We start from the raw sequence: 120,418 nt of genomic DNA, 5'->3' as shown, positions 1-120,418 counted from the left end.
TTCTGTTAATATGAATGAATGAATGAATGAATGAATGAATGAATGAATGAATGAATGAATGAATGAATGAAAAACACATTTTTTAGCAGAGGGAAATTGCACGACCTTCACTATACCACTGTATAATTATACAGTCTCTCCTTTAATTCAGATCTAATTGTGTGGTGTCCATTATTTGTAAACCTAACTGGTATAGGCCTACTGTATTTCTTTAACAAACAAATAATAAACCTGTTCATATATTGTTTTATTGGTTTACTTTTAAGTAAAGCAGGTGTTGTCTATACCTGGAAAGGGCTAAAATTTTCTTTAATCAGTTATCATCAAACACCAAATCAATCCTTAGGGGTGTTGAAGTTCACCTAAATGAAATCATATGAGTCTATATCAGGTGAGCACGTATGAAGAAGATTATTTGCTCTGTGCAGTTTCCTCAGCTTAATGTTATTCTTTCTTGACTACAGTTTGCAGATAGACCACTTTTTTTCTTTATAATTCACAGCTGAATTATTCTATTTCTTCATCAGTTCTGTAATGTCACTATACTTTAACTAAAGTCTTGAATATAAAAAATTAGAGAATGTACTGGATTTCTCTCAATAAAGTATTTAGCAATTCTTCCCAAATTAAAAAAAATGAAGAACTTACAGATTTATTATAAAGGGTAAAATAATCAGGAATAGGGTTGAATTATTCTTAAACCTCCATGTGGTTCTTACCATTTTATTCCTTTTCTCTTTTGTAGTAAAAAAATCAAAACATTTGATTAAGAATTAGAAAAGTAAAGCTTTGTGTTCCAGTTATCTTAAACATTTGAAAGAGAAGAATTAGAGCACAAAAATAATGTTACCTTAAAACTGTGGAATTATTTGTATGTTCTGTGGGAGTGTGATCCAGCCTACAGATTCAATACATGAGAAGATATTTTGATATATCTTGCAGCCTCCATAGATGTTCTTCAGTCTGAATGTCTTTCATGCTTGCTTTTCACCATAGTGGGAGGATGAGGATGTCACTGTGAATGGGGGATGAAGAGAAATCCACACCTGGGCCTCTTTGAAGCAGGTGGAAACATTCTGTGTGTCCAGAGATGCGCATATGGGTGTGACTGACACCTTCCCAAGAGGATAGAGAGCTGTGGAGGAAACTGACGCCTTGTAAGAAAGAGACGATCACAAACTACAGCGAGACAACGGGGAGCATGTTTGTGGTTACGAGACAGTTTGATTAATTTAACCCTTTTAGTCTTTTATTTCCACTTAAAACAATATTAAGTTGTGTACATTGCGTTTACACAAAGACATGAGGATCGAAAATTAGACAGGTTTTATTGTAGCGTTTTCCATGTTGGATCTCTGTTGTTCAAGTTATTTACCGAGACGAAAAACACAAAAATTAACCATGATTTTTTTGTATTTATTTATTTTTCATTTAAAGACAATTAATCAGTTAGTCCGGTTTGATTATTTGGTAAATTAAAAGAGCATTAAAAAAAAAGTCAAATTTGACAGAGCTGAGATGTTCAATTGATAAACACCACGATTATTATTATTATTTATTTATTTATTTATTTATTACAGTTAAAGATAAAGTTTGTATCTTTAATCAGTAAAAGATCATTTGAATAAATGCATTTATTTAAATAAAGATAGGTGAACTTTATTTAACGTACTGACATTATATAGGGCTACTGAAGTGGAGCGCTTTAAACATAATAATAATCATAATCCTAATATGCCCAGACTGAACTAGACTGGCAACCTAAAGCCCATTTCTGAAAGATAAATCTCACTATATGAAGGTATTTTTTTTATTCATAGGAGGTTGATAAAGGTTTTTCACTTGAGGCCTACAGAAGTTTTGCCATCTAAAAAAAAGGGGGGGGGGGGTGTTGACAACACAACTAAACTCACATAATTTTTATTAAACAAGTTCAGTTTAAGATCCTGATCAGACATGAAGTTCTCTCTCTCTCTCTCTCTCTCTCTCTCTCTCTCTCTCTCTCTCTCTCTCTCTCTCTCTCTCTTCCTTTCTTTTCTTTCTTCTGTGTGTGTGACACCTAGTTCTGCCATGTTCTTGTGAACGTCAGGTTTAATATTCAGCGAATGATACAAGTTGTGCTAATCCCAATGAAACCAATGAAAAATTAAATTTAAACATTAACGACATGTCACTTGAATATTTTCTCCGTGGAACCATTTAGCTCGTGTTGTGACTTTAAACAAGACATTTTTTATATCGAATTTACTTTATGTGAATTAATTTTTTAAGAGCACTATGAGCAACAAGACCTGTCCAAAAGCAACGGATATTCATATATCGTCATATTAAGCAGCACATTTAAACAAAAAAATTTCCACAACGATGAGATCCTCATAAAGTTGGTTTAGTTGGTGAATTCCAGACTGTGTAACCCGTTCGTCAAATTATTTATAAGTAAATTCTATGTCTTTAATTTCACAATTTCTTCCTATAAGTTAAAATAACTATAGCCCAGCAGCCGTTATGAAATGTAGTTTACGAGACATAATTTTACCAAGATAATACTAAATACTATCTAACACTAAAGACACTAGCGTCTTGTTTGAGTTTTGGTTTGGAAATTGGACTTTTTCCAGCACAATACAAAACCATTAATAAATATAGGCTTTAAATGTATTAAAATACATTTAAAATGGATGCGTAATGCGCGTATATCTGTACCTGCGGACACGATACACATATTGTCTCCCTTACGCTGCATTTCATTTGTGAAGCAACAGTTAAGATCCTTGACATACAAAATCTATACGAACGACGCCTTAACTCAATAAAGAAATTATGGGGAGACAGGAACAGGGTTGATGCACTCCGATGGGGGTGTTTACAGATCAAGTGGTTGAAAGGAATAGCAATCACGATACGTTCCTCAACATCAGATATCTCCACATGCAGGTATGAAAGGAAGCTATGTTGGGACGGTCCATTCCTCACTATCCCTCTGTCTTCAGGATCCAGAGCAGCCAATGAGGAGCATCACTGCCTCTGATGCTGGCCTCTGGCGCGTATACCTGCATGTAGTAGATCAGATTTTAGGACACATGGGCGCATTTTATAAGTAAGAAGACCTGTTTTAAAATAAAGGGTTAAAAACAACACTGATCCCCAAGTAAAATTCTACAAAGAACCCTGTTCTTGCGTAAAAACGCACTGATATTGACCCATGTAGTCCCCTCATAAATACAAACGTTGCCAACAGCTGCCACATTCGGGATTCGAGCATTTTTCTGCCAGCATAAATTCAAAGTGGCATCTGTGTTGCAGCAAGATGCAGTTATGTTTTCGAGATTTAGCCAACCTAAGCCGTATCATGCACAGGAATGTCTGCAGGAGATGCAAGCATTTTACAAAGCGGGAGATGGATGGCTGGTGTGCTGTAGCTCCCTGCTGACCCCGACTTAACATTCAGGCTCTAACTGGATACAGAACAACTCCTTTAATATTTCAACTGTAATTTAAAGGCCTTAAATAAAAAAAAGAAAGAAGCTTTAAGTTGCTTCTATTTGCGATGAAAAATCATTTAAGTGCAAAACTCAGTGCAAAAAAGGGAGAATTCCTTTTTCTTCCTTCATAAATTCCTTCTTAAATTTAGGTGGAGTGACATGGGCCTCCTTAACCCTAGAATACTCCACTCCTTGTGTTGACATACAGCCCTAAAGGTAGCTGTCAGTTTGCCCTGTCCGGGAATCACAGAGCGATTCATCACTGCTTGACAGGTGTGTTTGGGAAAGAAGCCATAGCGGCCCAGGTGACATCTACATGGTCTCACTGAGGCACCGACACCGTGATGAAGAGAAGGGAAGAAAAGTTTCACAAAACAAAGAGAATAAGTTCATTCAGTTATTTTAAAAAATGTTGCTCCAATCATGTTTAGTTTGCGGTACGAAAATCCAGAAAAATGTTTAAATGTAGAAGCAAAGAAAAGGTAAGCGACGCGTTTAAACTACGCCCATTTAATCTATTAATTCATTCAATTATTTATGAGTTTGCATTTGTTAGAATCTAAAAGAACCAAGATTATCCAGCCATCTATACTCCATAACTACTTTATCTTGTAATAATATTAGAGCCCACAATCCAAAGAAAGTTGTTACAATTAATCTTGTGTTTTAGTACTACAAAAAAATAATAATAAAATAGAAAAAAATAGTTTAAGTTTTAAATATTGTAAAAAAAATGTTGTATTTCTATCGTTTCTGTGTTCCAACCATGAGGCTTATATAAAACACAAAGCAAAAAAAATGCATCCAAATGCAAATAATGCCTGATATTTTTTAATGTTTTTCGATCTAAACAACCATTTAACATAAAATAAATCATGTACATTTGAAGCCGGAGTTGGTCTGTTCCAGCCTGCTTCCTGCCACAGATCAGGCCAACAAACCGCCTCCTCTCAATCTACCACCAAACATGTCCACATTGCATGCGTCTTACATGGAAATAATGGAACATATATGCTCAAAAGTGCCAAAATATCTTACCTTTATAAACACAGCCAGAACAAAACGCACAACCTGTAACAGAGACAGTCTTTTTCTGAGAAGGCAACGGAATATAGGTCATTTCCAATCAATGCAGAGGTAGGAAGGCGCACGAAAAATTAAAAGAAAAAAAAAACATAACGTGACAACAAGGCCACCGGTTCCCACTTTATGGTCCGGGGGTCTTCAGAGGTCCTTGAAAGGGGTCCCGGCAAACAGAGAAATACTTTTTTGTTACTACTGTGTCACTTCACACACTGATATTTAATACAGAGGTCCTGTCTCTCCGGCCACCATGCAGTTCAAGACATTTCTGGTTTTAGAGCTTAAATCATGAGAAAAAACATTTTTAATGGGGTCCTTCGAAACAGACTCTTGCTAAAAGTACAAAGATGTCGTTTCAAAGGAAGTGAGCGCTTAGGGAGCTAGAGAAAAGGTTTTGGAACCCCTGGTGTTGTTTGGACCACCAGATGAGACGCTGAGCTGATTAACAGTCACCTCAGGTCTCCTCTTCTTGTCATAAAAAGTAATGTTTCTTTGGTTCCCCGGAGAAGAAGTCATAAAATGAATAAATACAGTCAATTTTCACTGATTTCCCGCACACGCAGACAAGGTCCATGCAGGTAGGCAGTAAGCATAGGGGTAATAGTAGGACGGCTGCAGGGAGAGAAGGGGGGGCCGCAGGATCTCTCCCGGGCTGTACTGTCTCTGGTCGTCCCGCACCAAAACTTTCACCGCCACCTTCTTGGCCGCTGGGGTCGACGCCATCAGGTCGGCGGCCATCTGCCGGCGTTTTGTCTTGTAACGACGGTTCTGGAACCAGATCTTGACCTGAGTCTCTGTGAGTTTCAGGGAGGCCGCTAGGTCCGCCCGTTCCGGCCCGGAAAGGTATCGCTGGTGGTTGAAGCGGCGCTCGAGCTCGAAGACCTGCGCGTGAGAGAAAGCGGCCCTGGAACGCTTTTTCCGCTGCTTGGGCTGGTCCAGGCTCTTCTCGTCCAGGTTGCTGGAGTCTAATAGAATAGGGAACATACAAACAGACAACGCACGTGATTTCACATATGTCGCTTAAGACACAGAAATAATGGATTGATTTGAGATGCAAAGCAAAGAAGAGAGGTTTTATTTTTGTTTCAGCTAACAAGCTGTACCGAATTTCAGTTAAATTCACTGGCAAATCATTTCTACAGGAATTAGCAAAAGACTGTAAGATCATAATCTGTACAGATGTTTTGTAATTGTTTTATAAAGCTATCTTCGACCCACCGATAATCGTGCGTAAACATGGTAATTCGTGCGTAAAAGTGAGCAGAATGTGGTTTTTCAAAGAGGCCTGATCTCATAATACAATGACAGGACTCGTTATCACTCTCCGCTGAAACAGCAAGTTTCAACGTCTGTCATCAACAGCGACTTGGAGTTATTACTGATTGTTAAAGCCATAAGTTTAATTCTGATCAAACACAGATCACAGAGCCACGCATTGCTTTATAAGTTGGCATATAGCACGGATCAGTCTGGCCTACTTACCCGTTGCAGTATTGGGCTCGCTGTCACTCTTCACGTTCTCCGCAGCTGCTGACTCGTGGTCCGTTTCGTCCTGCAGACTCTCCTCCGGTACATCCGACGCTGGGTCTAAGTCCTTCTCCGACTTACAGGCGGCTGGAGTCTTTCTGTCGTTGTCGTCGCTGAGTCCAGAATCCGAGTCGTAGCTCTTCTGGTCGGTTGGCTCACACGGCTCCCCATCGTTTCTACCAGACTTAGCGTTCATTTCCCCAAATATTTTCCAGCACGCCGTCTTGGAAAAGCACATGTCCAAATCCGGTAAATGTCTGCAGTCGTCTTTTTTGTTTAGGATAGCTTGGATTGAGAAAGGCATGAGCGAGTTACCACGAACGGCCATTTTTCAAAGACGCGATGTCTGATCGGTCTTTTTAGTTGAGTAATCAGTCTAGAAAGAAAATGTCAGTTCGTCCACATTTTAGGTCACTCCTTTTGATGATCACTGCTCTGGCTTAACTTTTCCCCTCCAGAGTTCTTTCCCCGTCGTATCCCCGCGGGAGAAGCCGTGAAAAGTTATTGCTACATCCGCAGACACGATGCTGCTCCGCCGTACAGCTCTGCCATCAGCTCCGGCTCTCTCCAGGCTCTGGCCCTTTTCACCCAACTTTTTTTTTTTTTTTTTTTTTTTTTTTAACTATACACCCTCACCTGTGAGTGACAAGCACTCAGAGTCGACCCCTATTGGCCCAGAGCGGAGGAAAGCAATTTTACGATTGGCCACTGTAAACGACGTCACGCTGCTTTCAGCTGGGTGGGAAAAAGTTGACAAAGGTTTCGTGGAAGGTTTTCGCTGGAGCCTTAACTGGCATGCAGGTTGCAAACCCTCAGCTATAGGTCTACTTTAGATTAAACTTCAGACAAACAGGTTGATAAAATTAATATTTTCATGCCCAGGGACAAAGGAGCTTATTGATTACACTGAAATTATATGAAAATTAATTTAACCAGAGTTTGAAATTCACTTGTTAATGAAGAGAACTGCAGTGAAACGCATGAATGTGCAGTGAACGTCTGAGGTGCCAAGCAAACAGTCGGTCTCAGTCAGAAAAGACGTTTCCTCCATTTCCCCTGCATCCCTTAAATGCAAAATGATGTAAATTCATTTTAACTGAGATCTTAATTTTATCTTTAAGATCTTACAACGTAGCTTTATTGTTCATCAGGCAGATTAGTTGGGAGTCCAGTGTGTATTATGCGGGAATTTTATCTGGTGTTGGTACAGCAGGTACTTATAGATTCACCCTTTTTCTCTTTCTCTCTTTTCTTTTTCTTGTTAAAACCCGTAAGGTCATCGAAGTGCTCTCTCGTCTCCTCCACAGAAGAATTGTACGAGACGAGCAGGTAGGCCTGAGCTCAGCATGTGCTCAGAGTTTTGAATTTTCTGTGCATTTAAAAGCAAGTAATTGGGCTGAGCAGCTAATACTTTACAAGCTGCTTATATGTTAGTTTTAATACCGGCTAATATTTCCATAAACTGACGTATATTGCAGACAAATAGAAAACAGAATTGGTCTCATTTTAAGAGATTTTTCAGTTATTGTTTCTGCAAATTGATTCTCTAACTAATATTGTTGTTGGTGGTTTGTGTCCTCTGTGGTATCGATCGCCTGTTTATCTCTAAACATTATCATATTAAACATGACGGGAATCTCAGAGGTGAAGTGGACAAACATCTGTGATGCATCTTCATGCCGACTGTCTGCTGACCTGATCTCACGTCATGTAACATAAAGCTACACATTTAACAGCCCATTACCGTCTAAATGCACACGATATAAAGATTAATAAATAATTAAATATGAAATAAATAATAAATATATTTTTATCATTCAGAAGCGTGCAGGACGAAGGCGGGTAATATATTCAGGTTATGATGCGAATCCGTTTAGTTTATACAGGGTCCAAATATTGATGGGGGTCAATACGCTTTACATTTCTATTTAACCTGCATCGTTATATCTGTTTTTTAGTTTCTTCTTCTTCTTGTTTTGTTTTTTGTTGTTGTTGTTTTTTCAGCCTGTGAACTTGCCACTTGCTGATTAGAGAAGAAATTAGTTAAAAATAAACCACATTAATTAAGACAGAAATGAGACCGTATCTTATAACCTAAGTGTAATATTTGCTTATTACAACGAGGAGCTAAATTATTATTATTATTATTATTATTATTATTATTATTATTATTATTATTATTATTTCAAAACGAAATAATTTTAAGGAATTGTTGAAGAAGATGATTGTGACAGTGTCAGCAAAAGTAAATGATTTCCTTTTTTAATTAAAGTTTTCTGTTTTCGTATTTTTTCACACTAATGTTATAAATAATTAAAAGTTGCCTTTCGTCAAATTCCTAAAACAGGGGGATATCTTTTGTGAATGTTAAAAATGATCTTAAATTAAATATAGACTAACTAATTCTCCATATACAGACGTGCTGAGTGAATCACGCACATTTCTGCTGCGTGAAACCAACATTACGTGGGTAGAACTGACAAACAATATATAACGTTGAAAACAAGTTGTGTAACTATATTAACTCACTTAGAGACAAAAATATTAATAGTCGGACATCTCGTGCACATCTGTTGCGTGCATGTACCATCTAGTGGTCACAGAAAATACCTATTTAACTTGACTTGCAGTTTTAAGTTTTACTCTAATGGAGTCTCTGCTGTCAGTTGCGGACTTTCCTATAAATGTATTAAAATTAGGACGTAGGTTTATGAGAAATAATTCCCCTCCAGACCCGATCAAGGCAGCGCAATTTCTTCTAACTACAAAAATAAATAATTAAAATAATAATAATTAAAATAATAATAATAAATACTACGTCAAGTGAAAATGCGTCAAATGACTTAAATAATGACGTATCGTTTCAGGTTTGGATAAAAATGGTGTCCCCGCAAGCAATGAAAAAATAACTGGAAAAGGGAAAAAACACAAACCACCGACACATCTGGATGTCTTCACCCACCCTGCGCTTATTCTTTTAGAAGCTGCTTATTCCACCCAAGGCCAACACACAAGTGGTACATCACACACTTTTTATTCCCCTGTATTGGAGATTTTGTTTTAACATCCTTTGTGTCTTTCCTGCATTTTTTTTTTATCCCACATTGTTGGTGTTTCATCCCAAAAACCACCCTCAATTACCCCTGCGCAGGGCTTTCTTCTGGAAAGGAATGAATAAAAGTCTGCCAGCCCTTCAACAAAGAGAGTCAATGTGAGCCCATCACGGTGATGTCCAGCACAGCTCTGTGGGTTGGTCTGTGTTTCTCTAACCACACTGAGAGGAAGGGCATCAGCAAGAAGTAGCTGGAAGTGGCAGAAAATGTAAACACCAACTTGGTTTTCATTCAGATAAAGATGGTCACATGAGGGAGTTAAATATTTATTAAGCATTCAAAATAAAACAGCTGGGAAAAGAAGATGAGCCTGTAGAAAATCACATGTAAAAGCAGCAGCCAGAATATATTTAGTTTCCTATTTGCTCAAATTTTAGCACCAAACCAGATTAAGTCATCATAACAGACAGCTCTACATCAGAACAGCACACGTTTTATATGAAAAATATTACTTACTTCATGTACTGTTAAGTAATATTATTTGTTAAAGGTCACCATGTTTTTGTTTATTATAACTAAATACTGATTAGCAAAGAATGAAAATAGTTGGCACATATAGAAAAGTCCAAATCACTTAAAACATTCTGATCAAACCAAGTATTGCACAATAACGGCTGTAACTTTTTTCTAACTGTCACTTACTATTATGAAAATATTAGTCTATAAAAAATATATCTTTAGCAACATGAAACTTAATTTGGCTGCAAATAGAACTCATAGTGGTGAACAACACATAGAAGACACTTTATCAATAACAAAGATTAAGCTTTTGGATTGTGAGACTGCTGTCTGTAATTTATAATTTTGTGTAAATTATAATTTATTTGTCTGTAATTTAAGTATTGTACAAACGAATGAATACTGGTAAGAATAACTGCAACAAGTAAAACCTCTTGCAATGTCCTGGTGTCAAATTTCCCACTAATTCTAGTGAGAAGTGTCTATTATTATAGCCAAAGATAACAAAAAGACAGTTCTTTAATTTGGTGGGGTGGGGGGGTGTTACTGGATAAATAAGTAGATAGTTACTTATTGTGTTAAATAAGGAGAAGTCTTCCGATGCAGACTGGCTCCCTCTGCTGGGGAGGTCTGAGAAGCCTCTGCTAGAGAAAAAGTGGAAACATGAGATGTTCATTTTATAATAGCCATGCCGGGAAGATGTATATTCTGTCCACTTTTTCTATCCATAATGGCATGATTCCTTAAAATAGCCGGATATATTCTTTGTCTGCTCAGCACAAGCGCAACATTGAGGTGAGATTTCCACCACATTTCCAGTAAAGAATTCAACTTTAACTGGCATATTAAGCTACTTGCCTCCACCCTCCTGCCTCTTCCTTTAACTTTAATCTCCTGTTTTAAACAGCAATCTTGCCCGATGCAGCAACATGTCAGTTGCTATGGTGACATGCCTGTTTCCCTTCTTGAGCAGGGTGTTTATGACAGATCTTTTCTCTCTTTTGTGTGTGTGTGTGTGTGTGTGTGTTGGTATGAAGAAGGAGGCACCCACCCCTTCTTCTTATTGCTGCCAAATTGTGTTCAGATGGAGCAGTACATAAGAGGGCACTGCCAAGAGTCATTTGCAGTAAATGCTCCCAAACGCCCTTTAGATTTCTCATCAAATATCAGATCCACCATGATAGCACCTTTAATCAACCTCAACATTGGAAAGTGGAAGAAGAAGGAAGAAACGGAACAGGGAGGGGAGGGGGTTACTGCCAGCTTTAAGTATGCTTTTAGTCACTGATGTTACAATTGAACCCTCTTTCCCAAAGAAAAACTATCCTTGCATGCAATGGGGCACAAAATGGAAAAGCCCTTGGGACAGAACACTTAATGCAGCAAATGGAACCAAGACTCAAGCAGAGCGAGGTTCCTCTGTCTGCTGGAAGCTATTCAAAACATCTCAGCAATGGCTGTATAACTGCACACACAGGAGCAGAAGTGGGGGGGTAGCCTGCTGTTACAGTCCAATTAATGTGTGGAGATAGCACAGATGTGATTTATAGTTTATTTTCAGCTCTGCCGTGCTGACAAACGAGCATCCATCCACCTCTGGCATGCAACAGATAATGCATGCAGCTCAAGCACATCATGAAAGGCTTCTCAGGTCTGAAGGGCCTTTTGCTGCCTATACTCAGAGCTCTGTGACCAACTCTTTTCTCCTCAGCTCACGCCTAAATAAAGACGTCCTTCAAAGCAGCAGACTCTTTCAGTGGTTTCGTGTCACATGCAAAATACTACTTTTGAGCAAACAAGTGGATGTAGTTTTGAAAACTTCAAGGACCATTTAGAAATTCTTGAGATATTATGGGCCTTTTCTTTTTCAGATGGTGAAGTGGACGTCTCAGATTGCAGCTGCAGCTTGTGGTTCATGATTGCAAGCTTTGCATTTATCTCTCTTAGAGGTGTTCAGATTATAGAGGTGTGCTGTCTGCTAATGCATTCACTGCATTTTTGGGTGAACTGATTAATCATCTTTTTTATGACACAGCGGGGAAATGTCTTGTTTTGTCCAACAGTGCACAGCAGAAACACAATCACTTCTGATGATAAATAAAACACAGGAGAAAAGAGTTTTCACTTTTACTGAGAACCAAAAAGTTTTTTTTTTAAATTAACTGAGTTACTCATCTGTTGGCTGGGGTGTCAGTTTTAAGTGATTTTATTGTCAAGAAATCACAGACAGAAAGGAAAGTTAAAGGTTGATTTTAAGCTAACCCTGAACACTGCTAGTTTTTATCCTACTGGCTGGTTTAAATATGACTACTGAGCGATAACCAGGAGCCACGGTTATTGTGCGACTGCCATAACTGACTCAACTACAGCTCATGTTTAAGGTATTTTTAAACACCATTATCACTGACTCACTGGGCAACTAAGGAGTGAAATTTACAAAGCTTTAGAGATATAGATGATAGTGATTAATGGGATCAGGTTTTTATTTACATAGAATATCAGCAAGCTATGTGTTTTAACCCCCTCCAAACTGATTCTGTCAAAGGCCATCTTAGAATCAGAAATCCTGTGCATGTGGACTGAAACCGATTTAGTCGGATATACAGACAGGTGACAAATAAATACTGTAAATGTTCATGTCATTTCTTATTGGTATGTATTGTACTATTTTTACATCCTTTTTGCACAACACTCTGTATTTGACATTCATTAGTAATTTCACAGGTTTTACTGTTGTACAACTTACACCCATGTCTTACACAGATGTGAGTTTGAACATCTAATTAATTTTTCTACTCTTTATTTATTCCTTCTTGGGATCATTAAAGTTATTTTATGTGACAATCTGAACCCTGGATTCAACCATTTAGAGGATCAGATGGTTCTGTTTAGAGGGGATACATCTTTACTGTAATGAGTGTAAAAATAACATGACACATGTTTTGAACACCATAACCCAATCCAGCTGAATACCTGTTACATATACTGGACTTATTGAGGCAGGGCTCTCCACCATCATCATTTTCAAAAGATATTATTATTTTGTTACTCACCTTTATTGTTCCAACAGGAGTTGAGTAACATCTTAATAAAACTCTAGTTTTGACAATCAGCCTTGAGTAAAAAGCACATACACAATTATAGACACAAATAATGATGATCTATATAATAAATTCATCTGCAGTAACTCTTTTGCTAATAGTTACATTTTCCAACATATATCATTTTGTGTTAACAGCCATGGTGATGAAGAAATCCAGTTTACTGTTATTTATGACCTTTGAAAACTTAAAATCATTAGGAAAAAAAACTAATACCCAATTATGGGAACAGCTTTTATTAATCTGTTGATTAATCAACAAAAACTACTGCAAACTAAACTAAACAAGGTGACATGAAATTAATTGTTGAATTTTAAGAACTCTTCAAAAGTTTTTGTAGTTACCCTTTTCTTAATGGAGCCTATTGTTTTTGTCTCCTGTCTGAAATGACATACCCAAAATAAATTAAGCATATCTTCATAACTACAATGTGTCCAAATCAAGATATGTGCTACTGTGTCAGAGTGAATTCACCTGGAGCACCCTAGTAAATCTGAATGTTATCTCCTTTTAAAAGAAGAAAACGAGAGGATAGCAGCCCAGTTTATCTAAGAATTAGTAATGTCTGATGAGTAGCCGTGCAAAGGTAGAAACTAAAAAAGTAAATCTGAGCAGTTTTAATAGAGGTGTTACACAGGTAAACATCTCAGGAAGCTATTAGTCAGTGTTGATGATCGACGCCTCTAGGGTCAGAGTCAGGAGAATCATGGGATAGCCCTAAAATTGAAGAAGAGTCTCTGCTTTCACATGACACCTTGTTTGTGTGGTTTGCTTGAAGTGGAGAAATAAGCAGAAGCTCTAAAGTGGACAATGATGTTCTCATGTTTTCATTACATACCCAAACAATTGCTTGGGGTTTGAACTGTGTTTAGTTTGGATGGCAGTGCTTGATAGAGTCTCTTAGCTGAGTTTCTCTCTGTGATTTTGGTATGCTACATGTTAGGATTGGTGCTTCTCAGTGTGTGCAAAGATCTTCTGTACTGCATGTATCTCATGACTCTGTACACTGGGCTGTCATGAAGAAGAGGTTAAGTTAAATATGTGATGTAGAAACATTTCACATGTTTAAATAATTCCCTTTGAAGTTGGTACATATAAACCGAAAAGCTGTTCATAACCATCACAGCATCAGTTAAAAAAAGGCCTTTATGTGATCTGCTTTGCTTGTGAAAGCTGAGAAGCCAAGTGCAAGGTTGTTTTCTAAAAATAAGTACAAATATACGGCGTTTTCATGACTTCACACACTGCTGACATACTGCAAACGGTCCATCTGACCCTACAGCGTTGGTGAGTAAAGAAACATTTTTCTCCACTCTGGTGTGTGTTTGCTGCTGCCTCGGCTGCCAGAAGTCAGTCCACATCTCAACTCAACTGCAGAGCTGTTTCAATAGTGCAAAAGCATGAAAAAGGAGCTATAAGACTAAGTCGCTGCCCCTCCCTGCTGCCTGTCGCTCGTTATTTGTATGACTCTTGCATGAAACACTTCTGACGTTAAACACCTGTTAACTTTTATGTCTTGTGAGAGGAGTGGCTGAATGGCAGAGCATTATATTCAGTGCCAGCAAGCCCAGCCAAATCCCTAGTAAAAGAAAGACCACTCCCAGAGCACAGAGGCAGCAGCAGGAATGAGCCCCGCTATCCCTGCAGCAGCCCGCAAGGATCCCCTCCACTCAGAAGCAAAAGTCTCCTCAATTCCACTTGACAGCTGTGTGAAACCGCCATCTTTCCACAGCTCTGCTGCATAAACTGCACCACCTGTAGACCTGCTGAAGAGAGACAGGAGGGAAATGTGAGGCAGATTATGTAGATATCCTTTATCAGGTTTTCCTGTGCAGACTACTTATGTTTGGATGCCCTCATGTTTGAACCCTCCAGAGTCCAGAAAACCTGCACCACCTAGTACGAAGAGTCCCAGTTTTTCAGAATTTTTATTTTTCCCTCTTTCAGGGTGGCATCAGAAGTAGTTTTATTTACTTTATGCACAGTCAATCTCAGAGACAAATATGGCACTTTGTAGTAACTTTAAACCATTAAAACTATAAATCCTGGATTATTTTCTGCACTTTCACTATTTTCAGAAAATGTTAGTTAACATTTCATATTTTCAGTAAATTCTTCCAGGCTGTACTTGCAGCCTTTTTTTAATAATGTAAAATATCTGAGTCCTTCCTAGTCCTTGAATCTGACAAAAGTAATAATAAATAAAAATTCTACGAAATTTAACCAATGAAAATCAGACATTACTTTTCAACCATGCTTTAACAGAATTATTTAAAAAATTAAACTCACACAAACTTCAAAGGCTTTGATTTGTCTATGCAGTTAGCCCTTCAATACCCAAAGACTAACACAAATCTATCCTGTGCAGTAAAAGAAAAGATCAAATTACTTCTTCCTTAGTAAAATTAATCTAATTATCTATTTTAGGGGTATCTATTAACTTGACCATTTAACTGAGTTTATATTTTTTATGTATTTAAACTATTTTAAAAAGGCATTGGTCCTTTTTTTGGCTTAATAAGTGACACATTTCAGTGAATAGTGAATATAGAAATTGTACATTTGTACAATCGGTAAGGCCTACCCTTTTTTTTCTTTTTTTTTATGATCAAGGGTAGCCATCATTACCACTTGACAATGAAACATAACTCAAACACATACACAGGATTTTCTAAGGGCTATATGGACAATGATGTTTGCAGATGACATTGTGATCTGTAGTGAGAATGGGGAGCAGGTGGAGGAAGATCTAGCAAAGTGAAGGAGCTGCAGCAATCAACTGATGAAATTCTCCAAAATCAAGATAATCAGTAAATAACACACAAAATCCCAAAGGAGTTGGAGAGGAAGTGAAGAGGATGCAGGGCAGGAGCGAGGCAGAGAAAAAATAGTGGAGATTCAAACCATTTATTCCAACGTAAGATCGCTAGCTAAAAAAATAGATGAGCTCGAGGTGCTAACAAGGCCTCAAAAAGATAAAGGGAATGCAGTATTATGCGCCTCACTGAAACATGGCTGCACGAACACATTCTGTACTCTAATCTGTCTGTGCTTACAGTGGAAGAAAATAAGTGGAAAGCTAAGGGGAGGTGGAATTTCAGTGCTTTTTAGCCACCGTTGGTGTCATCTTGGACATGTCACTGTAAAGGAGAAGATCTGTACAAGGTCACCTCCACCTACAAGCCCATCATTCAGCATCAACCAGTCATCTGAGAGACTAATAACCCTGGTCTAATGAAGATGAAGATGCTCTGAGAGGATGCTTTGAGGCCATAGACAGGAATGTCCTCTATGAACCACATCACTGAGTGACAGATTACATCAACTTCTGTGTTGATGGCATCTCACAAGAATAGTGAGGCCCTTTCCCACCTGCAGCTCAGTCATGGACCTTAACAAAGTCTCATCTCCCTCCACACCTACCGAGACCTTCTCTGCCTCCAGCTCTGTCTCCTGCAGTCCAGTGAAGAAACAACTGAACCAGAACAAGACCCCAGGTCCAGTTGGCGTCAGCTCCAGGGCTCTGAAAACCTGCTTAGAACAGTTATGCTGGATTTTTTGGCACCTTTTCAACACCAGTCTGAGTCAGAATTCCTGTGCTGTGGAAAACATCCTGCCTTGTTCCACTACCTAGAAAATCCCAACCATCTGAACCAAAAGACACCCTAACATCTCACACCATGAAAGTCATTGAGAGACTGTTATTGGCTCACCTCAATAAGCAAGTGAACACCTTTCGGGATGAATTACACTTTGCATTTTGTAATGGGCTTGGGGTTAAAGACGCCATCATCTACCTATCTTCTATTTCAGAGAGCCTACTTTCATCTGGACCAATCAGGCAGCACTTTAAGGATCATGTTCTTTGATTTCTCAAGTGATTTAATACAATTCAGCCTGCTGTTATGTGAGGAGCTCCACAAATTCCAGGTGGATACCTTCACCACCACCTGGATTTATGATTTTAATGTCTGAACTAAGATGTTGCAGATCTTCAATAAGTCTGTTGTGGAAAGTGCAATCAGGTTTGCAGTAGCATTAGAACCAAAGACTTATAAAGACTGAACAAACTGATTAAAAAGTCTGGCTGGGAATAACTCAGGAGCTGCTGGAGCTGATTGTCCAGAAAATAACACTCCATAAGATGCTGAAAATAGTGGAAGATTCCTCACAAAATTTACTCACAAAAAGCAGCAGCCCATAAATCTGTCTGATGTGTAAGTGATATTCAAGAGCACAAAACCTGCTCTGCAAATTCAAATATCATTTTGGACTACAATGAAGTGACTATAAAAGAAATGACGTCTGAAGTCTCTCTTCTGGCATCAGTGAGTGAAAGGCGAGCTGTTTGTCTGCCAGACCTGGTGGCTGAGTAAGAGCTGATCCAAACCTTTTAATGGGAGTTGTTGGACTAATACATTAAGGCCTGGATTGCAGCACCAGGAAATACCTGAGAGGAACACCTTTAAGGAATAAAAACTTAGCAGCCCGCAGGAATGGTTGGAAAACTCCAACCAAAGAACTCCAGTTTTCTGTGACCTCCCTTCTTGATCCTGAAAGGTTCAGGTGCAGCGATTAAAGCCTTCAAACATGCTAATGATGGTGGAATATTTCACTCTGAGTTTGTCAGTTTTATCCCCCATTAACAGGCAGGAATGTCCTCTCCTCTTCTACACTTTAAGGTGATTGGTTAATATCTTTGGATGTTTATACATTATAGGCAGCACATCCATTTAAGAACAAAAGGAAATAAAGTTTGAGACATAATAAGGGTAAATTAAAATGAATGTAAATATTTTGATGTGTGTGATGTTTTCATAGATCATACAATTGAAAAGGGTAAGAATTTGAAATAAACAAAATAACAAGGTGTGTTTGTGTGTCTGTAAATCTGCAAATCTCAAATTAATGATAAAATAACACTCTGGAAAGCTTCTAAAACTGTAGAAAAAGTTCTTGTCAATAAAGAGATGCACAAAAAGGTCCCTTAGGGTATTTTGTATTAAAACAACAAATAAAACAGTTTCTTTAAAATCATAAGTTGAATGCAAACAGAATCATTACAACTAAGAACCTAAGATGAAGCATTAGTCAGTATTTTTTACATTAATGAAACAAATGTTTTTATACTGACAACTTTATAACACTAAAGTTAGTGTTAGGGTCTGTTTAAGTAAAAAAAACTACACTCTGTTTGCAGTAGCTGGTGTTTCAGAGTGATGCTGACTTTACTGAGTTTATTTAATACTGCTGTTATTTCAGTGGAAATATACAAAAAGAAACCCTTTTTGCATTAAGTGTAAAAGCAAATAACATGACAGAAAAAAATGTCCCCTTTCATTCACAGAATGAATAAATGCACAATGAAGATTAGATGATTCTTAAAATTGTGTGAATGAGGAACAGAGGAGTCTGAGACACACTCTGGCCTCTGATGACTGACGGCCAATTTCAATTTATCCTCTTTATCTCCAAGTGCGGCTCTGCTGCACATTAGGCTTGTGATTGGCCTGAAATGGTCTGATTCACAGGGCATTACTGAATAAAGCAGCAAATGATGGAGTCTGATCCAAACCATATGGACGCAGAGCAGCAGAAGGTACTTTGGGGGATTCTAACACAGATCCTCAGGTTTACACACAACCATCAGAAAGTGTATAATATTACCCAGAGCTTTTCAGTATCAACAGTCAATGAAGCACAAACCACTTTACATGCAAACTGACTGCAGAGGTCTTTGAACATGAAGTGTAAAAACAACACTGCGGGGGAAGACTGTTCCACTGCTATCAAAGGTCTTAGCGTTTGGCTCTCTTTGAAGGGGGCTCCTCTGATTTCTGTCCTCCCCGCGTTCGCACAGCAGGAGGGCTGGCCTCCCGTTTACGGCCCCCCTTGGACGGAGCCTGGCCCCTCGTCCCCCTGCAGGAGGGAAACAAAGAGCAAGTGTCAAACCATTTGTTAATTCTAGGGTTGTTTGTAAAAAGTAGTGCAATAACTAATACAAGCACACAGATTGGCGCTTGTACACTTAACATTTAGACTAGAGGGAGGAAAGAAGAAGAGAAGCTCTGTCAAATATGGATTTTAAGAACAGACGTTTTAGATTTCAGGACTTCCTTAATGTTATTAGAAAAAAAAAAAAAAAAAAGTAAAGAAAAATGTCTAACAAAAGCTGCTCTTATACAAAAAAAAATCTATCAAGACTGACATTTAAAATATATTTTTCCAGAGATTAGAAACAATGATAAAAAGAGTGGTAGTTATATGTTAGTCAGTAAGAAAGTCATCTTTTAGCATCTTTTTAAAAATGTTTTTATATTGAGCATTAAAAGCGTAAAATTATCCATATTTTCTGGAAAAACTTACAAAAACAGAATGGAGGAAACTAATTTACATGTGTAATTTCTTATCAGTTTTAAATTCAGTTTAATGACAACACCATTTCATGACAAGTCATCCCAAGCTACTTTAGAGAAACAGTCAGTTCCAGCCAATCATTATGAACCAGTTAAATCCACTTTAGTAGATTATATTTCTAATCAAATTGCTCACAATTACTTTGCAATTATGTGTTGTTTTAATAAGATTATTAAATATTAAGGTTTTGATATGAGCATCTGTGATTTCTGATTAAAGAAGTCAAATTCAACTTCAGAACCACTGTTGTTGCTGCTCAAAGCAAAAACTGACAAAAACCTAAAAGTTCTGTTACCTGAAAATACACGGAAATATGAGGCAGACAGCGTCACTCTGATAGGAAACTAAATACACCACTACACCTTCACATACAGCAGCATGAACACACTGTATTCACAATGCTGCATACAGGAACTTAAAAGCTTACATAATCTTTTACTCTACAAAAAAAAAGTGTGTTTTGATCAGACATGTCTAACAGAATTATTATAACTTATTTTTACATCTTATTTTTAAACCTGGTCAGACCTTGCAAAAGATTTATTCTTTTTATTTTGGGAGCTAATTTAAAATTCCAGGAACACTTCGGGTAAAAGGCTCTCTTTCACGGTCCTACAGTTGCAGTCAGGTTTGGTCAGATTCTCCGCTAAACTCTTTCATGCTGTTGAAGCTCAATGAGACAAACTCACCGTGTGCCAGCTGTGGTCTCCTCTTTACCGTTCTGTCGACTCGCCCGGGTGGATGGTTTGCTTGGCTTGTTTCTGAAAAGCAGTAAAAAAAAAAAAAAGCTGCTTTGGTACTAATTCTTCCTCCCTTACATATTTAGTGACATTGTGCTTTCCAGAGTACAGACATTCAGCCAGCTGTTCATTTATCACCACTTAATAAAGTGCTAGAGAAGCACAAACCAGTTAAACGTTTTTCCAACCTGTCTAGTTTTCATCGTGTTTTGGTGTTACTGTAACTCTTATTATTGATCAAGTTTCAGTAAAGTCTACGTTGTGGGTCCATGACAGTGGGAATCTCATTGACCTTAAACCACCAAATAAAAACTGAAATTACTTTTCAGCCTCCAGGCGAGATGCCGACCGGGTCGTAGCTCTGGTTGCAGACTCTTTGTCGTCCCCTTCTTTCTCGCCTTCCTCTTCGTCCTCCTCATAATTTTGCTCGCTGTCCTTCTCATCAGCTTTCTTGTCCTTTTTACCTGTAGAAAAGATGATAAAAGTTACAGGTAGCATAACTTTACCATTCTGTATTTTCTTTAATGTGCACACCTGAAGCTAAATAATCCTTTAGTATGAGAGGAAATTTTAGGAGTAATTTAGAATCTTAAAATATATTAGCTGATTCATATAAACCCACCGATGGGAAATAAGCTTCACACTTACCAATCATCAATAAAAATGTCTGTGCCCAGATTTATTAGTGCATTCTCGTTTTGTGTGCCCTCGTATGATACTTCTGTATGATTCTCATCTATTTCTAAATATCTGAATGTGTGCTTGGGTTATAACTATGCAGCCATTTTGGCCAGGATGCTCTTGAAGAGGTCTTTGATGCAGTGAGACAGCTTTCCTGGTCTAATAAATAAATTAGATAAATAAAATAAATAAAGTAAAATAAATACATACACATACATACATAATTAATTCATATATTGGTAATAAAAACAAATCATCTAATTTAAAGATAGCCATTTTTTTACCTGAATCCTCCATAGCTGCAGCCTTTGGGGGCCGTCCCCTCCGAGCAGGCTTCTTCAAAGTGGCCTCCTGGTCCTCTTGTTGCTCTTCTTGTTTCTCCTCCTCAGCCTGGAAACAGAAGAAGAACTCAGTCTGAAACAAATTAAATAGGTCAAGTACATAAGATATTAGCATACAGCAATAAAGTTGTAAAACAAGATTCCTACAAAGTTAATAATGACAGCCAAAGTGATGGATGTACATATTTACAGATGCAAATAACAGTTATTCCTCAATTTCATATGAAACATACATCATCTGGCTTGTTCTCACTGCAGATTTCCTCTTTAACATCCTCTGACTGGCTTGCAGAAGGAGAACAGACTGAAAAATACATGCACAATACAGAGACGGTAATTATTGTTGTTTAAATGTTGTGTTGAGATGTTTTTCTCTGTAAATATACGTGAAGTCCTCCAGCAGGATATTTCTTCCTCACCACTGTCTTTTTCATATTGTTCTGTGCTTTGTTCTTGTCCTCTGTTGTCCTTCATCTCCTCTTGAGCCTGGGTTTCCTCCTGGATTATGCAGATTAGGAAACACAAACAATAATATGGATAAATATGGCTAAAGCAAAGAGACTAATACTGTAATACTGTGATCCACAAAGATAACACCTCTCACCTCGCTGGATTCCTCCATTTCTTCTGATCTGTTTCTCTTCATTGCTGGTTTACCTATAATTTCAATGTTTCATCAAAATGCATCCTATAACCTGTTTCCTTTTCACAGCTCAGATTAAGTCAAAGCTCCCAGAATTCCTTAAGACCAACTATCACTGTAAAATGTCATTTCAGAAGGCTGTTAATGGGAGTGGCATTTTGGCAATGTGCTGCTCTGATTGGTCAACTTCGTGTTTTGAGCTCCGAGATATTATTTGTTTACATTTGAGTGTGACTAATTTCTTCAGGTTTCCCTCTTTGCCTGTGTGTGATGCTGTTTTTCTCATGAAGTTGTGTTGCAGGGGTCTTCCATCAGACTTAAAACTGATTGCAAATACTTTGAGTTGGCTCCATCCTATATGAGCTCCGCTGGAACTGTTTCCCAACCAGATCGTGGTAAACACGCTACGTTCAGTGGTTGCGGTTTTAGAGTTTTCAGTTTTATCTATTGTACACAATTTAAATGAAGAGAAGTCTCGGAATCTGAGGATGAAATTATTGCTGATATTATTTCTTGTTAATGTTAATCAGGTAGGTAAGATGCCAGCATTTCTTTTACAATATAAAGGTTTGTAATAAGTTAATTCTTTGAGATGCAAGTTGAGACATTGGGAGCTGGAAGTAAATCAGGTTCTCACCACTATTTGTTCCTTGTACTGTGCTTCTAAATAAATCAAATTAAACTGGGAGACTTACTCTATGGACCTTCTATTACAGTAAGGAACCAAAAACAAATAATAAAAGAGCAAAAACTCACATGTGTCTGTCATGTCTTGGAAGTCTGAGCTTACTGCACCTTCATTGTCCTCTGGAGCAGAAGATGGCAGATTGTCCTCAACTCCACTTTGGACAATTTGTTCTGGTTTACTTTCATTCTCACCTTTCTACAAGAACAAAAGACAATATTTGGTGGAAACAAATATAAACTACGGTTGTTATCGTTTTTAATGCTTTATAATCATTATGAAGTAAAAAAAAAAAAAAAACAAGCAATATTGCATGACCAGAAAATGTGTTTTAGTCATTACAAAAGCTTTCGCCGTCAGCATTCAGCAAATGACGTTTTTAACATACTTCCTCTTTCTCTGCTGCTTTCAGTGATGAGGTTTCATCAGCAATGTCCTCAGCTCTGTTCTCGTCTTCCTTCTGATTATCTGTCATTAAAAGCAAAGCAACAGCAACATCAGAGAAACTCATAACCAAATAATCTGAGCTAATGTAGGCAGTCATTAAAGCGGCCAACTTGCCAGCTGCTGTTTCTTTAGCTGCGGCTCCTGAACGTCTTCCCCTGCGACTCGGAGGTTCTTCTGACTTCTCTGCTTCTTTTGGTTGGTCTTTCTCTGCTTCTTCTGTGGTTCTGGGTGGTCTTCCCCTGCGAGTTGTTTTTACTTCTAAAACCTGTTCCTTCTCAATGTCCTGACAATTAAAAAGGAAAAACGACTTTGCGCTGTATCTACATATTTTTTGTATGCGAAAAAAAAAAAAAAAATCACACAGATATCATGTGATAAATGTCATATTTACCTCAGCTGATAGCTGCTCTTTACCTTCCATTTCATCCTTTTTATCACCTGATGTGTTGAAAATGATAAAGTTGCTTCAATTAATCCATTAAATGTATTTTATTATCTAATTTCTGACACCTTTGGCTATGAATCTGCTTCTCTGGATCTTGACATTTGAGGGAATGTAACACCTCATCATTTCACAGATTACCTTTTTGGCAAGACAGTTTTCGTTTGCGTCTTCCCCTTCCATCGTTTTTCACCTCCTACCAAAGTATTAACACAGAAGATGCTGCATTAACACATGAAATTGTTTGCATATTTAAAAGCTGACTTTCAAACAGGGTACCTTTGCTGACAGGTCTGAGCTTTTTTCATCGTCCTGGCTGTCTGTGCTGGAGATGTTACCTGAGACATTTAAACAGAAAATAATGACTCAGAATGATCCAAAGAGAAAGAAAAGAAAATGGTGTAAATCAGTATTTAGGTCTGGTTTCAGCCTAGTTAAGGTGCACAAAGCTTTTTTGGGCTGCAAGACTCTACATTATATATAAAAAAATCCTGTCTTTTCATCCATCATTTTACAAACTACAAAGCAGGAAGTCAAATTACTAATGAAACCACGCACCCAACAGCATTCGAATAACTGCAAAATCAGTGAATGAATGATTGAATGACTCACTGATTTGTTTGACTAGCTTGCGCGTAGATTCAGCTTCACCTTCTTCACTGATATTAGGAATGTTGGTTTCCATCTAAACCAGGTCAGCAAAGGGACACAAACAGTTTGCTTGAACCGGATCATCTATTAACAGTTAGTGTTAACTTCAAACTGAATATATTTAGAAGCTGAACACTTACTGTCTGCAGATCACCTTTCTCTGCTGGAACATTTTCTCCTTCATTTTTATTCTCAGCTTCACCTAATTGTGAGAAAAAAAAGCTTTTAACATGTTTTTAACCAATTACCTTTAAATATGTATCATGTCTGATGTGACTGCATGCATATGCAAAGAAAACGGTCGTACCCTTATCAACAACCATCTTTATCTGGTTCTCGTCGTCTTCTGCTTCCAGTGCCTGTTTTTTTTTATGAGATTAGTTTTATTGTTATTTCCCTAAAAAGCACTAAAAATGAAGACAGTAACAAATCTGTATCAGTGCAACATAAATCATTACTCACCCCGAGGTTTCTAACTTCAAAATCTGGCTCCGTTTGCTCTGTATGACAAGAATTTGGGTTAAAAATCTGTCAAACAAAGCAGCAATATTTATGTTTTCCTGAGTGTTGCATTGATCTGGCTTACTGGGGATTTCTGAAACTTGTTCAATGGTGTCAGAAAAACTTGCTGTGTTCACTTCTGTGCCTTCTCTGGCCTCTTCCAGATCTGACTTAACAGCACCAGCCACTGAATGAAAACAAAAAAACAGGTAAAGTTAATACACAGATAAAATATTATAGTATTTCCATGCAGTATGTTACAAAACATGAGGAGTAGAAGGGAAGTAAGAAAGACATTAAAAAAAAACCTTGGTCTACTGGTGCTGCCATTTTTTCACGTAATAGTGTCTCAGGAGGAGTTTCAACACTCTTGGTTTCTTCCTCTTTTGGAGAAATCTGACAGGTATTTAATGCCGCATCATCCTCCTGTTTAGAGAGAAAACAGTACACCATAGAAAATTCCACTCAAGAAACTCCAGAAATGGTACCATTTCCTTTAACTTGACAAAGACATTTTAATTTTACAAATGTCACAAACCTTTATCAGTGGAGCAGCCATCTCTGTCATTTCAGTCTCAGCTGTGTCCATTTTTCTCCCCGACTCATCTGAAAAGAGATGCATGTTCAGCTTGCATCAGCTCCGAGAAGCTTAGAGAGCCAATGTTAAATTTAGTTAGTTCCCCCTTACCTGCAGTGTCTGGTTTTACATCAATAAGCTCAACAGTTTGCTGACATGTCTCGGAGGCTGAAAGCTCACTTTCATGAGTCGGCTGCACCTGCAGAGGAAGGAGCACAACCTCTTCAGCTGTACTAGCTTCCACCTGTTTTGTGTCAGGAGGATACAGCGGTGCTTCATCCCTCGTGTCTTGACAGATTAAGCTGGAGGACATGGTGCTGTCAGGATCCATGGACAGCAGTGTCAGAGCTGCCTCTTTCATCTTCATATCAGCATCCTGAAGCTCGGTCTTGGGTGTTGCTTCCTCTCTAAGGCACTCTGGCGGAAGTCTGGCCTCTGCTGAAGTACACACATCCATAAGTGTCAGCAGGGCGTCGTTCTCAGCCGGTACAGCTGGGATCTCGCTGAGCCGCGACTCTGTCTCACATTCAGGTGGCTCAGGGGTGATGTCACTTAAAGCGTCGCATGTGTCGTCTGAGAACGAAGTGGTGACTGTGGTGGTGACCGGGTCAGAGTCTGTGCTTGTTTCTTGGAGAAGTGGTTGTTTCTTTAGCGACTCGTCTGTCTCAAGACTCAAAGAAACAGATGAAGCCTTTGAGAATTTATCGGGCTTTTCCAGTTTTTCTTCTTTTATTGTCTTCTCTTCTTGACTATCATCCTTCTTTTCTGGAACTTTATCTTTCTTCTCCAGTTTCTTCTTTGAACTTTTCAGATCAGATTTTTCATGTGGAGGTTCTCCAGTTACTCTCCGCTGCTCTTTTGCATTTCCATCTTTTTTCTTCTCCTTTGTCGCTTCAGGTTTGATGATACCTGTACCTCCAGCACTTTTGACATCCAAACTTTGAACTTTCTTAACAGTCTTTAATGACAATGGAACCTTTGCTTCCTCTTTGGATTTTACTTTTGGTTTTTCTGTGATTTTTCCTTTTTCTGTGGTCTTAACCCTTTTTGGGTCTTTGTCCGTTTCAGAACTTGACTTTTGTAACTTCTGGCTGTCTTGATCTGCTTTAGTCTTGTCCTTCTCACTGTCTATTTTTGATCTGGGTTTGTCTCCAGACCTGTCCTCAGTGTGACTCTTTGACCTTTTCAACACTTCCTTGGAGTGTTTCTCTCTCTTTTTGGAGCTATCTGAGCCAGGCTCCATGTCTGAGCGATCCTCAGAGGAGCCGGCTGAATCTGGACGAAGAATCTGCTTGAAATCGCTTTTGAATGAAGATTTCTCTGCTTTGGCCTTTTCCTTTTCTTTGATCTTATCTTTTTCCCTAATTTTGTCCTTTTCCTTCTCTGCTTTGACAGTTTCTCCAGACACCCCCTTCGTCTTCTTGGAATCTTTAAAGCCTCCCTCATCAAGAACTCCTTCAGCCATCTTTCCCTCTCTTGTACTTGCAGCCATTTTCTTCTCACTTTTAATCTTGGGCTTCTTCTCGCCTTTCTCCTCAGAAGATACTTTAACAGCAGTTCCTTCCTTCATCTGTGATTCATCTAACTGATGTTCAGATTTTTTCTCCTGCTTCTGTTTGAGCTTGCTGCGTTCATCAGAAAGGCTGCGTTCCTTGTCTTTGCGTTCTTTAGAATGAAGTTCTTTGCGGGAAAGACGGTCAAATTTCCCAAAAGAACGTTGTTTAAGAGCCTCTTGGGAGCCTTGTTCCAGATCCAAGATGAAGGAGTGTGTCCTGCTTTTGTCCGACAGCTTTTTGGTGTCACTGGAATCTTCTGAGATGCTGCCACTCATCCTTCTGTGCTTTTCATCAGAAGATGCTGATTCTGAAAGATTTCTCATCAGTTTAGGTTGTGGAGTCTTTGAGCTGGAAGATTTCACTTCCTAGTTTGACAAAAAAAAAAGAAAAGTAAATACGCTTCTACAGAACGATAAACCTGTTACCTTAAATCCATTTTATTCTCAGTTGCATTCACATACTGCTTTCTTGGTTATGTCTCCTGTATTTCCTTTCTTCTTACTTGAAACTTCTCCCCCTTTCCTGTAAGGCGATAATCACACATGCATGAACACAGTACACATTACAAAAATATCTGAAGATCTGGCTGTCATCTGAAGCTGCTGCATGAATTTGTGAATTAAATTGGATTGCACACCTTGAATCTAGTTTTCTCTTCCTGTTGAGAGCCATTTTTTTCTCCAAAACTTTCCTTTCCTTGCGGGCTTCTTTGGCTTTGGGGCACTCCAGCGAGGCAGAGTCTGTAATCTTTTGTTGTTGATGATCTGTGGGAGACATTAAGCACAGTAAGTGACACAGTCAATTCCCAATGAAGAGTACATATTGTTGTTTTGAGGAGAAAATGGAACAATGAGAACTATGGTTGTCATTGTCTTGTTTTTATATGATTATGTATAAATCATATGCATGTTTTGTCTGTAGCTTTGTATTCTTTTGTGTTTTACGTGGGTTAACTTAAAAATTGTGAACTCTTAAGCTAAAAAGTGAGCAGGATTGATATAATTGTGATGGTCCCATACAGACTCTTTAATTACATGAAAACATACATAAGACTAATCAGCTTTGGTTTCCATACTCAGACAAATTGTCATGTAGCATGTACACTATTACGTAGCATTTAGTAGAGGACACAAGATGAGGACACATATAAGTAATACTCCTTCCACCTTTAACCAAAGTTAAAGCACATGACAGTAGACACACAACAGAAAGGAAAAACCTTGTTCTTCAGTCTGAGCTGCTTTCTGTTTACGCTTCTCTTCCATTCGCTCTCGATTCTGCTGTCTCTTCAACAGTCTTTCCTCTTTTTCTTTTGCCTATGAGAACAGTTCATTCATTCAGGATTCAGGAAACATTCACGATTTATTATATTGCTTTAAAGCTTATAATCAACTCATCTATCAGGTACACTGAAGAAGCACACTAAATGTTTATACATAAAGAACCTCACAGCAGATCTGCGACGCTCCTCCACAGTGATCTCATCATCTGAATCACTGTAGTAACGGGAGTACAGGAAGGGTTTGTGAACATAAGCCTTGCGGCGAGGTTTGGACTCTTTGTCTTCATCTCCTGTGTCTCCACTGGTGGGTTTCTTCTCTGCGTTTTCAGCTTGATCTGGTGGTGTACACAGAGAGGAAAACATTCAGCTCCTTCAGCATTTTTGAAAACCTGAAAATTCTGTGGTTAAACTGTGAAAAGAATTTAAGCAGGAACAGAAAATCACTGCAGTCAGAGACCATCTGGTGGAAGCTCCCCCTCTTCAGAAGAATCAGACGGCTGCTCTTCCTCGTCACTTTCCTCCTCAAAAGAAGACAGGTCGCTGGTGTGGACAGAGCTCACCGTGATGTCGCTCAGGCCTTCCAGGTCCGAGTCCTCCAAAGAATATTCTGCATGGCAAAGACGCAACTGGTTTTAGATTTTTTTTATTTATCCAGTTTTACTTAAAACTACAATAACAAAAATAAGTAAATGGAAATACATAACTTACAAGGTAGTTTTTGAATATTTTTGTGAATAATTCTTGCTTTCTGTTTCTGATATTGAAATAACCTAAATTATTTGTCATTCAGCAAAATAACTAACCCTTCAAAAATGACCATATACACTTAATATTGGTGTCTAATATTAGAACACATTTATAATTGGTAAAATAGCTAAAATAAATTAATAAAAACAACAAGCTGTTAATTCTCATAAAAAACAAAAATGTGATGTAAATAACGTAAACCCTGGATATGCATATAGTAGCTGGAAAAAATCCTTAAATGTATTTTACAGCCAAATAACCTGCTAATAAATGCTCAGTTACAAATAACTGCATTTTAATCTTTTATCAATTAAAAACCGAGTTAGAAAACATTGAGAAAATACTCAAACAGATTTCACTGTGTTCACCACCATGTAGATTAAATCATTTAATTATTTTACCAGTTTATTTGCAATTGACATCTCATCTAAGCATATCAGTGTTTTCTTCATAAGCCCATCAGCTACATGGAAATACGTGAAAATGCTAAACTACCAAAAGTGGCTTTAACAAGAATATAAAGACAGTAACACTAAACACAGGACGCAGCAGCTTACCCTCTTTTATCCTCTCTCTTGCCTTCTGCTTGGCCTGGCTTGTAGATTTCAGTGCATCATCATCATCCTGTTTCTCCTCTGAGGGTTTTCCACTTATTTTACTTGTGCGTCTGTCTTTCTCCTCCTCTGTCTGCTCCTGAGCACCTGATTCCTCCTCTTCCATTTTAATTTCCTCCATTGACCCCTCTTTGTCCAGTTCTATCTGTTCCTGTGTGTGTTCTGTCTTTACTTCTGATGCTTGGACCTCGACTGTCCCTTTTGCCTCCTCTGTCTCTTCCAGTGGTTTCCCCTCTTGGCTACCGTCACCTTCATCAACAATATTCATATCCTGCACATTCTCTTCCACTAGCTGCACGAGGTCATCTGTAGCTTGGCCTTTAGGACCTTTTTCAGTTGCTGAGCTGGCCCTGACACTCGCCTCCTGGTTGAGAGAGGTTATGGTGTCAAGGATGGACATGGCATCGCTGGCAGCTGTTGTAGTTGGCGTTGACAATGAGGCTATAAACATATGGACATGTGTTAAAAAAAAAGATTTGTTCACACTAAAAGAGAAGATTCTTTTTTCTTTTGAGCAGAGCAGATAAAAAGTATGAAGTGTTGTGTACCTTGCTCAGGGATGCTTTCTGATTTTATCTCTGCTGGAGGCAGAGGGGTTGGCATCTCCTGTGAGCAGCTGCCCGGTGATAGAAATTCACGAACTACCCTCTCCACTTGCGGCCTGAAGATATGGTTGATTTTGGGATCCACCACCTGGGTCACAATCCTGTCCACTCCCTGCTCCAGCATACCAGATCTAAGAGATGCAGTTTGTTGTTAGTATAAACCAGGGATGTCCCGCTCCAGTTCTCAAGGGCCACAGTCCTGCAGGTTTTAGATGTCTTCCTGCTACAACAGACCAGATTTAAATTAAATGGCTCTCCTCCACTGCTTCTTGTCAAGTTCTACCCAAGCATGTTGATCCAGTAATCTTATTCTGGTGTCCTGCGGCAGGAAACATCCAAAACCTGTAGGATTGTGGCCCTCAAGGACCGACTTTGGACACCCCTGGTGTAAACGTGCATTTGATGAGATAGATAGATAGATAGATAGATAGATAGATAGATAGATAGATAGATAGATAGATAGATAGATAGATAGATACGAGTAGAAGTTACTGTTTCTTGGCTTACTGTAAGACAAGCTGTCTGATGTTGTTTCTGAGCTGGTTTTTGTTCAAATGAGGACTCCATGTGTGGTTAGAGAGGTGATTAGAGACAAAATTGTCAACTCTCTGCTTCAGGTTCAGGTAAGCTGGCTGCAAAAGATTTTTAATGTTTCCTTTACAAAGATAAACACACAAAAGCAATGCTTTTTTTTCCTCATTTATATATTGTTTGTGCTCTCAACGATTATTAATTTCATGAAATTCTGCCCAACATACAAATACACATAAATAAATAAATAAAATATAGAAATACAAAGGTGTAAGAAACATTAATAGCTGAAAGTAGTTTTAATAATCAAGATTAAGTCCGCTGTCAAAGACGGTCCAACAGGTAGCGCTTTAAGCTAAACTTTTCATAAGAACGTTACTGAATTATCTACTCTGCAGACTAAAACAGCACTGTACTTGTAAATAATTTTAATACGTCCTGGGGCTGATTTTTTTACGTTACCTTTGTATCAACGTCTGCCAAGCAGTCCCTCCTGAACTGGTCGAAGAGACCCTGGGTTTTTAAATGATTGACGATCATTGAGACCAGCTGCGGATCTCCCGGTGGCAAACCAGCCATGTTTTAGTGTAGTTTTGAATGGTTAAAAGGGAAAATACTAATAATACATCAGGAAATATCTATCTTTAACGGACCAGCTCTCTGTTATGAGTTGTGACGTTCGAAGCTGGTTTGACCCGGAAGTCTACATCGACCTATCATAAGCAAAGCACCTCAAAATGAACCGGACGTTTTAAATGCAGGCGTTTTCCTTAACAAAATAAAAGCTTAAAAATACAAAACATTAACAGTGAGTGGGGTACTTAAATGTTGGATAAAACCTGCCATCATACAAGTTTAGTACATGATAGGCATGTTAGGTGCAGCTGTTTTTCTTTCACGAACTATAAATTGATCATCCCGTCGCCCACCCACGTCAATCTACTGTTACTGTTTGTTCAAGTGGCGTCATCAAGCGTTTACAGAAAATTACAACCACCAACATTCACAATTTTTTAAGTCAAAGATTCACTTTGTCAGTGTCAACGACTGCGGTCAAACCAGCCGCCTCTCACGTATCCATGGTCAAGCCAGCCGCCACTGTATTTCAAGTGCGCATTTACACTCAACTTTGTGGTAAAGCAACAACTATCTATCGATACTTCCGGATTTCAAAATAAAGCATCTCTCTTTCTCTGTTTTGTCTTGCAGTCCCTTTCAGATAGCAATAACACGCAACTTCTCTAAGTGTCATTAATATAAATAAATAAATGCACTAAGTCAAAGTGTCTTATAAATAGCAAAAAGAACCATTATTGTCTAAGTCTGAAGTCAAATAAAATCACTTTCTTCCATAAGTAGTTCACAAAACCTGCACTTTTGTGCTAAGTACTTCCTATACTACTTACACAAATAATAGGAAATAGTTTTACTTTGTACTTTTCTAATAATTCACTGTCAAAGTGTCTTATGGACAGCAAAAAGAAGCATTATCGTCTAACTTTGAAGTAAATAAAATCACTTTCTTACATAAGTAGTTCATGAAATCTGTATTGTTGCACTAAGTACTTCCTATACTACTTACACAAATAATATGAAACACTTTTACTGTGTACTTTTCCAGTAATATAATGCCACAGTCCTTTACAGACAGCTAAAACAAGCATTGTAGTCTAAATTTGAAGTGAAATAAAATTAATTTCTTCCAGTCTTCTTTAGTCCACAACTGTATACTATTGTGCTAAATACATCATCAAGTACTGACAAAACTACTATGAAGATATTTTGACTGTGTAGTTTTACAGAAACTCATTGTCAAGGTCTTTAAGCTAAAAGATGCATCATCGTCTAAATTTAAAGTGAAATAACATTATCCATCCATCCATTTTCTTTCTCATATCCAAGGTCACGTCTTAGGGGCAGCTGCCTCAGCAGGGAATCCCAGACTTCCCTCCCCCCAGCCACATTCACCAGCTTGTCCTACTCCAGGGGATTCCAAGGTGTTCCCAGGCCAGCTGAGAGATGTAGTCTGTCCAGCATGTCCTGGGTCTTCCCTGGGGCCTCCTGCTAGTGGGACATGACCGTAACACCTCACCAGGGAGGCATCCATGAGGCATCTTGACCAGATGCCCGAGCCACCTCATCTGGCTCCTCTTGATGCGAAAGAGCAGTGACTCGACTCTGAGCCCTCCAGGATCACTGAGCTTTTCACCCAATCTCTTGCTCTGGCTGAGGACCATAGTCTCTGATTTGGAGGTGCTGATCCTCATCCCAGCTGCTTCACACTCAGATGCGAATTCGCTCCTGTGAAAGCTCAAGATCAAGGCCTGATGAAGCCAACTTAACTGCATCCTCCTTAAAGAGCAGAGACTCAATCCTGAGGCTATCAAATTGGATCCCTTCAACACCACAGCTGCGCATAGAAATTCTGTCCATAAAAGTTGTGAACAGAATCAGTGACAAAGGGCAGCCTTGACGGACTCCAACTCTCACTGGAAACAAATCTGATTTACTGACCGCAATACGGACCAAGCTCTGGCACCGGTCGTATCGGAAACCGGACCGGAGACAGTGTTCAACTGTGTCCGGGAGACACAGTTAAACACCTTCTCCAAGTTCACAAAACACATGGTTGAGCAAACTCCCATGCCCCCTACAAGACCCTGAAGACGGTATAGAGCTGGTCCACTGTTCCATGACCGGGACGAAAATCCACACTCCTCCTCAATCTGAGGTTCCGCTATCTGACAGACCCTCCTCTCCAGGACCCCTGAATAGACCTTACCAGGGAGGCTGAGGAGTGTGATCCCCCTGTAGTTGGAGCACACCCACCGGTCCCCATTTTGAAGAGGGGGACCACCACCCCAGTCTGCCAGTCCAGGGGAACTGTCCCCAATGTCCACGTGATGCTGCAGAGGTGTGTCAACCAAGACAGCTACAGCATCCAGAGCCTTAAGGAAATCCGAGCAGACCTCATCCACACCTGGGGCCCTGCCATGCATCCAGGTGAGTTTAACTATATCTAGCCGGAACCGTTCAACCTCATGCACCAGCTCAGACTCCTCCCCAGCCAGGTTGGTGACGTTCTACGTCCCTAGAGCTAGCTTCTGCAGCCAAGGATCAGAATGCCAGGGTCCCCACCTTTGGCCACCGCTCAGCTCACACTGCACCCAACCCCTATGGTGCACTCACAGACAGAGATCATTTTCAGACTTACCCCGCCACCATCAGCCACCTCAGGATCCAAGTAAGCTGCTGATTCTGTCTGCAATATCAAGAGTTTTCATAAGGCTTTCGTTAATCCTCTGTCCTCTCTCAGGAGGAGTAATCTGCACCTAGACCAAGCCTCCCACAGATCTCAAGTATTAATAAAGATTTTTCATTCTCACTTTATTTCCCTCTGTGTCTTTGCATTTGGGTCCACCTCCTAGCTACGGTCTCTGACCGTGACACTAGAAGAGTCACAATGCTCAAACTCCTGCACCGTGGTAAGGTGGCTGCTCAGGGAGGAAGAAAATGAATTTCTTCTATAAGTAGTTCACAAAACCTATACTGTTGCATTAAGGACATCATCAACTACTTGCAAAAATACTGTATAGTGCTTTTACTGTGTACTTTTGGAGTAATTCATTGTCAAAATTCCTTAGGGATGGATTTATTACTGTCCATAAGATAATTTGACAATGAATTACTCCAAAAGAATAAAGTAAAAGCACTTCATAGTATTTTTGTAAGTAGTTGTCTATGTACGTAGTACAACAGTATAGGTATTGTGGAATGATTATGGAAGAAATTAATATTATTGCACTTCAAATTTATATGACAATTAATTCCTCCAAAAATACAGAGAAGTACTTCATAGTATTTTTGTAATAAAGTGGTAATGTATGTAATACAAAATTATAGTTTTAGGGGACTGCTCATGGAAGAGAGTCATTTTATTTGACCTCAAATTTAGACAATAATGCTTGTTTTAGCTGTCTATGAAAGACTTTGGCATTATATTACTGGAAAAGTACACAGTAAAAGTGTTTCAGATTGTTTAAGTAGTATAGAAAGTATGTAGTTGAATAGTACAGGTTTTGTTGACTACTTATGTAAGAAAGTGATTTTACTCCACTCAAAGTTAGACAATAATGCTTCTTTTAGCTGTCCATAAGGCAGTTTGACATTATATTACTAGAAAAGTACACAGTAAAAATGTTTCATATTATTTGTGTAAGTAGTATAGGAAGTACTTAGGGCAACAGTACAGGTTTCATGAACTGCTTATGGCAGAAAGTATTTATTTTACCTCAAAGTTAGACGATAATGCTCCTTTTTTGCCATCTATAAGGTACCTTGACATTGAATAACTGGAAAAGTACACAGTTAAAGTATTTCTTATTATTTGTGTAAGTAGTATAGGAAGTACTTAGAGCAAAAGTGCAGGTTTTGTGAACTACTTATGGAAGAAAGTGATTTTATTTGACTACAAAGTTAGACAATAATGCTTCTTTTTGCTGTTTATAAGACACTTTGACTTAGTGCATTTATTTATTTATATTAATGTCACTTAGAGAATTTGCGTGTTATTGCTATAAGGGACTGCAAGACAAAACAGAGAAAGAGAGATGCTTTATTTTGAAATCCGGAAGTATCGATAGATAGTTGTTGCTTTACCACAAAGTTGAGTGTAAATGCGCACTTGAAATATAGTGGCTGCTGGCTTGACCACGGATATGCAAGAGGCGGCTGGCTTGACTGCAGTGTCAACTGATGGTATTAAAATGAATGAGCTTGATAATTATATCCATGTATGTTAAACCTTTTCTTTGACTAACGTTCCAAAGTCAGAAGTGCTTTTCATTTTAAAGTGGGAGAAAAACAGCTGACAGAAAAGAAAAGAAAGACGTTTTGACGTAAAAGAAGTATTAGTAACATTGAACAAAGCAAGACTAAAGGAAAAGTTTGGCAGCGGTGGGATTCGAACCCACGCCCCCGAAGAGACTGGAGCCTTAATCCAGCGCCTTAGACCGCTCGGCCACGCTACCGGTGAATGCGGGTTCTGGCAGGGAGTTGTTACATCTCTGCAATGAGTTCTAGATTTAAATTTTATCAGTAATCATTGCCAGGGTCACAATCAGGATCAAAATACATTATTAATCCCTGAGGAAATTGTGTGCACACAGTATATACTTTATATATACATACACATACATATATACATATGTATATACATACACATACATATATACATGTGTGTATATATATATACACACACACAGAGTTATGGCTCTCCAACATATACATCTATCTGCATTTTTTCTTCTAAATATGTGGTAAGCACTCATCCAGACATGGTAATAGATATTAGGATTTTTTTTTTTTAAGGATTTACCATGACTTTAGTATATCCTATCATTTTAAAAGTACAACCCTTAATCTTTAATATAACCCACATGCTTCACCATCTTTATCGTCCAAATTGAAAGCTGAACCAATTTAGTAGTTCATACCAAAATCTGAACAATCTAGTATTTACACAACCTCTACAGACAACAAAAAAAGATTTATTTTTTCTTTTTTCATTTTTATTACATATTTAACGTATAGCTGGAGAGATCCCGAAAATTATTTCCAACCCAAGCAGCAAGCACATCATCTTTAACAACTGCAGAATATACTTATTGTAGGCAGTCTAACAGCAGGGCTTTGGTGTGTACACCATTGCAAACAGAAACATCTTATAAAGTTTAATTAAAGAAATAAAAACAAAAATATCTCTAGAGAAATATATATGAAGACATCATACTGTACAAAGAAAAATAAACATGCATAAAAGAACTGGACCAATTCATCTAATGAGAAAAATAATCAGAATTTTTGGATAGTCACTGTGCTCAAGCCAAAGTGACCTTTAATGTGAAGAATATGAGGAAATCCTCACATTTCATTTCCTGCTTATCTGTATCTTAATATATACGCGTCCAAAAAAAACTGACACTATCTAATGTATACGATCATATAATGTGACAGAATAATGGCAGTTTGAAGCTATAACCTGTGATATTAAATCATGCTGGTCCAGTTTTATGTGGAGGACAGATTAAAACACCTCCCAGAGTCTGACAAGAAAGCTTGCCAGGTGGGCTCAGGATTTCTGTGTAGGGCAGGTAGGAGGAAGGAGTCTGTGGGAATTGGTGCGCACCCACGGGTGGTCAATAACTTTCTGAAGAGAGAGACGATCGTTGGGGTTGTGGTGAAGCAGCTTGGAGATCAGGTCTTGTGCACCTTCAGATACCACTTTGGGGAATTTTAAATCCACCTGTGAATGGGAGTAAGTCAGTTTTTTATCAGCACAGCGACAACAGTAAAACCTCACAAAGAATTTAACAAACTCCATCAAAATGGGGTATGAGGCACAATGAAAGCATTTCTTATTTTCATCAGAAATGAACTGCTATGAAATTCTATATTGGACTTTTCGTCCTAAAAAAAGTATGTGAAAACTTTAGCTGGATTTATAATTGCGTGGCATCTGCACAAGGTCAGTTTTGGGATCACCACTGTAGGCTCCACGTAGACCCGAGGAGGCGTGACAAGCACCTCTTCCAGATCTGAAGTGCACCCCTATTGTAGAGCGGTTATGCAGAAGTACTCCCTTGTGATTCGCCGGTTTGTGATTACGTGTTTCTGGACTTCTGGAACTTCTTGCTGAATTTTTGTGATAACCACAGAAGAGAAACTGCAGCATGATGCCATCACTACACTTCAGTCGGCAGCACATTGCACCACCATCAGCTACACCGGCCCTACAATACGCAGATACAGCACGAGCATAAATCCAGCTTTGTGTCTTCTAGTGATGCATGAAACACCTCGCTTTTAGTGACATACAGAGCAGCTAATCTCTCACGTTTCATGATTATTAGTTGGGCTTCAGTTTATTTACTCTTTATGGTTATTCTGTTGTGAAAAGTGTTGATTGTTTTAGAGAAATTAAGAGAACAAATGAGGAGTGTGTGACATATTAATCGTTTGATTTGGATCATCGCTGACAATTTCTTTTTCATGCAATCATGCAACATTTTTAATCAGCTAAAAAAAACATATGGTAAAGTAGTCAAACTGTGTTACACAGGACACCTGAAGATGAACTAAGAGGACAACTGAAAATCTGAATGTTTTTCTTTTTCCTGTCTCTTCTATTTGATACAAGAATATAGTCAAATAATTGCCAAGAATCGGAAACGTACAGCAGCCAGCTCAAAGTCTTTGTTTTTTTTGGAAGGCAATGGTCAATTTTAGAAGCTTGAAGTATTTGCTCTACGAATAGTGCCTGTATAAAAACTTTGTTTTTCTACACCAGTTGAGTTCAGCTGAAAAACCAGTGCCATATTCTGGTTCATTCTATCATTTGTTAAACTGAACTGTACTTTTTCCAACTTCTCACCAATTATTTTCAGTTCTGTGCCATTACAAAAATTACTGGAACGTCCTTTAATGCTAAGACCTAAAACAGCAAATATATAACAAATATATTTTAGGATATATATAAGATGACACCAGAGCATTAAAAAAGTACAGACTGGTGCCAGAAGTTCAAGATTCCTGTAGGGTTTTTCTCCAATAAAGGGTGACTTCTGGAAATCATTCTTCTTGGACTTTATGTCGCATAAACTATTACATTTAACGGCCTGAGCACATAAAACACGCACAGACAGACACAAATACCAACCTTCATAATCCTTTTGTATGTTTCCGTGTGACTGGCTGTTTCAAAAGGAGGGTTGCCTACAAGGCATTCATAGCACAGGACTCCAATACACCATAAGTCCACCTTCTCACTGTGGGTGTGCCCCTCGATCATCTCTGGGGGAAGGTAGTCCAGCGTTCCACACATCGTACGACGTCTAGAAAGGAATATGAAGTGAGCAAAAAAGGAAGAGGCAGCACTGACCACCTTCCTATGACAGTGCACAACAGGAAACAGATGTCTGTAAACAGCACAATGGTGCTTTGTTACTCACCTTAGAGAGGGAGCGTGGACAGACCATCCAAAATCAGCAATTTTCAGCTCTCCACGGTAGCCAAGAAGTAGATTTTCAGGTTTGATGTCACGATGAATCACTTTCTTCTCATGGCAATACATTAGAGCATCAGATATCTCTTCCATGTACTGAAAATTGAAATAGGCTTGCATTAGATTACTACTACACTCAATATGAAGAAATTTGATCCAATGTACACACTGGTGAGAACCTACCAAGCATTTACTATTCACTTTACAATATTTAACACATTTGGTTCAGCACCTACCGTTGCAGTGCGCTGATCATCAAATTGTCCATATTTCTGTAGTTCTTTGTACATCTCACCGCGGGGGGCATACTCCAGCACTAAGAACACCCTCTTGCGGTCGTGGAAATAATTGTAGAAGCGCAGAATGTTGGGGTGCCTTTAAGGGGGGGAAAAAAAAAAAAAAAAAAAAAAAAAAAAAAAAAAAAAAAAAAAAAAAAGATTATTCTGAGGAGACTTGCTGGCAATACACCAAAAACAACCAAAATAAAACTGTTCAAAGCAAAAGATCAAAATCACAAATAAAAAAAATTAAATGCAATGTTGTCACATCCACTTTATACAAATAACTTAAAAAAAAAAAAATTTGATTTTACGTTTCTGATAGTAACCTAACAATTTTATTACAGTCACTATGTCCATGTACAAAACATACCAGATGGATGTTATTTCTGAATCATTAGTTATTTACTATCTGATCACTTGAAATAAACGAAGAGTAAATTTATTATCTTTCCTCTTGCATACAAAAAAAAAAAGTTTAATACCAAGCATTGTCAAATTATGTGAAAATTGGTCTAAGTTGTATGAAGTGTGATTGTACATAACTACAAACTCCATATTCAGGACGTTTAAGCACAAATTATACTTCAATACTGTGGCAATTACAGGCCAATATAACGACACAGGAGATGACAAAAATACAAGCAACTAACTTGAGATGGGCTTGAATCTCAATCTCCCTCCTGAGTTGATGCTCCACCCCCTCCTTCTCCATTTGAGACTTGAATAGCACCTTCAGTGCCACAATGGCCTGGAGCTTCTTCACCCGTGCAAGGTACACATTGCCAAACTTGCCCTTTCCAAGGGGTCGACCAATGTCAAAGTCATCAATAGAAATTTTCCTTGTGAAAAGTACAAATAATGTTTTCATTACTTAAACTAATTAAATGAAAAATAACATCTGGAAAGGTAGTACTCAGAAATACTTACTTAGGTGGAGAACTGGAGGATGAGCCAACACATTCTCTTCCAGGACCTGAACATGAACATCATAGAATATATGAACAATGGTTCATGTTTTTGGCCATAGCCAGTAGTTAAGCTATCATATAACTTTTTTATACATAGTGACAAACCTTTTCTCTTTCATCTGCTTTTCATACTTACTGTTTACCTGCAACCAAAACTAACTCATTTGTGACTGTTCAATGCTATTCAGACTGCATAAGTAAACTAAAAGTCACACATGTCCCAGTCTTACCCCTTATCTACAAATTCTGAAATGTATATGTAGATATCTATTTATAAAGATTACAGATGTATTTGAGGAAGAAGAAATTACCTGTGACTGCATTTTTTATTGTTTCTACCCGTGGCTTCACCAGAACGCGCTGTGGTCCTGCCATCGTACTCGGGGTTGCAAACTGATCAAACAGACATCAAACAGATGTTTTACAATGACAAAGAAAACTTTGCTGCAAAATAACGAATGCATCATTGTATTTTATTTGTCTTATTGTTTCTCCAAGTACTTTAACACAACTTCAGCCCAAACTGTATCTCATGTACTATCAACGTCTATGTACACCCTTGTGATCACTTAAGAGTAAATTTGGTGGTTCTGCACAAAAGGGCCAATATTCTCTCATTTCTTACAACCATTACTACTTACCTGTTTTCGGAGACTACTGGGCTCGTAATTTTCCTTATTCTGCAAAAAAATTAAAACAGTTCAGATGAGTTCAGATTTGTGGAGTTACACCTACAAAAATGTGGTGGGCTAAATAACCAACATTAATGAGCAGAACCAAACAAGAGATTTGAGTTTTAGTGTCAGTGTTGTAGTCTATTTGTTCTATCACATGGTCCGTTGCTTTGACAGTCTAATAATCTAAGAAAACCTGATATGAGAAGGGAATTAAATTTCCACTATCACCATATAATTGTATAATTTACCACAGTATTTGTAGCCCAAATACTTGCTGTAGAGCAAATTAGGTTTAATTGAAAACGTTACGTCACGCAGTTGCTAAAATGGAAATGTTGACTGAACAAGTCAACATTAAACCAATTGCTTCGTACCTTAAGCTTAACTTTATGATATATTTTAAATAACAACTGCTCATATAGCTTTGTTTTGTCATGAACATACAGTAGCTCATAGCGAATCTTCTTCTTTTTCTTTTTTTTCTACGTTGATAGCAAAAAGGGAGCTAGTCATGGCGAGGTAACCTAACGTTAGCTAAAGTCTACATAAACGTAAGCAACACAGGATTCCCTGACAGAATAATAGTATACAGATAGAAGTTGTTCTGCGTTTATAACTGTCTAGTTACTCACTGTCAAAAATATACATAGATATATATTTCTTACCTGCATTATAGCGAAGAAACTTGGTATATATTGCACAGCGTGGAAAAAAACAATACTATTCTTCCGAACTATAATGGCCGCCAACGTTTTTGAAATGAAGTAATGTGATGTGATTGGTCGGTCGGTCGGTCTGCAACACTTGACGTTTCCATTGGTTAGATTTACAGAAAGAGGAAGAGTGTGATTGGTGAAGATTGGTAGTTGACCCGCCTTCTTTCTTTTCCAGTGGGTTCGCACCATTTAACGCCAGGGTAACCGAGCAGTTATCCGGGTGGGCGGAGTTTTCACTCCATTTAAACGGAGCGATCAGATGGGACATGACGACCCGCTAAGATCCGATCTGTTGCAATTTGCAGACAACTGACTGGAACAAATGCGTGCAAAATGATCATTTTACTATTAACTTTTTACTATTTTTATTATCAACTTCGCCCCAAAATACCAGTGCCTTTGTTGTCCACTATTTTAAGCCACAAACTCTTCCCCCGCTTTTCGTGATCTGGTCATCGCCACGCTGAGGAAAACGAGCAAACCCACCCAGAGGGTCCGTTATATGCAAGACCAGAACGGGCGAAAAATAAATAAATAAATAAAATAAAAATAAAAAGATTATGTATATAATTATTTGAAAATATTATATAATTAATATTATTATATAATTCTTTGAATATATATATATATATATACATATATATGTGTGTGTGTGTAAAGATATTTTATGACTATGTTTTACAAACGTGAAGCTTGTTGTGCCTATGGTCATAGTGAGATGAAACTTATAGTTTTGGAATCTCTGAGATGTGTGCTTTCAGTAGAGCTGTCATTTGTCTGTGTTCATGCCATCGGGTGGACACGGGAGGCATAATTTGTTTTTACATATTTTTTCTGACTTTGTGTACTTTGTCTTTTAATTTTTAGTTGTCTGTGTTTGGTGATCAAAGACATGGTTTTACTGAGCTGTTAGCTGAGATTCTAGACTTTCTGTGGATGCCACACATTTATATTTACATTTAAAGACCTGACAATACATACGTAAAACCAGATGTTAATGTCTTTACTCCAGGTAGTGGAGGGTGCAGGCGCAAGAGGCTAAGCTAAACAGTCAAGCTAAGAATGCAAAGTTGGAGCATTTATTTGCAAGAAATCTACATAATGAACCACTAAAGGTGAACAGATGGAAGTTATTGTGCATATTGTGAATATTTCTCTCTGTTCACCGTCTAGAAACTGTAAGATTCTAATCCTTTCTGTGTGTTCACCTGATGGTTGATATTCATCACATATTGTTTCTTCTGTGTTTAGAAGGAAGGAAGCAGCGTCACAGCTTTTAACATTTTTAGTCATGCAATTAAGAGCCATTGTGGAAGGTCCAGAAAGCCATTTGTAGCTCCAGAGCTGCAGGTTGAAGACCCCTGATTTAGTGTTTGTAAAACAACATTTACTGCATTTTCTTCAGGCCATATATATATATATATATATATATATATATATATTGTTTATCTAAACTGGAGGGAAAAATGCAAGGGTTTATTGCTATAGGTATATGTAGTAGTAGGAATGACAACAGACTGAGCTTGAGGTGCTTTTTAATTATTTTTAGAATTTCCTAATTCCATCATAAATGACAGGGTTGTACTTTAAATATGCTGTGTTGACTGGTATGGGTAATAAAATGACTGCTCTCATAGAGTAAGGTAGACGTTCCTCACGTTCCATTTCCACTTTATTGTGGGTGATTGAGTGTCATCAAACCAGTATATATTGGATTGAAATCCAGTAGCCTTTTAATGTTAAATACCTTAAAATATGTGTTTTTTTCAAAGATAGGGGGAAATTCGCGATTCAGTTCTTGAAAATAGGTTTATTCAAAACTATTTCTTTTTTACAATATAATGATTCAAATTAAACACATATCAGAATAAAGACACAGATGTTCCAAAGTTTTTTTGTCAATACAGTAAATACATTTTCCATTTCTTATTTTACAACTTCAATCACATCAGCAAAGATTGAGCAAATATAGGCAACTGGGACTTGAGAAGGATTTATTTCACTAAGTTATGCTGTAAGTTTACTTTGCCACAACTCAGCACCTGCAGGTTCTGAAAGTAAACAATGTTAAAAAAAAAATCAGTTAAGCAGGAAACAGGTGGGTTGTAAATTTTCTTCAGTTCTGACATTTTAGTCAACACCTGCATAACTTGTAGTTTTATATAGTGACTGAGTTTAAAGGAACCTACTGCAAAAAGATGTTTCTCTTTTGTAATGTATTTTTTTAATCACATGTACATTAGCATGCTCGTTGATTGCCCTTGAAAATACTGAGGTAAACTGAGCGGTTGGAGGACATTATACATTCTGAGACAATTTCATCAATCTTAAATATAAAAAATTAATTCCAGAGCAAACATGATGTGGTAGCTATCTAAACGTTAGTGAAATGGTAAATGGACTGCAATTATATAGTACTTTTATGGTCATGTTGACCACTAAAGCACTTTACAGCACAAGTCACGTTCACCCATTCAAAGTTAAACATTCATATAGCATTGTCTTCTTCTTCTTCTTATGCATTTAGTTAATACACTGACTTGTCTCTACTGTACATACAACTACTAACACACTGGAGAATGTATCAGAGGCAATGGGGCTTTAGTATCTTGCACAAGGACACTTCAACATGTGGAGTTGGGAAGCTGGGGTTCAAACCAGTATGTTTCCATTTAAACCACTCCCACTCCTGTGTCACAGCTGCCTCACACAAGAAATGTATGCATACTGTTTACTTGCACAAAATAGCAGCAGGGACCTCAGTCAGTCTGTATTCATTTGAACAGAACAGTTGGTGAAAGCCAGCGTGCAGGACGGTAGCAGGACGGCCAGTGAGCGACGCAGACTGGGAAAAGGATCATCCAGTGTCCTATTCTCCTCATAACTATCTGGACCTGCACCTGCACCCTCCACTCCATCCTGCTCTTCTCCACCACCTCCCTCCTCATCGTCAACTGGTGGACTCTGCCGGGGCTGGAAGATAACATCAAGAAACTCCAGCTGGCGGAGTCCGCGAAGCATCCTGCAGCTCCGCACTATCTGCAGCTCACTGAGTGTGCAGGTCCACAGGCATAGACGTTTAAGGTCCTTCAGACGGCTGGCACAGAGCAAGCCTGGCCCCACCTCCTTACCACCAAGGCTCAGCTCCTCTAGGCCAAGCCATCCTGCACCCAGCCCAAGCGAGGCCATCTGTAACTGGTAGCCTTGTCGTCCCGTAATGCCTATTTCCAGAAACTTGAGTCTGGAAAGCCCTTCCACACCAGAGACACCATCTTTAGCTGCACAGCTTCTAAGCCCATTTGCTGTTACACGGAAAGTGTCACGTAGCTCTAGGTGACTGAGCTTCTCCCATGATGTCAGACTCTGCAGGTGCTGATCTCTGAAAGAGGGCACATTGTTGAGGACTAACCTCTCAATACAAATCCCCAAAGGAGAGACAGACCCCTTTCCTTTCTGGCCCCTTCCTTGCTGTGGAGCACCCACACTGGATGTGGCTTCTGCTCTATCGTGGGGATGAGCAGGTGAATTAGGCAGGCTTTGGCTGAAAAACCCACAAGGCAGCTCACAACCACGCAGCTCCAACACTCGCAGAGAGAGAGGCAGGATCTGGCAGTTTGGGAGGCCTCTTAGGTCAGCATGCAGAAGATAGAGCTTACTCAGGCGTGGACATTTTGTGGACAGAGCCCTTAGCCAAGACTCAGAGAGAAAGGTGCCACCTCTGGCAGAGAGCAGCAAACCACGCAAGCGAAGGCACCGTAGTCCACAACCCAGGTACTGACGCAGCAGGACCCAGAGGATACGAGATGTCACCTAACACATAGTGCATGCATGTGTGGTCAGTGTGAGACATGGGAGGCAAGAGAGAAACAGTTTCTGTCAATAACTGCTTAGATGCTGATAAAATATGTGCTCAAAGGAGGTTTATAGTTTATCTCAAGAGTACATTTCATATGCAACAGCATTTCAAAGTGTTTTACACAATGTAATAGAAACAAATACAGTAAGAAATATAAAAAAATCTACTCAATATTTTAAAAATGTAAAGATGTGCTGGCCCGGATCACTAGTGTTCTGAATTGTCAGTGGAAAATAAAGGATATTATCACATATAACTACAAATGAACAATTTAGTATTAACTTTTTTTTTAATCCAAATTCTTGAACAACGCAAAAAGGCTCCATATAGCGAAATAAAAAACATAGGCAAGAAGTACACAGACAAAATTATTTAGCACTATATTTGTTTGCAGACCTTCTGGCAACATTCACAGCTTTTTAGTATTTCTTATGGGAATTAATAAGCTTCCTAAGACCCATCTGTTGGTATTTTATGACACTTTTGCTGTGTGTTAATTTTCTTTTACGTTTGCAAGAATCTTTTTTAGTAATAACAAAGTGCATCTTTCTTGTAAGGTTATCCAGTCTAAGGAATTTAGGACTAGGTCCAGTTTTAAATTTCCATGATTACTTTCTGCTGTTGGGTGAGTACTTTGGACTGTCCTGCTGAAAAAATTCAAGTATAAAATTCTTTTATAACACAGGGTTACAAACTGTCCTGAAAAACTATTTGATGATCTTTTGATTGCATTGTTACTTGCATACACTCGATGTCTCCAACATCAGAGGCAAGACAGCACCCCATAGCATGACAGAGTTTCAACCATATTTCACTAAGGTAGTTGGTTCTTTTCTGTGTTGATATAATTTCAATATTTCTCCTGACAAAATGATGCTGCATTCTTAGACAGCTATTCTCTGGCATTATCTTTCCATATGTTGCCCTGCACACAAGATTCTTGCAAGAACAATGTTTTTTGTTGTTTTGGTTTTTTTCCTTCCAGTTTGCACCAGCCATCACAGACTCTTCGTGCTAGTTACTGATTCATTATGGTGACGATTGTAGATAATAATACAAATGACTAAAAGATGTATTTTGAGATTTTAAATTCAAATATATCTTAATTAATTAACTGTAACACTTCTCAGGCTTACGACAGCTCTGTTGTCTTATAACTTTTTGTGAGACTGTTCTTCAATAACTTGGATAATCTTCTGATTATACAGAATTTGTGTGTTTGTATTTATTTCTGAAAATATTCTAAATTTGGTGCTGATGCTTGAGGGATGTCAATCATTTTAACCACCACAACTATCAACAAAGAAGTTATTGCTATTAACATAATAACATTCATAACATACGGTTCTATGTATAAACAGTTGTATTGCTGTTCTATAAATTGCATGGGTTCTTTTATTCTATACGTATCCATGAAAATAAAAATCAAGACTGCTCTGAATGATAAGAAAACTCGTAAGAGCATTGTCAATAATCTTACCCCTTTCCATGCGGTCAGATCGACAGTTCTCCACAATCTTTGGTCTTTGACAAGCCGTTTCCATTTCTTACACACTCTAGAAACACCGTAAAAAACAACAACAGATACTCACTCCTGTGACAGGAATCACAACAAAGAAAAATCTGACACTACCTTTTCTTTTACACATAAAAGAACTGGTAAAACACTAAGAGTAAATTTACATTTTCTTACCTCCCAGCTCTGACAAGCTCCCTTACGCTCAAATATGACAACACATCTATTAAAATGTTTTCGGGAAAGTAGTCCAAATTACAGGATTTAAATTCATCCATTTTGTAAACAAAACTCTGAAACCTTTCACACGGACTAATATCCCGACGCACCCGGGTTGCGCACAAATCAGCAATCCCCAGGAAACAGTTGCCTGTTGACCGCGGGACTTACCGGCGGTATGCTTGTATATTCAAAAATGCGTCTTTTGTTAAACATAGCTAAATATAGTATTTTTTTCGGTCGATTTATTGTTGCTTTCGGCTTGCTAATTTGTGAAACCAGGAGTGCAGTACAGCTTATTTTACAACATCCTGAAAAGCGACATTGTCATCTAGCGTCTGTCAAGTGAACAGTCCACTGCGCCTGCGCGGTTAACCGGACAAGATGGCGACCAGCAATGGTGGAGGAATGGAAGTGGATGGGGCAGGCGAGTATTTACCACTTATCTCATCCTCTGTGTCTCATGCCAACATTGATATGTATACAAATTGTAACATTCGTAGTATAACTGCATTATTAGTTGCTGCAAGTGAAGACTTTGTGCTGTTAAAGACTGTAAGTTTCGGGCTGGATGACATAAGCGGGTTAACGTTCATAGCCCTGCTGTGAAGCTGACAGTAATTCATCACCTTAGTCTCTTCACTCCTCTGCTCTCTTACTGGAGTTTGATTCAGTTACTTAAACGTAAATCTGTTGACACAGACAGGTCTGTAGGAATCACCCTTTTATCTCGCTGTGTAAACAACCAAATGCCAAACTACCAAGGCGCACAACTAGCGCAGGTTTCAGCTAATACCAATATCCTATCTCAGAATCTTGAGAAAACAACCCGTCCCCTACCAAAATTGCGTAAGTTCTGCTATTTTCAACACCCTGCCTATTTTCAAAGTTTAATAAAATTCGGCTGTTAAGTTTTCTAAAAAAAACAAACCCCCAAAAAACAATAAACTGTAAAGAAAGAAAGAAGCTTTCAGTGGAAGGGGAAAATCTAGTCATCTGTAAACCAACATTAGGATTTTATAAGGCAAATTTTATATCCAGTTATGTTGGTATTTTAAACAGTGTGGTTTTGAGTAATTATCAAATATGTGACATGGAATTCATTGTGGTGCATTTTAGTTGCTGCTGTGTTTTAAACGCCCATCTTGGTTTTGTCTCTGTGTCTGTAGCCAGCCCCAGTGTCATGGCCTCCGGGGTCACTGGGAGCGTGTCTGTGGCCTTACACCCTCTGGTTATCCTTAACATATCTGACCACTGGATACGCATCCGTTCACAGGAGGGGCGACCAATGCAGGGTTTGTCTGACAATACATTAAGTATACAACAGGATTTGCTCAGCTATTCTCCATTTAAAGAAAAATTGCTGCTTTCAGTGGCCACTGGTAATTTAGAATTTAAAATCTTCAACTCAGAACCTTTTTTTCTCAAACCAATAAAAGCTCAAACAATTTATTATTTCTGCCATGTGTAGCATCTATTAATAGAAAAATAAAACAAGGCACATTGAAAGCAGCATAACTTTAGACAGAAAGATTTTGTTAATCATGTCTTCTCTCTGCTTAGTGATTGGAGCTCTGATTGGGAAACAAGAAGGTAGAAACATTGAAGTTATGAACTCCTTCGAACTGATGTCTCACACCATAGACGACAAAGTGCACATTGATAAGGAGTACTACTATACCAAGGAGGAACAGTGTAAGCAGTGTTTGTACAAGTATTCCTATCCTTGATAATCAGTTTCTTTAATGAAGTTTTCAGCTTGCAGTCTGACAGTCATGACCTGCTACATTTTAAGCTGTTTTAAGAATGAAGTTTTAGATTAAGATGCCATCAGGGACACCATTGCTTAATCTTGATTTGCTTTATTATTTGTGAACATTTCTCATTTAATTGAGCTCTTTATTATATTAAGAACAAAGTTCAAAGTAATGTGAATAAATAAGTTTCAGTGGTCACTCACTGCAGTGGTCTTCATTAGTTACCAAGAAGTACAGATGTAAGATTAATCCATCTGGTTGTGTGTTGTCTAATTCCTAACCAAAAGACAACAACAGTAAATCAAGGTATTAATAATTAAAGTTAGTTTAATTTTGATTAATATTTTGTAGTTTTTCTGTTAAACTTTGTTGTATTTTAGTTAAACAGGTTTTCAAAGATATGGAGTTCTTGGGTTGGTACACCACAGGCGGTCCCCCTGACCAGTCAGACATCCATATCCACAAACAGGTGTGTAAACTCTCATCCAGTGTATATCTGCTGAGCTCATATCAGCTAATACCAGTATTCTCAACTTGTTGGAGATGCACAAACTCCAACCAGCTTTAAGTAATCCAAATATTTATTTAAAATGTTTTGAATAATGGCTATTATTATATTGCAGGGGAATAACTGGAGAATTTAATTGTTTATATTTCAGATTTACATTAGTTATTTTTCTCTTCCTTTTCAGGTGTGTGAGATCATTGAGAGCCCTCTCTTCCTCAAACTCAACCCAATGACCAAACACACTGATGTGAGTTTATTAGCATTTATATATTAATAATGAAGCAGTAGCATGGTTACATACTTGATACTTACAGCTGCCATAATCAGTGTCCTTCTCTCCCGCAGCTTCCTGTTAGCGTTTATGAATCTGTGATTGACATCATCAGTGGCGAGGTAATATTTAAATAAGATTTTACCCAAATTTTCCATACTTCTGTAGTAACCTAGTTTCCAATCTTTCATAGTTAAGTTTTATTTATTTTTTTTTCCTTTGTTGTCTTAATTCAGGCTACCATGTTGTTTGCTGAGCTGACATACACATTGGCCACAGAGGAAGCAGAAAGAATTGGCGTTGACCACGTTGCTCGAATGACAGCCACTGGCACTGGAGAAAACTCAACTGGTAAGAGGGACATTCATTTATGTTCTGAGCTTTGAAGAACAAGACTCAGTGTGTTCACATGTGTGCTGATGTTCTGGTAGCTGTGAATCAACATGGCACTCCAGCACTTGTTTCCAGCTCACGATAAATCTACTAAAAACAGCAATTCTAGCTCTAGATATTTAAGATTATGAAGTATCTTTCAGTTAGAATAAGAGAAAGAAAGAGAGAGAGAGACTGCGATCTAGTTTTCTGGGTTTTACGCTGTTATAAAAGTAGAATCCTGTTAACAGCTTGTTGCTGCAGGCTATTTACGATACATTTTAAGTTTTAACTTCTTTTTTTTTTATTTATTTACTTTTTTGTGGAAGGGAAATAAGGGAAATGCCAGATCTTACTTTTGTTTATTTTGGGTCTGATTCTTCAGCTCTTAGTTTTTATAGCTGGGTCAATGTACAAAAATAATCCTAACCTAACTTTAATGAAATAAAGAAATATCCCAATATCATTACTTACCAAGTGGTAACTTACGTGTTTTGTAGAGCAGCATCACAGAATAATTTCACACAATGAATATACACTGTTTACAAAAAGACAGAGCCACGAGATTTTAATCCAGAATGTGTTTTGACGTTTTGCTAAAATAAGCAAATTGATTTTTTTTCCCCCTAAACAAGTCATCTAAATAGCAGCTTATGGTTTTCCAAAATCTGTAAGCATGTGGTTTGGAGAAGCTGATCCTCTGATTGGTGGTAAACCGCTCTAACCCCTGAGCTACAGCTGGATTCCAGCTTTATTTACAGTTATCGCAGCATCCATAATTTTATTTTGGAGATGAGGTTGCACTTACAAAAATAATACATTTACTCACTCATAAAAAAAATAGAAAAAACTGAAATGCTTAACAAAAACGTATCTTGTATTACAGGAAGTTGATTAAGTTGCTAACACCCAATAAGAAAGCATGTTGAATGTGAAGTCATCAGCACAGTCAGCACTTTTTACATTACCTGCTATTCAAAGTATATCACATATTTACTGGGTATAACACTGATATCTTATTTCTCTTTCTTTCTCGTTAGTGGCAGAACACCTTATAGCTCAGCATAGTGCGATAAAGATGCTCCACAGCCGAGTGAAGATCATTCTAGAGTACGTCAAAGCCGTGGAAGCAGGTGAGAGAACTCATTTATGAGGCACCGAAGGCGAAGAATGTGAAAATAAATCAGGAAAACAGCTGTGCTTAAATGTTTCCTCTCCTCCTTTGCTTTTACACGCTCATACAAGCCTCTGTAATTACAAGTGTCTGTGTGATAGTTTGTGATAGTCTATTTTTCTGCATTATATATTTTTTTTTCTCTTCTGTGTTTATGCAACAGGAGAGGTGCCATTTAACCATGAGATCCTTCGAGAAGCAAACGCCCTGTGCCACAGACTGCCAGTCCTCAGCACCATGAAATTCAAGACAGACTTCTATGATGTGAGTAAACTTTGCTGTAAACTTCACATGTTTACATGGAAATGTCAGTGGAGCATTTATGTTTTGTTTACTGCTATTCCCCCTGAAAAGAATGAAGGCAGTAACCATTTAACTTTTTCCATGAAGCACTAAGCCTGTACTTTATGGCTATAAACAAGTAAGGAGCACAATTATAACCTTACATATATACTTATTATATATTACTTATATAACCATAATATGTGTTTGGTCATCATACATGGAGGCGTTTCAAGAGACAGAATTTAAAAATGTGATACGTGGATACTTCAGCACATATGTGAGCTTCTATTTCAATGATACAGAACATTTTATGTTGTTTAGATCTTTTTTTTTTCCTTTTTTTGTTAGCTGTGCAGCTTTTATGTGGGTGTAAAAGGACTTCTTGTTTGCCAGTTTGGCACATTTTAGACAAAATTATTATCTGCTCACACTGCAGTTTTTGACAAATGAGCAAATTGACTGAGACACAAGAGAAAGGAAACTTTGTAAAGACTTTTTTTCAGACAGATGGTGTCAAAAGCAGAGCAGCAGTCTACAGTAATTGTTTTGAACAATTTGGGGTATTGATGTCCGCCTGTCGACATCTAAAATAAAAATTGTAAGCCTGTAAGTGTAGCTAATCTAAATCTAAAACAGACAAATGTTACTCAAACACAAGTATTTGTTATAAACAAGTTTCTGCTGTAGACTGATGCAGGTTGAGAATTAACAGCAGCAGGGCAGTGTACGAGACAAACTCACTGACAACATGGTGCATGCTCTTTGCTTGTAATAAAGAAAACTGTTCGAGTGCAGCACTGAAGCCCTTTTTACTCATAAGCAGTAGAGATGTTCAGGAGAAAGTGCGGACAGTTTGGTCTTTTTCTGCTGTTCACACGAGCATTTCACAGCAGGAGGCTTTCTGCAGGAGAAGCTGTCACAGCTGGAAATGTGAAGGAGGAGCACAGAGGAGGCAAAACAGGATGCAGAAAGTACACTGTGGAAATGTCTTTTTTGTTTGTTTGTTTGTTTACAGCACATCAAAAATAGCAGGTTAGGCTCCTTGATGACTGACATTGTGTTGATATCTCCACCACATATAACTACTGTACTGAAATTAAAATAAAACAGTGACTCTTACCAGCACATACACTCTCTTAGCTTCCTCATTAGTGATAAAACAGCATGTTTACAGATGAAATAAGTTTTCTTTACACCAGTCATCTGGTATCTTAAGTTGTTTATAAACATTCCTTTAACATCTTTTGGGCACAACGGCCTTAGGCTATAATTTGGCATGTTTACATTCATATCTCATGATATGTTTATTATATTAGATTGGATACTTTATTGCTGCGATGATGTGACTGTTTCCAGTGATTCTGTGTCCAGGCTCACTGCAGCTATGCCTTTGTTTTCCTGCAGCAATGTAATGACGTCGGCCTCATGGCCTACTTAGGCACCATCACCAAGACCTGCAACAGTATGAACCAGTTCATCAACAAGTTCAACGTCCTGTATGACAGACAGGGGATCGGCCGGAGGATGAGAGGACTCTTCTTTTGAGCTGCCAGAAAGTCAACACACTGCAGTTTTTTTTCTTTTTTTTCCCCCTGTTTATTTTTTGGGGTTTGTTTATATTTTGATCCGCAAAAATAATAAAAAAAAAAAAAAACTAAATAAAAAAACAAAAACTCTTAAGGCAACCGCTTTCAAACCAGTTTACCATTTTCAACCATAGAAAGAGCACTTACTGACACAAATCAGCAAGAGATGCATACAAAACCTCTCCACTCTCTTAGTATGCAGTGAATCCACTGTTATCTTCTTTTACCCACTTTGTTTTATTGTTTCATGTTTCTGTATGTAATAAATGATCTGCTGTTTTTCAATGCGACTTTAAGTCTTTTTTGCCATGCTGATGACGATGCACACATGATAGTAATTACACAAAGCAGAGAGCGATGTCAACCCTGCACTTTTTAAATAAGCTCATGAAAGTTTGCTGCGTGGAGCTGCAGGTTTATTGTCAGGAGCTGAGAGTGTTTGCAGTTAACTTGTCTTTTGAAGTCATGTTCCTGCTGTTTGATGGCTTTTTGGACAGATGGGCACATGTTGCAGGAAAAAAAGGGGGGGTGGTAGAGAACTAAAGAGTCTGAAGTGTATAACAGAAGTCAGCATTTATTGTGATATTAAATACACAGCAGAGCCAGACATAATGATCCCCCACCTGTGGGCCAGTACTTTACAGGTCTGTTTTTACCTTCCATATGGCACATGGAGGAAATACTTTTTTATATATCTCTTGGACCTTTTCATAAAACATAAATGCAGAGTTCAAACCCATTAACTGAAGAAAAACATATTTTTTTTTATTTATTTTTGTTTTATCATTTAAAATTTGTTTGCAATAAATGGTTGTGTTTACTGAAAGATAATTTTTTATTTACTGACAGTGGTAAAAACAGAATAATGTCAGATTAAACACGACTTGTCAATGCTCTTCTACACATTGTTTTCAATTGTAGTGACCTTTTGCAGCCTGGATGGTTGTTTTGAGTCAAAGTCTGACACCTTTAACGCCTCCTGGGTGTTTCACTGGCTCTCCTCTGCGGGCTCGTCGGCAGGGTCAGCAGAGTCAGCCGGATGTGGGTACTGGAAGCGAGCCGGGTCATACAACTCATCTCTGGGGTCATAAGGGTAAGGGTAGTAGTAAGGGTGAGGATAGACAGTTAGTTTCTTCTCTTTGGGAGCAGGGGGTGCTGGCTCCTCTACAGGTTCTGCTTCCTCTTCCTCAGTGGGAGGAGGTGGAGGTGGAGGACCCACAATCTTTCCCTTCACAGGTCTGGGTGGGTGGTCGATCAGGCAGTCTGGGTCCCAGTAGGGGTCACAGTCGTACTCCATGCCCTTGAAGATGCGGATGGGGGCCGGGGGAGACTTCTTGACAAGGACTGGAGGAGGTGGGGGGGACTTCTTTGGCGGAGGAGGAGGAGAATGCTTAACTACAACTGCAGGTGGAGGGGCCTTCTGGGGTGTGCAGTGAGGGTGGTAACGAGGGTCGCAGAGCACAGGGACAGAGCCAGTGGGAAGGTAGACAATGTGAGGCTTGCAGAGGGGGTCCTTGTTGTTGCACAGAAACAGCACATCAGCCTGGGAAATGGCAGGGGCAGGAGGAGGAGCAGGAGGAGGGGTTGCTGGGAGATCTGTAGCTTTTGGGACCCCTTTCATTGGAGGTGGAGGAGCATGTTTGCACCGCTTGTCTGTAGCCGGGTCGCACATGATCATCGGCACTCCCAATTTATTCTGGAAATATGAGGCATTTGGGCCATAGGTGTGCTCAAGGTACCTCATCTGCTGGTAGAGCATCCTCAGCTTGTCGATCTCGTAGAGCTGAGAGGTGTAAAATAACAGCTTGAGACATTTAAATCAAAGGGCAACATTTTCAGATTACAAAATCCCCCTCAATTAGAAAAGAGACCTTTAAACACTAACTTTTAAATATATTTATTCTTTCAGGACTGTGCATGTTGCAGCGCAGTCTGCACTGAAAGGTCAAACTTTCATGTAATCTGGACCCTGTAATCAACCAAACTAATCTCAGTGAAGCTCAAACCTCCTTGAAGCAGCTTAGCTTTTGAATTCCGCTTCCATGTGAGCACTTACTCAGAGAAGACACCATGAGATCAGTCATGATTTCTAATAGCTGCTAATTAATTTAAAAAATTAAAATTGGTCTTCTAAAATCTAAATGCACCTCTGTTCCTGCCTCAATTTTGTACTATAGACAAAAACTCTGCATTTAAAGTCTGTGTGCTTCTTACCCCTTCAGTGTGCCCGATGCTGCTGTAGTATCTGTAGTAAGCCTGGAAGTCGGGGTTTCCTCTGTACCACCTGGGGTCCACATTTCGTTTTGGTCTGGAGTGAGTCAGAAAGTCATTTGCTGTTTCTGAGTCGATACTAACGCCACTCACAGGGACCATCTCTGTTGGAAAAGAAGAAGCTCTGCCCCTTAAAAAGTGTCCAAAGTACAGCAGAGTAAGACATTTAGTACAGAAATTAGACTGAAGATGTGCACTTACCTTCCTGCTTGATAGCATTCAACAAGGATTTGGCCTCCAAGAGGCCTGGAGGAGAAAATAATACATTTAGTAAATACTGGTTTTTTACATTCACTTTACATTTGTAAAGTTAAAGAATGAGAACTAACCTGGGAGAAACATGAGACAGCAAAGTGGCCCCAGCAGGCATAATGAAGAAATCATCTTATTCTCCTGCAAGGCAGAAAAAATTCACTAATAAATAAATAAAAGTTTCATAACACACAGCTTAGTGTCAAATGGAGGAAATGTGATCTTTGAGTCTTTGTGGATAAAAATGGAAAAATAAAAACTATAAATTCTTTGTTGATTGTACAATGTATATTTACAAAAAAGGAAAAGTGTGTGGACAAAAAGCACATGGTTATCTTGTTCGTCCATCTACATGAGATTTCTTTGTGAAAGTAGAAGCTGTTTCCAAAAACTACTCACAGATCTGCAAACATAAGACCTATAATCCAAAATGTGGATTTAAGTCCTCAGTTCTAATTGAAAAAAAAAAATCACTGTATTAACAATATTATAGCATCATTTCTGGTTGCATAATGCAATATAGTGAACAAGAGGCAACCTAACGTGAACCTACCTTTCTCATGAGGCTGTCTTCTCTGGACTAACAGGGCTGAGTGGGCTAAATACAAATCCCTGTGTCAACCGCTCTGTAGTCACCTCCTGTCCAATAGGATTTTGACACTAAATGCTTGTCTCCACCTCCCTTTTAATATTGCTTTAAGTAGGGCCTTTGGCACCAATTAAGAATAAAAAGACCCCCAGACCAAAGCCGTAAAGAGAAAAGACTTCAAATGGAAACTCCCCATTAAGTCTGGAAGGAAAGCATCACCTGCTGGGACAAATGCTGCCTACTAACACCATAATCCTGCCAAGAAAGCAGTTTTAGGAAAAAAAAGAAGAAAGAAAATCGCAGATGACAACCTTCATGACCTTAAACACACGTTTATAAAGATTTTTAAAGCATGTCCACGTCTTAAGAGTGGTTATTTTTGTTCTGACAACACCTGCTTTTCTACCATCTTTGTGACAGAGAAGATAACTTATCAAGAGTTGCCTTTTTTACTATTAAATCTGACATGCGTAAAACTAGACCGCATTCCTTCAGGAGGCTTTCATGTTTAATGTACATGTCATTTACTTCCTGAGTGTTTGCCAGCTGAATACAGTCATCCCAGCACAAGCAGAGTAAATCATTCTCTCACTCAGGTCGGGTTAAAATGTGGTAATAAATTATCCTTCAGCATGTTTGTCATAGAGCAAAATGACTGAAAATACAATTAAACACTTTGTGATCATTGTTACCAGCAGTATTCTGGCAACTTCCGCTGGACCATCATCTTATATTTGTACGTGATGGAAGTGAATTCAGCTGATGGATTGAGGCCATTTTGATTTGTTGTACACAACTACTGGTTTAATCTTAGTTCATTCAGTCATCAAACACAATACAATCAATATAATTGGGTTTGAACATATAAAAAATGTATTCGTTTATAGCAGGGGTGCCCAAGTTCAGTCCTCGAGATCTACCATCCCACAACTTTTAGATGCAACCCTTTTCTAACACACCTGAATCAAATGACTGGCTCGTTACCAGGCCTCTGCAGAGCTGAATAACATGCAGATGACATCTGATTCAAGCGTGTTGGAGAAGGGTTGCATCTGAAAGTTGCAGGGGGACTTGGGCACCCCTGGTTTATAGGGATTAAACAGGCCCATAATTTAAGTGAATAGCCATTTTTAATTAAATAAAATGTTACAAACATGATTGTGAAGAAATAGCTTTAACTGATCCCTGTGCTCTGCCTCAGGCTGCTTTTCTAATTCAGTCATTTTCAGATTGTCTCTCATTTTTTAACTTTTTTAACCAGGACAAGTTTCACACTACTCTGAACAGATATTTAGCATCATATATATATATATATATATATATAATTTCCTGCCTACAGCCATCTAGGCTTGCTTTGGTCTCGTTCAGCTTTATAGACATTTCTGTTTCTTGAACTCTTGTTGAACTAAAATGTGACCCTTCCTGAATTGTTCGTTTAATGCTCATTAATATCCATCCATGCCCATGCAGAATCCAGTACTTTTTTGTTTTATCTTTACATGGAAGGGTGTGGCAAGTTAGAAGTAGCAGTTTTAAGGTAAATGCTCTTTCTGCTGTTTGCAGCGCACCTCTATAAAACACAGGAACATGTTTCTGCTCCACGTCCACCTTCATGCCAGAATTATGTTACAAACTGCCAATTTCTGGGTTTGGGCAGTCACACAAACAGAAGTTATGATTAGCATTTTTACCCATTTTTATAGACCAAACTGTGACAATAATTGCAAGTTTCAAGTCCGTGTGTCAGTGCTGTGAACAGGCATTAACTGAACACAGCAACAAAGCTGCTTCATATACCAGGTGTTGAGACATGATTGTAGCACTTCGTCCTTTCATGTGAACACAGGAATCAAAATGAACATCGGATGGCATAGCACTGAACCTTTTATTATAACTCTGTAATACAAAGCCCAACATTAACGTCTCTTGCATGATATGCACTACAAAATATAAAATATACAGAAATATTCAATGTTAAGTGGATGCTTTCAGCACTAAACTGAAGATACTTCACTTTACCATCTTCTGACATACATATTTACATACAAATGAACGGTTCACAGAGATCTCAAGACACAAAAAAGCTTTAGATCTCCAACAGCGTGAATTCTTGCACAATAGTAACGCTTAAAAGGAAGCTGAGTTCTGCCTGACTTGTGTTACAAGATGCTGGATGAAGAAACATAAAGAACCCTAACATGAGTCTGTAGAAAGCCCACAGCCGGCTGAAAGGGAGAGCCTAAAAACGTGTCCTGGATCGCTCAGACAAAGGTAATGCGGCTGCGGGCCTGGTTGACCTGCCACACGTTCAGTTCCTCATACTCCTCCAGAGCCTCCTGGAACTGGGCAGGGGTGAAGCCACGAGAGACGCAACGCTGCTCTGCTTCAGCCATGCGCACCACCCCCCCAGCTCCGCCACGACCTGCCGCGCTCTCTGTGGCGAGCTCACGGACCAGAGAGAAGATGACATCGGCTGGACGTTGGGTCCTGCAAAGAAGGATGTTGAATTTAGACGAGCAATTTGATGACTTTCAAATGGAAAAATGGAGTGCAAGTTAAAGAATGTGCAATTTGTAAAACTTATAAAAATCTATAAAAATACATTAGTGACATCACAATATAGAGCCCCCATTTGCTACATTTGAAAGCAGAAATATTTACTTTGTCTAGTCTAAGTGTAAATAATAATCCCAGAAAGTTTAAGCAATGAGTACAGAACATGGCAACACGGAGAGAAAAAAAAGAAAGAAAGTGTAAACACGTCACTGGTCTTATTGCCCGTTTCAGTGAACATGAGGCCGTGTGAACAGAGCTCCATAAAAACCCAGAGAGGTTTTACAGCTTCCTTCACGACAAGCAGCTACTATAACTGAAATACAAGCAACTCATAAAGGGCAATATGGGTTGCATGACATCCGGTCTCTTCAGTTCTACAAAGTATAAGCTGACTGAATGCATTCATCAAGTTTTAAACACCAACCTTGCAGTGCTTGACTTGTCTGCTTGTAACGAATCCTTTGACATCTCCATCAGTCTCATGGCCTCGTTTACGTCCTCTTTCTCTACGGTGTCCATCATCCGAAGCCGAGCCTGAAGAAAGGCAAAGAAATTATGGTGATTAGCTCAAGTTCATATTAATCTCCTTCTGGATCCATCTTGATATAGGTTGCGCTGTGCCGGCACTGTCAGACCGAGACAAGTGCAATGCCCTCTGGGATAGTCGGCAATTGCCCAAGTCTCCGCCTCTCAACACCAGCTAGTCTTTCCACACGCCATAGCCTCAGTGGTCTGGGAGATACTGATGATGGTACTGGCCATGGTCAGTTTTGCATGGGTTTGCACAGCTGCTCCTAACGCGCACAGGCTGACTGCCCACCCTGCAAAGCTGGCCAGGATCAGAAAGCCAAGCAGCTCCCTGCTGCTTATGATGACATAATGCATCAAATTGACAAACTAAAAACAGAAATAGGCCATGGTGCACTTATGGTGGCACTTCAAACAAGTTTGCTCACAGGTATGCTTGTTTTGCCCCCTTGTGGACATCTGTGTGCAGTACATTGCCTACCTGTTTACCTGAAGTGCTGGTTTTGCAGTAGGTGGATGAGTGCTACCTGCACAAACAGCACTTTTGACAACCAGAGGCAGAGACAATGCAAGACCATTAAGGTTAACCAAGTTACACCCAATAATTTATAGAAGGTGTGTGTAAACACTGCAGCTACTCCTAAATGACTGGGACTATTCAATGTTACATTATGGTAATCTGAAGACTTTGTCCAGTGTGGGAAAGAAGTGCTCACACTGCAGTAGGCCAGCTTATCATTGCTACCTGCACTGTAAGCACTTTATCACACAATGGGCTGTTGGGGAAAAAACAAAAACAAAAACTTTCAAAGTTCTCATAAAGCGCAATAAAGCTTCATTTAATTTTCTAGACTTGGAATGAGCAAAGCTGAACAAATATGTCTAGCAGCAGGGTGTTAATTGCAGTGTCGCTCTCACCAGGGCAGTGGAAAGACGGAGTATGGAGAGGAGGGTACGGGCCGAGGTAAAGGTAGTGTCTTTGCTGACTCGAGCCTCTTTTCTCATTTCCACATAAGCAGCAGTGATGTAATCTGCCAGCGTCTCGGGCACAACAGGCTGGTGCTTCTTACACAGAGCTATGTAACGCCTGGAAGGAATTTATATTTGTGTTAAAAGGGCAATATCATCTTTACCATGAAAAACAACATTCCTTTTCTTAGCATTTTAAAATGTAAAAAATAATAAATAAATAAATAAAATAACCTCATCAGTTTCATGTCAATGGGTGTGAAGTGAGTGGGTGGCTGGCGGGAGTGCTGGTGGACGTAGGTGATGTGCTGTGCGAGACGCAGGTCAGCATCAGCATCCGGCTTGTCCTGGATGAGCCAGAGCAGGTCAAAGCGAGAGAGCAGAGCAGCTGGCAGCTGAATGTTCTGCTCGATGCTTTTCCGGGGATTGTAGCGCCCGTAAGCAGGGTTGGCTGCGGCTAAAATAGAACAGCGGGCGTTGAGGGAGGTCATGATGCCAGCCTGGAGGAGAGAGGCCAAAATGCCTTAGCCGAGGGGTGATCACACAGGCTTGTTTCATTTTGTTATCTTGATCAGGGCTCTGGTCGTTCAACCATACCTTGGCGATGGAGATGGTCTGCTGCTCCATCACTTCATGGATGGCTGTTCTGTCACCATCGGCCATCTTATCAAACTCATCGATGCAGCAGACGCCCAGGTCAGCCAGGACCAAGGCTCCTCCTTCCAAAGTCATTTCACCAGTCAGAGGGTCACGCATCACAGCTGCAGTCAGACCAACACCAGACGACCCCCGACCTGTTGTGTACTGGCCTGAAGACCAAAGAGGGGAAAATTTTTTTTATTTTTCATTTCAAGATATGAACCGCTTCTTATTTCAAATTAGGTACATTTATCAAAGCAATGGGTTCTATTTAAATTCTGACCACTTTAAGAAAATCTTATCAGTTTCTTCTAAATTAGTGGTTAAACGCTGACATATAAAAGCATATCCAAAGTTAATATTTTACCTGTTAAGCCCTAATGGAAAGAAGATGCCTTACCAGATAAAATATTAAACTAGATACAAACTCACTTCGGGGAGCCAGACGGTCAATATAGGAGAGCAGCTGGGACTTGGCGACTCCTGGGTCTCCCATCAGGCAGATATTAATGTTGCCTTTAAGGAGAAGAGTTAAAGCTGTAGTTATGACAACCCTCTGAGGGATTTTGAGGGGAAAAAAAAAAAATCACAGCAAACAAATTCTAACCAGAACTTTGAGTTTAGTGTGGCATGACGTCTTGCTCACCTCTGATTTTCATGCCTTTGGGAGCTTGTTCCACTCCTCCAACCAGCAACAGGAGCAGAGCTTTCTTGACATCTTCATGTCCATAAATCTCTGGTGCTATGGAGCCAGCTAGTTTCTCATAAAATCCTTCCTCTGTAACAGAACACAGCTAATTTAGTTGCCGGATGATGTACACGAATTGGTAAACACAATTAGTTCAAATATTTCCATTTAAATGAAATTCTCTACAGATGCCAACCTGTGATGCTGCGGAGCTCCTCATCTGTCAGCTCTTCGGTACCAAGCTCATCATCTTCTGTCTTGTTCATGAGTGTGATGGAGTGAGCCTCCAAATAGGTTTCTGACAGAAGTCCCTGAGAAAACAAAAAAAAGATTTTTAACACAAATTTCTTTAGAAAAAATTTTTTTACATATTAATGGCCAAAACTAAGAACGTACCTGAACAGTCTGGCTGTAGCCTGTACGCAGCAGAGGGAGGAAGGTTCCTGTGATGGCAACATGGTCTCCTGGCTGGGCAAGACGTGTGTTTTCACCACGCGCATACACAGTCATACTCCTTGGAATATTGCCAACAGGGACTTGGTCGCTCTGCAGAATACCAGGCAAAACTCATGAGCAAATCCAAAACCCTTAAATTACTTGACACATTGTGAAAAGTACAAGAGAAAGCAGTTTCTCACATGTTCCTGAATACGCAGCTCTTGGAACTTGACAAATTTGGAACCTCTGGTCTGCAGGTAGAGTCGACCTCCAGATTTGTTGGTGACACACTCTTGGCTGGGACACATGATGAGCGGCATGAAAGTAGGAGACTGGATCTGAGGGATACAGAAGACACGAAAACAATAAGTAAAATGACCTCACCGCAGGCATAAACGTTCGAATGATTAAAACTTACTGGCTGGTAGGTTTCAGCACCACACTGGTCGCAGGTATAGGTAGCCACAGCCATCATTGGTTTAACCTCAGTTGCACGGGTCACTATGCCCCGAACTGCGACCAAATGACCGATGCTGTCAGCCCGAATGTCACGCACCACTTTGGGCTTGGAGGTGCTGGGAGTTTTAAAGTAGAGCTCACTGTGGATACAAGACAAAATTCATGAGAAGTATTCAAAACATAATAAAACCATTAAGTAATCGCCATCCGGTTCTACTTACAATCTTCGCATGAGCTCAGGAGGGTACTGGTTACGGGGGTCTCTGGTATCTGCAGGGTCACGACCCCTTTGCTCCATCATCAGCCTGTGCTCAATGTACACATCCAGAGAATCTTTGGCCACAACCTAAATACAAAAACACTGCATCAACTGATACGAAATGGAGACATTTAAACTGCAACACCTTTAGATAACCTGCAGAATAATAATAATAATAAAAAGTACACATACATCTCTTTCTTTGTACTCTGGCAGCAGTTCATGGACAGCATCTGCAAACAGGCCCGTGTAGCGTTTGGCATTTTCACAGATGCTCTCAACCAGCTCAGGATCTTCTTCAGCCACATCATCCAGCTCAACAAACAGGGACACCTGCTCCCTGTGGGCCAATGCCACCTGCAGGTGCAGACAAACACCCCAGCCCCGAAAACTTTTATACACTTCCCCGTCTGAGTAGTTATCACACATCTTAATATTTAGCTTTCATTTGCAAAACAAAAATCTATAAGAGTGAGATCTCAAAATGAACAGAAAGGACAAAACAATCTAAGAATTAACTACTCACTCAAATAAAAGATAACATATGAAACTGCTTAAGCTTCAAATACTTGCCGTTAAATCTTAACTTAAAAAAAATAAAATAATAAAAAAAAAGTTGTTCATCACAGAACTGAATAAAAAAAGTCAGCTCACTTTCACTGACCAAACTGGAGTCAGTTCCTTTTCAGTTTAGCTTGATGATGTCAAAACATTTTAGTGACCAAACCAGTTTCCAAAGAAAGAAATTTTTTTTAATGCATTTACTATACTTACAAGTTGTGCTCCATACTTGAACACCTTCTTCCCATTGTCATCCTCTGTGTAAAACTCCTGCAGGAACCTTTTGCACTTTTCTACAAAACACACAAAAACACCCTTAGCATTTATTTTCAAAACAGAAACTGGCAGATCCTACAGCTACAAGGTGTAGATTGTTAGCTATTCACAAAGAAATTGTTGTTAGGTTATTTTGCAGTACATGTCGAAAAAAATTGTTAATTTTTCTTTAGTTGTTGATTACCACCAGCTGTAGTGGGCCTAAATACTGGGAGCTAATTTGTTGTCCTGCGACGACCCCCTTTGTTGAGTAACATGGCATCCTGTAATCTCGATGAGTCACTATTGCCTACAGTAAAGCGTAAACTGCCACTGCTGCACTACATGAAGCAAAATTCGCTGAACTAAACCCCCTGATCACAGTTTTAAAATAAAATAATTGGCATTCCGCGTCAAATACCTTTAGGGTGACAATGTAAATACAACAACAGGCGTGCTCAGTTCGGTGTTCCCGTTTTTTTTTTTTTTTTTGTAAAATATACCCCCACTTCTCGAAAGAGTCTACAGTCAAAATTCAATTCTGCGTTACGAGGAAGGAAACTGCTATTGATATAATAATTAAAATAACAGACTTACTTTTACGTTGTAACGAAAAATCCGAACCTCTGGTTTTTTTATTTGTCTGTTCGATGATGTTATTGTAAACAAAGCAGCACATGGCTTTTGTGCCCCGTCACTCATATCCCTCCGCGATTCCTCCGCTCTTAAAACCAGTCCCGGCTGTTTTCATACCATGGCCAGCCATCTTCTAACATTAGCTTAGGTTAGCAGAGTTTTGTTCGTCACACACAGCGGTGCCAATACTAGCAACTGTTGTGAATATAATTACTAAGCAGCAATGCGAAGCTAACTTAATGTTTAACGAGGAGGTCTCTAAGGGATAGTACGCTGAGAGGAAAACTTCTAACGTTAACACTTAAACGCGGTACTGAATTCTAACATTTATACGTATAAATTAAACTAAGACAAAATTACCACATAGACAACATAGATGAGTATGAACAGATAGATAATGTCTAACCCTTTGAAATATTGTGAAGGGCTGAACAAGAGTCGCCGAGATGCCTAATGGCTGTTATTTTTCTAAAAAAAAAAAAAAAAAAAGCTTTATTGAAGCGGTCTGTTGAGACAGTTTCACACAAAGTTTATATCCAAAATATAATAAACCAAAAATTCAAAATAAATGGAACGGTGCAATGGCTTGAAAAAACAAAAAAAAAAAAAAAACAGGATACAGTACCAAACATACTGTTTGGTACAGAAATTGTTTAAAATGAAACCGTCAATACGTTTAGCGCTAAATACAAAATGGCATGCTATAACTGAGTACAAGAGCTAGCTTGCCAGCTAGCGTGCTAACAGAGGTAGTGAGAGGAAGTCAACAGTAGTTCGCGTATTTAATAAAATATGTTTGTGGATACGGGAAGCTCGAAATGCCCGAAACATACAATCCGCGTTATTTAAAAATAACATACAACACGGACACATTTAATTTTCCTATTTATCTATTATTATAATAAGCAGTCTCGCATAAGTCTGAAATGCTCTCAGAACGCACGCCAATTTAATATCTGAGTAGCCACTACAAAATCTAGATCTAGATAAAGGCTAACTGCCAAAAAAACAACGAACTTTACCGGTACTACTTTACAAATGGTTTATCATCAAGTAAATCTTTGCTTGATATACTAAACACATTAAGGATGAAAATTAACATTGAACGGCAAACTTTCCCCCCACGAATAACAGTATATGACTAAATTACGTTTAACTGTCGTATTAAAGTAGTTAATGCTAAACATGTGCTTACACAGTGGCGCTTGCTCCTTTGTTTAAGGATCCATCCGGGTCACCGTGTAGTCACAAGCTCAGACAATACTGAAGTCCTTACCTAAGAGTAACTACGCTTAGGATTTTATGCAACTTCACGATGAACACCAGTCCCTCATGCCTTTGTTTGTTTAACCATATTAATGCTCGCATGCATTAGTTAGAAGATTACGGTCTCATTCAAAAGCTTAAAAGTAAAAGTACTTTCATATATCAATGTTATAAGTAACGGGCTTAGGAAACAAAAGTTATTTTATTTGACTTTCTACTTTTGTAACCATCGGATGCTAGCTGCTGTGATAACTAGCGTTTCCACATACTACTTTAGTTTACACGTCTATCAAGAAGTTTAGACATTTTGGGCAACCTGTTGCTACCACGCTGATTTTCTGATAGATAACTCTTTACCTTTCTCTGCCGCATAATCCTTACGAGCCATGGCTGTAGACGTTGACTTTTATGTGATATAACTTGATTCCAAACGCGAATGATACCGACGACAAACAAAGTAGTCGTAATATTGTAATTTTCTAACAAAGACCAGAATTCATTCACATACAGCTTGCACTTCTCCCGGTCGTGGAGCAAGAAGAGGCGCGAGTGTGACGTCCCCAACAGCCAATCACCGCGCGTCTTTCAGCAGAGATAGGCGGTATGTCGTTGTGGCGCGAAAGTTGCGGGAGATTGTGTCACATGACAAAGCAAACTTCCACCTGGTTTGTCAGGAATGGCGCGAAATGTCATGATAGGATTTTATGTATATCTGAATGTCAGGAAGATGAATATGATAGAAATAAACAATGTATTAAAACTGTATTTGCATGTTTCGTAATAGAGATAACACACACAAGATGATAATGCCTGCTTTAAAATACTATAGTATGTTCCTGCAGGTGCTCTGTAACCACATAAAAGTATTGTTAATAAAAACCTTAACAATGATAAAACGAGCAGAATGTAAATAAATAAATAACTGGAGCAAAACTAATTTCACCTCAGTGTGTTTGCATATATTATAGTTAGAGTGCTTGTCACTGGTCATGCTGACTGCAGTTTATTAAAGAGACTTTCAGCATTCCTTTGCCAAATTAAGCATCTTTTATTTAACAAGTGTTTTAACACAAACTGGCACCAAGAACAGTACAAGATTTTTTTTTAGCTTACATTCAACTGCTGGTAATCTCACTTAATACATAACTTTTACAAGAATTTCAAAAGATAAACATACTTAATATTTAATCAGAACAGATTTTGTTACAAAACTTCAGCATTGCGCTGCAACAGACCTGACAAGTGACCCTAACGGGATCATTCAGAAGAACAATTGTCTGGAATATTTATTTCACTCCATTACAGAATATAACCCCACTCCAAAAAACAAACAAAAAATAAATAAATAAAATAAAAAATGCGGAAAAGTTGTGGTGATAATCCAGACAGGCCTCAGTCGAAGAGCTCATCAAGGATGCTGGCTGAGGTAACAAGTGTGGAAGGCTGCAGACCAAGTAAAAGGCAAAGACAGTTTGAGGAACGCAGTTCTTAACCTTGGTTTATCTTTTTTGTAAAACTCACCAAACAAATAAATAAATAAACTGCATTTACACGCAACAAGGCGCAGTGTAAACGCTTTGTAAAATGGTGACTGAAAGCAGGATGTAAATCTGTTTCTAATTTGTTCTAAAACGGTGAACATGTAATAATTTTTACCAGTGTGTACGCAGATTCAGAGCCACTTTCATAATCTTCAATCTCAGGCTCCTCTTTCCCCGAACTGTTTTCCTCTCTTTCTGAAATGTTGTCCTCAATCAGAGAAAGCCTGAGCAGGAAAAAGATAAAATAATTCATTTTATGTGCTTATTCTAGACTGAAAAAGCTTTTACAATAGATCTTTAAAATAGATGGTCACATTTTGTAAACCCTAAAAATATTATGTGAAAAAGTTAAGTCTTTTATTATAAGATGATGAGCCATTTAAATTACAAGGTGAGGTGGGACTCCAGGTCTTTTTTCTTCAACGGAGGTTCAGTCTGGATGGAGGAATGCTGGCCTCGTTTGGTGGGTTTCACTTTTCGCATCTGAGGCCTACAGAGATGATCTCAAGTTTACATTTTTCTTGTGTTTACATATGACAGCTACATCTACAAATATAACGATGAAAATGGACACTTTGCAGCTTCATTTCAACAAAAACTCAGTGTCTCGGCATAAAGCTGGTTTTCCTTTTGCCTGTTAACATATACACAAGTTTAGAAAAGAACACAGATTGACCTTCTGAGAGCAAAATGCAGGTTTTGAGCTAGAAGTACATAAACTGCGAATGTGTTGCTAAAATCCAACTTACCCCGAGGAGAACTCATCCTCAGATTGCAGCTCAGTTAAACCATCACCAATACCAGATTCTACAGCTCCAGTTTTCTTGGAGGCCGGCTGTTTCTGGACAGTGGAGGTGAAGGCTGGAGTGTCCAAGTGGCTGTGGATACTGCTGCTCTCCAACCAGGACACTTTGGTGGTGCTGGATGCTGACCCTGGAGACAGAAAATACAGAAAGTTATTAGTTGTAATACTTTGTGGCTATACCTTTTAGATCTTTAAAATTAAAATAAGACACTTTCAATATTTAGTTAACAAAAAATGTTTAAGTTTCATAAATGTATTTCAGGTTTAGTTAATTTGAGTCTTTGGCTAGTCATTGTCAGCCATTTTGTTTTTCTCCTGTGTGTGTTATTCCGTTTGGGCTAACTACTACAAGTTACTCTCATGTGTCATGGTGTTGGTTTTCATAACAATGTTTTCCTCACTTGAGTTTGAGTTGTTTGTTGGGTTACAATTTTGAGTATTGTTATATTTAACTGACCTCTATTACAGGCTGGGAGGCTTAATCCTTTTTTTGGATTTATTTTGGAATTTTTGGGTCAATAAAAACCAAGTTACTTTGTGTGCTTGTTGCTTTGCTACTTGGTCCCTGACAGTGTAAATTAAAAGTTGATTGAGAAATGAAGGGCATAACCTATAAGTGTATAATATGATATGGGCATTTTTTGTCATGATTAATTGAGAACAAATAAGAAACAAAATTATTCAGACCTTTTTCCACCAAAGCACTTCCATTATCTAAATACTACTGTTATTTCAAGTTATGTCTTTCGAGTATTTTATGCAGTAGGTGTGTCACCCTGGACAGTCGTCCTCTTGCGTTTGGCTACTGGAGTGTCATGTGAGGAGATGGCATCGCCTTTCCCTTCCTGCTCTCTGGCCTTCGATGAGGAGCCAGATTCCAAAGAATGCTGATACAGTCTAACGGATGGCCAGGAGAGGGCATCACTGGGACACTCAGATTTCACAAATGCAGCTCTGGGAGGGGATGGAAGAGTAACGGACGATGAGGACAAAAGACAGGGGAAATCTTTTGTTACAGTTTCATTTTCAGCTCTTTTGGAGTTTTTTTTTATTAATTTTTTAAAAAAATTTCAAGTGAATCAAATTAAAACAAATACCATGATCATCAATAAATTTTGTGACTAGATTGAGGCCATAAAACACACGTCTTTTCTTTTATCCTCCAAATTTAAAAGTTCTTTGTTTTGGCAGGTTGACAGACAGAGAACAGGAATTCCATTATAATATAGAACTTGGAATATGCTGTTCAGTATCTCCTGGGAACACTGGTAATACATTCAGACAAACTGCAAACAGATTCAACAAATGAGCGACAAAAAGCATACAATGAAAAAAGCAGAAACGCTACGTCGGCTGTGAGAGAAACACATTTGTGTGGATGTAGGTGAGTTTGTGTGTCCTTGCATCTCACAGTTGGGCGCGGTTCTGCTGAAGCAACTTGAAGCTGAACTCGCTGAGGATTTCCAAGAAGGCCACATTTGGATGCTGCTCCTCTCCCTCTTGTGGGGCCCGAAATGCAAACCGTATACCGTCCCTAATGGCAGACATAATACAAGCAAACACATAAAAAACTCTAGCATTGACCAATTTCTCAGATCCATTATTTTCTTAAAAAAAAAAAAAAAAAAGTCAGCACAGATGTAAGAGAGTTATAAAATTAAAATCAGAACTAAGTTATGAAGGTCATAGCAGGTCTGGTCTGTATATGTAAGAGAAACATGTGATACTAACATGTGCAGGGCCACAAGCGGTTTGGAGACACGATGGAGATCAATGCCAAAGCTCATGGCAAGCCTCTTGGCCAAGTCTCTCATCTCAGTGAGATCATGCTGGCTGGGGTCCTCTGTAAGCATCTCTGAGTACAGCTGAACACACACAGACATGACTTTACATATACATGCTGTGTGAACCGCATGATAAAATGAGCATTTCCATAGACGAGGACATACAAGTTCCACTGGGTTTTAGGACCGTTGTGTTGCTACTTCTGAGCACTGGTTGTAATTAGCTAGCAAAAGATGTCCTCTAATAAAAAACAAAAACAATTTGTTAGCATGTCAAGCTCAAATAAATGGCTGCAAACATCTGGAGCTAATAGCGGGATCTCAAAATTATGACAAGTTATGTGGCCATTCAAGCATGATGTTTTAGAGCATCTTTATAAAACTAAAAAAATGATATAATGCAACTAATGACTATTCTGACGGTTGATTAGTCACTGACTATTAAAACGACTAGTTGACCAATCGGATTATGTATCTCATAATTATTAAATGGATCTTATTTCACTTTCAGGTTTGAAATCTTGCATGAGGTTATGTAAGTCCAATGTGCCTCCTCTTTAAATGTTTGAGATTTGCAGACGTACTTCCGTGGTATGCAAGGTCCGCTTTACAAATCTCACATATATTTATTTTTTAGTTTAACGTGAAGTTATTTCAGACTTTTGACGTCCTCTGCAGCCGTTTTATTCCCTGGTCGGCCGCCATATTTTTCCCCTGGCGGACTTTATTGCCCATGTGCAGCTCTCAGCAGAGATACGAAAAGAAGATGATGTCTCACTCTGTAGTTTGCCGACAATAGTTGACGGGTAAATTCGTTGTCGACCATTTTTATTGTCGACTATTGTTGACAACGTTGACTAATCATTGCAGCCCTACTGGTGAACATGTACCAAGTTTGGGCTGCTGATTTAGCTTTTGTCTTCTCTCTACACGATTTTAACCCCACTGAGAAAATGATCCTCAAAGCAAGAGTCTTTGCGTGCAACATACCTGTTGATGTACAATATGACTTACAGTGAAGTTTAAAACATGATAATCTTCATTTTTAGTTTGTCGCATGCTGTACTGTCTGTGTGGGTTTATGCACATTTAATGATGATGAACATCAGCAGTAATGGATTTCTGTGTCTGTGTCTTACATCTTAGCTTTTTATTTTTCTAAATCTTATTTTCTTGCATTTTCTTTCATACTATGACCAAGAACTGTAGCTAATCTCCTAAAGGCATCTGGAGGAGACAGGATACTAATTCCAGGTAGAGGTTACATGGCTTATAAAGTTATACAACATAAGAGGTACGCAGTTGTGTAAAAACTGAGTACAGCTGCAACTTCTGACACACATGCCAAACTTTCTGTTGTTTTCAGAACATCAGAGTGCATCTTTTGCCTCACACAGCATCTTTGACTTCCTTCTGTCTGTACCCCTGCTGCAGCCCTCCCACACTATGTCACAATACAGAGTTTGAGATGCACACTTTCTCTGCACTAAGCAATACAAGCTCTCAGAAAGAAACAATCATTGTGAAATGTTAAGTGCACACCTGCTGCAGGCTCAGGCACACAGTCTTGGCGCTCTGTATGGGGTTAATGAGCTTCGTCTTGCTCAAAGTCTCTTTGATGATGTCCCCAAAGTCTTTAAAGTGCTGAAGAACCAAAAAAGAAAAAAAAAATCAATCTGTTCAATTAATGGCGCAAGCTAAACGTCTGAAATGTAAAATAAGTCTCTCCATCCTCATCATCTGTATTTCTTTTAGCTACTGTTCTCTGACTCATTCTCAGCACCTCGCTGGTTCTAAAAGAGGTTTTATCACCCTCCTCCACTCTTAACACATCCTGTCCATGTTTTAATCCTTTTTAAAATAAACCCTTTTCCTGTATTCCCAACACATTTTCCTACTCCAAAGAATAAATATTAAACATATTAAACATATTACATTTTCTCTACTGATACAAGATTATATTGTGCTGGACAAATGAAACCAAACAAACTCTCCACCTTGCTGTAGTGCTTGAACACATTAGTGGCAGCTGTGAGGTCCAGCACCCCATAGATGATGAGCTTACAGTAGCCTGCCAACTCGTTGCGCCTCTTCTGAAGAAGAATCATTTTTGTCTCCTCGTTCTCATCTAAAAAGAAAAAAAAGTGGTCCATGACCGAGGAGAGGAGAAAATAAATTGGACGAATAACAGCCCTTTATCCAATTAGTTATGTTTAGAAACGCAGGAGCAGAGAGGAGGTATTCATGTATTTATAAAGGCACAAGCAGACAGAGCATGCGAGCAAAGACTTACTCGTCTCAGTCAGCGGATATATTTTTTGGTGGAGGTGAGAGAACATCATGAAACATAGATAAAAACTACAGAAGATGACTCGAACAAGACTTAAAAACTGGGTGTGATGCCAAAGTTGAGGGTAAAGTCCTCTGGGAGATCACTAGCAGAGGAACTTGAGTTTTTTTTTAAACATTACACATAAAACTTACAAAGCAAAGAATCATCATCATTTAAATAAAAATAAATTACTTTTGTTTACAATATTGTCACTTTGTCAACACTGACTATAACTGCTTCAGGCAAAAGTGCTGTAAATTACCACTGAGCTCGTCATCTTCATCTTCGCTGAATACGTAGTCCAGAAGGAAAGCAGCCAACTCAGAGCGCAGACAATCAGATGGCAGGTGAACCAGTGCTTGGAGGTCCGGTTCAGCACGGACTGAACTCGCACTGTACAACAGCAGGAGGTCACACAGCAGCACAAATGCCTGTGCCAAGGACAAAAACCATTTTTCCTCCATCCTTCCATCACATTTTTCTGTGTAAATTATGACTGTAGGCACTCCTCTTAAAAAAAAAAAAAACATTTATCACCCCAAACGTTTCAGATCTGTTAACTCGGCCAGCATGGCCACTTCATTAATGAAGAACTTATCACAACAACTGTCTGAGAACAGAATCCCATTTCCCAGGAGGAGCACAAAATGCTTAAATTTTACAAAGTAAAAGTAAAATACAAAGTAAATGGGTATGTGCCCCAAACAAAACTGCTGGAGATAAAAGCTTCTTTAGTTATAGATTTAATAAAAATAATACATTTTAGCACCAGAGAGCTTCTTCTATTATTAGTTTTGAAACAAAGAGATGATGATCATAAACTGCTGTGCACCCCTTTGCCCTAGATCCTGACTCATCCTGGGCCTGGAGAGCAGACGTGCTATCCACCACTAACAGAATTTAAGTTCTTGTTTTTAATAATGAGCTTTACATTTATTGGCTCTTATGACAGGTGATCTTCAGTGTGACTAGTAGGTTTACAGACAAACTGTCTTCACTGCTTCAGAAAAATAAAAATGTTATTTAGAGGACTGACAGCAGACTACTATCAAAATTGTCAACTTTTAAAAAGATGATATGGACACTGTGTTGGTTGGTTTTAGGACACTTACCTGGTCTCTGATCTCAGCCTTTTCCAGAGATAAACACATCTGGCAGACTCTACAGAATGAGTGCACCTCCTTTTTCAGACGCTTCAGTTCCGCCTGGCAGAAAATGAAAGAGGCAGAGAGTTCATTACAAAACCATTTTACTATAAATGTGAATTAGGCACAACTTAAGCACAGCATTCTTGATGTTGCCTGGGATTCTTAAACCATATGAGATACATCTGTCATCGATGCCCTTGAACGTGAGTGCCAGGCGTTAACTAAACCATCCTGTTGTCAATGCAGTTCAAACAGAGTTTCAGACTGAAGACGTGTCAGACAGGCTGGTCTGAGTATTTCAGAAACTGCTGATCAGCTGGGATTTTCACACAACCATCGCTAGGGTTTACAGAGAAAAATATAAAATTTCCAGTGAGCAGCAGGTGTCTGGATGAAAACATCTTGTTGATGTCAGAGAATGGGCCGACTAGTTCGAGATGACAGAAGTAACTGAAATAACTGCTGGTTCCAGCCACAGTATTATGAATACTATATCTGAATGGACAACGCCTACAACCTTGAAGCAGATGGGTTTCAGCAGCAGAAGATCACACTGGACGCCACTCCTGTCAGCTATGAACAAGGAATCAAGTCTACAATTCACACAGGCACACAGAAATGGTACGGCTAAATATTAGAAAAATGTTGCATAGTCTGATGAGTCTCAACTTCAGCTGCAACATTCGGACAGTAGGGTCAGAATTTGGCATAAACAACATGAAAGCATGGTTTAGTCATACTTAGTATCAGTGGTTCAAGCTGGCGCCTGGCGGTGGTGTAATTGTGTTGAGGATATTTTCTTGGCACACTTTGGGCCCTTTAGTACCAACTGGGCATCATTTGAATCAGTGTTTCTCAATCCAGGTCCTCAGGACCCACTGCCCTGCAGTCCTGAGGACCTGGATTGAGAAACACTGATTTAAACAACAGCCTACCTGAATATTGTTGCTGACCACGTTCATCCCTTTATGACTACAGTGTAATATCTTCTGATGTATGGGGGTATTTCCTTATCTTTAATCAAGAGAGCAAGTGTTTGATTTGAGGTCAAGATTTCTTGTTTTCACGCTCAATTATCATACTGCTCTCTCAAAACTCTGCTCTCACACTCGGAAAGCCTTGCTCTTACACATATTGTTCTTCCTTTTAAAACTCTTCTCCTCTTCTCAAGTTTAGTGTTGCAGGTTCAAATCTCCTGCGCTCAAGCTTGGCCTCTTTCCCCTCACACTCACGACGCATACTCTGCGCTTTCAAAACTGGTGCGCTTGGATATTTTTTCCCTCTCTCTTGGGTTTTATATATATTGTGCCAAAAAGAATTAAGGCAGCTCTGAAAGCAAAAGGGGTCCAACCTGGTTCTAGCAAGGTGCCAGTAAGTGTCCAATGGTCAGAAAACTCAACTGCGTCTATCTTCAGTTAATGTCATTAATTCACTAAGGATGTGTCCTTTAAGTGTGTATTTCACAGAATGAGACTTTTCAAGTGATGCATGAAAATAAACTAGAGCTGTCAAATGATTAAAATTTAATCAGATTTATTACAGCTTGCAAACTGATTAATCATAATCAATCATAATTTGCGACTATGCTTGAAATCTGCCCGTTTTCACTGTATCGCATCAACAGAAACAGCCAAGGCTACTTTGGGTTTTTCTTTGCATTTTCACATTAGGTGATCACTTTAGTTGTAAAAATCTGTTCAAAATTACATAAAATCAAGACTTAAAAAATAAATCTAATTTTTGCCTCCCCTTTTCCTGGCCAGTGGCACTGCCTGGCCCCCCATCAAAACTTTTCTAGACCCACCCCTTAATATCTGAAGTATAAATCATTCCTACCACCTGTCAGCTACTTTGTTAGTGAAGGTCCTGCTCTGATTTATATCTCAGAACCTGTTTATAATTTCTCTCACCACATTTATGGCCTACAAATGATCAGACCTGTGTCTCCAACATCTGCACAGCACCAATTATTTAGTAAAGACATCCCCTTGCTTCCTTTTACTGTTTCACTATTACTAGATTTCTAACCCTGATTTATATTCTTAGATGTGTGAATGGCTGATTACTAGTAGATTTTACAGCTACATTTCACTAGCAAACTTCCTTCATAATGAAAAGTTATATGAAATAAAGTCAAACAATATCCAACTAAAATATGCTGTTTTCAACATTTTTATTTCCTCACGTGATAGTGATCTGATTGACATGAGACTCATAAATGTTGCCTACTTTTGTTAGCACGTCCATTAACAATACTTTTGGGTAAATCTATGTCAGTGTTTTTTTTTAATGCGAGAGAAGTGCAGGTGTTGAACCCTCTCACCAGGAAAAGTGTGTGTGTGTATGTGTGTGAGAGGGAAAACATCCATCGTGCATTTAGACACCTCTGTGTCTTGCTGTCATAATTACAGATGCTGTGCATACATTAATAAATTTAATGCAAGTCATTACAAAGGTAAGTTACCGCCATTACCGCGTTATTTTTGACAGCCTTAAAATAAACATAATACATACAAAATGCTTTGCTGTGGGGGAACGCAGAAGATGTTGCATCAGTAAATTCAGTATGAAAGTGAAAATGAGCTTAAAAAGATGAAAACTTGAAACATGATGAAATGAGACACTGATGAATAAAGACAAATGGTAAGAAAAAGCATGAAGCAGTGAACCGAATATCTGTGCATCGCCGTGTGCTCAGATGCACTCTAACAGACTGCTGCTTTATTTGCCTGCTGGTGATGCAGCTGGCAAATTGTTGGACAACAAAGAAGAGATGGACTGCGAAAACACAGAGGAAGGCCGCTAACACAGACGAGATGGCCTAGATGTGATTTGATAACCATCGTGAAAGGACTAATTATCGGTACTTGGTTGATCTAAAACTGACAACACCTGGATCTTAGATCACCATCTCAGATCAAACTATTTCAAAACTTTAATAACAAATGACTAAGATGCATAAGAGGTTTTGTAAAGTGGAAAGAGCACCTCAGCTGGTTTGGAATTGACCACATTCACTTTGGCCCACATCAGGTGAAAAGCTGCACATTTCAGGGCCGACACCATGAGCTGAAATTACACAGAGACAAGTTCAAATGAGCAAAACACTTCTTCCTTCAAACAGCTCTTTATCTACAATTAAAACTAAACAAAATGTGGCATGAATTAGAATTCAAAGGGGAATTTAATGCAAAGGCAAGCTGGAGCTTTTGTTGTTAACATGAAAACTAAAATCTCTTTCAATCTTTATTATATCTGCATGGCTCCCCCCCCCCCCTTTCTTTACACAAAATATGATAATCAATATTCCCAAACCTCTGTGTCAAGCTCCATAGATTCCATCCTGCTCTTCAGCAACTTTAGACAGGAGTCCAACAGCTTCCAGCCAGTCGGGTCCTTAGCACTGGAAACATATACTCACCACAGTCACACACTTCAATGTAACATGAAATCAGCACAACAGCAACGTGTATTAGAACCTACCTGCTCAAGGCAGCGATTTTTTTCAAGGCTGTGGCTGCGTTGTATACGTCATCATCATCTGCAGTACCCTACGTATGCAAACACACACAAAGAAGAAACGCTACCTAATGTAGAGTTTTACAAAAATTCTGTTGTTCCATTATATAAAAAATTCTTTGTAACAACTAACAAACAGCACAGAAATGCAACACTTACCAACATAAAAAAAACATAAATTGTTAAATTGCACTGTTGCAAAATAACAGGTTGAGTTTTTTTTTTTTTTAATCACTGCCTTTCCGTCCTTAATGGAAAATTGCATGATGAAGTTTGGAAATGCGATGGGACATGATGTTTAAATAAGGCTGTTATTGTCACGTGTCATACTCCTACTGTAATGCTGTAATGGGTAGGGCTGTGAACCTGGGGGCAACACTGAGGTTCTTCAGTCAGTATAATAAACAGAATCTGTGCAGCAGCTGCTTTGTTGCAGAACTTTCTCCATTAGGTTTAGCTTGGTGTTACTGACACGCTCTCCTACCTGCAACAGGTCACTTGAGTAGGTGCTGAAACATTCAGTCAGTTCATCCAGCAGCTGGCTGAATACTAGATGTGCGCGGGTGGAGAAGGTGTAGCACTCTGAGCAGAGTGTGCTGACCAACTGGGCACAAGCCTGAAGCACAGAGATCTCTGTGTGTTTTTCCACAATGACACATATCTGGGACAGCAGCAGGTCCAGATGCTGACAGAAAAAAAGGGGGAAATGAAGAACAGGCAAAAAGTGGCGCTTATTTAGAAGCAAATGGTCTGTCCACTTATTCAAGAACATTAAACTGAACTAGAACTCCAGCTTATGTTGACTGAAGCTCCATGCTCAGGTTATTTTTATGTCTCTCACAATTTAAGATACTAAAATAACTACAATAAAGCTTGAAAATGGCAGATATGAAAATATATAAAATCATCTATTACTTAGGGTGTGTTCAATTCTCTGTTCACATTCAGATAAAAACTAATAAATCAAACTAACACACGCCTAATTAGGAAAAAGGGGAAAAAAATTCAAGTTGGCTACGTATTGTACTGCTTTCCCCCAACGATAAGTAACATTATACAAATTTTTAAAGGCATAAAATCTTATATTTTTATTATGGTGTTTCAATACATATTCTGTAATTATTACATGGCTCATTTGTTTAAAAGAAGAATGCAGACTTAAAACAAGAAAAACTACAAGCACTCAGAGAGCGCAGACTTCTGCCAAGCCATATGGTCACTCGTCTGAGAAAAACGCCAAAGCCCCAACAGCCCACCCAGTTTCTAATCTTCTGGATAAACACAACCAGAATATCAACATCATCTGGGTCAAACAATGTCAGATTATAACATTTACCATGATTACATCTTGTAATTTTGCAAATGATTCTGGACATTATCCGATGAATTAGAAGCTGTAATGGCAAAATGATCCCTATGTCCAGAAAGTAAAGTATTCTTAAAAAATTCCTGGATCCAGACGGTGATCCGTAACCCCCCCAAAAAATGTAATCACTTGTTCGTTTATTCCATTTCTGACATTTCTTAAAAAAATGATCAAAATCCATCCATAACTTGAGTTATGTTGCTAACAGACAGACAAACTAACACCACCAAAAACAATAAAAAAAAAACTGAACAGAAGCAGAAGAATGAATGCAGAAAACTTTTTGGCTCTGCTCCAACAAATGAATGAGAAAGACTCAGTTGGGGGAGAAATGAGCAGCTCCTCTTACTACAGTAGAACCAAGTTAGGAGTAAACATACGTGACAAGATGCCAAGCCAGTATTCATACTGAGCTTCAACTAGAAGATGGCCTGTTGCGGTGTTTCTATAACGTTGTAGACGTCGTTGCTAACAGACGGATACTGCCAAAAAAATTAGCTCCGCTTTGGTGGTGGTAATAAATACCTTTTCTGGATGCCTTCATAATTTTTTAATGATTCACATGCACAGTAACTGCAGCAGTTTAAATTGAACTAAACCTTAAAGTGTGAACACACCCATAAACAGTCATATGTTTCTTATGTGCTATGAACGGGCTTATAATTTCATAATGTGTATACTTTAACATGGATACAAGGGAAAATAGCAAGCTATGAATACTTGGCCTTCTTTATGGCATCATCTGTGAACAGATGGTATTATTAGCTGATCTCCAGATCTCTGGCTCTCCTACCTTTTCTAGCCACTGAGTACTGCTGTACATCTCCAGATTAAAGTAAAGGGGAGCTTTGAGAAGAAGACTCATCTTTTCTGCATCTGCTGAGTACTGTAATTCAGTAAAAACACAAACTGTATTAAAGTTAATGTAATGTGGCAAAAAAAAAATAAATAAATAAAGATGCTATAAATGAAAACAAAACTTGGCTTTGAACCTTTGAAAGGAGCTCTGGTAGTACAGGGATGAAATGTGAGGTGATGCGATTCTTGTCTTGTTCCTGGATCCTCTTATCCTTCATACTCAAGATCTAATCGCAAGTGAAAATCCAATGAATAACAATTTTCATTCATTCATTTATTTTTTCGAACAAAGTTATAAAAAAAGATTCTCTTCTAAAAGATAAAATAAAATACATGACAAATCAAGAAGAACAAGAAAACAAGCAAGCAAAATCTTCCAGTCCCCTTCTTTGTCCCTTTTCCCCTCTTTCTACAATTTGAATTGCTTGCCTGATTACCTTTGTGGTCCGAAAAAAAAGGAGCAGGCAGAAGTAAAAAAAAACTTTTCAGGGCCTGCTCCCAAAAACAAAAATAAACATAATAATAATAAAACAAATATACTATCGGCTGTCAATTTATAACAAGCACAGCATTTTCCACAGAAACAAGGTAGTAACAAAGATACAATTAAATCATTATATTTCCGTCCTATATATACAAATAAAGAGGACAATAGAATTAAGACATGATCAGAAAGTGATGAAAGAAAATGATCTAGAAAACATATGTACTCTCCCAAACCGCATTACAGAACTTCAATACTAAATTTTAAAATAAAAAAATAATCTTTACCCACAGTTCCTCTGTTCCATTAAGCATAAATCACATGACTGTATGTGTCAAAAAACCTTTTTGCTGTGACTTCTCCCAACAGGTGGGGTTGTCTCTGCTGCCTGTCTGATGGCACACATCATAAGCTCTAGGAGCGCCCCCTCTTCCTCATACATCAAACCTGACAAGACAAAGGCAGAAACAGCAGCAGATAGCAGGAACAAAAAGAAGAGGGTGATGAGCTAAAATAGAAGCAGACATCACTGACTGGATATCTTTACTGGAACTATAAAAAAGCTGAATATGATTTATAATGGAGTATTGTTGTTGAGCAAAACAATCTGCACTGAACTTGCGTGACAGTGAGAACAGCTAGCACTGTTTACCCCATCATAACCTGATGATTTGCATTCTGTTACCTTTCAAGCCCGAGGCAATGTTTGCTTTACAACATTTTTCATTTACATAGACCATTTTATCCTTTTTTTTTTTTAGAAATGAAGACAACATAAATAGTTTACAAAGGAAGATAAAAGCTTAAAAGGAATCTCAACTATTAGCACTTGTTGGCCTAATCGTATAGTTGTTGCCCTGTTCTACTAAAATTCATTGTTACTGAAATATGAAAATTCCTAATAACTTAAAAAATGTTATGTATTTATTACGTTTGTAACCTACGGAGGTCGCCATTGTCTTACTGGAAATGCATTCTGGGAAATGATGAATCAGGGTTGCTCTCAAGACCAGAACACCAGGAGGCAAATGTGACTTGTTTATGACAAGTTTTCTTTCCTAAACTGTGGATCCACAGAAAAGATTGTTTATTTTCTAGTTAAAAGGAAACAAAATACAGCAACGTCAGTCTCCGTTTTCTGAGTGATAAGAAAAGAGCTGAATGGTATAAAACCTGTGGACGGACATAACTTCCTAAAGGCTCACACTTATCTCTTTCCACACTTCTCTCCTCCTTTGAGTCATTTTATTGACCACGGCTGCTAAAGATGCTAACGGGGCTGGCGGTTAAAACAAAGGCTGAAACCAACAACACAACAGCAATAAAATGCTGGACCGCAGTTCAGGCGAAAAACATGAAAAGAAATGTTGGATATCCTGCTGGAATGTTAACGAGCAACTCTCCATCACAGCCTCTGAAGCATCAGACCGACCCTGGACACGGAGTAACCCGACAACCACTGCTTTCTTTAGTCCTGCAATCTGGAAGTTTCCACTTTTCTTCAACTATGATGATGCAGCAACTCTGGTGACAGCACATCGGATGCAGCTGTACAGCGGCCTACGGATCATATTTATAACTATGGGTCATATTTATAACTACAGATCATATTTATGCAGATCAAATAAGAGGAAGACTGTCAGTCCGAAGCAAACTGCCTCGAAGTTTCCAGGTGCATAAGGGCACACAAAACTTTGACATATGTGTTAACACAATTAAATGTAATCAACTTGTGTTAGTCATCATGCTCATTTTAAATTATCTAATGGGTAGGGCACTAGTCTAATCTGTATTAGAAAACATCTGATCCTAAAGCTTGCCATGAACAGCCGCTGACAGAAAGCGGAGATCTTTAGATATTTCACTTGATTCTGTCATCTTCATGCATCTGATTGTCCTCATTTTTAAATGTGTTTTCAGTGAAGTTTTCATCATTTTCTCTGTTAGTGTCCCCAGTTTCATATTGAAAAGACCGAACAGAAAACACGAAACCAATATACTGCTAAAATACTGGAAGTCTTGCTTCTCACCAGCATCCTGTAGCAGTAAAGCGGTCATCGTCTCCCAGTCTCTCAGCTCAGATCCTGCCACAGCCCACAGACTATCCACCAGGTATGCCCCATGCTCATGAAACTGCAGAGAGGGTATTTGTAAGGTTTTAAACACACTAATCATGAAAACATAATGGGAAATTTACTCTTGAACATAAAATTTTATATTATTCGAAATTCATACAGAAGGGCTAAAATGACCTGAAATACAGAGCTAGAAAGGTAAGAAAATACTACCTCACTCTGGATGTAGAAGGAGACGAGGATTTGAAAAAAGGCTGCATTGTTGTTTTTATTCTCCTCATCGCTGGCAATTACCCTCTTCAGCCTGACGGATATACATACAAGATTATCACAATATCTGATCAAAGATACAGAAGTTAGTTATAAAAGTAGATTCTATACTATATAAGTTCTTAATGTGCAATCAGTTTCCACGCTGTAGAAGTGAAAGATATTTTTTCCTTTTCATTTTTTTTACAGTCAGTAACCACAATAATTATATACAGTTATAGTGACTAAAACATATTGGTGATATTGATCTTAAAATCACAACGGTTTTAATATCTCACTTTTGTTGGAGTCTCAGAGCTTAAATCATTATAGAACAAATTAGGCAGGGTCTTTCAGAGTTTTGAAAATTCATAGGCCACTCTTACCTATCAATCATACAAGCAATAAAGATAACTTAGCAAATAACTACGGGTGTAAATTACGTTTGTTTACGGCATGATATTATATTGAGTTAATAATGATTCAATATTTGCTGATATATAAAATTCTCCCACAATATGATTATTTGATTCGATTTAGGAGCCAAGAACTAATGAGACAATGTCCCAAACTGATTCAGCAAGTACTTCAATCAATTTGGTGGTTAGAAAAAAGCAAATGCAAACAATGCCACGTTCTACTTTAATGATTACAGTATCCATGTTTGATTCATATTTTGAATTTGGACTGATGCTACTGGGTTATTGATCACTGAATCGATGTAAATTGAAGCATTTTTACACCAATACAAATAGTCACATTTTCCTGGTAATGTTTAAAAAAATAAGGGTGGCTCAAGACCTTTGCAAAGTACTGTATACAAAGCAGCATCTGAAAAATGGGAGACACATCACATCTGTACATCTGCAGGATGAAAGCGTACTTGTTGCACAGAAAGCCACCAGCTGCAGACGCCAGGCCTCGGTGTGAAGCGTAAACCAGGGGATAGATGTGGCCACACTCCTCTTCCATCAGGCCATCCTCCGTCCTCCTGCCATCGTGTGCACACATACTGCTCAGTTTAGTGCACATTAAAAAAACATGGAAAGCATCAACAAGGACATCTTCAGCCATCAAACGCTGTATTTAGTACAATGATTTATTTAGTTATTTGGCCAACTTCCCCCCTCTTTCCCCTGCAGATTTTAAACCCTTTTAAAAATTTCTCAGTATTTTTAAGATATGATTGGAGAACTTTAACAGTTGAAATTTCATTATCACATGGTGATTCTTTCACATTGATTTTACTTGCAACCTTCCACCTAACCAACCATCAGCAGTGTGAGATTTTATTAAATATGAGATCGCAATTCCTTCAGAGGATGTTTATTGGTTTGGTGACCATCACTTTTTCAAACTAGTGCATTACACTGGGGTTTTGAAGATTATGCAAGTATCTGACCAACAGTGCCCACATGAAGTTTTACAAAAATAACACAACTAAAAGCATCTGAGAGCAGTTTTACTAGAGTTCGTAAGTGTAACTATTAAAATCTGTTCAGAATTTCAGTAAATAGTGCTTAAAATGACATGTTTAAAAATACGAGTCCACCATATTTGGATATGTAGCGATCGCCTAGAAGAACATTCTTGCACTGCATTTGCAGATAATGGCACAAAGAAAGCAGAGACAGAAAAAAACCCCCTCACTGTTGGATCATCAACAACAGATTGACCACTTCCACTGCCACGTCTGGGTCTTTGTCCAGCACCATGCTGAGAATCCTTTCCTAAACACACACACACAGACATCCAGTTATGCACTGCAACACACAAACACAGACTAATGTACAATTATGCCAGCAGACAAATACTCACATAAATAATATGCACAGAAATGCATAACAAGTACCCATACCCACAGATGTGCATCCACCCACACACACAAACACTACTGATTAGGCAGTAAGCCATGGCATAAAGACCATTTATCTGCAGCAGCACATGTGGCTTAGGAGGGTTTTTATGTGTTTGAGAAGTGCTTATTATCCATCAGTAATTGGCAGCAATTAACACAACCAGACACATGCCCAGACAAAGGATGGGACCACAAAAACAAACACGAATAGCAAAAAGAAGAAGAAAAAAAAGGAATGGAAATACAAGGAGGGAGGGCACAAAAAATGGGAGGAGAGACACAGACAGGCAACAAAATGGAAACAATACAAAAAGCTAAAACAATAGATAAGAGATAGACGCTGAGACAGACAGACAGACAGAGACGGGGGTGGGACAGGACATCAGCTGAGGCGCAAGTCCATTCCAGAGGGATGCCCACTTTGAATCTGCTGGTGAAAAGCTCCAGGCGGCCAATGAATTCCTTCTCTTGGTACAGACCCTGCAGGGCACGCACACACTGCAGACGCACTGGAGTTTGCTGAGAGAAAAACAGAAAACAAAGTAAAGTAACACAATCTCTATAACTGCACACAGACCGACACCTGATTCTGTTTACACTGCAAGTTTGTCTTTTGCATTGGATTCTTCTACCAAGCTGAAAAGTGAGGAGCAGATGTGTAGCAGTTTATCTTTATTTAACACCAAGATTATGCAAAGTGTACCAACTCCATTGTCATGAAACTTATAGAGCTAAAATTGCAAAAAACAACAGTAGTCTTGTTGTGTCTGTGCAGATATTCTACAATGGTGCCTAGTGGAATCCCAGGGCAACGCTTTACATTTTAACATAGCATGTATTGTTTTATCCCATGTATGTGTGTTTACCTTGTCATGGAGGGTCCATCCTAAATATTTCAGGCATCCATCATTTAGGAAGTCTTCAGGATCTGTTTTCAGCCAAAAGCCCAACTCCTCAATACAAGCTGCACGGATCTCAGGCAGTCGGTCACGATAACGATGCACGAACACACCGCGAAAGGTAGCATTCATCATGGAAGAGAGCTCCTCTTTGTTCTCTCGCAACTAGAAAACACACACACACACACACAAAGGACCCATTAACACATACATACAGTAAAGAATGACTAAATAAATCAAAACCTAGCCACCTGAAACGGCAACTCTATCTATCCTGTCACTTCCCACCTTAATGCAAAATGATTCATATTTGCCAGAGTTTGAAATCACTTATATTCCTTTTCTTCCTACAATATTCAGGGTCAGATTATACACAGACTTTACTAAAAATTGAGTAACAATATGTTACAAGAGGAAAGCTGTTTTCTTTCACTAACTGATGTTAAATGAATTAAAACTGAAGTTAAGGAGAATCCAAAACTAGACATTCAATACAAAACCTGCGTCCAACAAGATGAAGAAATGTGTCGCTGGCTAATTTTGTTTAAAGAACACATTTTTTATATAAACTATTTCACTTTACTTTACTTTAAAAAACAACGGCCTTTTCCTGTTGCCATCCTTCGTATCCTTTTCCCTCTAAAATGTTTCTTTTAAAGTTGATGTCATTGCTTTAATGACTGAACCTACACATCTGTGTCAAAGTGTTGGTGTATCTGCAACCTGTTGAGTATTTGCATGCTTGCATGTTCACCTCTCTGATGGTGGTTTGCAGCTCCTCCAATCGGTCAGAGGCTCTGTCATTTGGCTTCTTGCTTTTTTCCAGGTCGTATTGCCGCTGGGTGGTCTGCAGCTGAACAGACACCGTAACAGCTACTTCCACCAACTCTGTCATCATCTTCATGGCTGATATTGAAAAATAAAATGAAAAGAGCCGTCTGACAGAGCTACAAATACCCAGGAATACCCCAATGTTTCTTATTGCTTTTATTGGCATAATTCTTTAAATAATATATTAAGATCAGGAGATTTTAAATTTTTTCATTTGTATTTTGAAGTTGTCACTTAAACTAGTTTAGGTTTTTTATTGGTCTGTTGTGCATTTGGGCAGAACATCTTTTGTGAAATCATTTTGAAGTAGTGAATATGTTATCTAAATAAGTGATGGTATGAAAGATTCAGTTTCTGCTCCTAGTGATTAAACAAAGAGCATAAAATAATAAAAACAGCAAGTTTAAACTACTCCCTAAAAGCTCCGTTTATATTTTGTAGATGGCCAAACTTTGCTTATTCCTCAAACTTCTGTCTCAGCCAAGTGAAGGCGTAACGCAGCCCTGTTTAGTCCCTCTAAAAGGATTAATATAAAGATACCTGATGCACATTTTTATGAAGCAACATCTTTTTTTTCAAATTTGCTTGATAAGTGGATGGAAACTTAGCTTGTGGTTAACAAAACAAATGCTTTAAATGCATCCCTCATGTGTGTTTTCCTGCACACGTAATGAACTGATATACCTACCCAGCAGGGAACTGGTGTGTCTGAAGGCTCGGACCTGTGAGTCGGACAGGCCGGTGAGCAGAGCCAGCACAGAGGGAAAGAGGTATTCATCATAAACGAGGCTGTTGCGACAGGAACGCACCAAAACCCGAACAAATTCGCACAGGCCAGCTTTGAAACGCTTCAGCTGAGAGCCTGGAGAGCTTAGAGGGTAGTTCACTGAATCCTGACAAAACAAATAAACAAATAAACTAAAACAAAACAAATTTAGCAAAGAAAATGTCTTTAATATTTCTGTTAGTATAGGGCAATATAGGACAGGAGCCTGTGGTTTGTTCAGCTGATGCCAAAAACAACAGTGGAAAACCAAAGCAATTAACTTATTAATGTATTCATTTATAAGTATTAGATTTAATTAGCATGTGCCATCACGCTGTGCTCCATCCTTCAGATCATAATCTTTTGGGACATGGAGATTATTTGAGCTTCAAAACTAATTGCAGCAGGAATAATTTCACAGAGAAAACTAATAAAGATCTGAAATTCCCTAGCAGGAAGAAATGTCTTTAATTTTAGGAAACATTTAAAAAAAATCTAAACTATGTCTGAAAGACTGCTGTCCTTCTCTTACTTCATTGAACTCCTTGGTCAGTGTACTGATGATTTCAGCATTCTGCATGCTGTCCAGCATCTTTTTGCTAACCACACCTGGAGAGAGAAAAAAACAAAAGCAGAACTTCCACAGTGAAATTAAAATAAAACACCCAACTTCTCTTTTTCAGTACACTCATTAAATATTAATATTGTTGGCAACAGACAGAGGATTAACACAGCGCTAAGATCATATTTGAGCATACATAAGAGTGAGATCAATACCACAAACGACTGCCTGAGCTAAAATTGGAAAGATAATCTCTTCAGCTGTGACCCCCTGTCACCCATCTCCTGGCCTCCCTCGTAACCTCTGACCTTTGCATCCACAGCACTGAACAATGAAGTTGATGAGCACCAGCAGCCCCGCCTCTCGGCTCTGCTTGTAGCTGTCCAACCACTCGTCAACCACCGTCTTTTTGACAGAGAAAAATTGGACAATAGGAACAAGGCACACAGATCAATGGGACGATGTATACAAATAAAATGCACTAACATCATGGATTTCAGCTTTAACCTCTCAATCCTGCACTATTTTGTATGTTTTTTTTGTTTGATGTATACGAGTCTGTATGCTGCATCCTTCTTACCTTAATTCCAACTTTATTCATCACAACTTGGCATAACCACTGCATTAAAATTAAACTTTTTATCATTACCCACTACAGATGTTTGTCTTTTTGCTATTCAGACCTTTAGTCTTTATCTGGAAGAAACTGACCACAGCACAATACCTACAACAGATAAGTGCTGTCAGTCACCGACTGTGTGATCCAGTGAAAGTCCTTTTTCCTCTTTGCGTATCAAAAGCATTTCTGTAGGATCACATCAGTCAGCCACTGACAGCGGATGATAACCTCTCTCATTGTCAGCTTGTTTTATGTCTCATTACATATGCCTCCTTCAGCACCTCCCTCCCTTCATGTGCTTATCTCCATCTTTTCTCCCCCTTCCCTTTAACTAAAGGTTTGCTCACCACCATGGCACTCTTTCCAGAGCTGACTGCATCATAGATATCCTTTGCACTTATAGCCTGGTTCCTCTCGCCATTTCTCACAGGTCTGGGAGAGACCTGTCTGGATGTCCCCTGAGATGATGGCTGCTGCTGTTTGAGGGAGGGGTCTGGAGGACTAGGGATGGAGCTGCTACTGGGACTGTGTGTCACTCTCAATCCAGCGTTAGGTCTGGGTCTCTTGGGTGGCTTGACATAAAAGAGATTTATTTAGGGATTTGAAGTAAACTGGTGTAGTCAGCTGAACACCGTGACAAGCTGAAGCCTTGTTTCTTTTCTGTGCATCTATTACAACACTGCAGTTATTTTCACTGCAGTTTTGATCTTTTACATCAACTGAAGGATGATTGACAATAATGTTTTTCTGACTTAACATAAAAATACCATACACCAACAAGATCATAGCCATGATCTATCCCATTGCTAAATGAGTAGATAATGTAGAGACATTAAGAAAAATGTGTACCTGAGGCTCAAGTGCAGCCTGTTTTTTTCGCTTTGTGGCTTTCATCTCCAGCTCACACACACTTCCTGAATCTGAGAAGTAATCCTGCTTTTCAAAGCTGACAAAAGAGAAAACATTTAAATAGCAACTAAATGTCAGCATCAGTAAACTTCTACGACTATGCCTATAAATAGCATAGATCTGAGTAGGCATAATGATGAAAAAAATTAGTTCCCTTCAAATGATGTAACACATTAAATTTGTCCTTTTCATTTCAATGTTGTGTTTCTTTCTACTGACTCCAGAGGCAGATTTAGCACATTAATAGACTACATCTTACTGATCAGATCTTCATTAAACCGTTACAATCTTATTTATAAAGCAGTGCGTTGCTAAAAGTTTTATTCTTAACCAAGCTCTTTCTTTACGTTTTCTGTTAAAGAGAATCCCGCCTTAAATTTAACAAAACTTCACTGGCTGCTTCTGCAATGTTCATTTGTGAACAAACACTTGTAATAAATTCCTGGTTGTGAACCAATGTATGGAGCAACTCTACATTGTAAAATAATACCTCGATGGTGGGAATATTCCACTTTTAGCTACAGATTTAGGATAATTACTTTTCTAACTTTACCTGTTCAAAACTGAGCTTTCGCTTGTCATTTTGGCTGATGTACGGCACCAAGAATCGTGAGCGGAGTCTGGTTGCTGTTAGCGTTTTTTTCCTCTACCTGTCCACCAAGAGACAAACTGTGAGGAGAGATTCAATTATGCTAGCATAGGTAAAGCCTCCAATTATTATTTTTAACGTTGTAACGTAGTTCCAGGACTTTCTAGAAAAAACTTCTTAATAGGTTTTAGCAACGAACAAATGTGTCTGTAAAACAAGCTAGCAAAAGAAATGCGGTTCCAATATAAATGTTATACACTGCTAGCCGTTTGAAGCTTCGGAAGGTAATCGTTTCAAAACGTTAGCTCGTCTGAAACCGTATCCAGATAACTAATCAATTATCAGAATTATTGGGTTAATTATAAAACTTTACCACCTTCAAATAAATTAATCTTTTCTTTGGGGAGAAACTTTGCAACTTCACTTCTTTGTAACCGCGAACGCACGCCAACGCTGGGCGGTATTTGCACTCTCAGGATTGGCCAGCGCCATCTCAGACCAGAAAATGATTGGTCCATTCACAGGTTCTTTTCATGTCCATTGGTCATCCCAAATTAGCTGTTACCATGTCGTTGAGCGCCACCTCACACTACCATAAATTTGTTGCAGTTTATTTATTTAAATCATAGATGGGTGTGGTGCTTTTATTTTTGTGAATCTTCTGAATACTTTATTTTGCTTTATGTTTAAAGTACTGAGTCCGTCTGTGCAATTTTTAGCATCCTGAGGTGGTCTACTCAGTGGGTCCACACAGCACTGATGTGGGATTCCTCATCCTTCTCTCCTCGTTTGGCCCTTCTCTACATGGTCCATTGTTCGGTGTTTGAAAGGCTATTTACTAGTGTCAAACAAGTCGGGATTGAAAGTGAGCTTCCGGTATTAAACTTAAAAATAAAAGCAATAGCTGTACTTTGACACAGAAGTGAATGTGTGAAGTCAACAGTGGAAGATTTGTCAGAAAACTGCTACTTGCTAGAAAGACAAAAATATTTTCATTACATGATCCTTTGAATGAGTCAACTACAAAGGCTGCTTGCTCAGTGACCCCTTTCATTATTAAATGTTGCAAAATTATACAAAACACCCTTTCTTAAGATTTTCAAACACTTTTACCTTAACACTATGACTAATGCAGATTAATTTCCATGCAATTTTTGACAACGCGTTGCCATTTAGCAAAATAATGTTAATTTGAAGGTATTCTTGTTTCCGGTATCACCATAGCTACGACCCGTGGGTTTAACGCCGCTCTGTGTCAGATGATGCTCAGGACCAGGAGCATCTTATTCACACTCCTGTATTTACGTAGACTACACCAGAGGGTCCCACAGGGAAGGAGACATCCACCGGACGCGTCCAATGGAAACGTATGTGGTGTGAAAACCCAGACCGGGTGTTAATTGTATTTTTCAGCGAAATTATGCTATAAACGATTTTGGATCCTGTTAACCTTTTTACTTTTGCGTGCATCTGTCTCGGCCAGTCCTCCATTTGTCATTCGCTGCCGCTTGTCTTAAATCAACCCACCCACACTGCTGGTGTCTGTTTTTCTGAGTCCTGTGGTGAGGATGGATACCCGGCTGCTGGTTCTGTTCTGCGCTGTCGCTGCCCTGTCGGGGACCCGTAGCCCCGTGGCTGCTGCGGGGAGGAGCTGTGCTGACACCCGGCAGGTGTACTCCGAGAAAGGGTACAGCACAAGCACCGCTCCGGTGACTCAAATCTCAGGTACGATTCTTCAGCCTTGTGTGCTTTGGATGAACATAAAACTGTCTAAACTTTCATATCGTGAACTATGAGAGAGATACCCATTATTAAAGTTAAGTTAGGGTGTCGCAACAGAAATGTTGGCGCGTCAGCATGCTCTAGTTTGCTTTCATCTGGGTTAAAAATAACATTATGCATATTAAGGTCAACGCTATCTCACCGCTCAGTAGGCTAACGACACATCCTTACAGAAACATTGTGCCAGTATAGCAGAAGATTCCTTAGAAATAGCCTTGGAAAGCATAACAGAAGACAACATGGCTCTAAACTCACTTAAAGAAAGAAAAAACAGAATGTCAGACATCATGATGAGTTTTTCCCCTGAGATTTAATGCAGCGTGGTTTAAAACAAATTACAGCCTCCGCCTTTCTCCCCTCTGTGCGGTTTGAATAGGATGATTAAGGGGATGAGCAAATTGCCAACACCGGTCCAACAAAGAACCTCGCCCTTAATTAGTATTTGCCCACTGTCCCACTGTTAAATCCTTGGTATAGCTTCCTCATTGGTTCTGTTCACTGTTGATAATCTTATTTTCAGAGTGAAGAGATATCATTTTGGTAACAAACTGTTCTTTAGGTTAATTTCAAGTTTTGGTAAGGGGTGTTGGATTGAGGAAAATGGGGGCAAAATGATTTTCAAAAATTAAAAAGACATGAGGGAAAAGGCAAAAATACCTAACCATGTGATGAAGAGAATAGAAGATATTGTTTACTTGGAGGTAATAGCCTCATGCATGTGAATTACTGACACCTTGTCTGCTACATACATTCAGATTACTTTCAAAAGTAATTGTGAGTAAAACGTGTGCTTGCAAAGGATTGATTTCATGGCAAATCAGCTCAGTGTGTGAGCCAACTGCATAATTGATTGATTTTAGTATGTGTGTGTTGGGCTATCAATGCCTGAGTCTTGGCTCACTGTCCCGTGGGCCAGGGGAGCAGATGGCCAGGAGAGAGAGGGATGAAGGGAGGCAGTTTAGAAATGGAAATAGAGGGATGAGAATGGGCTAGTGGTGAGACACACAGAGAGAACAAAAGATGCAGGGAGGAACAAGATTGCGGGTGGAGTTGAGAAAGAGACTTTCCACTGTATAAACAGCCGCATATTCATGCCAAATGTAAATTATTGAAACAAAGACCTGAACCTATTCCACACTCCCAGTGCTGTGTGTTATCCCCACCTCCTCCTGACTATTGTTTGCATATATTATTACCTCAGACAAATCAAAGACCCAACCTGAGCTGACAAAGAGACAGATTGAAGCTGAATAATTCATGCAGGGAAATTGCAATTTTCTCTCTCACAGTTATCTTTGATAAAAAATGTCCCTATTCACTGAACAGAGAGATTACTTGAGGAATTGACCTTCTTGCTAAAAATGAACCTACTAGCTTTATCAGCAAAGGTTTTTAGCCCCAAATTCAAGGCAACGGCATAGATTTATAATGTATGTTGACATTAAATAAAAAAATCTCGTTTCTTCAGATTGGTGCCGAAGACATCTAACCTTGCATTCCTTGTACTGTAATGTAATAACTGTAATGTTGGCATAGGTGAGCACCTGCGGCTCTGTCCCCAGGACTACACCTGCTGCTCCAGTCAGATGGAGGAGACGCTGTCCCTCCAGAGCGAAAGAGACTTCCTCAAAGCCACTGAAGACAACAGCCAGTTTCTTTTGACCACCTTCACTCAGAGACACCGCAGGTTTGACGGTGAGAGATTCAGACACTGTTACTGCTATCAGTTTTAATATGAAGATTATCTGCTGTAAAGTTAAAGTATAATTATACTGTTTTATGCTTTAGGGGGAGCATTTAAAAGAAAAAGACATTAACAGCCTACTTTTCTCTACAGACAGTGGCACTTTCATGTTTGATCATTTAACTCAACACTGTATTTGATCAGACCATTTCTACCCTATTAAAACGCTGAATATTTAAACCTCCTCTGCAGACTTCCTTTTGTACATTTGAAATATTCTAAATCAAGCCGAATAAAGCCTGAAGACATCTCTGATAACCATAACAGCTTTCATGGCTGTCTGTATTTAATGAATGCATTTTAATCTGTTTGTATTGCTGCAGATTTGAGGCAGCCTCATCGAGCTTATTTCTCTCCTCCTACCTGCCATAGACTGCTAACACCTTTTTTTTGACCTCCTCACACTTTTATATAATATCTGATGAGTCATATGAAGATGTTTAAGGAGTGGGAGACTGCATATGAGTCCTAAAGACAGATTGTGGGGAAAAAAGTACATGTTGTTACACTTATTCACTAGAGTGCAGGATCTATAAGCTGTTAATCTTAAACAGAGGGGAGGGAGGGTGATTGAGCGCCTACGTAGAAACCAGGCTAAGATATTAGAATAAAAGAAGGCAGGTGAGAGGTTGATATTTAATCTCTGCTTATCCTGTCTCTGTGCAGAGTTCTTCAGAGAGCTTATTGACCTTTCAGAGAAGTCTATGAACCAGATGTTTACGAAGACCTACGGCCTGCTATTCACTCAGAATGCTCACGTCTTCCAGGAACTATTCGTGGAGCTTCGCAGATATTACTCTGGTTGGTTTAATCACTGCTTTGTCCACCTTGGCCCCAATCTCATAAAGGAATTCTAACTGTGTGTGTTTCCCATATAAAACAATAAGATAAGGCTTGGTCTGGTGGTTTTCTAGTCTAAAAAGCTTTCACTGGGTTGCAACAAAAACACTGTGGCTATAGTCTGCATTCTGCAGAAGCACTGTCATAATTCCTTGCTGAATTGACAGTTAAGTAAATCCACAGCAGCTCTGGACAGCAGGAAAGATGCAGTTTTGTTTTTTTGAGGAGTGCTGACGTGCCAAGAGGAATTGGAGGAGAGAAAAAGAGAAGAGAGAGAGAATTGGATTCCCACGGATGCCAGACCATTTCTATTTCTGTTCTGGATCACTCTGTTTTGGCATGACAGCCGCTCGCTGGCGAGTCCATCTGCAGGCTATTGCTGCCTAGTCAACCTGTCTTTGTCTGCCAAACAGCATGTTTGGCTAATTTAAGGCTATATCGTAGACTACAGACGGTGGCGTACTCATTCTGTATCAGCATAATTTGCTATATTACTGTGTTTTGCAGTTAGTGTAAAAATGAACGAAGCAACAGATATTTTTTCATGTTTTGAATATGTTTTGATTTATAGTTCTCTTATAAGTAATGGTTTTGTCAAATTCTTTGATTTAACTGCAGTATTTTTTATTTTTTTATACTAACTTTTACCATGAAAACACCATCATGTATTATCCTTTTAATCAGACACCGAATCAGTTCAAACCTGAATTAGCATCATCACAAGTTGTTGACTGTAGATTAGTTTCTTTCCTAGACTAGATTCAAACCAATAAAAGATATGCGTTTAAATTTTTTTTAAAGTAGTGAATAATAATTAATTAATGAATAATATTGTGTGAAGCCAAACTGTATTTTTCTGCATGACAAACGTAGAAATTTAATGCACACTCAGCTGCTCAAATATGGTAAATCGAAAAGTAAGAAAATGATCTAAAGATTTAAGATGCCCCTGGGTTGATGTGTTATTTCTCTCTTTTCAGATAAGAGAATGTGTGTTCTGATAGACTCTTATGTCCACAGGAGGAAGTGTGAGTCTGTCAGAGGTCCTTTCAGATTTCTGGTCCCGACTGGTGGAGCGGGTCTTCTCCCTGGTCAACCCCCAGTATCAGTTCAGTGAGGACTATCTGGAGTGTGTGAGCAAGCATGCTGAGCAACTGCAGCCGTTTGGAGATGTGCCCCGCAAACTTCGAGTACAGGTGTGTATGTACTGAACATCAGATACATCTTTTAATGGAATGGCAGTGGGTTGTGATATATGACTGATCTTATTTGGACATTTTTGATTTCATATTTAGGTCTCAAGGGCGTTCATAGCAGCCAGAGCACTGTCTCAGGGCTTGGCTACTGGTCGGGATATTGTGAACAAAGCAACAAAAGTGAGTGGTTTCTGTATTTTATCATACTCACTGTTTAATCCCAGATTAATTTTACTGCTGCCTAAATACATGGACAGGTCTATAACAGAAAATGCATTCCCTTACTGTCACCATCAAGCAAACAGTGTTCTTTTTAATAATCATTTATGCATTTGCAATATTTATCTACTGTAGCTTCTAAAGCAACTAGTACAAGTTAGTGGATGCTGCATATTTATCCTGTTCACCCATATTTACCTGTTTCAGGGTAATCATGGGTGTTTCCAACCTAAAATTAAGAGTAACAAATAATAAGAACTGACTATAAGTAATAACTGATTGCTGCATAATTACTGACAAAAATAATGACATCCATAAAGTTCTCTTGTTTACTATCATGTTTTGTGATTTATTCTTCCTTATTTACTGCTTTGTTTTCAGCTGACTGCAGATTCAGAGTGCGTGCGTGGCCTGATGCGTCAGTGGTACTGCCCACTGTGTCGAGGCATGCCCTTCCTGCGGCCCTGCCACTCCTTGTGCCTTAATGTGATGAAGGGCTGCTTAGCCAATCAGGCTGATTTGGATACAGAATGGAACAATTTCATTGGTGGGTGAGGGGAAAAAGTTGGGCTTTGTGAGGATGGAACTCAACATCCTGATATTTTGTATATAATATTTGTATTTGGTCAGAGCTGTTACAATGTGGAGCCGAGCAGATTTCCTTTTTCATCTTTGTTGTTCTTCTGCAGTTTAAGTCTTATGATCGGTGACCAAATTGTGAAAGGTTTTAAAAACTGGAACAGTAATTCTGCATAATTTTGAGGCTCAACTTATTCATCAAACTGTACACATGTTGGATCAACAGTTGGGCATTTTAACACTAAGGTCAGGTTTGAGACCAGCCTCAAGTGTCCATCTGTGAACCTGCAGTGTTTGTTGCTTTGATGTTGGCATCCTTTTTCAGCCTCAGAAGTTGCCACTTATCTTACTTTTCCTTACAGTCATGCTTTAACATAATTAGATCAAGTAGCCATGGTGTGCTCTGCTGACATGCCTGTGGCCCCTGATTGCTGCTCCCAGCTAAATCTTTTATGTTTCTAGGTGAGGTAGATTATGTATTTCAACTAAAACTCTCATATTCAATACTTTCTAATTCAATGATTTCAGATGTGTGTGCATAAAAATGTCGGTGCCCAAATTACTTTTAGTGGCTTCATGAATCATTAGCATAATTTAACTGGACATGCCCAAAACTAGAGTCCCTTTATTGTGCTCCTGTCAATCATTTACTTTTACTTTCTTTTTCCTGTAATGAATTCCTCCTCCATTAATCATTTACGCCTCTTTGCGCTGCCACAACTGATCTGTCTTCTTGCCTCCCTTTCCCTTTCATCTAACATGTATATCCCCTTCATTTTTTTTCTTTTCATGTACAGTGCCCTTTTTATGTTTCATCACACCATCCACATCTACCGCACTGAAACCCATTTTACATTTTAAATACTTCTTCTCAAACCACCTGTCCTCTTTTTTCCACTCTTCTCTTCCTATGAATACAGCTTACTGGTTTGATTTACATCACCTTCTAAAGAGATGTAAATCAAACCCTTTCAGCTGGTAGCCAGTTAGATTCCAGGCATTGTCTTGACATTGGTCAGGCTCTACAAAAGAAAAACTAGAGAAACCTCTTTTACTCTCAATGTATTACCATTGGTCTGGTCTTAGTCAGCAAACTTTATCCCCCACTTTCTCTTGCTCTGCCTTCTACCAGATGCTTTGTACCTGGTTTCAGAGAAGCTGGAGGGGCCGTTTAACATTGAGCTTGCAGCCGACTCCATCTCTGTAAAAGTGTCAGAGGCCATTATGCATATGCAGGAAAACAGTGTCAGCATCTCCAGTAAGGTAAGAAAGAGGTCATGAGCAGACGATGATCTAACAGGAAACTAAAATGTTTCTTTTTTTTAAGTTGCTTTCCTGTAATTTGACATCAAAGCTGTTGAACTAAATATAATCATCTGCTGTTCTCAATAATCCACTCCTACATACCAAAAGCTGAAGTCTTGATGATTATTTAATTTTAATCTGACTAATGCATGCAGAAAATGACAGGAATTTTGCACAGAGCATAATAAACCTAAGTGTATGATTAGATCTGCCAGAGAGATGCGCACATCTGGTGAGAAACAGAGATGTTCCTGGATTGTGATGTTTTGCTGTTTACCTCAGGTTTTTCAAGGTTGTGGAAACCCAAGGCCAGCTCCAGCCCGGTCTAAGCGCTCACCCAAAGAACCAGGGGGCAACAGGAGGCCCTTCCGCACCTACACCCCTGAGGAGAAACCCACCACTGCTGCAGGCACCAACCTGGACCGACTGGTGAGGAACAAACAGCAACTTAAACTCATAAATGCTAAACTTAAAATCTTAATCAATAGCCTGAAAGAGTATAAAACCCTCTGTGTTCATCATGAGTCACACTTTTCAATTATGTTTTAAATGCTCATCATTTTAATGTGTTCAGTTAATATGCATCAAGACTGAGATACAGCTGAGCAACTAGTGAGCAAAAAAGGACTGAAATAAGTCCAAGCCTGTTCATCTGTGACTTATGTGGCCTTGCAATATAGAAGTTCTCGAAAAATATCTGATATCAAGAGCTGAAAGGGAGGAAGAGCAAAAAGGTATTTTTTTTATCCTTTTATAAGACCAAAAATATGTGTGGTTTAAAGGTTGACCTAGAAGCAGTGTCATGTCAGATTTTCACTTTACCCAGCTTCAGCACCACAGTAACGTACACTTTCTTCCAGACATATAAATAAGGATACTTTAAAACCAGGTCTGACTCATAATAAATTTCTTTCCACCTCCACACAGGTTACTGAGCTGAAGGAAAGACTGCGGCCCATGCGAGGCTTCTGGGTGTCCCTCCCACACACCATCTGCAACGATGAGAAGATGGCTGCCGACGTCACTAATGAGGACCGCTGCTGGAATGGGCAGACTCGGGGGAGGTGAGCAAGATCAGAGCAAAAAGGCTGGAGGTGGGGGGTCGGATAGAGGGAGTGACAGTGTAGAGGTGGAAGGATGCAACAGATGGAACTAAGTTTATTTAATTTAGCCATCACCAGTCACCCACATGGTTTGTGCGTGGGTCTGCTAGCCTTTATGCACACAAATACAACCAACACTACTTATCAGTGCTGATATAGAGACACTGCAGAGTCCTCTGTGTTTGTTGTAAAGAGCTAAGAGGCAAAGCAAGTCTGCACAATGGCATCTGTGATGTTGCAGCTTTATTAAAGCAGTTTAGATACAACCACTTTTACTGTTTTAATCTCAAAGCGGTACTGAAGCCAATGTCAAATTATTATGTTTATCACATTAGTGTGGCAGAAATGTGAAATAAAGACACTATTACAAGCTTTTGCAAACGGGTTGACTCAACAGCAGCTTGTCAAATACAAGATCAGTGTCAAGTTCCTTTGTATCTTATATTTATGTGTTGACAGCTGGGAGACAGCCATACCCAGCATGTCTTCTTTGAAGTTTGAAGAAAAATAATTCCTTATATGGTTATCACAAGTCCTAAGGCTGTTAGATACTCTAAGGTTATTGGGTGTTGGCTGGCATGCCAGTCTTCCAACTGGTATTACAGGGGAAAATCGAATTATTGGGGGTTTATAAGAACATTTAACTATACAAGGATGTTAGTGTGGCAAATAGTATATTTCCTTTATATTATTCACAATTATTATTTGCTAAAATTGGTTGCAATTGCAATTTCCTTCTGGGATTAAAGTATTTTTCATTTAACTGAAATTATATATTAAAAGCATCTCTTTTACAGATGTTCTTTGGCCATTACAATTTATAATACCCCAGTTTGTATTTCACACTGGAAATTCAAGTTATTATAATTTGTACAAATTGCACAAGAAAATGCAATGCAGCATATTCCCTGCTGTAATACTTTTATCCTGAAGGATAAAGGTTAGATAAAGTATCTGTAATACTAGATGTGAAAAATTAAATATTAGGTTTGAGTGACATCTAATGACAAAACTTGAGATTGCATCCAAAGAACTCCTGCCTCTCCATCCCTTGGAAAATTCCAGTGGCAGTAAAAAGCACAAATAAAAATGTGAAGTATCAAAAGTTTTTCAGTTTTTTCCTAAAGTTTCCAGTTCATTTTTGAACTGAGCTGTTCTTTTATCCTGGGTTTGGAAGGAATGACTGAATAATCCTCTGCAATCCATGTCAAAGCACTTCTGGATGATCAGAACTCACTAATTGCAAGAAGTCCTCTCCAAATATGGACATGCTTATACAGAAATGTTGCATATAGCACAGAAACATGACATGTTTTGCTAGTCTATACCCTGATTGTTAAACCTAGGAACTCCTTAAAAGTTAGTACAAATTGCACCAAATTTCAAATAAATTTATTTAAACCTGGCTGAAAATTTCATAGGACACAAGCTTCTCCAGTGCATATTATTACAATTAATGTTGTAATATGCTTCTATGTTCGTGCTCAGATACCTGCCAGATGTGACAGGTGATGGACTTGTTAGTCAGATCAACAACCCTGAGGTGGAGGTGGACATTGCCCGTCCAGATGTGAGAACCAGACAGCTAATTATGGAATTAAGGGTGGTGACAAATAAACTCAAGCACGCTCAGAGCGGACTGGACATGGACTTCATGGACAGTGAGTGTTTCTGACATTTACAACATGTGTATATGTGAAAATGAATTTGGGAAAATCCACTATATTTATCAGTATGTAATCATATGTCAGGTAAGAATTTGCTGAAGTTGCCTCCTGACACATCTACATCACTAAGAAATCTTCTCCTTGTTTCAGGTGAGGAGGGCAGTGGCTCAGGTGGTGGAGATCATGGTGAAAGGTACAATGATGACTGGCCAGGATATGGGCCATACTCTCCACCTTACAGTAAACCCCCACATAATCCTGCGTCCAGTCCTGCAAAGCCTCCTCGAGGCAGAGATAGAAATGGGCCCAAGTGGAACAAAAACAACGGCCATGGACGGGCTCGGTCTGCAGCCAGTCTGCAAACCTTCTCCCAACTTTCTCTGTTGTCTTTGCCTTTCATGGTCTCTGTGTCCCCCATGTGGAGATAGCTGGTTATTACTATCCAGAGAGTCTTTTAAGCACATTATGAAGGGGGGAAATTTATGTTCTAATTGGGAATACCAGCAAAATAAAAACAAAACAAGGAAAATTTAGGACATGCTAATTTAGCAATAATCAATCTTTTTACTGCACTAAATAAATCCAAATAAATTAAAATTCCCATTCCCTAATGAAGAAAAACAGACATTACTTGGCATTAATGGTTACAAACAAAACCTAATAAGCACAGCCATGTTTTTAGGGCCATTTGTGAGATTTTGACCTATGGAAGTTTGATGCTGAATGGTGAGCTCCACTGGAAGTCTTGAGAGAGAAATGTTTTTTCTTTTTTTTTTACATCTAGTGAAATTGGCAGTTTGGCTGGATGAAAGAGCCACAGCATGGTTTAACGATCTATGAGGCAGAAAATAGTTGTGACAACTAATACTCTTCGTTTGTTACTTTTCTCATGAAATTTAGCTCAGTCATTCACTGCCTGGCCAAAAATAAGTTGCCACAAAAAAACAAAAAACATTACACCCTCTAAAATTTCATTGGGCCGCCTTTAGCTTTGATTACAGCACACATTCACTGTGGCATTGTTTCGATAAGCTTCTACAATGTCATAAGATTTATTTCTATCCAGTGTTGCATTAATTTTTTATCAAGATCTTTGGGCTGGTTGTTCAAAAAATTTAATCTGGATGAAAGCTTTCCGGATTTGGGAATCCCATTTTTCTGGCTTACTTTTTTATTCAAAGCAAAATAGTATTGGATCACCCTGATCCAAAATCCTGTTTTTCAGAATCACCAAATCCGGATTTCCACCATGTAGATCAATGCCGGCCATGTCAAGAACAACATATAGAAGAGACGGTTTGCATGCCTTAACTTCTTGTCAAATAACTTGTTGCCAGTTGAAAGATAATCGCCCATGCAGTCATTATCCAATAGGCAGCGACTATTTTTATTTATTTATTTATTTTTGGCCAGGCAATGTATAATTTGGGTTCAGTTTGGCTGTAGTTTTTTAAACAATATTGTTTTGTTTTAAATTTTGTGTAAATGTTAGGATTTAATTTACTAGCTCTATTTAATCTCTGAAAAAAAGTAAAAAAGGAGACTTTTAAAACCAAACAAGGAGCTGAGTGTGAATGTAAAAGCTTAGACTTATTTGGGTTGCTTATATTTAACATATTATTTTTTTAATTAATTTGTAATATATTCCTATTGTTCTTTCTTTTATCAGTTTGGAGGCAACATCCGAGTGTTTTTATCTTTAACGTTCTCTGGAGGGGAAAACAGTGAAAAAAAAAATAAAATCAGTGAATTTAGAGTATTGTTACTGCAATAACAATAACGGCTGCAGTTTCTTTCTGGTGTTATTTGTCTCAACCAGAGATAATGATGCATTATGTATGAAAACGTGTATGCATGTATGATGGTTTTATATTTTATGTTCTGCTGTCAAGTTCTGAGATTTTGTTGAGAAGTTGAGATGTTTTTATAAGTTTATTTTTGTACTTGTTGTACCTAATAGAAAACAAATAATGCTCAAACACTCAGCGTGTTTACATGACAATAGAAAAAATTGTTAGACCAACCAACACCAGAATTTTTAAATATGGAAATATTAAAAAAACAATTATGAATTCAAAACTAACTAAACCAAATTAAAAGCACATCTACAATAATTCTACATCTACTTCTGGGGTTTAGAAGTGATCTACAGATTCCTGCAGAAAAGGGAAAGTTCTCGCTTCCCGTTTATCCACTGCAATACCAGCACAGTGCATGTGATGTTACAAAAATCAGGGGTGTACAACACCAAAGCACCTGTTGCGCTAGCTTTTGCATTAACTTTTGTGACGTCAGTAAGGTATCCCATAGCATAAGTCCATTACCCTTCCATGCATATGCTGTGACAGTGACAGTTGTCCAATTAAAGGGCCATGTCAAATTCTTAACCGTAGTCTAACTCAATTGTGTATGTGACCGTGCTGAGTGGGTGAGCTCTTATTGTGATGTGGCGTGATGATTGATTAGAAAAAACAAATGATGTCAAGAACTTCTAAATCTCTTCATTCTTATTTTAATTTTTCTCAATTTATAATTGCTGAGTGTGCCTCGATGAAGATGAGATCAAAGAATATTAAAAAAGAAAGGAAAGGCTTTTGGTGAAACAGGATTAGATTGACATAGTGGTAAAATTGCTTAATTTGCAGAGTTCAGTCATTTTTATTTATTTATTTATTTTTTGCTAGACCATGCTGGTTAGCTTAGCTAGCAGGAGGTTGTTTAAAAGGTGCATCAGTGCCAACAAAATTCACAGATTAGTTTTTGTCTCATTTTTAATAGAACTTATATTTAAAAATAAAATTTGACATTTCGTAAAACTATGTACTGGACTATTATTAGCAGGGGTAGTTGCCATGTAGCCTAGCATAATCAGCTGAATCTCAGGCTCAAGTAGAAGTGCTACTTATAACCCCAAAGCCTCAACTTTACATTAAAATGTTCTTTAAAAAAATAATTAAAATAAATAAATAAAAAACACTATTGTGTTTTTATTAACTATGAAAAAGCTCCAGTTTCAAGTCAAGCTAACTAGCTAGCTTGAGTTAAAGCTCCAACTACTAAGCAAATTAAGCATATTTTCCAAAATGTTGAACTTCTCCAGAGAGTCAGAGAATATCAAGGAATGTATAAATGCTACAAAGTGACACTTCTGTTGAATAAGGAATTGTGAAATACAACATGGTTATAAAATAATTAATGTTAGAAAAGGCTTGACCCTAAAACACCTCCACTTTTGCCAAAAATATATATTTTTAAAGGCACTTTTCAGAATGCTTTTTAAAGATATATTGCCACCAGCAGTCAGATATAGGTATGCCAGTTTGAAATCAAAGCCTTCCAAGATGGTAGAAGCAGTAACTGTGTACATGATTTTACCACACTCAGTATTGTATTGCACTATTAAAAAGGTGTTCCCGGTATTCCAAATAATGCTGTGTTGTAATAATGTGCTGTTGATGGATAACAGTCGGCTAATTCAGTGGTGGCTGCAATGTTTCCACAGAATTTCAGGAAAATATTTCTTTGTCCCATTCCTTGTACTTTCACATTCCTTCATGGTAAAAGTATAACACAACTTTTTATGTTGTAACTGTTTTTTGGTATGAAATACGTGTTTTTTTTTTTGCTCCATTAAAAAAAAAACTGGAAAAACAGTAAAGTTTTTTTTAATCTTTATTTTCACAAAGATAGCCAAATAGAAAGTTTAAAAAGTCAACATCCCATAAGTTATGTGTTTTTTAATAAGCTAATTGAGTTATACCAGCAATGTAAAGGATTTTGTGACATCTAGTGGTGAAGTTGCAGATTACAACCAAATGTACTTTTTTATATATTTTTTTTCTTACAAACTAAGGTGTCAGAGCATAAAAAGTCATCTCTAAATCCTTCACAGGCCTCCTTAGTAAAATAATTAAAAGTGTAGATAAAATTTTCATTGGCTGTGTCAATGTACAACTCGGAGCATCCTGAAAAATGTTTCATCAGCTTTTAAGGAGAGTCCACCCTGTCTTTGGCTTTTCATCATCTGGGAGCTTCTTGCTATTATCAAAACAATGGATGCTTTTCCGCTGAAGAAAGAAAAGATAAAATAAGAGTCCTGAGGAAGTACATGCAAATATGGTGATAGAAAATAAATTCATTGCACATTATGACAAACCACACAAACCTTCATAGCCAGACAATCAATATACAGTTTCATATGTTGCATGTTTATTTTCCTTAATTATTCATAATTTATTAGCATGACTTCACAATAAAATAACTCTTAATTCTCAAAAACTGCTGAAAAACCCAACAATCACTTTCCAACTACACCTTGGAAGACAGAAAAATCAAATTTATGAAAATGTTAAAGTTAAGGAGGTTTTAATAGAAAACACTGACCCTATTTGCTGTTAAAGTATGTTTTTATGTTCAATTGTTTAAATGTTTACTCAATTTTCTCACTTTACACTCAAAATAATTTCACTGATTAGAATCTTGATATTTTTGCACTTACCTTCCAAACCAAGAGGCCAAAAAACAGCAACAACAGAAGAGCTGCAAAGACTGACAGGAAGATTATCCACCATGCTACTTTGGTTAAGAAATTAACCTTTTTCTCAAGGAACACTGTCAGTTTTACCTGTGGATGATTAAATAATATGTACAGACTCAAAATCATAAAAAGTAATTACAACCAAGGTGCGTGGGAGAGTTTTTATTATGTTATTAAATATAGTTGCTTGGAACTTGCCTGAGTCCTGGGGTTTTCTGTTTTGAATCCAATATTCTCCAGAGATTTGGTTAGACTGAGAGTAGCCTCCACCACAATGTTAAGGTAGTTTAAAGAGCTGTAATCCTAAAATGAGATGGAAAATTATGAGTTATTGGTATTTGTGACCGATAAAGAGGCTGACAGAGTATGCCACAAAGCTGAAAAACCATGTTAATGTTTTGTAAAACTTGGTGGTATTTTCATTATCCTAAATTATTATGTTTTTATTTCACTTGCACATGGGTATGTGCTCAAGAAAAACTAATTGTGGGACAATACAATGAGAAAATTGGCAGTTAGCCTAAAACCTAAAACTATATAAAGTTAATGGGAGTTTTGGGAAGTCATCACAGAAAATAATACATTTTTAACAATACATTATCTGTCATTTAATACATTATTACAGTTTTCTGAATAAGCTGTGTGCACTTATGCCCACAATGATATTGTGTGATGAAATCATGCACTTATGCCCAAGTTGATATTGTTTGATGAATTCACTATCTTGTATTTAAACAAAATTACTTAAAAATAAATAAATAAATAAAATTTGCACTGGACTCACAGCAGTCTGACTACCACTTAATTATGATGTCCCATCTTGTTTGAATTCTTGCTTGTGTTGTTCTTACTCTCAAATGTAAGTCGCTTTGGATAAAAGTGTCTGCTAAATGACTGTAGAATAGAATAGAATAGAATAGATTTCCCAAATGTACACACACAGACACAAATGGAACTTTAAATGTTGAAAAAAGTGAAGCTCATTTAACAACAAAATGACTTCAATCTGCTAAACTCTATACACAATTCTATTGTTTTCATTTGAATATAGTTGGAAACCACAGTTTAGCTAAACTCTACATATAAACTCCATAATTTTTCACACTTTATTCATCTATGAAGACAGGCTTTCAAAACGCAAAATACTGATTATTAGTCTTACTCATTTTGCACATGTACAAACTCAGTTGTAACAAAGCTGAAGAGGAATAGCTGGTAATCATCATTCATGATTAGGAAGAAGACAAAGGTGAGCAAATACAGTGGATCTAATGACCTGGACCGGAGGTTAAATGCAATAATATTTAATTAATTTTTTTAACTTTTTGAAATGTCCAGTTGCATGTCTTTGCCTTGCAGCAATAAATGCATTAAATTGTTTTTTGTTAAAATCTTGTATTTGATTCTTGTGTTTTTCATACGTGAAATTAGTAGTTTTGCAGCATACATAACTTCTGTGCTGTATGCATGTCGTAGCTTACAGTAAATGCTATTCTGAGGCCAAAATTCCTACACCTCATTAAAGTAGCAAATCCTAAATGAACTTTTACACAAAATTACATGGCCTCGTGAAGATAAAATATGCAGAAACAACTAATGGTAATATTGGAGATGTGTTTAAATAATTAGGAAAAAAATGTAATATGTATGGAGTGGATACATTAAAACAAGAATGTTGAGGTAACCCTCAGTTTAACTTGTTGTGTTTATATTATGAATCAAACACCTCTTCCAAAGTTGCGTTCCAAAGGCGTGAATGTAGAATCATCAGTGCAGTACTGTCCAGGCCCAGCAGAGGGCAGCGTATCTCCACACATCTGAGGCCATCTGAGCATGTCTGAAAGGGAAGATAACAGGCCCAAGACAGGAGATCAAACAGGTTAACCTTTACTTAAAAGCATATAACATCTCTACAGCATTCTACTAAGCCTAAACTGTTCAGCTTTATGATTTCTTACCAAAGTTTTGTATTTTCTTGTTGGATGAAGTTTAAAGTCATCAGTAGAGAGAGCTTCATATCCAGCTTCACGTCTTTGCCTTGAGGGAGCATCCCAACCCTTGATTCCAGATATCATCCTTTTAGAGCTTTATAAACATGGGTTAAAATTTAAGAAATTGTGGAAAAAGTGGAATAATTTATACCTTTACACTTCTGAGTGGATTGACCTCATTCACAGGTGAACAGGGGACAGAATGTATACCTGTGCTGCTAACACGAGTCAAGTACAAAAGCCATTTTCCTACAGAGTCCTCCTTTGGCCAGAAGATGTTTAATGATGCATTTGCAAATGACCTCAGTGGTCTACCTAAATTTGTTATCTGCATAAGGAAATACAATATTAGGTGAACCTACAGTGTGTTTGAACAAAATACAGTACAACCATGCAGTGAAATGCATTTTACAACTAAATAAAGGCAAACATTAGCTTACCTTGAATTCATATTGAACTGATGGTCCTATTTCATCCACTGATTTAATGGCACTTTCACCCTTTAGGTTTTCACCAAGTGAGACTTGAGAAGGCTTGGCTAACCTGAGACATGAAAACAAAACATTGTTAGTAATAATGTCTGTTAATTTATTAAAACAAACCCCATAAAATGTTATTGTGAATAATTCAGAAACTCCTTTTGCATGCTTAATTAGAAAATCAAGAGGTGCTTTCAGTGCTGGCACACAAGCAATATATGCATGATAAACAAGAAAAACAGCAGCCAGTACCCACCCATGTATTTGCAACCTCAACTCAAAAACCACTTTGGCTAATACCTCAACCGGCTGTATCTCCTGCACACTTGTCCTACATCACAGGAATGACAGAATATATTTATATATACATGTTTACAGTCCTGTAATCAATTACTAGTGCAAATTTCTGTACTGATTAGCCTACATACGTTTCAAGTTGCAAAGTGACGTTTACATGTTTCGTACTTAATGAGATGCCGGAAGTTGTGAGCATGACATAAAAGGTCACCTGGAGGGAGTAAAATAATCAGTCATTTGGTGCAAATGGTGTCACTCACATGGAAGAAACTAAGCAACACCTCTCACCTCAGCATCTCTTTGGAGTGGATTTCCCAGTTCACAGTCTATTAGTGTTCCATTGTCATTGGCTGAACAACTCACTTGTGTTTCCTGTGGGGACAACACTCACATAAAAATGTGAAATAAATATGAAAGTGTACCTCATGCATTTATTGTTTCTTGTTTGATAGTTTCTTATAGTAACAAAACCAGAGTACTATTCCTTCATAGCTGTTTGTACTCACAGCTGTTTCACTGTGGATTACAGATGAGTAGCGCAATGTGTCTGGAAGCATAATGACTGAGTGACTCTGATGTGCATCATCCCCATTTATGTTAGTCACAGTGATCTCCAGAGCAATGTCTTCATCAGAAGGAGTGATGACTGCAACTCCTTCCTCCCTATGGAAGGTGATATGATCACAGATGAGAGGGTGGTTTGCGTGGAAGGGGTCAGTCTTTAAAACAGAACTCTGTTTTTGCATTTGGATATTTCTGTTTACCTGACCAGTGATGTAAAAACCTCTTGACCATTTTTTGTCTCTTTGGAGCAGAACTTATACTGGACCTGCAGGTTACTTTGGCAGATGTTGTCACTGCCACAGCCCTCATTTATTAGAGTTATCTGCATTTTATTGGGAAAAAAATGATAGAGAAATTGTTTCCTTTCTACATGTTCAAACTTCTGTTACAAACAGGCTTCTTAAATAAATTATTCATATGGTTATAATGTATAGAGATGGACAGGGAGTCATACCTCTGACACAGTGGTCTTCTGTTGGTAAAGGTTGAGGACAGGAGTGATGCTTGACACATGTGTACTTGCACTGGTTGTTTCACTGAAGCTCCATAGAGACACAGTGACAGAGACAGGGATACTGCGCAGCTTGTCGGTGATGTCTCTCTGGAACATAAAAGCTTAATTTTGGTTCATTGTGACACTGTGGAGTATTTGGGGCAAAGCTGCTGTAATAACTGCTTGCTGAGACGTTTCGTGTAAACAGTGTTGGGAGTAACGCGGTACAGTAACGATATTACTTTTTTGGGTAGCAAAGTAAAGTAGTGCATTACACTTAAAAATATCAGTAACTAAATTACTTTGCTGGACTACAGTAACGTGTTTTTCTGCCTTACTCGAGCCGTGTTTGCCTATGTGTAAAGTCCTAATCTGTTTTAAGTGGTACGGAAATGCTGCTGCCTGTGTGTATGCTTGACTGGGCACGTTGCCATAGAGATCGATTTGCACGAAGTAGCTGATTGTGCACCAACTATGCAGACAGGCAGAGATGATTCGGCTATGATGTTTGTCCATGTCTACACAGTAAATCAAGAAATGGTAAAGTAAAGTAATAAGCAGTGATGTTACTTTTCAAATGCAGTAACTAGTAAAGTAATTTCAGTACAATTTATAGAAGTAATGAGTAACTAGTTACTCATTACCTTTTTAGAGTAACTACCCCAACACTGCATGTAAAGAATTCACCAAATGACAACATGAGTTACTGTATATGTGTCTGTGTGCTTTCTTTGGGTATTATAACATTCAAAACGGGCCTTTAAAAAAACCCTACCAACAACAAACTTAAAACTGCATGGCTTTATAAAAGGTTATACAATATGTCATATTAAGGGGCAGTTATGATAACATACCACAAGTCGGAGCATTGTGTTGGTACAAATTGGTCTCCCTTGTTCAGGCAGCTCCAGTTTTCCACGAGAAGAATCTACAAAGTCGACTCTGGGTCTTGATCTTCTTCTGTCAGAATCAGCCTCAAAAGTGTAGTTTAACACTGTAAAGAATATTTACCATATAGATTAAAGTATAATCAATTGATTAATTTCTACTGGGAACAATAACTATACTATTGATATGCATATGCATCACAGGGCTACCAAAAGTACAGCAACGTGTAACTTTTTACTGCTTCTTTCAAAATCACAAGGCATCTAACAGTGTAACATCACTGTATGGATTTCCCAAAAATGTTACACATCACCTATAGTGTGAAGGAAAGTAAAAATAAAGTAAGGAAACTCACTCAATGTATGGTTAAAGGATGCTGGCTGTGCTGTGTAGGTGAAGCAAGCCTGACCTGCAAAATAACTTGAAGTTTGTACAAACACGTGTCGGATTAAAATGTCATGAGATCAGAGTAATAACTAATTATAATCTGAGGTTTTAACATCTCACCACGTCTGTTCATCACACCGTTCTTTTGTGATGTCTATTTGATTTGGTGTTATCTTCAGAGAGGTGCTGACAGTGATGACTGGCCGTGCTCTGTAACAAACAACTTGCTGCTGGTAAGAAAAAACTTTTTCAAACTTCTGTATTTTTCTCTATGTTATACCGAAATCATAAAATTACCTGAAAACAAAAACAGAGTCTGAGAGTGATCCGACAGCCAGATCAGGGTACTGATTGTCGTCCACGTCCAGGTTTCCACTTAAAGAATATCCAAATAAACTCACTGTGTTTGATCCTGGTGAGAGTACCTGAAGAAAGACAAATTAAGAAATGATTATCTTTCTAAATTTATCTCTAAAACCTGAATATTTCCAAGAAGAGATTTGATGTGTTGATTATTCATAACAAAGAAATAATAGTTACCTGTGCAGCTTTTCTGTTGATACCATCTGATGAGCCACAGTAAAGGTAAACCCGACCAGAACCGTCATATGGTGCCCCCACAGCAATATCTGTTTACAAAGTTAAAAACTCAAATCAGTGACACAGGTGGTAGTTTGCTGTACATTTAAACTAAATCTTTAATTTGTTACTCTGTCCTTTTCAAACTGTTCAAGAATTTTTCAGCTTCTTTAAACCCTAAATGATACGTATATTTTAATGTCTTTACCTCCATAACCATCTTGATTGATGTCTCCTATATTTTCCACTGCGAGACCAAACATGGAGTCTTCATGTCCATAAAGTGCAATTGGGACAATCTTTTCCCAGCGTTTTCCTTTGGTGTTAATATAGATGAAGACTGCTCCCCCCACCACCCCATCTTTTACAAAGAACTCCGGTGCGCCTACAGCAAGATCGTCCCACCTGCACCAAAAACACACAACAGATTTCAACACAATAGGCTTATGATTAATACAATGAACATAATCCTTTGCAAGCCTGTCCAGACATGATTTACATTTAGTTAACACTTGAGACAGTGCAGCTCATGCACCAACCTGTACTGCTTCTCCAAGGCTGCAATGTAGCAAATGCAATATTATCATGGAGTGAAAGGTTGTAGCATAAACTGCAAACTGGATGTTATACAGACTATTGTGTTGGAACAATATTCATGTCTTAAAATAAGAATATTCTCTGAGGGACTTGATTGTTCTTGATAATTTTAACTGCAATCTGCTGTGTGAATTTGGACTTTTTTTTTTTCATCCACTGCAACAAACCTAAAGCACTTTTATGGATAGAATTTATGGGAGCAACTGGGGCATTCAGGGGCTCTGGTTTGATCTCAGGACAGGGTCTCTGCTTTTTGCAGATGATTTGGTCCTGTTTGCTTCACCTGGCCATGATCTTCAACTCTCACAAGAAAAGCTTCTAGACGAGTCTGAAGCAACTGGGGTGAGAATCAACACCTTCAATTCTGAGACCATTGTCCTCAGCTGGAAAATGGAGAAGTGGCTTCTTTGTGTTGGGAATGAAATCCTGCACCAAGTGGAGGAGTTCAAGTATTCTGGGGTCTTGTTCACAAGTGAGGGTAGAATGACAGCTGGATCAGTACAGCATCCACAGTGATGCAGGCTTTGCATTAGTCTTTTGTAGTGAGGAAGCAGCTGAGTCAAAATGCAAAGCTCTCAGTCTACTGGTTGATCTACCTTCCTACTCTCACCTATGGTTACAAGCTGAATAAGAAGAATGAGATTGCGGATGGGGTTTCTTTCATAGTGGCCTCCTGGATGCTTCTGTGATGAAATGTTTTGGGTACATCCTACCGGGAGGAGGAGGAGGCCTCAGAGAAGACCCAGAACACACTGGACACTCTCTTGGCTGGCCTGGGAGTGTCTTAGGATTCCTGGGATTACCTGGAAGAAGGTTTTAGGGAAAAGGAAGTCTGGGTTTCTTTGCTTAAACTGCTGTACCCATGATCAGACCTCAGATAAGCAGTAGAAGATGGATGGATGGATGGATGGATGCCAAGTTTAGAACTTTATAATTTTAATCATTTACTGAATAAAAATGGTATCTGCTGAAAACACCGAACATTGTCATGTCACATTTTTTAAATGATATTCATGATGATGAAGTATGATTAGTGATATGAGAAAAACCTTCTCTATACATAAAATGACTCTTAGTTTTGAACAGTATTCACAGACTGAGGCAATGACAGTGTTAATGCCACACAAAATGCTAAATAAATACTATAATAGACTGTTTTAAGGTCAGGTTCGAATTACTATTGATTAAATTTACCCATCACTGTTGAGATCCACCACTGCCACATCATAGCCAAAGGAAGAAGCCAGGCCTGGCCCAGAGAGAACCAGCTTGACAGACAAATTTCTCTGAGCCTCAGGGTCTTCCTTCAGGAACGCCACCTGGCCACTGTAGCCACCTCGCGGTGCCCCTGATACGACTGTCAGGTCACCCTTCTTGATCAGAGCCATCCCAGAGTCTATAGAGAAGCCTGGAGACATGAGAAGAAGCTGCTTGACTGGAAAGTCCCACTTTGTAACAACCAGAGTTTTAGTCCTTGTTACATCTTCATTTTAGTATTTAAATGTTCATTATATGTAATAAACAAGATTTTCAGTATAAATTAAAAAACTGTCTCCTACTATCCAGAAAGCTGACCTAGGTAGCTGTTTCTCTGGAGAGGAATGAGTTTCTGGTTAAACTGGTCTATATCTCCAGTTTCACGAGGATCTTTGCTGGTGATGTGGAGATTATCCAGAACCTCCATTCGTACAATTCCTTTGAGAGGCATCACATACAAAAATAGAGTGAAGAAAAAAAAAGCATTTTAGGAAGGAAAATATACAGCAAATAATGCCATGTTTGAAAATGTATGTTTAAAACCAATCAAGACACAGCTGAAATAAGTTAATGAGGTTAAACGCATGAAAAAGAATTAGTAAAAAGCAGGTCAACCTTTAATCATCCTTCAACACATTCACATTAACATTTGCTTTATGATGGTCAGTAATTTCAAATTATAATTACATTGCATAAAAATGGAAGAACAACAAATATATTATTGCAACGTCCATTTTATGTGTATTTAAATTATGATAAAAAGTCTGTGTGAGTCTGAATTTGAATCAAAGTTAGTCCCCAAATGATGCACTATGTACTCTTGAATAATGTCCATGGGATGTTCATCTACTGTAGCTTTTAATGGTGTATTTACATCTTTGCGATGAGTTTCGCCTGTCGCTGTCGTTGGTTGCCTCCCGTGTGTCTTGCCCATTTGGGTGAAATTCTTACACAATGGACTTTTGTCCTTGTCAACACTGTTCTTACTATTCAAATGCAGCTGCTCTTACAACCACGAGAGGTCCCAAATTCTTCGAATGAAAATATACTGTGGTCCAGGGCTCCTCAACTCCAGTTCTTAAAGGCAACTGTCCTACAGGTTTTGGATGCTACCCTGCTCCAGTACACCTGAATCAAATTAAATTGGTTCAGCAGCTTGTTGTCGAGTTCTGGACAATGACCTATTAATTTGAGTCAGGTGTGTTGAAGCATGGAAACATCTAAAACATGCAGGGTGGTGTCCCTCAGGGAGCAGAGTTGTAGAGCCTTACTGTAGCTCTCACCAGTATGAACACAGGTCACATGGTTATGTTTTGGATTCAGTGTAAGAGAAATTTATATGTTAAAATGAAAAAGCACAACTGATTTATTTAGTTATTTTTCATGTATATTTAAAACGTCCAGAATAATTTTACTGTTTGTTTCTCATTAACAAGGTTATTTAACGGGATTATTAATTAGACTTCACTGTACCTTTCCACTGATAAGCTCCTGGCGCCCCAAATAACAACGACTGGTTATCTTTGGCAAAAGATGCTCCATGGCCCTGTTGACAGTATCCAAACCACTCATGGTCCTTTTGTCTTCTAGTTAGGTGTTCATAATCACAAACTACCCTTCGCCATGTCCTTTCTTCCTCCCCAACCTGAAGGTTGTCTCCTAACAGGTAGCACTGACCCGTCAGCAGGTGAGGGACAGAAAGACTTGGGCTTTGGCTCCACTGCTGATATCGATGAGCACATGACTAAAGGGGAAGGATGATACAGTAGCAATATTTACTACAGCTGTGTGTTCTTTTTACATTTCTGAAAGAAAGTTGTATGATTTCCTTACCATTACATTTTTACCAGGACCTTGACTTGTGACTCTTACTCCCATCCATTGGTTGTTAATGCCTTTACTCTCAAGGAACTCTAAAAAATAAACAAATTAGACTTACATGATGCTGCATTGCCACTGTAAGTTTATTAAACAGAAGAACCCAGACCTTTAAAATCCTCTTTAATTATATCTGTAAAATGAACATAAACATATTTTTTTTATAGTAAAGGCTACTTATTCTGCAAGAAAATATTCCAGGTAAACCACTACCCTAAAGGATTCTGTACCACATTTTTACACCTAAAATATTTAAATCTCAGTTATCACTTCTAAGAATGATGAAAACTCCTGCATGACTGCCAGCAACACACAAGTTCATGTGATTCCCCTCCTCATTAATCTAAATGACATCAGCATCCTTTAGAGGCAAATCTACTTTTATTCCACCTAAACACAAGACTTATTGTTGTAGGTAGAAAGAGATATTTGGCTAATTTTCAGCATGAGAATCTAAAGTGGCTGAGAATTTGTCCAGTAAACAAAGAGATGAACTCAAGGCCACATCGCTATGACACATCAGCTGTTATCTAGGAGTGCTGATAAAGAAGGCTTGGTTGTAATATAAGATTGTTGTCTTTATAAACAAGAAGTAAAGAGACAACTCATTATCAAAATACAAAGTTATGCATTGATAACAACCCTAGTATGGAATGAGAAGATATTACTAAACATGAATATTATTTCATGATGGCTGAATTATTATCATTCTTGTATTTAACATTTTACTGAAGTTCAAAAATTATTTACACCTTAGATAGACCTATTATTGCAGAAAATGGACCATGAACTAAAAAATATCAGCCTTTGTTACCTCAGCACCCTCATATACATGCAACTCTCTATGAAGTAATTCAGTCCAAAGATTCCATTAAGGATGCTAATGTAAACTGGTAATAAGGGCTCAAACCCTTTAACTCACTTTTGATGAAGGCCTATGTAAGATAATTGGTTTTTGTTTTGAGTGTCAGGAGTGGCCATGAGATCAAAAATGCCTCCCTGGATTGTTTAAACAAGATCTTTAATCATCAGGTAATCACATATTTCTATCTATAGGAGGTACTTTGGTCTCATTTATGTTTATTTTGGATGGGATCAGAAGCCTCGTCAGTTTTTTTTAATCTTATCAACACTCAAAGCAAATGTCTAAAATGTATTTTGTCTTTCCATTCTGAGCAGATGAAATTCTTCAGACATTTTGGCAATAAAAGACTAAAATTAATGTGAAAACAAATTTATCTAAACAACAGAGAAACTGAATCTTCATTCATGGTGATTAATATAACCCTAATTTCATTTCAGTCAGACGACTCACAGGAATGTTTAGAAAAAGGATATTATTGAAGTCTTGCATCTGGTTATGATCTGGTCACTCATGGCTCACACCTTTTCTTAGTTGCATATTAGATTGATGAGATGCCCCCCCCCCCCCCTTGGTGGTGGTGGAGGAGCAGAAAAGCAACTAGAATAGGGTCTTTGAGCAGCAGTACCAAGTATAATGCCGAGAGCAAGACATGAAGTGTGCAGCTTTAATAGACCACCCACATAAGATGGGTATATCTGAGATAGTTCATGTAAAATATGAGGCAAATAAAAGGGTAAACAAAGCTCAAGTTGCCTGCCTCAACTAGCTTGCAGATGTTGCTTCATTAGGAAGAATCAGCATTTGTCTCACTTTAGAAAATTCTACAGCTCTGATCAGGACTTAATTCAGCATAAAAGGAACTTGAGAACTCTTTCAGATGCAGGGGATATAAAGAGTCTTGGGTTTGGGGTCTTAGATTTTTAAATGTATTACAAATTGATTTTTTTTTTACAAAAAGACAAAAAATGTGGAAAACAATGCTATTATGTGCATTTCAATATTCAAACTTCAAAAGATTCTTTTCCTGGAGAACTTTGGTGTGTACAACGATCCAGATCTCTGGTAATGAAATGAATGTGACCTTAACTTAACTAAGTGGACTTATTCATGCATGCATAACTTTATCATAAGAATCAGGGGATCTGAGTGTTTGTCAGAAATTAGGAAAGAAGAATTTCTGCAACCTATGAAAAAAAAAATCTTTTTTTTTTCATTTTTTTTTTGTAGATTAAGATTAAATTTTAAGGATTTAAAAATGGAAAAATTCCATAACACAAAAATCTGAAACATTTAAGGGGAATATGTATAATTTAAACTGTATGTCAATAGTTACATAACATGTAGGTAAACAAACCTTCATTTCCAAACTCAATGGGCTGGCAGCGCTCAGTTGTTGTAGACAGATCACACCAGTAAACCACTCCGGTAACGTTCACTTGATTCTGGTGTATTGCCCGTGGAGCTCCAACAAGCAGTCTGATGGAAGAAGCCAAGTATTAAAATAAGAAAAAGAATAATACATAAGAACATATTATTGATTTGAGTAAAATTTAATTAAACAACTTCATCTTTTACTCACAGGTTTCTCTTGGCAGGGCTCAGCTGCTGGTGGAAAGCAACAGAAAATCCAAAGAGAGTACCTGGATCTCCTTTTCTCTGCAGTACATTCTGGGTGTCCAGGTTAAAACCTCCAACAATAAGGATCTGGAAATACCAGACAGTGCAGACGAGCACCATGTGCCATTGCTTTGCCATGATTCTGTAGATATTGTGCTCTCAGGAAAGTAAATCCTCACAAAAAGGGATTGGCTTTAGCTCTTTACTGGCGTAGACACAGACAAACAAGGTGTGGTGACAAGTCATTTATCTTCACAGTGAGGAACTGCATTCTTAACCTTTATGGTTGATAACCTGAGTTAATATTAACCAGCCTCTGTTTTGAAGAAAGTCAGCGTTGAGCTACTTCCTCTGAGCGGAAGTTTTTATTTGGGGTCTTGAGAATTGATCATGGCTAAATATTTAGACATTTAGATTAGGTCAAACAATGCAAGCAAGTAAATATGTGTGTTTTATAGCTGTTCAGAACTATTTTTAACTTGTAACTTTGCCATTTAAATTAAAACTTTTTTCATAACTTTTGAAACTGTCAATATGCATAAAACATCAACTTACTTCAGCACCTCCTAGTGCCAGCAATGCAATTGCATGACTCCACTGAGCCAAAGACAAACAGTTAGGGCCACTTCTACAGTTACTGTGGTTACTAATCTGTGAGGCTCTCTGCTCACAGTCCTTCCTTCCTTTTTTTTTATTTTTATTTTTTGTGTGTGGACTTATCTCCTGAGTAGATTTGTAGCATATATGTGCAAATATCCCTTTTTGTAGATACCAGTCTGCAAATGCAAACTAAAATAGGCTCCATGGTGCCCACAGTTAGCTGTGTATGCACCTGCAAATGTGTACACTGGAACTATTAAGCTTAGTTTTTATTAACATTACAATTTCTTGAGTTTGTAACTATTGTTCATAAAGAAACAAAAAAGATACCCAACATTAGCTTTACATAAGTAAATGACCAAATTAGCATCTACTGACATGTTAAAAATGAATTGAGTTGGGGAGGGCGATGCCAAGACATTATTCAAATGCAAAAAAAGGAAAAAAAAGGTAAATATATTATATTATATTTTTCATAATTGCAAATTAAGATGATTACATACTGTAATTAAATATTCTTTAAGACTACTCTAATTTGGATGCATTTTCTACATCTCCTGGACTCAGCCATGATTTCTCCAGTGCCTTCAACACGATGAAGAAAGATCCTGAAAGCCAAACTGGATATGCCTGGGTAGACCTTCATTTGGCACACTAGATTCTGCACTGTCTCAAAAACCAGTCCCAGTTTGTGAGCCTGGGATTGTGTGTCTGACCTGCTGACCTGCAGTGTAGATGTCCACCAGGGGGCAGTCTTGGCCTTGTTTCTCTTCACCCTCTGCACTGCAGACTTCAGACACAACACTGCACTGCAGAAGTTCTCAGATGAGTCTGCGATTGTCGGACTGATCACTAAGAATAATGACGTGGGGTACAGAGGACTGACGCAGGACTGGTGTTAGCAAAACCACCTCCTGATCAACGCGGGGAAAACCAAGGAGATGGTGGTGGGTTTTTGCAGGCGCCAGTCTGCTGTCCTCTCAAGCTAGACAAAGTCATCAGCAAGTCCAGCTCTATCCTGCGCCGTTCTCTGAACTCAGTGCAGGAGGTAGGTGACAAAAAGGTCCTGGCAAAACTGACATCCATGCTGGACCATGAGTCCCACCCCCTGCAGGACCTGTCTGCTCTGGAGAGCAGCTTCAGTGACAGACGGATCCTTCCTTGCTGTGAGAAGAGATACCACAGCTGCTGTCTTACAATGAACACATATAAACAGTGTTTACATATTTAAATACTGACCACTCACCCTGTCAGACCATATATGGTATATGTACAGTAGTATAATAATATATACTACTGTACATATTATTATTTATTATTTGTGTGTGTTCTTGTTTGATACCATCTGCACCCTTCTGCTTACTGCACCTGTACTGTTGCAATAATGCAATTTCTCCTCTTTGGTATCGTGGACAATAATAAATAATAAGTCAATAATGACTGATTTTTTAGCACGTATATCACACAGTGTACACAGTGATAAACAGGCAATGATACATGGAAAATTCAACACCAGTGAGGTTGTGCGGTCAAAAGGAGGTGTGAACCCACAACGGTTTTTTTACGCTCTTGTTTTTTTAAGGTTTTGTTTCAAGACAGGGGTCTAACACATTTTTAAGTCTTTTCATGCAAGGGCAGTGGAATAAAAAACACATTTGAATGTTTTTTTATGACACCAGCATACAGAAATAGACATGCATGTTGTGCTGTGATGCAACAGTTGAGCACTGAGCGCTTCCCGCGCATCAGTGGTGGGTGTGGTTCTTTTCTAATGAAGTTCTATATAGTGAAGAAAGTGCTGCTTGGTCTGTTCAAACACTGATCTCGCCTACATCATTGTTTTAAAGTTTTAAAGTTGTTGATCAGCCTTTCACTAATCTGCTTTCTTCTCACTTATCGTCACTTAGTCAAATCAAACCAGTCTGACTCAGTGTATTTAGTAAATCCTAAAAATACCCCTCAAACCTCCTGTCTCAGAGTTGCGGGATCCCTAAATAGCATTCAGAGAATGGTCTAACATCACAGGGTCGCATGCTGCAAAGACCGAGGCTAGTATGTGATTATTTACTATTTAACATTATTGTGTCTGAAATTTAAAACTGTGGTAGACTGTAACTCTAGAAATGTTTGATTTAGTCATTTTAATCAAATTAATTTATTTAGAATGATTTATATACAACAAACAATTAACAAAGGATTAAACTGATTGCATATTTTGAATTGATAATTTTGTACATCTATTTAAAAGAACCCATATCCAGGAAAGCAGACCGAAAATTATCAAGTTAACCGTTTTGGCTAAATTTAGCTTGCTGAGGCATCTGGTACAGCTACATATCCTGTTGATGCCCATAGTCACATTTGTTCTGAGTAAACATGCTTGTATGTTTGTCAGAAGCTGAGAAATGGCCAGCCACAGCCTCACAGCTCAGCAGCCACATGTGGCTTTGCTTCTTGTTTGACATGCACGACCTTCGTTGCGTAAAAACAATTTGTGCTCCTCAGCATGAGAGCTGGCTTTTGTTAATATGTCTGAAGACCACGATTTCCTCCATAAACAGATTTTTATGTTATCCTCATACACCAAAAATAAGGGTACTTTTTAGTACTTTTACTAAAAAAATACCATTTTACTAAAAGAAATAAAAGTACTTTAGTACTTGTATTAGCATTGCACCCAAGTAAAAACTAACTCATCCTTTTGTTGATATACACTGCAAAACATGGCTGGATCACTACAACTGGATGGGCTTTAAAATAGTTCACATTGTGGCAGCCTGACCTACAGAGAACAAACACTTTGATCTTTTAACCTCATACTTTTGCCTCAGTTATAACTCAAGTAAAACACAGAAAAATATTAATGAACCAATTGAATTGACTTAAATTTTTACAGGAAACAAACAGAAAAAAACGTATTGAAATGGAACAGTTTGTTAATCTAAATGACATGTGTACTTATAGTTTGATGTACTTGCAGCCCGTAGCATGCAGGTTCATCTATTCTCTGATTTTCAGAGATGAGAATATGATAAGCCTACTCTGAAGTGGTAAACCCCACGAAAAGCATGCTTACAGCCATCTTTCGTCATCAAAGCACACCTGCTACTTGGTGTGCTTTAAGATCTGAGGAAGAGCCGGTATAACATTTGTATTCAATTCGTGCTCAATATCAAATGAAATCATAAAAGTAATAAACTTTATGGTCTTTTGGAAGAATGTATTTTGAGTCTACTCTGACGAATTTCTACTTAGACAACAAGTATAAACATTTATGAGTCATTGTAGGTACAAGATAAAATAACTACATGAAAATCATTGGGATACTGTTGAAGATGGCGCCGAGGATGGCTGCTGCATCTCAAGCTCTCTCCCCCAACGTTATTTATTGTCCCTATTTAGTCTCTTATTATTAATTTTTTCTTCTTTCTTAGTTATGCAACCTGCTATAGTAAGCCCGATCATGCAATATGATAAAGATAATTACTATGCATCAGGTGGAAATTTTTTTTTTATTTCCACCACCACCGCCACCAGCTTACAGTGGAGAATTTTCATGGCGGCACCTACCTGTTGTTGCACCTGAGCAGCGGAGGCGGCAGATGAGAAGATCATCATCACGAGCTGGAGTCCTGGTCCGGCTGAGGGAACGGGGAATGGGCCTCCTCTCCCAAGTATTCTTCTGGCAAATGTTCAGTCATTGGACAACAAGCTGGATGAACTTCGGAGCATGATGGGAGATTAACACCTGTAACGTTTTTGCTTTAACAGAAACTTGGCTTGACTCTTCGATCTCGGACTAGGCCATTGTTCCCGAGGGACTCTCTGTTTATTGGCTGGACCAGAATATACATTCAGGAAAGAGCAAGGGAGGTGGTGTCTGTTTCATGGTGAACAACAAGTGGTGCTCAGATGTGGGAATTATTTCTACGGGATGTACTGGAGCACCTCATGATCAAATGCCGGCCTTATTATCTTCTGCGTGAGTTCACATCGGTTGTCATGACAGTAGTGTATGTGCGGAACTGTTTGAAGTTATCGACAGGGCAGAGACTTCATGGCCGGAGGCTGTGTTTACTGCCAACCTGAGGAAAGTCCCGCAGAGATACCACCAACACATCAGCTGTTCTACGTGTGGCAAGAACATACTTGATCATGTTTACACCCCTTATGCAAACACGTATAAGGCCCTCCCTCGCTCTCTTTTTTGGAAATCCGATCACGCCGAAGTTCTGCTGCTGCCTTCCTATAAACAGAAATTGAAGTGTCACGGACCAGTGACGTAGACCATTCTACAGTGGTCCGTCCATGTTGAAGCATTCAAACCTGTACCACCAGGCTCAGGGACAGCTTCATACCACAGGCCATAAGACTTCTAAATGCTGTCAGCAGCAACACCACCTTTAAATAATAGCATCTTCTTATTGCTTTTTACATATTTTACTGTATAACTTATTTTTAGTGTTCTTGCTTTTTGTGTTTGACTATTTTAATTATGGTTTATATTCTTTTTAGTATTGTTAGGAGAGCCTGGGATCTAATGTCACGTCCCCAGGCCTCTGGCCTGAGACCGTGTTTCATGCAAAGCCGGCTGAACAGGAACATTTCGACCATTGGCTGTCAAGCCGGTTAACACCCTCTGCACCATCCTCCTCTGTGATTGGCCGCTTCTTCCTCCGTCTGCAGACCAACCCTCCTTCGTCAGGATTGGACGCTGCCACTCCCGCACTTCCTACCTCGAGACTTATCCAAGAACACCTGGATCTTTAAAAGACTGAATGAGGCTGCATTCGTGGCAACTGTGATCCATTGAGACCCACAGTTTGCCTTGGGATTGTTGGAGAGACGCTGGTCTGTAGTAGTGTTGTTTAAAGCCGTTAGATTTCCCTTTTTTGGTAGTTTGGATACACGTTTGTGTAGT

At 38.5% G+C, this 120,418-nt stretch overlaps 10 protein-coding genes and 1 non-coding gene across 17 annotated transcripts; 2 read left to right on the top strand and 9 right to left on the bottom strand.

The window, feature by feature from the left end:
• Positions 1-4,310: 4,310 nt before the first annotated feature.
• Positions 4,311-6,670, bottom strand: nkx3-2 (NK3 homeobox 2). Its single transcript, XM_041990437.1, has 2 exons — positions 6,048-6,670; positions 4,311-5,530 (listed from the first exon to the last, which is right to left on the bottom strand). Exons 1-2 carry the CDS (start codon positions 6,418-6,420, stop codon positions 5,106-5,108), a joined length of 798 nt encoding a protein of 265 aa, XP_041846371.1. The 5' UTR covers positions 6,421-6,670; the 3' UTR covers positions 4,311-5,105.
• Positions 6,671-17,748: 11,078 nt separating this feature from the next.
• On the bottom strand, positions 17,749-31,007 carry bod1l1 (biorientation of chromosomes in cell division 1-like 1). Of its 2 annotated transcripts, none has more exons than XM_041990428.1 (30): positions 30,688-31,007; positions 30,202-30,326; positions 29,638-29,825; positions 29,033-29,530; positions 28,186-28,335; positions 27,897-28,063; positions 27,666-27,762; positions 27,084-27,210; positions 26,908-26,968; positions 25,002-26,811; positions 24,852-24,919; positions 24,622-24,739; positions 24,399-24,503; positions 24,275-24,312; positions 24,120-24,171; positions 23,953-24,017; positions 23,774-23,846; positions 23,441-23,499; positions 23,303-23,357; positions 23,111-23,157; positions 22,834-23,002; positions 22,661-22,740; positions 22,344-22,470; positions 21,549-21,601; positions 21,364-21,442; positions 21,178-21,248; positions 20,888-20,993; positions 20,245-20,386; positions 19,872-19,943; positions 17,749-18,684 (listed from the first exon to the last, which is right to left on the bottom strand). In XM_041990428.1, exons 1-30 carry the CDS (start codon positions 30,802-30,804, stop codon positions 18,564-18,566), a joined length of 5,040 nt encoding a protein of 1,679 aa, XP_041846362.1. In that variant the 5' UTR covers positions 30,805-31,007; the 3' UTR covers positions 17,749-18,563. The 2 variants fall into 2 exon arrangements, with proteins under 2 accessions (XP_041846362.1, XP_041846363.1); XM_041990429.1 differs by having other exon boundaries at positions 24,399-24,500; positions 30,688-31,006.
• Positions 31,008-35,173: 4,166 nt separating this feature from the next.
• Positions 35,174-35,255, bottom strand: trnal-aag. The gene has a single exon. It is a non-coding gene; the product is annotated as a tRNA-Leu (tRNA).
• Positions 35,256-35,763: 508 nt separating this feature from the next.
• Positions 35,764-40,997, bottom strand: aurkb (aurora kinase B). Its single transcript, XM_041989340.1, has 9 exons — positions 40,879-40,997; positions 40,178-40,216; positions 39,848-39,929; positions 39,496-39,541; positions 39,219-39,407; positions 38,524-38,662; positions 38,235-38,383; positions 37,943-38,117; positions 35,764-36,529 (listed from the first exon to the last, which is right to left on the bottom strand). Exons 1-9 carry the CDS (start codon positions 40,882-40,884, stop codon positions 36,356-36,358), a joined length of 999 nt encoding a protein of 332 aa, XP_041845274.1. The 5' UTR covers positions 40,885-40,997; the 3' UTR covers positions 35,764-36,355.
• Positions 40,998-42,719: 1,722 nt separating this feature from the next.
• LOC121643182 (F-box/LRR-repeat protein 12-like) lies at positions 42,720-46,677 on the bottom strand. The gene is made up of 3 exons (XM_041990457.1): positions 46,479-46,677; positions 46,266-46,341; positions 42,720-44,739 (listed from the first exon to the last, which is right to left on the bottom strand). The coding sequence occupies exons 1-3, from the start codon at positions 46,577-46,579 to the stop codon at positions 43,693-43,695; spliced, it is 1,224 nt and encodes a 407-aa protein (XP_041846391.1). The 5' UTR covers positions 46,580-46,677; the 3' UTR covers positions 42,720-43,692.
• Positions 46,678-46,797: 120 nt separating this feature from the next.
• Positions 46,798-52,758, top strand: cops6 (COP9 signalosome subunit 6). Of its 2 annotated transcripts, none has more exons than XM_041990459.1 (10): positions 46,798-46,947; positions 47,690-47,815; positions 48,084-48,215; positions 48,658-48,746; positions 48,970-49,032; positions 49,131-49,178; positions 49,293-49,407; positions 50,469-50,561; positions 50,766-50,866; positions 52,292-52,758. In XM_041990459.1, the coding sequence occupies exons 1-10, from the start codon at positions 46,905-46,907 to the stop codon at positions 52,430-52,432; spliced, it is 951 nt and encodes a 316-aa protein (XP_041846393.1). In that variant the 5' UTR covers positions 46,798-46,904; the 3' UTR covers positions 52,433-52,758. The 2 variants fall into 2 exon arrangements, with proteins under 2 accessions (XP_041846393.1, XP_041846392.1); XM_041990458.1 differs by having other exon boundaries at positions 49,113-49,178.
• Positions 52,759-53,053: 295 nt separating this feature from the next.
• On the bottom strand, positions 53,054-54,980 carry LOC121643335 (leucine-rich repeat extensin-like protein 3). The gene is made up of 3 exons (XM_041990700.1): positions 54,946-54,980; positions 54,688-54,848; positions 53,054-54,256 (listed from the first exon to the last, which is right to left on the bottom strand). The coding sequence occupies exons 2-3, from the start codon at positions 54,844-54,846 to the stop codon at positions 53,462-53,464; spliced, it is 954 nt and encodes a 317-aa protein (XP_041846634.1). The 5' UTR covers positions 54,847-54,848; positions 54,946-54,980; the 3' UTR covers positions 53,054-53,461.
• A 2,471-nt stretch (positions 54,981-57,451) lies between these two features.
• On the bottom strand, positions 57,452-65,383 carry mcm7 (minichromosome maintenance complex component 7). Of its 2 annotated transcripts, none has more exons than XM_041990912.1 (15): positions 65,197-65,383; positions 62,896-62,975; positions 62,314-62,478; positions 62,084-62,208; positions 61,822-62,002; positions 61,604-61,741; positions 61,362-61,511; positions 61,162-61,276; positions 60,924-61,055; positions 60,710-60,793; positions 60,236-60,447; positions 59,873-60,138; positions 59,588-59,756; positions 58,566-58,675; positions 57,452-58,072 (listed from the first exon to the last, which is right to left on the bottom strand). In XM_041990912.1, the coding sequence occupies exons 1-15, from the start codon at positions 65,225-65,227 to the stop codon at positions 57,847-57,849; spliced, it is 2,184 nt and encodes a 727-aa protein (XP_041846846.1). In that variant the 5' UTR covers positions 65,228-65,383; the 3' UTR covers positions 57,452-57,846. The 2 variants fall into 2 exon arrangements, with proteins under 2 accessions (XP_041846846.1, XP_041846845.1); XM_041990911.1 differs by lacking the exon at positions 65,197-65,383 and adding an exon at positions 63,535-63,644.
• Positions 65,384-66,140: 757 nt separating this feature from the next.
• LOC121643656 (cohesin subunit SA-1) lies at positions 66,141-88,521 on the bottom strand. Of its 3 annotated transcripts, none has more exons than XM_041991192.1 (32): positions 88,410-88,520; positions 87,998-88,113; positions 87,385-87,481; positions 86,883-87,107; positions 86,225-86,321; positions 85,887-85,963; positions 85,277-85,481; positions 84,512-84,663; positions 83,725-83,922; positions 83,279-83,377; positions 82,651-82,730; positions 81,884-82,012; positions 80,965-81,055; positions 80,707-80,809; positions 79,020-79,123; positions 78,327-78,419; positions 78,128-78,220; positions 76,453-76,653; positions 75,933-76,000; positions 75,765-75,852; positions 75,438-75,518; positions 72,414-72,506; positions 71,564-71,732; positions 70,967-71,097; positions 70,512-70,613; positions 68,917-69,050; positions 68,597-68,719; positions 67,961-68,139; positions 67,130-67,313; positions 66,769-66,870; positions 66,496-66,604; positions 66,141-66,282 (listed from the first exon to the last, which is right to left on the bottom strand). In XM_041991192.1, the coding sequence occupies exons 2-32, from the start codon at positions 88,024-88,026 to the stop codon at positions 66,232-66,234; spliced, it is 3,687 nt and encodes a 1,228-aa protein (XP_041847126.1). In that variant the 5' UTR covers positions 88,027-88,113; positions 88,410-88,520; the 3' UTR covers positions 66,141-66,231. The 3 variants fall into 3 exon arrangements, with proteins under 3 accessions (XP_041847126.1, XP_041847127.1, XP_041847128.1); XM_041991193.1 differs by having other exon boundaries at positions 81,884-81,991; positions 88,410-88,519; XM_041991194.1 differs by lacking the exon at positions 70,512-70,613 and having other exon boundaries at positions 88,410-88,521.
• A 783-nt stretch (positions 88,522-89,304) lies between these two features.
• Positions 89,305-99,549, top strand: gpc2 (glypican 2). 2 transcript variants are annotated; one of them, XM_041989349.1, is made up of 11 exons: positions 89,305-89,758; positions 91,352-91,510; positions 92,226-92,360; positions 93,420-93,595; positions 93,695-93,775; positions 94,196-94,361; positions 95,526-95,656; positions 95,981-96,127; positions 96,626-96,762; positions 98,290-98,462; positions 98,619-99,549. In XM_041989349.1, exons 1-11 carry the CDS (start codon positions 89,602-89,604, stop codon positions 98,894-98,896), a joined length of 1,740 nt encoding a protein of 579 aa, XP_041845283.1. In that variant the 5' UTR covers positions 89,305-89,601; the 3' UTR covers positions 98,897-99,549. The 2 variants fall into 2 exon arrangements, with proteins under 2 accessions (XP_041845283.1, XP_041845284.1); XM_041989350.1 differs by having other exon boundaries at positions 89,733-89,758; positions 91,378-91,510.
• Positions 99,550-102,143: 2,594 nt separating this feature from the next.
• LOC121643306 (integrin alpha-6-like) lies at positions 102,144-115,076 on the bottom strand. Its single transcript, XM_041990665.1, has 25 exons — positions 114,860-115,076; positions 114,635-114,756; positions 112,371-112,450; positions 112,011-112,281; positions 110,856-110,975; positions 110,475-110,688; positions 108,892-109,088; positions 108,645-108,733; positions 108,402-108,529; positions 108,225-108,314; positions 108,073-108,137; positions 107,684-107,823; positions 106,791-106,937; positions 106,537-106,658; positions 106,279-106,435; positions 106,061-106,144; positions 105,904-105,983; positions 105,732-105,806; positions 105,437-105,539; positions 105,148-105,324; positions 104,964-105,062; positions 104,732-104,842; positions 103,204-103,308; positions 102,967-103,092; positions 102,144-102,535 (listed from the first exon to the last, which is right to left on the bottom strand). The coding sequence occupies exons 1-25, from the start codon at positions 115,033-115,035 to the stop codon at positions 102,449-102,451; spliced, it is 3,165 nt and encodes a 1,054-aa protein (XP_041846599.1). The 5' UTR covers positions 115,036-115,076; the 3' UTR covers positions 102,144-102,448.
• Between the last annotated feature and the right edge of the window lie 5,342 nt (positions 115,077-120,418).

The sequence above is a fragment of the Melanotaenia boesemani genome, chromosome 7 (assembly GCF_017639745.1).
Source record: "Melanotaenia boesemani isolate fMelBoe1 chromosome 7, fMelBoe1.pri, whole genome shotgun sequence".
NCBI classification, from domain to species: Eukaryota; Metazoa; Chordata; class Actinopteri; order Atheriniformes; family Melanotaeniidae; genus Melanotaenia; species Melanotaenia boesemani.
The sequence above is the reverse complement of the archived record's forward strand: the minus strand, read 5'-3'. Positions and strand labels throughout refer to the sequence as shown.

What these genes read in the sequence shown, in the direction of transcription:
- nkx3-2 (XM_041990437.1), bottom strand. Translation starts at nt 6,420, where the DNA reads ATGGCCGTTCGTGGTAACTCGCTCATGCCTTTCTCAATCCAAGCTATC. An exon ending in CGAGCCCAATACTGCAACGG is followed by an intron (nt 5,531 to 6,047) that starts GTAAGTAGGCCA and finishes CTATTCTATTAG; the next exon opens with ACTCCAGCAACCTGGACGAG.
- bod1l1 (XM_041990428.1), bottom strand. Translation starts at nt 30,804, where the DNA reads ATGGCTGGTTTGCCACCGGGAGATCCGCAGCTGGTCTCAATGATCGTC. An exon ending in AAGAGAGAGGATAAAAGAGG is followed by an intron (nt 28,336 to 29,032) that starts GTAAGCTGCTGC and finishes TTTGCCATGCAG; the next exon opens with AATATTCTTTGGAGGACTCG. An exon ending in GAGACCACAGCTGGCACACG is followed by an intron (nt 18,685 to 19,871) that starts GTGAGTTTGTCT and finishes TCCCTCCTGCAG; the next exon opens with GGGGACGAGGGGCCAGGCTC.
- aurkb (XM_041989340.1), bottom strand. An exon ending in GAGATTCAAGCCCATCTCAA is followed by an intron (nt 38,663 to 39,218) that starts GTTAGTTGCTTG and finishes CCCCCCTTAAAG; the next exon opens with GCACCCCAACATTCTGCGCT. An exon ending in GTCCACGCTCCCTCTCTAAG is followed by an intron (nt 38,118 to 38,234) that starts GTGAGTAACAAA and finishes ATTCCTTTCTAG; the next exon opens with ACGTCGTACGATGTGTGGAA.
- LOC121643182 (XM_041990457.1), bottom strand. Translation starts at nt 46,579, where the DNA reads ATGGATGAATTTAAATCCTGTAATTTGGACTACTTTCCCGAAAACATT. An exon ending in GAGCTTGTCAGAGCTGGGAG is followed by an intron (nt 46,342 to 46,478) that starts GTAAGAAAATGT and finishes CGGTGTTTCTAG; the next exon opens with AGTGTGTAAGAAATGGAAAC. An exon ending in ATCTGACCGCATGGAAAGGG is followed by an intron (nt 44,740 to 46,265) that starts GTAAGATTATTG and finishes ACTATGTGTTAG; the next exon opens with GTGACATCTCGTATCCTCTG.
- cops6 (XM_041990458.1), top strand. Translation starts at nt 46,905, where the DNA reads ATGGCGACCAGCAATGGTGGAGGAATGGAAGTGGATGGGGCAG. An exon ending in CGTCAAAGCCGTGGAAGCAG is followed by an intron (nt 50,562 to 50,765) that starts GTGAGAGAACTC and finishes TTTATGCAACAG; the next exon opens with GAGAGGTGCCATTTAACCAT. An exon ending in TCAAGACAGACTTCTATGAT is followed by an intron (nt 50,867 to 52,291) that starts GTGAGTAAACTT and finishes GTTTTCCTGCAG; the next exon opens with CAATGTAATGACGTCGGCCT.
- LOC121643335 (XM_041990700.1), bottom strand. Translation starts at nt 54,846, where the DNA reads ATGGTCCCTGTGAGTGGCGTTAGTATCGACTCAGAAACAGCAAATGAC. An exon ending in GCATCGGGCACACTGAAGGG is followed by an intron (nt 54,257 to 54,687) that starts GTAAGAAGCACA and finishes TACACCTCTCAG; the next exon opens with CTCTACGAGATCGACAAGCT.
- mcm7 (XM_041990911.1), bottom strand. Translation starts at nt 63,616, where the DNA reads ATGTGCTGCTTTGTTTACAATAACATCATCGAACAGACAAATAAAAAA. An exon ending in TTTTTCGTTACAACGTAAAA is followed by an intron (nt 62,976 to 63,534) that starts GTAAGTCTGTTA and finishes TGTGTTTTGTAG; the next exon opens with AAAAGTGCAAAAGGTTCCTG. An exon ending in ATTGACATGAAACTGATGAG is followed by an intron (nt 59,757 to 59,872) that starts GTTATTTTATTT and finishes AATTCCTTCCAG; the next exon opens with GCGTTACATAGCTCTGTGTA.
- LOC121643656 (XM_041991192.1), bottom strand. Translation starts at nt 88,026, where the DNA reads ATGACAAGCGAAAGCTCAGTTTTGAACAG. An exon ending in TGACCAAGGAGTTCAATGAA is followed by an intron (nt 85,482 to 85,886) that starts GTAAGAGAAGGA and finishes TTGTTTTGTCAG; the next exon opens with GATTCAGTGAACTACCCTCT. An exon ending in TGAAGATGACGAGCTCAGTG is followed by an intron (nt 71,098 to 71,563) that starts GTAATTTACAGC and finishes TTTTCTTTTTAG; the next exon opens with ATGAGAACGAGGAGACAAAA.
- gpc2 (XM_041989349.1), top strand. Translation starts at nt 89,602, where the DNA reads ATGGATACCCGGCTGCTGGTTCTGTTCTGCGCTGTCGCTGCCCTGTCG. An exon ending in GCTTCGCAGATATTACTCTG is followed by an intron (nt 92,361 to 93,419) that starts GTTGGTTTAATC and finishes TTATGTCCACAG; the next exon opens with GAGGAAGTGTGAGTCTGTCA. An exon ending in TTGTGAACAAAGCAACAAAA is followed by an intron (nt 93,776 to 94,195) that starts GTGAGTGGTTTC and finishes CTTTGTTTTCAG; the next exon opens with CTGACTGCAGATTCAGAGTG.
- LOC121643306 (XM_041990665.1), bottom strand. Translation starts at nt 115,035, where the DNA reads ATGGCAAAGCAATGGCACATGGTGCTCGTCTGCACTGTCTGGTATTTC. An exon ending in CATTGAGTTTGGAAATGAAG is followed by an intron (nt 112,451 to 114,634) that starts GTTTGTTTACCT and finishes TTTATTTTTTAG; the next exon opens with AGTTCCTTGAGAGTAAAGGC. An exon ending in ACACAATGCTCCGACTTGTG is followed by an intron (nt 106,938 to 107,683) that starts GTATGTTATCAT and finishes TTTATGTTCCAG; the next exon opens with AGAGACATCACCGACAAGCT.